The following is a 142,255-nucleotide window of genomic DNA, read 5'->3' as shown; positions in this document are numbered from 1 at the left end:
ATGCTGAAATTTCACATCTATTTACTTTATTAGCCAGATTGTCTGAAATTAACCAATAATCTAATCTTGAGCACTGACCATTATTTGATGCATTGAACCAGGTAAATTGTTTTCTAGTTGGGTTTTTCATTCTCCAATAATCAATCAGATTGGCCTGTGTGATCAATTCAACTATTGTTTTATCAAATGTGTGGCACTTTTTCTTGATGGTAGACTGTCTAACCAAAGATCAGGGACCAAATTAAAATCTACAGGACCTGTATCTAAAAGCTGATTGGCTGTTTTTTGTGCATGGCGGATTCTGTCTCGTGCTGAACATCTCGCCGGAAGGCGGCGATGTGAGTTTTACATCAAACGAGAACCCGTATGACCCAGACGCAGGAGAAAGCGGATAGTTGTTCCGGTGTTCTGTGAACGCACCGAGAAAAAAACACAGGTGAGTAAAAGTGAACAACATCATAACAGTTGATTTAACACACGTCTGAACATGATGTTAATGTGTCTGATTAATCACACTTCATCACTTTAATTCAATGTTTGTTAGCTGCTCTGACTGTGGTGGTTCATGATATCAGAATGATTACCATATTCGTATACTATGATATTTACAGAATACTTATTTAAAAGAGTAGTAGCAAACATCAAAAATTGTTTTGTTATTGATGTGTAGTTTTAACAACAACAGTAAAGTCCTTCTAGTCAGTACTTGTGCTTTGTGATTTCCGATATAAAACACGAGTAAAAGTGTTGAATTTGCTCATGTTCTCTGGTGGTGTATCTGACAGATGTGTTTGACTGTGAGTCTGATGAGCACAAATAACACACTAAGACAACAAAGTGCGTGTCTGAGACCCCAAAATAGAAAAGAATTCCATCTGAACAGAAAATAAGACTGACATAAAAGAGTTTTGATGTTGCTCATGACCGACGATGACAGAAGAGATGCTGAAATTAAATTGGCACATTTACACGACATTTATTATGCAAAAATACTTAGTATTGTCCATTATCAACGCTGACACGGGTATCGACCGATGCTGAACATCTCAAAATAGTCCAATTTTAATTAATATATCGGTCTATCACTACTCCATTCTAATAGTTTATCGACGTCTGAATACCGGTTCTTGAAAGTTTGTATTGAGTTTAAATATGCTTTTATGTATATAATGAGTCTCAAATCATGTAACTAAACATCTGTTACAATCAACTCCATTTGTGTTTCACCGTGATGACATTTCAGACGGGTTTGTAGACAACATTTCATCCCAAAGATGAACAAATAGTTGTGTGTGTTTCCAGTGTTGACATGATGTTCCTGTCCTCTTTCAGAAGGAGGTGCTTTGGAGCTGATGGGGGACGAAAAGGAAACCTGGAAAGTGAAAACATTAGACGAAATCTTACAAGAGAAGAAACGCCGACGAGAGCTGGAAGAGAAGAGTGATCCTAAACGACCGAAGAACGTAAGATAATCACAGCCAGTGATGGTTAATCACTCATGGGAAATGAGTACAAATAAAACAATTCATGCTTTTTCACATTACTAAAGCAGCCGACAATTTTGAAATGATAATTAGTGGTTAGCTGATTTGGTTATAATCTCAAACTGGCCAAACATCATCCAATTAATCAGCATATCACTAACGAAAATAGAGTGTTTCTCACAGTCAGATGTTTTCTGATTTATTTGCATTGTCATGGTACAGACGGATGATCGGGAATCCAAACGGGACACTCCGGAGGAAGGAGAACTACGTGACCACAGGATGGAAATAACAATACAGAATTCACCCTATACGCAGGAAGACTCGACTGAAGACAGGTTTGGGATCTTTGTCGTATTCTCCTTGTTCTGTCTGTGTCTCATAACACAATAGTAAGGTGAATTCAGGTACATTGGGCCATTTTTTGACAGTTATCACAATGATTAAAACTGTAATTAAAAGTAAGTGTCCTTAACAAACAGTAGTATGTTTACACTTATGCAGGGGTTAATCCCTGTGCAATCAATTTATAAACCTGTTTTATCCAATTAGGGGTGGGGGTTATGACCAAAATCTTATATCACAACATTTTGAGGTGGTGAAACAGATCGCTTGTATTACGAGTGATTATTGTCATGTGAACCACAGATGTCGCACCTGTCTTAATAACAAGCTCCTCTTCATTTTCTTGACCTGTTTGGGAGTCGTCCCATTCTGTGGAGATGTCTTTCTCCATTTGGGTTTTTCCTGTGTCAAAAATGATTATGTAGCGTGAGTGATCACGCTTTGAGCTCTCCTGTCTCTGGAGCTCAAATATCGGAAAGCCTACTGGATTCGCACACACTTCGGAGCTCCAGAGACAGCGTGCACCACAGTCATGTAAAACGTTTGCGTGTCAGATGAGAAGAATATTTAGCGCTTTTGAAGCACCAAACGCATGATTAAGGTCATTAAATTTGCTTTGGTGGCCGCAGAAAAATGTTCAATGCCTGAAAAACCCTGTCCATGTTTCTTCAATTCTCTCAGTCTCATTTAAAGCCCCATCCACTGATAGATAAGCCCACGCTGCGCACATGGATATTTACAAATCACGATATACACATGTAGGATTGGAGAAGCCCAGCAGAAGGAAATTAAGAAGAATTAAAACAGTTTCACCAAGATGACCTATAACACTGGAAATTCCTCTTAAGCATTAAAAAGCTAAGAAAATTCAGACTGGTGCCAGCAAGTCTAAGGCTGCAGCATCGTCCAAAACATTGACGGAACAACCAGAACTTTCTACAAGGAGCAAAAGAACCAAGCAACGCAAGGAAGCGCAAGTATATCTCCAAACTTTGCTGAAAGTACTGGTGTCTCTTTAATATAATTCGAGTTACCTGATTGCAAATCAAGTTAGACTAAAAGAACTATCCAATGGTTCTCAAGGCATTGTCTATAGACTCCATGAAGTAAAATTTTTTCAGTACCGATCATTTACTGTACTTTCTGTACAACTCACCAACCTGTTTATGTTTGTCTGTCTGTGTTAGTTAGTTAGTTTTATGTTGTAGATTACCAATAAAGTCTTGTTTGTATTCAAAGTTAATTTGACTGTGGTATATTTTGATAAATAATCTTGTCACTTGATTTTTCAAAGATCTGCGCTCTGAAGCTCGAACCATATCTAAACATATTTGTGATATTATTTTCAATAAGCCTTTAGAATAGTATTACTCCAATAAGTGAATTAATCATAATTTCCTTATTAAAAGGAATTCCTTACAATAGAAATTGTGAGCAGATACAACGAGACATTCATACTGTGTGCATTTATACTACCAAAATTCCTACTCACGATATAGCAAAATCTCTATCAACTGACACTTTATATCGTTACCACGATATATATTGTCATATCGCCCAGCCCTATATCCAATAGTAATTTTGAACACATTTGTGCCTAGTTCTTTGACCCTGAGAAGGCAAGATGGAGACTGTGTTTGGCCTTGCCACTGCCTGCTTATCTCGTTTTGTCCTACCTGTCCTGTGTGTTGCTCTGTTTTTTTCTTCTGCTTGTTAACGATGGACTTGCTGCTCGGATGTACGACTGCAAGACACTTTTATACATTAGATTGTCTATGGTTGATCATAGTTTTCTGTCTCCATGGGCTGATATTCCACAATCTTTGCTGCCCCCTTTTGTGTCTGCGGCCGGCGATCCCAGCGGTGGGTTCCACCACGAAGTTCCCGCAGACAGCGGAGGAAGCGAGGGAGATGGGCCGGAATCCAGGTGAAGCTAAGGCTCTGGAAGTGAGTCGTCGTCGGAAAATGGCGCAGATCGCTTCTGATGAATTTTGCCTTGATGTTTCCTGCTGCTCTGTGGAATGACTTCCCCTTGACCATGGTTGGAAATGTCAGATCCTCCTGTCTCTGTCCTGTCTTCCCCGACACTCTTGCGGAGATTGTTATCCCTCCGGCGACTGGATTTTACTTGTGCAGCAGAGTGAGTCCCCATCAATTGCGCACCTTTCCCCGCAGTTCGCCCGGTGAAGGCCGGGACTCTACACCTCTTAGGATGGCGCTAGTGAATGCTCGCTCCATAACTAAAACTTTTGTGTTGAATGACATCAGTCAGTCTAAGAAGTTAGATTTTTGTTTGTAAATGAAACCTAGATGAATTTGGAACATCCACCCCCCCCTTATCGAGCTTTGGTTAAAGGGTTACACGTTTATCAGCCTGCCTAGAATCTCAGGCCGTGGTGGAGGACTTGCTGCCGTTGTTCAGAAGCCGTTCTTTCTTGGTTGGTGAGCACTGGGTCTTTCTCTTCTATGAATTAATGATTAAAGCAGGAAGTACTAATCCTTTTTATGGTATTTTAATTTACCGTCCACCTGGCCCAAACAGCCCCTTTTTTAAATGAATTTAGTGATTTTATTTTCCCTTTGTTATCAAGCTATCTATATTTGTGATTCTTGGTGACTTTAACATTCTTATTGATGATGCGTCTGATAAATTTGCTTCTAGCTTTATCTTACTCAACATGTAACTGGGCCTATACACATCAGAGGGCATACTCTGGACCTTGTTTTTACTCTTGGTTTAAATATTGATTCTGTTTGATATTGAGTTTTTTTTTTTTTTGGTTCTTTTCTTTTTTTCTCTGATCGTAATTGTGTTATATTTGACCTGTCTCTTAATTTAGATATTTTACCTTGTTGTGAAATTAATTCTCGCATCCTAAACCATCTCTCTGTGGCATTTTTCTGCTGCCTTTTATAATAGTCATGTTATTATGCCAAATAATGTTGTTGATTCTCAAGTACAACCTTTTAATGAGCCTTTCAGTCCTGGATAAGTTGTTCCTAAAAAGACTAGATTGGCTCCTCTGATTAATTCCTCCCTCTGGATGAGCGATAGCCAGGTACGGCACGGGACCCATCTTTATGACGGTAGCTCGTGAAAGGAACAGTGGCGCACTCCTTCCCTCCGTAATGCTAGGGTCTTCTCCTTGGGCAAGAGAGAACAACCCTCAAGCCCCCCTTGCTAGGGTCACAGCTATAAAGGTTTTTCCACCACTCTGTAAGAACCCAGAGTTTAATAGATCCTTTTTTACCTCTTTACTATTATAAGAAATAGGAAAAAGTGACTACTCGTTTGCCGTGAGTTGCGACCTGTGTTGGTGGAGGAAGAGATCCTGGTCCCTGAGAAATGCGGTTCGCTACGGACTCCGTTATTTCAACACAGTACTTTGGCTCCTACTTCACCTAGGCGGTAGGTTGGAATGGCTCGATCCAATCAATCTGCTGGTCAAGACTTGTCCTGGGATTGCTCTAAGTAGGATAACTGAACGTCAAATATTTCTCAGACTCCCAGTAGGCGTTGATCAGTTTGCTTGAGTATATCATCCCTGTATCCCTGATGCATAATCTGCTGGAGATCCGCGGTGCTGTGCATCCCTCTCTTTTGGGCTCCAAGGTGGGTGGGGAGCAGAGATGATGAAACTTAAAAACTAAAACATGGCTACAAAACACACCTCAAAAAAAACGTTTTTGGACTTGGACACTGATAATACTTCAGAAAACAAATGTGCCTCTATACCGAACAATGATGACTGGCCAAAATGTATCATTATTGAAGCTGCTGTTCCAGACTTTCCAATCAGCAAGCTTTCCCCTTTTGCTATACAAAACATACCTGTTGCAACTCTGGGGAGGAGGGACATGACAAAGAGGGTTGTGAAAAACCACCTAAATGTTACAACTGCTCAGGTGACCACCCAGCTGCATCAAAACAGTGTCCCATGTGGATCAAAGAAAAATACAGAAGATCAGATGCACTAAGAGAATCAGTTATCTTGAAGCAAAGAAAATGGTGGCTGCTGTCCCTATGTTTACTCTGAATAAAACCTTCACCTCTGCTCCAAAAAAAAGTTGTGAGAACAATAGATTGCCAGACAGATATTACTTGGATGCACAAAGATTAACCCCAAACTATAAATTATAGTAATACTCCCACAAAGACAAAGAATACAGGAACTCAGAGTGAAACTCTTCTAAATGACATCCATTCCGATCAGAGCTCAATAACAGAGAACCAAAAAGCAAATAAGAACAATAGAAAGGCAAGCTCTTCACAATCAAAAACACCCCAGGACGAAACTTCAAAGACCAGGCAAACTAGAGATGTGGAAATGAAAGAGAGGGAACATCATTGTAGAAGTCCGTCCCCTAAAGGCAATATCAGACCAACTGTCCCTATTCTTCCTAACAGGTAATGGAGAATGCAATCATCCAATGGAACTGTTGTGGTATCAGGGCTAATTTTACAGAACTACAACGTTTAATTGCAGTCACCAATCCTATAGCCATATGTCTTCAGGAAACACAATTACCATCAGATTGTACTCCCTCCTTTAAAAATGTAAAACATTTTAATACCTTCGGTCCCAATGACAAGCAGGCTTCCGGTGGTACAGCCATTTTAATAAGAAATTATGTGATCCACAGTCATATAAATATTAAAAGCAACCTACAGGGACAGCAGTACGACCGACTCTGCAGAAAACCATCACAGCTGTTTCTATCTACATTCCTCCAAATTCAAACTTGACACACATGGATCTAGATCACCTTGTTGCTCAGCTCACCCCACCCCTTATTTTCATGGGCGATTTTAATAGTCACAACTTTCTGTGGGGCAGCAATCATTGCAATACAAAAGGTAAGAAGATTGAAGATTTTATAGATAACCATATTTTATGCCTTTTTAAATAATGGATTAAATACCTACTTACACCTGGGACATGGAACATACTCTGCGATCGACTTAACAATTTGTCAGCCTGGATTGTACTTGGACCTATCTGGCATGACCTCTGTGGTAGTGACCACTTCCCAATCATTGTAACCATCAAAGGAAGAGAGGTAGAAACAAATGTACAAAGATGGCAAATTAAAAATGCTAATTGGTTTCATTTTCAAACCCTCTGTTATGAGAGGCTTACACAGTTTTCAGAAGACAGCCCTGATGCTATGCAGAATTTTACTAAAACGCTTATAGCTATAGCTAATGATACAATCCCAAGAACATCTTTAAACATGAAACGTAGGCGACTTCCATGGTTTGATAATAAATGTAAGGAAACCATAAAAGAGAGGAAGAAAGCTGAAAGGATTTTCTTTAGACACCCGTCAACTGAAAATCTTATTAAAAACTCAAGATGTGTAGAGCACGAGCAAGAAGAATCATAAATGAAGTTAAAAAGGAAAGCTGGAGAAGATTCGTTTCCAACTTGACAACAAGTACTTCATCAAACCAAATATTGAACTTGATACGGGTAATGAAGGGAAAAAACAATGGCACATCAAACAGCATGGTACACTCCTGATGTCAAAACAAGAAATTGCAAACATTTTAGCAAGAACTTTCGAAAGCAATTCATCTATTGAGAACTGTCTTCCTGCTTTTCGAATATTTCATGCTCAACAAGAAAAAGAGAAGATTAACTTTGTCTCTAGCAATGCAGAGCCCTACAACCAACCTTTCTCAATGGAAGAGCTACAGCGAGCTATAAAAAAATCCCACGACACAGCTGTTGGACCAGATAAAGTCCACTATCAATTCTTAAAGAATATACCCCACCTCTTTCTGAAAATGCTCCTTAGAATTTTCAACTCCATCTGGATATCTGGAAAAATCACACCCGCTTGGCATGAAGCAGAAATAATACCCATTCCAAAGCCAGTAAAAGACCATAGTGATCCCATAAATTATCGTCCTATAGCCTTAACCAGCTGCTTATGTAAAACAATGGAGAGGATGGTCAATGATCGCCAGGTCTGGGTACTGGAATCTGAACATCACGTAAGCAATGCCCAATGTGGTTTCAGGAAAGGTAGAAGCACTTCAGATCATCTTATTTGTCTTGAAAGCTATATTCGTGATGCTTTTATTAGAAAGGAGCATGTTGTACCTTGTCCAATCTACATAAACAAGAACTTGGAGTACCTCATGGTAGTATTCTATCAGTAACTCTCTTTAGTATTAAAATAGACAGCATTGCAAAAGTCATTGTTTCTGATGTTCATTGTAGTTTATATGTAGATGACCTCTGCATTTGCTACAGAAGCAAGTACATGCATACTGTCGAGTGAAAAATCCAACTGAAGATAAACAAAATGCACTCCTGGTCAACTCAGAATTGTTTCAGGTTCTCACAAACAAAAACTGTCTGTATGCATTTCTGTCAGCTCCATTCGTTGCACAATGAACCAGAGCTGTTTATGGACGGAGTTCCCATCAAAGTCATTAAAGAGAACAGGTTCCTTGGTATCAACTTTGATAGCAAGCTGTCTTTTATTCCTCGTATTAAATTATTGGAAAAGAAATGTTTTAAAGCTATGAACGTTTTAAAAGTTTTATCCAAAACCAAATGGGGAGCAGACAGTTCAACTCTTATGAATCTGTACAGAACCTTGATTTGCTCAAAGCTGGACTATGGAAGCATCATTTATGGATCAGCCAGGAGATCATATATACGACTTCTAGATACTGTTCGCCACCAAGGTATTCGACTGGCCTTAAGAGCATAGAAAACATCACCAATTCAAAGTTTATATGTGGAAGCAAATGAACCTTCCTTGGAAATCAGATGCCTAAAGCTGACCCTACAATATGCAATCAAACTGAAAACAAATTAAGAAAATCCAGCCTATCCAGCAGTTTTTTCAATACTATATGAAAGAAAACCAAGTCACATTTGTCCATTTGGCCTACATGTAAAAACCCATCTGGAGAATCTGAAAGTGGATCTAAACATTCTGGAGCAGACACTTTTTTTGCGAAATCCCTCCATGGGATCTCAAAAAGCCCAAAATCCATCTGGATTTAACAAGAAACCAAAAAATCAAAAACTCATCCGAATGAATTTTACCAACAATTCCTGGATATAAGAGCAGTGTTCCCACAACATATCCCAGTATACACAGATGGATCCAAATCTGGAAATCAAGTGGCAGCAGCCTTTGCAACAAGTCAGATGTGTCAAGGCATACACATCCCTGACCAAAGTTCAGTTTTTACTGCAGAGGCAAATTCTTTAACTAGTACTGAAGTTCATTGAGACTGTTCCACAGAAATCCTTTTTAATGATAACTGATTCTAAATCATGTCTGGAAGCATTGGAGTCTATAAGAACCGATCACCCAACAATTGTGAAGATTTTAAACAAAGTGTCATCTCTGGAATCAAAGAATTTTAGTATTATTTTCTGCTGGGTACCTGGCCACTCAGGAATCTCTGGAAATGAACAAGCAGATAGAGCTGCCAAAGAAGCATTATCCTCAGAACCAGTAAAATGCTCTATTCCATTCACAGACCTAAAACCAACTTTAAACATTTACACTAAAAACAAATGGCAGTCAGAATGGGATCAATGATTAACCAACAAATTACGGGAAATAAATTCTGTTGTTGGGACAAGACACGTATTCCCTTTTAATAATCGTTGGGATCAAGTCACTTACACTTGATGCCGGATAGGACACGCAAGGCTCACACACCAATTTTTACTATCTGGAGAAAATTCACTAACGTGCCCATCCTGTCAGATCCCACTATCCATTAAACATGTCTTACTGGACTTTAACACTTCTGCACACTTGTATTATTCTGTTGACACTTTTGAAAAGGTTTTTAATCAAGTAAATCCAAATTTAGTTTTAAGGTTTTTAGAAAAAATGAATCTTAAACACCTTTTTTAGTTTTACTCTTGAATAACTAAACTGGCTCTCGCCATGAATATAGCCATAGAAGCTGGCATGGTGTTAAAGGAAAGAAAGAAAGGATGAACGATAGTATTCCTTCTTTTAAACGAACCTGTCACAAAATTGAGCATTTGTGGAAATCCACCTATCTACAAGTTCACTATCAGTATTTAAAATAACTTTTAACGGATTTTATTAATATGGTTAAGGATGCCAGTTACATACTTCTCTAACCTTGTATCAAATAGTAGATGTAATCCCAAAATCCTGTTTGACACTATTAGAGATACTGTCTCTTCTGCATTACGTGCTGCTCCAATTTCTTCAGTTGATGAGTGCAACAACTTTATTTGTTGGTAAGATAAATGACATAGGAGCAAACATCATTCAATCTTTTTCCCCCAAAATACCATGCCCTTCCCGGCCAACAATCCTGGAGAGTTTTTCTCCAATCTCACTACAAGAGCTTACCAACTGGTTAGCACAATAAAAACCTACTCTAGTCCTTTTGACATTGTACCCACTGCTTTGTTTAAAAATGTTATTGATTCCATTGGTCCTTCTGTGCTCTATGTAATCAATAACTCGTTGACATCTGGTCATGTCCCAGGCTATTTTAAATTAGCTGCTGTTCAGCCACTGAAAAAAACAAATCTTTACCCTTCCTTGCCCCAGAACTGCAGGCCTATTTCTAAGTTAACTTTTATAGCTAAGATAAAAAAGAAAAAGTGGTTGCTAACCAGCTTTCAGCTGTCTTGGATGAACACAACGTTTTCGATAAGTTTCAGTCTGGTTTCCGTCGGTTGCATTCAACAGAAACTGCTCTTCTCAGAGCCTCAAATGATCTGTTAATGCAGGGTGATGCAGGAGAATGTTCTGAATTGGTACTACTAGATCTCAGTGCCTCTTTTGATACTGTGGATCATGGTATTAGGGCTGAAACGATTAGTCGACGTTATGGACAACGTCGACAATAAAAAAAATAGTCAACAAAAATTTTCCTTGTCGAATAGTCGTTTGATGTCATTTAACGTAACATGAGATCACATTAAACTCTGAAGCATGAGAGCAGCACTGCAGTTCAAGACTGACTGAGGAGAGGAAGAATTACACAGATCACAGTCCAAGATCACAGTCCAGATGCACTCTAAACTTTCACAGCTTCAGGTAATGTAGATCGCAAAGTAAATACAGAAGAACTCTTGTTGTGAAATACAGCGGAGCTGGAGTATCAAAATATTCGTTAGTTGCAGCCCTACATGGTATATATTGTGAGACTCAGTCAGTGGGTCGGTATCTCTGGAACAGCCTCGAAGTGGTTCTTGTAATTATCAGACAGGACTTTCTCAGTCACTGATCATAATTATGCCTCATCAACTGAATCTCTGTCTTATAGTGTTCCCCAATGTTCTGTTCTGGGCCCGATGCTGTTTGCATTGTACTTGCTTCCTCTCGGGCAAATAATACAACATTTTAAAGGTATCTCTTACCATTGTTATACAGATAATATTCAATTATACATTTCATTTAAGCCTCAAAATGTTTAAAAACTGTCTGATCTTTTGAATTGCATCACCTCTATAAAAGATTTGATGGCAGATAATTTTCTACAGCTAAATACTGACAAAACAGAAGTCCTAATTTCTGCCCCTGCTGGCATTGTCCCGAAAGTGATGTCTTGGCTTTTTATCTTCTTCTGTTTAACCTACCCTTTGTAATCTAGGTGTCTCTATGGGTCTTTTCACCTGTCTTAGCAATACATCCCTGAATCTATTACAATTGGTCCAGAATGCTGTTGCCAAGCTTCTGACCAAGTCATCTAGAACAGGGGTGTCAAACTCGGTTCCTGGAGGGCCACAGTCCAGCAGAGTTTAGTGCCAACCCTAATTAAACACGCCTGAAGCATCTAATCAAGGTCTTCAGGAGTGCTTGAAGATTACAAGGAGGCATTTTGGAGCAGGGCTGGAACTAAACTCTGCAGGATTGCGGCCCTCCAGGAACTGAGTTTGACACCCCTGATCTAGAAGGTCTCATGTAACACCAATTCTGATTTCTTTACACTGGCTTCCTATCAAATTTAGAATCCAGTTCAAGATTCTTGTGATTAGGTTTAGAGCCTTACATGGTCAGGCACCTGACTATGTAGAAGAGCCACTGCAGCCATATAATACCAGTAGGAATCTGAGGTCCTCTGATCAGGGTGTGTTGGTTGTTCCTCGCTCCAGGCTTAAGACAAAAGGAGACTGTGCCTTTGAGGTTGTAGCTCCTAAACTTTGGAACTCTCTCCCATTGGACTTAAGATCTGTGGACACTTTTAAAAAGCAGCTTAAGGGTGTGTTCACACTTGTAGTTTGGTTGTCTTGGTCCGGATAAATGATACATTTAGTCCTGGTTCGTTTAGCGTTCGCACTGGCATTTTTAACACTGAACCTAACGATACAAAACCAAAGGCATCAGGAAAAAGTTACAACCTGATCGGACAGCTTCTATGACGTATTTTTTTTTTACAGAACTTGCCGATCATCCAAAACAATGCTGGCTGCTGGGCGAAATGCACTCGTTAGATTTATATATGTATATCTTATGGTATTTTTACCAGCTGAGAACAAACGAAGAGCTAATAAAATGTGTAAAGGAGTCAAAACAGCGCCAGGAATTCCTCCGTTGCACACACAAACGAAGATATTCTGCAAGGACGGCTGACGGCGGTTCCGATGCCTGTACCGAACTGTAATGGGCAACATAGCTCCTACGATGAGAAGGACCAGGTATGCCTGAGGCCAGTATTAGGCAAATTGCTTCCTGTTTTTGGTCTGTTTAGATGTCTTTGGTCCATGTTGCGTTCATATATCAATCGAACCGCACCAGAGTTCATTTGGAAGCGGACCGAGACCCACTATTCAGGCGGTCTCGGTCCGCTTGTTTGATGCGCACCAAGGTTCGGATGGTAGCGTTCACACTTGTTCAAACGAACCGCACAAATGGAGCATTCGCACCAGAGTTCTTTTTACTCAAAACAAACCTGCCAAGTGTGAACACACCCTAAGATCCACTTGTTTAGACTTGCTTTTGTTTAAATTTGTTTGTTTTTAGTTTGTGTTTTGTCTTGCCTCATGCTTTTATCTGGTTGTTTGCATGTATGTCTGTTACTCTGTTTCTTATTTGCTTTTTAGTCTTTTATTGTGAAGCACTTTGTGACGTCTGTTCTTGAAAGGTGCTATATAAATAAAATGTACTCATTCAGAAGCGGTTCAACTTTTTCAAAAAATCCTGAAACTGAATGTTTTTCTTGACTTTCTGTTCCAGTGATGGTTCTCAAATGTGCATTCTTCTGCCAGTGTGGACAGAACATCATACTAAAATGCAGTGTTTCCTGCGCTAATATTCCAGGGCGGTGCTGCACCTTTCCATTTACGTTTATTCATTTGGCCGACACTTTATCCAAATCGACTTACAAAAGAGGAATAATACAACAGCCTGTTACTCAGTCTATAGCACAAACATACAACATGACGAGTGCAGTTTGATTCCTGAACGAATGACTCTTATGAGCTGGTTCTTTTGAGTGAATCAAAAACGTGTTTGAATAAGTCTGAGCGGTAACTGAATCTGACTTACTTACTGAACCACAAGTCATTACTTTTGGCAAGTCTGATGTGAAATGAACCATGGATTGTTCCAGTGTTATGTGTACTTTAGGTTCGTGAAAGTTAAGTGTAATTACTGACTGGCTGGTCATATGACAATAGGGGTGTTACGACGCATTCATTGTCAAGCATGCTGATTCATATGCATCGATCCTGAAATTGCGAATTGTTTGTGTTGGTCAATAAATGATTTAAAATGCTTCAAATCAAATGAATCGTGATGACAGGCCAGTAAAACGTCACATTCATTCATTACTTCAACTTTGGTTTTTAAACCAGAAGAAGGAAATGGCAAAAAAAATAAAAAAAATAAATCTAAAACTGCTTCCCCATTAATATAAAAAATAATGTCTGATATCATTGTTTTACATTATATGCAACACATTTACATATCTGTTAACATCTCCAAATAAGTGTTTTATTGTCTTATGACTCTTTTGAATTGATTTCAAATTGTTATATCTGCTGTTGAAATCTGAAATTCTCATCATTTAGCAACAGACTGCTGAGGGCAGTAGAAGAAATGAAAACTGCACTTCATATTTCTTATTATTTTCTCCTCAAAAGTGCTTAAAGAATCATTAGCTGTACCAGAATCATTCAGAGGAATCAGAATCATTCAAATCCTTCTGATTCCCGTCCGTTGTTGCTGCCGTTTGCTGTGTTTGATTATGCCATCTGATATTGACTGTATTTCTGCAGAGGAGAGGAGGATGAATCTCTGGCAATTAAACCTCCACAGCAGATGGCCAGAAAAGACAAATCACACCACAGAAAAGAGGAGAAAAGAAAAGATAAGAGGAGACACAGAAGCCATTCTGCAGAAGGAGGTAAATTATGTTAATGGTGATGTTTTCTGATTTGAAAAAATGAGTACTTCATTAATAGTGCCAACTATGTGAAATACTGTATAATATACACAATATTAATCAGTAATGTATCGATTGATGAAGCATTATGCTCCTTAAAGAAAATAAACAGATGTTTGAACATTTGATTGGCTCCAAATAAAAAGGAAAATTATATTAACAAATGTGTGCATTTGCTTTTTTGATATTTCAAAATGAAACCACAAGTAGGCCTATATAGTATGTGAGTTTAAGTGGCTCACTTTCCCTAAGTGTTTTTTTTTTTGTTTTTTTTTAGCTTTAAAGGTAGTACTTATTGTATTGTAATGTCTTCAATGGATTGACCTGAAATTGTCTTTACAGCGGGGAAACATATGCGCGCAAAAGAAACGGAGCGGGAAAACGAGAGACGGAAGAGACCATGGCAGGACGACAGCAAAACTCGCAGAGATTATGAACATCAGAAACAGAGAGATCAGGCCAGAGCTCATTCCCGCAGAGAAAGGTAACACACACACACACACACACACACACACACACACACACAGTCTCAGCAGGTTACATGTGGAGAGCAGACAGAATGTAAATTACCTCTAACCATATTTTCAAATGTTCAGCTTGATGACATGAAGAAATGGTTAGTTGTTTGTAATGCCTGATCAAAAGTGTATCTGTTACTAATTCCTGTTGTATCTTGTCATGCAAATACAGTCAGTAAATGCAGTAATACCATATTAAATTTACCATGTAGCACTAAATTAAATTATTCATGAACAAGGTGTGATTTCTGGGTGTTTGTGTGATCCTGTAGAGATCGACTGGAGCAACTTGAGCGTCAGCGGGAAAGAGAGCGCAAACTCCGTGAACAGCAGCAGCGAGAGCAGCGAGAGCTGAAGGAGAGAGAGAGGAGAACAGAGGAGCGTCGCAAAGAGAGAGACACCCGCAGAGAAGGTACATCAATAAACACGCTCATATCACACGTTGTGCAGTAATATCAGCCTCAGTTTAACCTCTGATGATTTGCCAATTGACCATCTGCACACAAAAGTACTCAAGTCTTCCAAGTACCAGTCAACGAGTGCTTCGGAAGAAGAACTAATTAAGAATAATTCATTTGAATTGAATTTTTGAAAGTATGGATATACAGTTGAAGTCAGAAGTTTACATACACTTAGGTTGAAGTCATTAAAACAAATTTTTTTTAACCACCGCACAGATTTCATATTAGCAAACTATAGTTTTGGCAAGTCGTTTAGGACATCTGCTTTGTGCATGACATGAGTAATTTTTCCAACAATTGTTTAAAGACAGATTGTTTCACTTTTAATTGACTATATCACAATTCTAGTGGGTCAGACGTTTACATACACTAAGTAAACTGTGCCTTTAAGCAGCTTGGAAAATTCCAGAAAATGATATCAAGCCTTTAGACAATTAGCCAATTAGCTTCTGATAGGAGGTGTACTGAATTGGAGGTGTACCTGTGGATGTATTTTAAGGCCTACCTTCAAACTCAGTGCTTCTTTTCTTGACATCATGGGAAAATCAAAAGAAATCAGCCAAGACCTCAGAAAAAAAATTGTGGACCTCCACAAGTCTGGTTCAAACTTGGGAGCAATTTCCAAATGCCTGAAGGTACCACATTCATCTGTACAAACAATAGTAGGCAAGTATAAACATCATGGGACCACGCAGCCATCATACCGCTCCGGAAGGAGACGCATTCTGTCTCTTAGAGATGAACGTAGTTTGGTGCAAAAAGTGCAAATCAATCCCAGAACAACCGCAAAGGACCTTGTGAAGATTCTAGAGGAAACAAGTAGACAAGTATCTATATCCACAGTAAAACGAGTCCTGTATCAACATAACCTGAAAGGCTGCTCAGCAAGGAAGGAGCAACTGCTCCAAAACCACCATAAAAAAGCCAGACTACAGTTTGCAAGTGCACATGTTGTGGGGGTGCTTTGCTGCAGGAGGGACTGGTGCATTTCACAAAATAGATGGCATCATGAGGAAGGAAAATTATGTGGATATGTTGAAGCAACATCTCAAGACTTCAGCTAGGAAGTTAAAGCTCGTCGCATATGGGTCTTCCAAATGGACAATACCCCCCAGCATACCTCCAAAGTTGTGGCAAAATGGCTTAAGGACAACAAAGTCAAGGTATTGGAGTGGCCATCACAAGCCCTGACCTCAATCTGACATTTGTGGACAGAAATAAAAAGCGTGTGCGAGCAAGGAGGCCTACAAACCTGACCTAGTTACACCAGTTCTGTCTGGAGGAATGGGCCAAAATTCCAGCAACTTATTGTGAGAAGCTTGTGGAAGGCTACCCAAAATATTTGACCCAAGTTAAACAATTTAAAGGCAATGCTACTAAATACTAACAAAGTGTTTGTAAACTTCTGACCCACTGGGAATGTGATGAAAGAAATAAAAGCTGAAATAAATCATTCTCTCTACTATTATTCTGACATTTCACATTCTTAAAATAAAGTAGTGATTCTAACTGACCTAAGACAGGGAATGTTTTCTGTGATTAAATGTCAGGAATTGTGAAAAACTGAGTTTAAATGTATTTGACTAAGGTGTATGTAAACTTCTGACTTCAACTGTATCAGTGACTGTATCGGACAAAAATGGCGTTTAGCGGTGGGCGATTGATACACTGGCTAAATTGATATGCAGTTAGAAATGTGTCAACTGCTAGAAATATTTGAGTATCAAGAAGCTATCACACTGAGTAAATTACATAAGGAATTATAAATAACATCTAGAACGTTGTCGCAAAAGTCTAAATCCAAAAATATTACCATATTTCCAGGAATAAAAAAAACATAGCAACAAAAAAACAAGAACAGACAAATGCTCAAATGTTATGCATTATAATTCCTTGAGAAACAGACAGTAATGGCCACTGCCTCATATATCCTTATGAAGACTTTTAAGACCATCTACACATGAGATTACACAGAAGTTCCTCTAATTGTGTATTTTATTATCTCCAAGGTCACTTAGCCACAATAATGTTTTTTTGTAGGATAGAATATTTCCAGTCCAATAAAATTCTTCATCTAGCTAACAGGGAAGCAATTTTACCAAAATATTTACATTGCTTAGGTTCAGTGCAATCAACGACCCCCAAAATTGCAGTTAATGCATTGGGTGTTAATATAATACTTAAGGCTTTAGACAGTGTGTTAAATATTGTGGTCCAAAAGTGTTTGAGTGCAGGACATGCCCAAAACAAATGTGTAAGGTTACCTTAAGAAAAGTTTTACTTCAGACAGATAAACACGGTTCAGCACTTTAAGCTGCACCATTTCCAAACGAGCACAAGATGAGCTACCGTTTACCACATTATCATCCCATACCTTGTCTGTTATTCTCTCCAACTCATTTTCAAAAACAAAACAACGTAAGAGCATGGTAAAATATATCAGCTGAAATATATATTTGATATTCATGAGAGGGCACATTGTTATATAATACAATGTATTCATGTGAGGGCACATATAATATATACAATATTATTCTAAAATTACCTTTTAAAAAGACAAGACTTGAGTTGATTTTATTTCTGTCCCTTTTTCTCTCTCCTTGTACATCATTCATACAGTAGATTTAATATGACAATAAAATAAAATAATAAATATTGTCAGTAGTGATGAAGCGTACAGTCACTATTTGGCTTTGTAAGGCAGTGTTTTATGTTACTGCTGAACAACAAACACATTTGAATGAATATTTTCATTAATTTCAGATGGCAAAGGCTTTGAAGAAGGTACCAGTGTGGGAGAAATATATAAAGTATTGCCATTGAAAGTGATACTAAAGTTCAGCACTATTTGATACTGAGTGGAAAGTTTTCATTCATATTATACATTTTAATAACTCTCGGCCGATTAATTGGCTATCGGCCTGTTTTCCCCACCTTAGATATCGGTATTGGCAAAACCCAATTTTGTATGCTTGCACATACAAATATACACATTTTAGTCTGAGTGAAACTTGTATTCTATTAATTCATTAAAGCTGCACTATGTAAGATTTTTTTTGGTTACAATTAACAATAGTTCATTATTGATTTAGTACATAAAAATCAGTGTTTAAAACCCTGTTCTTGTCTTACCCCGATTCACTACAGTAAGCCTACAGTAATGATTTTTATTTTGAGATGCCGGATTTGGCACGAAATCCCAGGCTTAAGTCATTCGTCCTGGCGTGTGTATGTCATTTCCGTAAACACAGAAAAGAAAGGTCTCGTATGTGTCGGCTGTTCAGTCAGTCACTGTCCAGGACATCAGAGACAAGACATCAGTCTCCAGATGAATTTTGAACTGTTAACTGTTTGGCAAAGTTGTTTACCTGCTATAATGCTTGGATATGTTTTCTGGAAGGGTTGTTGAAGCTTATATGTCATGCTTTACTTAATCAAACATTACTCGTGTTTTTACAGATCACTATGTGTTTAATAGATTTGGTTTTCTGGTGAAGTTACTGTAACATGTTTACTAATATTCATGACTTCTGAGTATTTTATAACATTGCTACAGTTTCGAGGTTCCCTAGTGTGTGTGTGTGCACCACTTTTTATCTCATTTCTTTTACCCCAGTTGCAGAAATGCACAAGTTGAGTCACTTTTCATTGCCTTTTTAGCAGATAGTGTGTTTAAGCAGAGTGGACCATTTAAAATTACATCTAAAAGCCACTTTATATATTTCTCATGAATTTATTCTCATCTCAAGTTGTTTATAATTTACCAAATTCATTGCACAGTAATGAATGTATTAGTTTGTTTAGCATGTATCCATCTCTCTATTATAATTTTACTTCCAAAGTAATAAGGAAACATTTATTATTGTAACTGTTAAATTGCATATTTTGCATATTATTTACATGTTTAATAAAGTATATTTTATCCTCATCATTATTGAATCCTTGTTTTGAGTTTTTATATGACAGCCTTATAGTGCACACACCTACTATTGTAGAATTACGGTTTACTTGTATTGTCCACTGTGGCTGTAGATAATAATATAAAAAGTATGCATCTTCAGTTGGTTGTTTTAGTGGAAAAAAAATTCCCCCAGGTGATATTTTCACATTCTAAATGTTGTAGTGGTCTTTCAGTGGAAATACTGACTAATGTTGCTCCGATACCACAATTTTGGTTTTGGTACAATACCAGCCCTGGTATCGATACTAACTCAATACTTAGACAGCAAATAAAAAAACTCAGGATACAAATTATGCCTTTTCTGTTTAAATATTTCTGGATTACTTGTTAAATGTTTTAATTAAATGTTATGATCAAATTTTGTTTAATCAAATAAATACTGTAAAGCATAACGCTTTTCAGCTATATATATATATATATATATGGTAAAAAAAACTGAATCTGATTACCTGAGGCAAAAGGCTGCCATTGCTGAATCACAACATGCTGATATTCAGTACACTTGCTTATGTGATACTGCTTACAGATAATAATACTAATAATATAACCATTTAATATTATATTATTGTTACTATGGGTATTATTTCGACTGCTTTGAATATTACACTTTTATACAGTAGTAATGTGTTTCTGACAAAATATCTTAAATTTCACGCATCCAGTTAAAGCTCTCATTTCAGCTGGACTTTTATTTTGAAAGATCTTTGAAGTTCTTCCTGTTTGTGAAGGGTTCGTTATATCAAGCTTCCCGCGACTCTTGGACTGAAATCTCCGAGCTGCAATGAAGAAAGAGTTCATTTGAGAGTTCACAGCCATTTATACACTCAACACAATGATCCGTGGCTCTGCAGATGGATACTATTGGACACACTGCATGAAAGTCAAGCATTAGTTGTGTGTGTTGCGTGCGTGCCTGTGTGTGTGTGTGTGTGTGTGAAGGAGATGACAGGGCAGGAATGCGCCTCATATTCATACTGTGGTGCGCAGCGCATGTGACTATATTATTTCATGAAATGACATCATCTACTGTTTAATGATCACGCTTGACCATATATAGGCTTTTTTATTATTATTTTCAAATGGCCTTTGATTTCATTTCAAAACTTCATTTTGCTAATGGCAGCATACTTTAATATGGTACCTAAATTAACAAGATGATATCGTACCGTTTGAAATTTTTGGTGTTGCGATATTTCGCTAGTACCAGTATACCACGCAACCCTAATACTGACTTGCAGTTCATATTTTTACAGCATCTCCTATTATGCGGACACAGTGTTAAATTATTTTTGAAGAATAACTCGTATCAGCCATATCACGAGTTTCACCTCTTAAATTTACATGTGTATTACAATACAAACATTGATGTGTGGTGGTTAAAACTCTTGAATAATCCTACTAAAATATGTAAATAAGAGTGATGTTTACCTATCTAAAAGCAAGTAAACTCTCAGTAAAAAAAAAAATATATATATATATATATTTTGGATTGCCCAATTCCCACTACTTAGTAGATCCTTGTGGTGACGCACAAGTCTCACTTGCCTCCGCTTCTGAGACAGTCAATCTGCACATCTTATCATGTGGCTCTTTGTGCAATTGTAATTGCAATGGATACGACAGGTCTACCATTACTTTAGACTAGGGATGCATGATATATCGGCATCCAATAAGCAGGAAAATCTAAATATTATTGTGCTGATGGCGATATTTTCACCGATAATTTGTTACAGATTTTTTTTGCTTGTGGCTGTAAATCTCTGACTGCCTGCGGTTTCTCTACTTCAGACAGGGACTCAGACAGTCTCAAGCGACACAGTGTGTCTGACAGTGAGAGTCAGACTAGTGTTGTAAGACAAGCTCAAGGATTATTTCAACATGTCTGCACCGTATTATGTTGTGTGTAGGCTCGTTTTAATTGCAATCCTTTGCTGTAAGTAAATATATGCTATTTTCCATATTCTGTTTAAGGTTTATGGCTTAATAAATTAAAATGTGATAAAAACATGTTTGTTATTTGGGGGCAATAATTTCCACATTTTACTTCATGAAACATAAACAGAATATAGAAAATAAGCATGTCTTTGCTTACAGCAAAGGAACATGATTAAAACAAGTCCAAACACAACCTAACACGGTGCATAGATCTTGAAATAATTCTCACAGAGTGACTCGAGATGGATAAAACACTAGTTTTGAGGGAAATGAATCTGCTTGTTGTATATTAGAGTTGAGACTTTTTTTAACATTGACTCTGTATGATGTTTTACCAATTCCCATTATATGATTGTTGTGTTCACATTTCAGAAGTTATACAGTGGAACTGTTACAGATGAGCGCTGTAACAAGCGACTGTGAATGAGACATGCATAAACGCAATGCTGCACGTACATAACACACACAAACCACCACTGCACTCGCAGTCTGACTGCTAGAATAAATATTAAATATTACGTTTATTATTATATCTGTTAGCAAGTCATCAGGATTGCCTTAAACACTCATAGAAATGGGCACCATGCAGTTTATGCAAGTGTATTGTCATTTATTTGTCATTCAAATCAGCATACACTACTGTTCAAAAGTTTAGGGTCACTTACTCATTCTTTATTTATTTTTTTATTTTTTTCACAATTTAGAATAATAGTAAAGTCATCACAACTATGGAATAATAGAAATGGAACTATGGGAATTATGTTGTGACTAAACAAAATCCAAAATAAATCAAAACTGTGTTATATTTTAGCATCTTCAAAGTAGTCACCCTTTACCTAGAATTTGCAGACATGTACTCTTGACATTTTCTCAACCAACATCTTGAGGTATCACCCTGGGATGCTTTTTAAACAGTATTGAAGGAGTTCCCATCTATATGCTGGGCACTTAGTGGCTGCTCCTCTTTATTATTCAGTCCAAGTCATCCATTTCAAACATTTAAGCATACGCCTTCAGAGCAAAAGATTTTTAAGATCATGAGAAACATTTCAGTGGAGTGTTTCAGAACTTTTGAACCGTAGTGTACATCTGTAATATAGGCACATTTCAGTTTCATGTTACATCTGCCAAATCTTAAATGGCAGCAAATCCAAATTCTAAGCTTTTAAATGACACATTTTTCAAATGATTAGCTTTTAATTAATTAGCTAGCAGTTCCAGGTTAAAAAATAAAAAATTGGGCCTGGGTAGCTCAGTGGTAAAGACGCTGACTATCACCCCTGGATTTTGCGAGTTCGAATCCAGGGCGTGCTAAGTGACTCCAGGCAGGTCTCCTAAGCAACCAAATTGGCCCGGTTGCTAGGGAGGGTAGAGTCACACACGGTAACCTCCTTGTGGTCCCTATAATGTTATTCGCTCTCGGTGTGGCGCGTGGTGAGTTGTGCGTAGATGGCACGGTGGATGGCGTGGGCCTCCATGCACTATGTGCGAATTGACGGTCTCAGACGCGGAGGCAGCTGAGATTCGTCCTCCACCACCCTGATTGAGGCGAATCACTACGCCACCATGAGGACTTAAAGCACATTGGGAATTGGGCATTCCAAATTGGGGAGAAAAGGGGAGAAAAAATAAAACTTAATCAAATTCCATATCGGTGCATCCCTACTATATATTTGGCTTTTTTCTCAGAGTTATGCCCGGTTTCAGATTTACCTGCCCTAAAATGTCATCTTCAAACAGTTTGTTGTGTTTGGTCACTGTACATGTCAGTCATGTGGTCTCTTTGTGTCTTAAGTGGGTGGTTCTTGGCCAGAATATGCTGCAGTGTGTGACTCTGACATTCAATGATCTGTGTCTCAATGTTGTGCTAATCTTATGACTGTGTATGAATGATTGTGTTGGTTCAGGGTCCACGTCTCACCATAGAGGGGCTCCTGGTGATGAGTATGCAGATAAGGGCCGGTCTCGACACCGCAGTCGCAGTCGTACCCCTGTTCGCCAGCCGAGAGAGCCCAAAGCAGAGAACAGCGAACAACGCCAGAGAGCAGGTTGCACACTCAATCTTTCTTTTCAGTATGACATATAATACATTTCAGGACCATGTTTAACCACAAAAGATTACATTTGGTGGTAGGACTGGCTTAAAAGCTAAAAACATATATTTCTCAATATTTTTCAGCCTTGTAAATATAGATAGAGAGAGATATGGATAGATAGATGGATGGATTAAAGGAATTCTGCATGTTACATAAACTTGTGTTGGACTTACTCTTGTTTTGGATGGTTTTAGTCAGGGATGTCAAATTAATTTTAGGTCTAGAGCCAGATTGGACAAACCATCACTTTATGCCAGTTTAATTTTGTATTTGTTTAATCTTGGTGTATCCATGCTGAATGCATGCATAACTATATCTCAATAACAATAATGTTTGGTGTCAAATGTCCAGTTGTGCATATGTATTGTGCAAATGTGTTCTCTAGCAGAGGATTGTATGTTGGTTTCAAACACCATACTTTGAACTCAAGATGGCAGGTATGGCTGCTGCGTTGCGAGCTCCGACACAACATAGTAATGTTTTGTTTGTTTTGTTCACAATTCTTATGTTTTTTGTCTTGGATGTTGTCTGCCTTATTGTCTACGACAGACAAACACTTTTGGACATTGGTTCAGCAATCTCACACCGTAAACCGGACTTCACATTCCTAAATGCCGACCTGATGTTTACAAACACGCAAGCGGAGCCCTTTGTCTGCGCGGAAACGCAGGAGGAAAAGGGGAAACAGAGCCTACGTTCTCATCAGAGTAAGACGCCGCGCAAATCGACCCCCGCTACCCACTATTCTACTGGCAAATGTTCAGTCTCTGGATAACAAGCTCTGTGAGCTGAAAGCGTGGATCTCTTTCCAACGAGATACAAGGGACTGCTGCATTATCTGCCTAACAGAAACTTGGATGTCTGCGGAGATTCCAGATTCAGCCATTGAACCCGTGGGGTTCTCCGTGCACCGAGCGGACAGAGCGAAAGACCTCTCAGGTAAAAGCAGAGGTGGTGGTGTATGTTTTATGATCAACAAATCCTGGTGTGATCAGAGGAACGTACATTCTATCAAGTCTTTCTGCTCTCCTGATCTGGAATTTCTTATGCTTCTGTGTCGACCATTCTGGCTACCGAGGGAATTCACAGCGGTCATTATCACTGCTGTGTACATTCCCCCAGAAGCCGACACAGACCGGGCACTCAAGGAACTGTATGGGATTATAAGTGAGCAGGAAACCGCGCACTCTGAGGCCGCGTTCATTGTGACCGGGGACTTATAATAAAGCCAGTTTATAATCAGTCGCACCAAAATATCACCAGCACATTAGTTTCAACACACGAGGGGACCGGGTTTTGGACCATTGCTACTCTCCATTCCGGGATGGCTACAAATCCCTCCCCCGCCCACCATTTGGCAAATCGGACCACTCTTCCATTCTGCTTCTGCCCGCTTACAGGCAGAAATTGAAACAGGAAGCACCCACCCTCAGAACGATCCAGTGCTGGTTGGACCAATCAGATTCTACGCTACAAGACTGTTTTGATCACACAGACTGGGAGATGTTCCGGTCCGCCTCTGATGACGACACCGAGCTTTACACTTATAGCGTAATGTGTTTCATCAGAACGTGCGTAGAGGACGTCGTTCCGACCAGAACTGTACGAATCTATCCGAATCAGAAACCTTGGATCAGTAGCGATGTTCGCACGGCACTTAATGTGCGGACCTCCGCTTTTAATTCCGGGAACGTGGAGGAGCATAAACAAGCCAGTTATGCCCTCCGAAAAACTATCAGAACCGCAAAACGCCAGTACAGGAGTAAGATTGAAGGACAGTTTAACACCACCAACTCTAGAAGCATGTGGCAGGGAATTAACATCATCACGGACTTTAAAGGGAATAAAAACTCAACCATGAACACCGCTGCCTCTCTACCGGATGAGCTAAATACTTTTTACGCTCGTTTCGAGGGAAATAACACCGCCCTCGCGGAGAGAGCTCTCGCGGCTGAAGCTACAGAGGTTAGTTCACTCTCTGTCTCTGTAGCGGATGTAACCCGATCCTTCCGATGGGTGAATATCCGCAAAGCCACTGGCCCAGACGGCATTCCGGGCCGTGTCATCAGAGCGTGCGCGAACCAGCTGGCTGGTGTTTTTATGGACATTTTCAACCTTTCCCTCTCTTTGTCTGTAGTCCCCACATGCTTTAAAACATCCACCATTGTGCCTGTTCCAAAACAATAAAAAATAACTTGCTTGAATAACTGGCGTCCTGTTGCTCTGACCCCCATCATCAGCAAATGTTTTGAGAGACTAATCAGAGATTACATCTGCTCTGTATTGCCACTCTCTCTTGACCCGCTGCAGTTGGCTTACCGCAACAACCGCTCCACTGATGATGCCATTGCATCTACAATACACACTGCTCTCTCCCACTTGGAAAAAAGGAACACTTATGTGAGAATGCTGTTTGTAGACTACAGCTCAGCATTCAACACCATAGTGCCCTCCAAGCTAGATGAGAAACTCCGGGCTCTGGGCTTAAACAGCTTGCTGTGCAGCTGGATCCTGGACTTCCTGTCAAGCAGACGCCAGGTGGTTAGAATAGGCAGCAACATCTCCTCATCACTGACCCTCAACACTGGAGCCCCACAGGGCTGTGTTCTCAGCCCACTCTTGTATTCCTTGTACACACAGGTCCAATGCCATCATTAAGTTTGCTGATGACACGACGGTGGTAGGTCTAATCGCTGACAATGATGAAACAGCCTACAGAGAGGAGGTACACACTCTGACACACTGGTGTCAGGAGCACAACCTCTTCCTCAACGTCAGTAAGACAAAGGAGCTTGTGGTGGACTTCAGAAGAAAAGACAGAGAACACAGTCCCATCACCATCAATGGAGCACCAGTGGAGAGAGTCAGCAGCTTCAAGTTCCTGGGTGTCCACATCACTGAGGAACTCACATGGTCCATCCACACTGAAGTCGTTGTGAAGAAGGCTCATCAGCGCCTCTTCCTGAGACGGCTGAGGAAGTTTGGAATGAACCGCCACATCCTCACACGGTTCTACACCTGCACTGTAGAGAGCATCCTGACTGGCTGCATCTCCGCCTGGTACGGCAATAGCACCGCCCACAACCGCAAAGCACTGCAGAGGGTGGTGCGAACTGCCAGACACATCATCGGAGGTGAGCTTCCCTCCCTACAGGAAATATATACAAGGCGGTGTGTGAAAAAAGCTCGGAGGATCATCAGAGACTCCAGCCACCCGAGCCATGGGCTGTTCTCACTGCTACCATCAGACAGGCGGTATCGCAGCATCAGGACCTGCACCAGCCGACTCCATGATAGCTTCTTCCCCCAAGCAATCAGACTTCTGAACTCTTGATCTCCCACGATCAAAATACATCAGCACTGCACTTTATTACCCTTACTCTTATATCTCACACCGGACTGTCATAAATTATATTATTATTATTATATTTTGTTCTCTCTTAACAACTTACTATCAACCGACAGTATTGTACATTCTATATATATATATATATATATATATATATATATATATATATATATAAAAAAGTATATATATATTTTTATTTTTTATTTTTATTGAATAATGTGTATCTATATTGTGTGTATTGTATACTGTACAGTGTATGTTATTATTTGTATATTGTTGAGTGTAATTATGTGTATAACAGATGTTTAAATTGTGTTGTGTTAATTTGATGTTATTGTAAATTGGTACTGTCTCATCACTGTCACGACTGCTATGTTGATCGGAACTGCACCCAAGAATTTCACACACCATTGCACTTGTGTATATGGCTGTGTGACAATAAAGTGATTTGATTTGATTGATTTGATTTGACACCTACTTCAAAACCCTCTTAAATGAATAGTTCACCCAAAAATGATCATTCTCATCATTTACTTCCTCTTATGCCATCTCAATGTAACATGACTTTCTTCTGTGGAACTCAAATGAAGATTCTTTTGTTAGGCAAACCTGTTTTAGCCATTCTGTTTGGTGCTGTTGGTGGCACAAAAATGACACTCTTCAACTCTGATATGAATTTGTGTTGTTGTGTTTGCAGTGCGAGAGGAGAAGACAGATGATAAAGATCTGCTGTCTGATCTTCAGGATGTGAGTGACAGCGAGAGGAAGACCTGCACACCAGAGTCATCAATGGGTACAGCTCTCTCTCTCTCCAGGGCTCAACGCTAAGGATTTTTATACTGGCCCGATTGCTGGCCCCAGCAGTGGAGGAGATTATGTGTTTTCGGTCACCCTCATGCTGTCATGCAACTTTTGTCGATGTGTAGTTTCACACACAGGATCAAAGATTTAGTCACTGAGTTAAAGATTTGATTACTGGCTGAATGTAATAAACATATGAATCCCTGCGAGAGGAGACTTGCTACTAAATCGGTTGTGATGTGTAATATACAGTAGGTAGATATGCCTAATCTGTGAATTAAGAATGTGGATATAAACATAAAATCAGACAACCCAAACAAGACCAACACTGACTGATATACACTATATTGCCAAAAGTATTCACTCACCCATCCAAATAATTGAATTCAGGTGTTCCAATCACTTCCATGGCCACAGGTGTATAAAATGAAGCACCTAGGCATGCAGACTGCTTCTACAAACATTTGTGAAAGAATGGGCCGCTCTCAGGAGCTCAGTGAATTCCAGCGTGGTACTGTGATAGGATGCCACCTGTGCAACAAGTCCAGTTGTGAAATTTCCTCGCTAATAAATATTCCAGAGTCAACTGTCAGTGGTATTATAACAAAGTGGAAGCGATTGGGAATGACAGCAACTCAGCCACGAAGTGGTAGGCCACGTAAAATGACAGAGTGGGGTCAGCGGATGCTGAGGCACATAGAGCGCAGAGGTCGCCAACTTTCTGCAGAGTCAATCGCTACAGACCTCCAAAGTTCATGTGGCCTTCAGATTAGCTCAAGAACAGTGCGTAGAGAGCTTCATGGAATGGGTTTCCATGGCTGAGCAGCTGCATCCAAGCCATACATCACCAAGTGCAATGCAAAGCGTCGGATGCAGTGGTGTAAAGCACGCCGCCACTGGACTCTAGAGCAGTGGAGACGCGTTCTCTGGAGTGACGAATCACGCTTCTCCATCTGGCAATCTGATGGATGAGTCTGGGTTTGGCGGTTGCCAGGAGAACGGTACTTGTCTGACTGCATTGTGCCAACTGTGAAGTTTGGTGGAGAGGGGATTATGGTGTGGGGTTGTTTTTCAGGAGCTGGGCTTGGCCCCTTAGTTCCAGTGAAAGGAACTCTGAATGCTTTAGCATACCAAGAGATTTTGGACAATTCCATGCTCCCAACTTTGTGGGAACAGTTTGGGGATGGCCCCTTCCTGTTCCAACATGACTGCGCACCAGTGCACAAAGCAAGGTCCATAAAGACATGGATGAGCGAGTTTGGTTTGGAAGAACTTGCCTGGCCTGCACAGAGTCCTGACCTCAATCCGATAGAGCACCTTTGGGATGAATTAGAGCGAAGACTGCGAGCCAGACCTTCTCGTCTAACATCAGTGTCTGACCTCACAAATGCGCTTCTGGAAGAATGGTCAAAAATTCCCATAAACACACTCCTAAACCTTGTGGAAAGCCTTCCCAGAAGAGTTGAAGCTGTTATAGCTGCAAAGGGTGGGCCGACGTCATATTAAACCCTGTGGATTAAGAATGGGATGTCACTTAAGTTCATATGCGTCTAAAGGCAGATGAGCGAATACTTTTGGCAATATAGTGTACAATGAACAAAAACAAAAATACCTGTACGGTCCAGAAATGAGACATGTAGCAGATGTTTTATGAGGATGATATGAAGTAGACTGTTTCAAATATTCATCTTCAACCTGCAGCTGAACAGCTCTGGTAATAATAGCCTAATAGCAGTTTTGCTTCTTTTCATATCAAACGGCATTATCATGTCGAATTAACGTTTACATTTTGAAACATCACCTAATTAAATGTATACTTTTTGGATACTGAGCAACTCGTGATTTCCAGGCACGTGTATAATCAGGGTTTAACAAAGTTTATTACGTCTCATTCTGCGCTTCATCTGTAAAGGCTAATTAATGAGAGAAAATGTGTTTGTTTTTTTACAGTGGGAATAAAACTAGCTCTCTGTCCCTTTACGAGAGCACATGCATGTTAAACAGTCTACGCTGCACGGAGAGAGATGCTGATGAGACATATGCATGGAGAGACATGGATTAAGAAACTGTTGATTTCTTGTGTTCCAATGTGTGGATTACTAATTTTCACCAACATGTAAAAATGTGGGGATTTCGCACACTATGAACACTGAATGTGCGGGGACAGGCCTACTTAAAATGTTGTGCAAGACGTGCAAAAGTGGGTTTTTTTCCTGCTATTTTCTTCACATTGGTAATAGCTGCTGCTAAGACACTTGGAAAAGAGCGAGGACAGTGCTAGGAGAGTGCGCTCGGTGTCTGCATGCTCTTATGCGTGCACGCCACTGTGCCATAGTGCATCCAGTATATTATGCTCTCATGCGTCTTTGCGAGCTAAATAGAATCGCACTTGCTTGTCGGTTACAATACTTTGTTCACTCAGTGTAATTTTTGTGCTCTCTCGCTTGTTGTTTGCTTGCACTAATGTTATAAGTGCAGCACTGGCCCGATCAGGCAAGTAACAGTTCTAGTAACTGGCCTGAATCTCTCTCATACTGGCCCTGGGCCATCGGGCAGTCCTTATTGTCGAGCCCTGCTCTCTCTCTCTCTCTCTCTCTCTGTCTGGTCAGATCTGGTTAGTGCAGGGGTTCTTGACCTTTTTTAGTCTGTGACCCATTTCAATTGTTGAGTAACATAAAAGTTAAGATCAATTAATCAAATCATGTTTATTTTCATATTAAATGCAGCAAAAGGCATTTCTCATATTTAGTTTTTGTGTGTGTGTGTGTTGTCAGGCTCTGGTTCGGGCTCTGAGGATGATGATGGTGGTGAGGAGAATAATGAATTGGAGTCCAGCAGTCAGAGTGAAGGAAATGAAGAGGGTGAAACAGCATCAGACTCTGAGGGCTCAGAACAGAGCAGAGGTTACTACACACACACACACCATGTTAATAAGTTAGAGTTTCAGATCGGATGATCGCCTATACATGCGTCTTAATGTGCCAAGTCTGTATATTCACAGTATCACCTACAATTAAACTAATGGACTCTATTACTTGAAGAAAGAATTGTTTATGTAGATTTAGTGCTGCAACTGATGTTTATTTTGATGATGGAGCAATTGGTTTATTATTTATTTTATTTATTGGATAAAAAAGCCACATTTTATATCCTGCATTTAAAACATAAAACTAAAGTATATACATTTCATGAATTCATGTGTACTAAAACATTTAACATATAAATGTTACTGAATAAATTGCATACATTTTTTGTTTTTTCACAAAAAGTAAAAACCCTTTTTGTCTTCAGTTTGGAAGCAACAGGACACTGTAAACCACTCCGTTATAAATGGTTGTAAAGAAAAGCAAAGCCTCCTCTGAATGTAGTAACATGTAACTGTAATGTCTTTAATCTTTAAATATAAAGGACTCTGTGGGGGTCTGGGTAGCTCAATGAGTATTGACGCTGAATACCACCCCTCTCGTGAGTCGTGAGTTAGAATCCAGGGTGTGCTGAGTGACTCCAGCCAGGTCTCCTAAGCAACCAAATTGGCCTGGTTGCTAGGGAGAGTAGAGTCACATGGGGTAACCTCCTCGTGGTCACGATTAGTGGTTCTCGCTCTCAATGGGGCGTGTGGTAAGTTGTGCGTGGATCGCGGAGAGTAGCATGATCCTCCACATGCTGTGAGTCTCCGCGGTGTCATACACAACGAGTCACGTGATAAGATGCGTGGATTGACGGTCTCAGAAGCGGAGGCAACTGAAATTCATCCTCCGCCATCCGGATTGAGGTGAGTAACCGCGCCACCACAAGGACCTACTAAGTAGTGGGAATTGGGCATTCCAAATTGGGGATAAAAAATAAAATAAAATATTCAAATTTGTTTGCTAGTAAAAAAAAAAAACGTATTGCCATTGGTCCGTGTCATCAGTGGGTGTGGGGGCTCCGCCTACTTTGATGCATATTTTGACTTTAACTTGACTTTGACTTTAAGAAATTAACTAGAAAACGTGTAGATCAGGCAACATAAACACACTGGAGTGCAGAGTGTCCGAGTTGCTGCAAAAGTATCTACATCTGTATCGTTCACACAGAGACATTTTCCAAGACCATGTTGTTGTTTTTATTTATTTATTTTTTTGATTAAATCTGTAAAATGCAATAACAGATGGTAACTGGTGCATAACATGTTAGTGTTAGCAATAGCGCCATGATTGCAGAATGTAAACTTGACAAATGATCTACTGCATATCACTGTAAATCATCACCGAGGAGTTAAAAAGCTTCTTTTGCTGATCTCATGTGGATTCATTAATATCACATACAAGTAACATCGGTTAATGTTTTGGATGTAGTCTGTTGACAGGACAGCATGTGTCTCATATTTAAATGCTCCTCTATGTTTGCAAACCCTATACTTTTAATTAACTGTTTTGACCTCCTTTCTAAGATGAACTATTGTAGCCTTTACAGTTAATGATCTTATACTGAAAGATAGTTTCTTGCACTATATATAGGATTTCAATAAATAAACTTGATGCCCAACAACAAACATTTAATCAAAAATAGTGATAGTGCTTTTTCTCTGCATGAGCTTGCTTGCTCAGTGATGTCCTGAAGTGTAAAAGAATTGCTTGCCATAAAGGCAAACGGTTTTGTGAAGTGAAAATACACACAAGTGTGGCCCATCCAATCAGAATTGAGTGTTTTCTAAAGCCGTGCTTTATTCTTATTGTACCACAGTCTCTCGTGGCTTATTGTTTTAATTGGCATTTCATATCTGCCAAAATCCAATATCAGTGCATCACTAACTGAGTGAGTGATTATGGTCACTGTTAATGTCTATCAACACTCTGAAATGTTAAAGCTCTTGGACATTCACTGACATACTGTATGAGCTAGAAGGTTGTTGTGCTTTTCTCAGGCGACTTAAGTGTGGATCAGTCAGAGGAGGATGAAGAGGACATAGAGAATGGAGATCACATCCCCCCAAGTGAGTGATGTCTTACTCTTTTAAATAGCATTATAAAATATGTCCTTCATTAGTATCGTTTTGCTGCCATAAGGTGCGGTTGTGTGTGTGTAATGGCTGTGCTTGAAAGTGTTTGATGTGGCAGTTCCAGAGTCACGATTTGATCATGACTCAGAGGTGAGCAGTGAGGAAGAGGAGGCAGAGGAAGTTGATGAAGCAGTTGATGTCACGCCACAGTCTCACACTCACTCGGCCACTCCAGAAGACAACTACATCCCCGAATCACCTCCCATCTCACCTGTAGAGCTGAAGAAAGAGCTGCCCAAATACCTGCCTGCTTTACAGGTACACAAACACAATCACACACGCGCACAAACCTGCCTGCGATGAACATGGTGAAAAAAAGCCATCAACAGGTGATGGATTAAGCTTTAAACATGCTTTATTGGATTTCATTCAGTAGGCAGCAGACAGCAACAGTGTTCTTGCAGATCCTTAAAGTCTTACAGTGTCTTAAATTCAGTTTTCCAAAATTTAAGGTCATAAAAAGTCTTAAATATCTTAAATGATACAACAAAAGAGGTCTTAAATTTGTGGCAGAAAGACAGGAATTGTGATAAGACCTAATGTAATTATCAAACTTCAGAAGAATATGATTTAATTAAGTAAATGCATGTGTTGCATCTTTCAGAGTGAAAACACGGCACTTTTGTATTTTATCCAAGCACGTGGGGGTTTGTGTGTGTTTCCAGCTGTTGCAGAACAGTCTGCAATCATTAGGCCAGATCAGACATTTATGACAAGTTATGACTAATGATCACCTGTTAATAATGATGATGAAATATGACATTGTTTACTTTGTTTATATTGTTATACGTTGTAGCAGCGGCACGGCTGTCTTTTGTTAATAGAACCGAATGTTTTATTGTGATGAGAAAAAATAAATAAATAAAGCTAAATGTTTATTACATCAGGGTAAAAAGCAACAAGGCAGGCTGCAATTCTGGCTTGAAATGTAAATTAATTCCGATCAGTGAGTCCAACTTGCATTACTTGACAGTTCGCACTTTGACTTTTACCTGCTGTTCATGCTCAAGTTCATCAGACGAATCGTTATGAATGCCTCGAGTGGGAGCTTTCCATTTTCTCTCATAGGGGTGCAGCTTTTCTGTTTCAGAGGCACTGAGGTTTTATTATGCAAGCTTGATTTCTAAATACATAGTCTATAAGCCTCATTTGTAATATTCATTTGTTCACAATCCACACACCAAGTAGATTTTAATGCATGCACCAGTCATCTTGTTCGGTTATTTGGGTTTAGTCGGGAGTCGGAACACGGGAATAAAGAATGTTTATTGCAATGGAATTTCCTCAAACGCAACTCAAAATAGCAGCACATTGAGCTATAAGCCTAAAATATTAAATCATTAAAATGATGAAATCTCACATTAAAGTCAATCAAAAATGATCAAATGGTCACTGCCTGTATATGCGCTCTGCCCGGGCTGGTTCGCATTTCCATGTCATGTGCGTTGAGTTAAATAGCCTCTTTGAGGTGCCTTGATTTTTAAATGGTTTAAAGTCAAATGACATTGAGCTTGTCTAATTATTGTACTTAAGTCTGCACACCAGAGCAAAAGGAGAAAAAACACTCTTACCGTTTATCAAGCATTGAAACTTTGCTTTGTTAAAAACAATCTGGAATCATGTTTAATAACAGTCATGAAACCCAACGCAGGTGTTTCGAGATGCGTTTATAAAATTAACGTTTTTTTTTCTTTCCCCTTTTTCTCCAATTTGGAATGCCCAATTCCCAATGCGCTCTAAGTCCACGTGGTGGCGTAGTGATTCGCCTCAATCCGGGTGGTGGAGGACGAATCTCAGTTGCCTCCGCGTCTGAGACCGTCAATCTGCTCATCTCATCACGTGGCTTGTTGAGCGTGTTATCGCGGAGACATAGCTCATGTGGAGTCTTCACACTATTCTCCGCGGCATCCACGCACAACTCACCACATGCCCCACGGAGAGCGAGAACCACATTATAGTGAGCACGAGTAGTTTACCCCATGTGACTCTACCCTCCCTAGCAACCGGGCCAATTTGGTTGCTTGGGAGACCTGGCTGGAGTCACTCAGCACACCCTGGATTCGAACTCGCGACTCAAGGGGTGATAGTCAGCGTCAATACTCGCTGAGCTACCCAGGCCCCCATTAAAGTTATTTTTAACTTTACACGGTGATCCCATGATGGTGTTTCATTGCCACGTTAAATAACATTTTTGATAATAAAGTAGTAATATTTTGCGAATAAAGTAAAAATTATGAGAATGAAGTTGTAGCATTATGATATTAAATTTGGTATGAGAATAAAGTAAAACTTATTAGAATAAAGTCTTAGCATTGTGGGAACAAAGTAGAAATATTAGAAAGAGAAAAAAATCAATATTAGGCTAAACAGAGCGTCATTATCACAACAATAGAACGGACGCCAAGCCTGCAGCTTCATTAATGCAAGTGATGGATGTGGAGGATTGAGTTGAATCATCCTTTAGGATATGATTTAGCAATAAAGAAATCCTTGGTCTTTTGGTGCATCAGCACAGAATTATTATTAGTATCTGGACACTGCAGCGGTTATGTAGGATATTGAGAAAGAACCAGACAGATTCGAGCAGTCCCGCTTGCCATTGTTATTGGGTTTTCCTCTCTAAAACAGTACTGTAAGGGGATGTTACCACATACAATATCTTGATATGGACTTATATAATTCACAGAAGTTCCAATTATTTTTCGCTTCACTTGAGTGTGAGCCGATGTCTCACATGTTGAAAACTCCTGTATTAATGCACACCTCATTTATGAACAGCGAGCTCGCAAAAACTACCCACAAATTCAGCTCGGTTGTATAGCCAAGTTATCTTCCTGGTTAGTGATGTTGTATGTAAAGACCCAAACGCTCCACTTTCCTTTTGATTTATTCTCAAAATATTACAACTTTAATCTCATAATGCTTTGACTTCTCGTTATTTTTACTTTATTCTCAAAATATTAGGATAAACGACAATTGCAAATTGAAATGAGATTTTATTGTTAGCATTAGTTTCTGCACTATGAACAATGAGACTCCAAGTTGTAATTCTCGCTTTGATCCTCCGCAATTTAAATTAAAATGGGTTTGATCCGTTTATTGTCCTCTTTATTGACGTTTTCTCATATAAAGTTCTGAACCGGTGTCAGTGTTGCGCTTAATATAATTATTATTTGACAGGTATGGTGATCATTTTTTAAGTCATGGAAGGAAAGATTCTTCTTCCCTGTGGGCTAAGCCCCGGATGTCACTGAAGTCTAGCAATGCCCCTGCATTGTAGATTATTGTAGGAGTGCACATTTTATTTCCCTTATCTGTTTGAGTGAGCAGCTGGGTGCAGTGAAGCGCTAACATTTCAGAATAAGAGTCCCCCTTGTATTTTAGCTTTTAAACGTAAAAGTTCTGCACTATGAATCAAATCTTTTTTCTTTTTTCCCCCCTGGTTATTGGTATTTTGGTTGCACCACATACTGCATCTGGAATTTAATTCAATTTGGACTCTTGTAGCCTCAGTCTGGCCCTCCCCATCACAGGAAGGAAAAGACTAAGAACATTAAATATAGGTTACCAATTTAAAAAAAAAACCTATTGGCAGATTAACTGGCTTTCTTTCAACACATTATTGAATCAGCACAATCCAATATCGGTAGACCTCTGATTTGTATCTATTTATATAATGGTACATAAACTAATTTTAATGTGATATATATGTGTAAACATGTCTTAAGTATTTTAAACTAGCATATATCCTACCCTGTTTAACTGATGATCAATGTTAAGGCCATGTTGAATGTGCCCCTGCCTGTTTAAGAAAGAGTCTGTGATACATGATTTATTTTGAGATTGTGCTGGTTTGTTTTGGTATGGGGATACAGTATTAATTGTATTTGTTCAGGTCTTGAAAAAGGTCTTAAGTCTTACATTTGATTTTAAAAACTCTGCAGCAACCCTGAGCAAGGCAGCTCCGTAGGTTTTGGAACAGAGTGATAATGTGTTGTGCGTGTTGTGGTTCAGGGCTGTCGGAGTGTGGAGGAGTTTCAGTGTTTGAACCGCATTGAAGAGGGCACTTATGGAGTCGTCTACAGAGCCAAAGACAAGAAGACTGATGAAATTGTGGCCCTGAAGAGACTGAAGATGGAGAAGGAGAAGGAAGGCTTCCCCATCACCTCACTTCGAGAGATTAACACCATCTTGAAAGCCCAGCACCCAAACATTGTCACCGTCAGGGTGAGAACAGAGTGTTAAAGCAATACTGTAGATAACGCCTCTGTCATTCATGAGATATGCAGTAGTGTGAATTCAGCCACTAAAGTTATTTATGATTAGTGATACATGTAAAATAATAAGGTACATTTCACACCCACACTGTTGGAAGGCTAATTATTACGTTTCATTACAGATTAATTACAAGTTAATGATATATTACAATTGATTACAATTTATCAAACAACCCTCTTTGGTCATGTTGGAGAAAGAATCAGCATTGGCTAGAACATTTTTGACACTTTTGACAACATGGAAGCTTAATGCAACTGAAAAAGATAAGCAAACTGAGAAAGGGGGCCTCTTCATATATATGACTTCACGCAATATAGTATATTGTACATTTTATTTTTATATTTCACCTTATCATTTTAATCACATTTTAGCTTTTTAAAAATGCACAAATTTCACATTCACATTCACATTTTTATGATGTCATGAAATTGCATTTTTATTAATGATACAAGGTGTTGTCACTGTTTGAAATTTCATACACATTTTTAACAGAAATATTCACAAGGTTAGGACCTAATAATGAAAATTAGGACTGTCACGATAATGAAATTTGGCTGACGATTAATTGTCAAATAAATAATTGCAATTATGATGATTAATTGTCTGTTTTAGGTCTTTCACGAATATGACTTAATTATCACACAAATTGTCACAATGCGTGCTTCATGCACGCAACAAAGTCATTTATACAAATTTAGCTTGGGTCATATAATAAAATAAGGGTTTAAGACTTTTCAGGCTTCAAAAACGTATGAATGAAAATCGAATTGAAAATATAAAGTATAAATTTTAAAATAATTCAAATCATATTTTAATTATCAAAATATTTCTAAATTAAAATATATCTATTTATTTGTCAGATTTAGTCTTGGTCCATTTTAATTTTCACACTTTTTTTTTCTTTTGTTTTGTAACCCAGCCATCCTGTTTAGTCAAATCAAGTCATTTTTATTTGTATAGCGCTTTTCACATCACACATCATTTCAAAGCAGCTTTACAGAAAATCATGCATTAACAGAAGATAAAACTGTAATATCTATAAAGTGTTATAGTCATCATTGTGTAGTGTGATAAAATACGATTGTGAATTGTTTTTAAAAATAAGTTATTAAATAATTATTGTATTTAGAAACCCAGTGAGCAAGCCGAAGGCAACTGTGTCAGGGAACACAAAACTCCATAAGATGTTGGTTAATGGAGAAAAATAACCTTGGGAGAAACCAGGCTCACTGTGGGGGCCAGTTCCCCTCTGGCTAACATCATGAAAATAAAGCCAATATTACTTAATTATTTATAGTGCACATCATGGTTTAAAATTATTAAACTAAGTAAGTGTTAAGGGTCAGTGTTTAAACAAAGATTTTGAAAGAACTGTAAGATTAAAGACTAATGTCTTTGAAGTTCATCCTGGATTAACTGCAGAAATTCTCATAGATGCACTGTCCTTGTTAGTTGGCTGATGAAGGCTTTTGTTGAAAATTAAATGATAGACTATGTATTTCATTTCAAGAGTGTAGTCCATCAATAGACAAAGGTGATGCAGGCAGAGATCAATGAGGTACATCGCAGTTCAACCAGCAGGTCATTTCGGTGAGGTTCGGTGGGATCCATCCTAAGTCCAAGGTTCAGGCAGTGGCATATGAAGTATCCCATGTCTTACAGTTGGAGTTGGCATCAGTTCCTTCTCTGAAGTCCTTTGATAAATATTGAAGTGATGTCTGGCTAGCACCGGCTGTAGTTTGTCGCCATCACTCACATAGCAGTGGAGTCCGACACCAAGCAGGAATGGAGCTAGATCTTGTTGGCTCTGGTAACCTCGGGATATGAATCCCAAGACTGAGACATGGAAACAAAAATATTAATATGAGCGTAGATGCCATTCAATTTTTTGCAGAGTTATAAATCATGATGGATGTTTCTGGTTCCGGCAGACCTAACTAAAGCAGCCTAATTGTGAGTTGATGGATAAATTAGGTGTATGCCTGGCTAAATAGATGAGTCTTTAGTCTAGACTTAAACTGAGTGAGTGTGTCTGCATCCCGAACAGTGTTTGGGAGACTATTCCATATTTTAGGAGCCAAATATGAAAAGAATCTACCTGATTTTGTGGATTTTGATATTCTATGAACTATTAACAGGCCAGAATTTAGCTATTATATTATATTACATTACATTGCAATTGTAAAATATTTTTGAAATTCACTTTCAAACATTATTTTAAGGCTCTCTGATTAACTTACGAGCCCTTATTTCTCATGAAGGAAGATTTTGAAATTCTGTTTCTTGCATTTTATCATCTCCACAGAAATAGAGTAGGTAGTCACTGCGTGTCATTAACACTTTGTGAATGAACCTGCAGTGACAACAGACTTTTGTCATTACACGGTTGTTGTTGTTTTTTGTTTTTTTCTTTTCTCTCTTTTTCTCCCCAATTTGGGATGCCCAGTTCCTCGTGGCGTAGTGACTCGCCTCAATCCGGGTGGCGGAGGACGAATCTCAGTTGCCTCCGTGTCTGAGACGTCAATCCACGCATTTTATCACGTGACTTGTTGAGCACGTTACCGCGGAGACGTAGCGCGTGTGGAGGCTTCACGCTATTCTCCGCGGCATCCACGCACAACTCACCACGCGCCCCACCGAGAGCGAACCACATTATAGCGACCACGAGGAGGTTACCCCATGTGACTCTACCCTCCCTAGCAACCGGGCCAATTTGGTTGCTTAGGAGACCTGGCTGGAGTCACTCAGCATGCCCTGGATTTGAACTCGCGATTCCAGGGATGGTAGTCAGCGTCTTTACTCGCTGAGCTGCCCAGGCCCCCATTACACGGTTGTTAAGTTAAAGTGAAACTGGAGCGCTTTGCGTTCACTATTAAACGAATAAGTTTATATACCTCCTTTATAATTTTACAGTAGACGATTGGAAAAACATCATCTGGTCTGACATCTAGATTTCTGCTGATGTACACAAATGGTAGGCCCACTGTAGCCTCAGTTTTCTGTTCTTGGCTGACAGAAGTGGAACCCAACGTGGTGTTCTGCTGTTGTAGCCCATCCGCCTCAAGGTTCGACATGTTGTGCATTCTGAGATGCTTTTCTTCTCACCACAATTGTACAGAGTGGTTATCTGAGTTACCATAGACTTTGTCAGTTCGAACCAGTCTGACCATTCTCTGTTGACCTCTCTTATCAACAAGACATTTCCATCCACAGAACTGCCCCTCACTGGATGTTTTTGGCACCATTCTGAGTAAATTCTAGAGACTGTTGTGTGTGAAAATCCCAGGAGATCAGCAGTTATAGAAATATTCAAACCTGCCCATCTGGCACCAACAATTATCCCATGGTCCAAATCACTGAGATCACATTTTTTCCACATTCTGATGGTTGATGTGAACATTAACTGAAGCTCATGACCTGTACCTGGATGATTTTATGCACTGCACTGCTGTCACATGATTGGCTGATTAGAAAATCACATGAATAAGTAGATGTACAGGTGTTCCTAATAAAGTGGTTAATGTGTATAAAGTGATTTTTAACTCTTTGGCTTTCTATCTTGCTTTTAGACAACCATCTACATTGAGCAATTCTGTAATTTTGTCATTTGGCTCCTTAATGTTTTAGTTTAGGAGCCAATTACTCTGTAGTCATGTTTTTGTAGTCTGTAGCCCTGTAATCACACTGCTGTGATAGGATAATATAAATTAGTAATAAAGGTGTGAATTTTTAGGTTGACAGCAACATGAATTTGATTTAGGATTCTTTGGTTTTCAGTTCAGTTGCAAAGTGATTCGATTCTGAACATTGATTCAATCTAGCAACCTTTTATAAGATTCTTAAAAGATTTCCCTTAATTATATCTTAGGCAATTAAAAAGGCAGATACTATTTGCACCGATATTTAAATACAAACATACAGTATATGGGCATCACTGCAGTGTGTTTATCATGTTATTGTATTGTCCCACAGACACCCTACAACAACCCCTAAACCTAACCTTAACCTTCCCTTAGAAAATAATTACCTTGGTTTTACTACAGTAACCACAGTTTCACCCTGGTATTTTGTAGTACAATTATGGTAACCACAAAATTAACCATGGTTACTATATTACCACCATATTGCAGTAGTAACACCAAGGTTAATTGCATTTAAACTATGGTTTCTGCCAAAACACATGGTTACTCTAATATTACTATAGTAATACAGTGATGCAATCTACACACAAGCAATGCCGAGCTGCGGGAGGGAATGAGTGCGATCGACGGATCTGCCTCTGGATCAAACCCTGCTCTGCACTCCCCAACATTCACTGTAACCAAATCACCACGTTGAAATCAACATTTATATAAATTTTTATTTATTATTGTAAGTAGTATTAAACAAAATATTAAGAATGGAAATAGGAAATTGAATGGTAAAAAAAAAAGTGGGACAAAAGGCGGAATCGAACTGGGATGCTAGGATGACACTACACGTTCACACCATCTTTCCACCCCTTTCCACTGCAGCGACATCTAATGTCTAGTTTGACGTATATTTCTGTGGTTCCACCAGACTATTGGGGTGCAAATAGTCACTCCAAAATAAAAATGCTCTAATCATTTTAGTATTTAAATGTATAATTTTAAATATTGTACGCTACTTTAACAAATTGCAATGAAAATACGTTTTAGCATTTTAAATCTATTATTGACCATCACAAATGATGAGGTCATATTTTAAGATCAGTACAGTTGTATTGGCAGAATTTTTAATCAATGCGCCAAGAAAACTTATGAATCATTACACCTCAAATTAATGATCAAGACTATCAGCATTAATATCAGAATACTTTCTTTTTTCCTTGATCAAAATGTTCAGAGAAATAAGAGCACATTTGAACTTGACAGTTAATCAAGTTTTGTTAATTGTTCTATGATTATGGTACTTCAAATTATATTTTTAAAGTTTTCTTTTTTTTAATTGTGATGTTTTAACTTATGTTGTAGGAGATTGTTGTTGGCAGTAATATGGATAAAATCTACATTGTGATGAATTATGTGGAGCATGATCTGAAAAGTCTGATGGAGACCATGAAAAAGCCCTTCCTGCCCGGTATGAACAAACCTGTACTAATCTACATGTCATTCATTATATTCTAGTGACATGAATGAATGTAGCTATCCATGAGAGTAATATTTGTTTTCCTCGGCAGGTGAGGTGAAGACGTTGATGATTCAGCTCTTGAGAGGTGTCCGACATCTCCATGACAACTGGATCCTTCATCGTGACCTGAAGACCTCTAACCTGCTGTTGAGTCACAAAGGCATTTTAAAGGTCAAAAAGAAAATAGGGTCCAAACATTAGTAAAATTCATTTATGATAAACTATTTGGCCAAAAGTATGTGGACTCCCGACCATCACACCCATATGTGCTTGTTCAACATTTAACTTCAAATTCAAAGACATTAATCCCTCCACAGCTTCCACTCTTCTGGTTAAGCTTTCAACTAGATGTTGGAACATGGCTCAGGGGATATGCTCCCATTCAGACACAAGAGCATCAGTGAGGTCATATACTGGGACATGGCTCACAGTCAGTGTTCCAATTCATCCCAGTGGCTTTGTGCAGGCTGGTCAAGATCTTCCACACCAGACTCAGTAAACCATATCTTAATGGACAGGGGCATTGTAATGTTGGAACAGAAAAGGACCTACCACCAAACTGTTGCCAAAAAGTTTGAAGCACACAATTTGCAAGAATGTCACTGTAAGGAGTAGCATTAAACTTTGTTCTCACAGAAACTACAGGAATAGCCAAATCCGTTCATTAGAATGGGGTGTCCACATACTTTTGGCCATGTAGTGTTCCACAAAACCTGTCAAGAACATACCTGGGGCATATTTTGCCCTAAAATCAAAAGTCATTTTTGTATTTTGCATGGAGAAAATGAAATTTTGGCTATTTTTACGATTATTGCATTGTCACTACATTACATGATTCAGTTAAGCATCCCCCCCCCCACCCCCCAACGTTCATTATCACTAAATAAAATGTGTGTATTGTGTTTTGTAGATTGGAGATTTTGGCTTGGCCAGAGAGTATGGATCACCTCTCAAGCCCTACACACCTGTAGTGGTCACACTCTGGTACCGCTCACCTGACCTGCTGCTGGGGGCAAAGGTCAGTGCAATACATCATTAAACATGACATTGTGACGATTAGGAGGGTGTGGCCAGGCCGTGAGGGTGCACGGCCGGTGTTGTGTCGCCTAATCAGCCGGGAGGTGGATAAAAACGAGCCTGGGGCACCAGTTAGAGAGAGAGAGAGACATAAACGCGGCTGCTGTGTGAGTGCTTCTGTGTCTTATGTTATGTTTCAGTTCTTTTATGTCATAAAAAGTTTCGTTGACTGCTCAGCCGGTTCCCGCCTCCTTGCCAATCCTTAATCGTTACAGACATTTACAAGATACAGCCGGTGTTACATATCAATGCTCTTAAAAAGATCTAGAACAAAAGAACAGGGCACCACAAAAATGATAATTGATAATAAAATAATAAATGATTTTAGTCTGTTTATTAAGCACAACCGAAAAGTTTCAGAAATAAAAATCCTGTTCATTTTCTCCAAACAGAAATTTATTTTTTAACAAACCTTTCAAGACAGACCTAAGAAAAGAAATATCACCTATCGTAAAAGTCACTGTTATTATAGAAATGAAAATCACAGCTAAAGAATCCAATAAGAGTGTGTTTAGGTCTCTGTAAGAACTGTGTGTGTAACTGATGGTCGGGGAGAATTTATTCAGCCATGAATAAAGAATCTGAAAGAAGGAAAAGCTAACTTGCATCTTGATTCCGAAAATTTCCACCACAGCAGCGACCGCCCATTCTCTTGAAGCATGGAAAATATGTAATCTAGACTCAATATACTCTGTAATGGGGCTGTGCTGATACAAACATGTATTGATATATCGCAGTACTTTTTCTCACAATGTTGTATCGATACCAGTGTTTGAATTGAGGGGGAATGCCATGAGAGTTAAGGGACTCCCCATAAGATTAAAAAAATTTACTTGGGAGGTCCCTTGGTGTTTCATTCAAGTTAGAATACTAGAATCATAAAACAGGGTTTCCGCAGGTCTTAAAAAGTCTTAATTCTCCCTTCCGCGAAATAAAGCCTTAAAAAGATCTTAAATTGGAGCAACAAGTCTTAAATTCATAAGGTCATGGCATTAAATGTTGTATGAGGGAATGTTTTCTCGTTGCGTTTAAGTAGGGTGACCAGACGTCCCGTTTTTAGAGGTGTGTCCCGACAATTCTCTAAACAATGTAATTTATGTCCTGGTTTCAGCTGGTAGGCTCACTGATTTTTTTTATTTTTTTCTAATTCTATTTAATATACTCATTTTCCTTCTCACTATTGTCTTTGGTATCGTTTGCAGAGAAGAGAAGAAATTGATGCGCCGCACGTTGATTTGACGATACGATTCCCAGCAAATCTGCTGAAATGTGTCTGATTACCATGGCAATGACGTCATGCTCTCTTTGTCGTCCTGTAAGTCAGCACAAGTAGAAATACACCAATAAAAATTGGTTTTCAACAACGAGCTGAAAGAAGCTGATCCATTTCTTTGCACAACACGTGAATATGTAAGCAAGTATTTTTCTGTCACTGATAATGTTCAATTCCCTACATGCACGGAGGTAACAATGCCACATTCAGACAGCTACATTGCACTTTTTACATAGTACAAGCCCTTATATATTGAGATGTGGGGGTTTTATTTAAAATTTTAGGTAACAATGTTGTGAATTTTGTATTAAAATGTGCACCTGACATGACAAGTCATTTCATAATTACACATGCAATATGACATCATATTGATAGGCTACAAAAACTAAATCTAAAATAAAATGTACATTTTCACAATATACAGTTGAAGTCAGAAGTTTACATACACTTAGGTTGAAGTTATTAAAAAAAAAATGTAACCACTCCACTGATTTAATAGTAACAAACTATAGTTTTAGCAAGTCGTTTAGGACATCTGCTTTGTGCATGACACGAGTAATTTTTCCAACAGTTGTTTACAGACAGACTGTTTCACTTTAGTTGACTATATCAGTTAACGGTGCTTTTAAGCAGCTTGGAAAATTCCAGAAAATGATGTCAAGCCTTTAGGCAATTAGCCAATTAGCTTCTTATAGGCTAATTGGAGGTGTACCTGTGGATGTATTTTCAGGCCTGTCTTCAAACTCAGTGCCTCTTTGCTTGACATCATGGGAAAATCAAAAGAAATCAGCCAAGACCTCAGAAAAAAAATCGTGGACCTCCACAAGTCTGGGTCATCCTTGGGAGCAATTTCCAAATGCCTGAAGGTACCACATTCATCTGTACAAACAATAGTACACAAGTATAAACACCATGGGTCCAAACATCTTACTTTTGGAGAAATGTCCTCTGGTCTGATGAGACAAAAATTGAACTGTTTGGCCATAATGACCATCAATATGTTTGGAGGAAAAAGGGTGAGGCTTGCAAGCTGAATAACACCATCCCAAACGTGAAGCGGGAATGTGATGAAAGAAATAAAAACTGAAATAAATTATTCTCTCTACAATTAATCTGACATTTCACATTCTTAAAATAAAGTAGTGATTCTAACTGACCTAAGACAGGGAATGTTTTCTATGATTAAATGTCAGAAATTGTGAAAAACTGAGTTTAAATGTATTTGACTAAGGTGTATGAAAACTTCTGACTTCAACTGTATATAGCCTATACAGTTGAGTGCAGATGTTTTACATATTTTTGTTTTTTTAAGTTTCCAAACCCCTTTCAGAATGTATACAAATAGCCTATAAGAGATAAAAGATGATATTTTTTATGTAGTATTGCCCTTCAAAAGATACATAACACAAAATGTACTCTTATTTACACAAATCATAAGAGGCATACTGTGTTGCCTTCTTGAGCATCAATAATTGTTTGCAACTTTTGTTATAGTTGTGTATTAGTCCCTCAATTGTCCCAAGTGTCTAAAAACTCAAATGTGCAGAAGATGCTGAGAAACCAAATAATTGTACAGTAGTTGGGGGTTTTTCTTAAGAAAAGTGGACATCTTCACTGCTCAGGACAAAGCAGGGACTCATGAACAATTATTACACAAACAGTCATTGATCATCGAGAAAGCAACACACCATATAAAAAACTAAGGGAATGTAAACTTCTGAACAGGATCATGGGCTTAAATTCAGTCACTATTTTGTCTTGTAGAATATATGTGAGGATCTGTTAAGTCAAATAGCTTCTTCAGGGCAGTAATAAATAAAAACACACGCACACACAAACACACTCTCACACACACAAACACACACAAGTGTCCCGCCCATTTTGAGACTTTAAAAATCTGGTCACCCTGTTTAAGTTATTTTAGAGAGAAGACTAGGCCTAATTTCTGTGTCACACGGCTTACATTAGACCGCTAAGTATTCATTGAATTGTATACAGTACAGTTGGTGGAATGTGCAGCTTCATCTGTTAGTAAGTGACACAGCAGTGTTGTAGAGGAATATAGTTCATATAATTGGTCTGATCAGAAGGTATAAGTTATTTCCACATTCTGGTGGTTGGGAGCAGAGGTATTCAAGCCTTAATATACTTCTTGAAAAATTATTTAAGTAATGGAGATCTATTGAAAGTTGCATTTTTAAACTTTGAAGTGTTGCTTTAAATATGACTCTTCATGTGCTCCTAGACATTTACATTTAGAGAACATATTGATGTATTGTGTTCCCTTCAATTGATTCCTTACATTTTCTTTAGCTGGTCTTAAAAAGGTCTTTAAAAAAGTCTTAAATTTAGCTTCATAAAACCTGCAGAAACCCTGTAAAATTACAAAAAGATTTATTTTTATTTTTTTCCTTCAAATAATTGCCGTCACAATGTGACATTGTTCATTATCTGTCCCAGTTTTCATGACTAATTGAAATTAGACTTTTTCTGCTGGAAAATTCTAAACGCCCAAGTGCGCCAAGAAATTTACAGATGAAGACTGAATGACTATAACTACATTTCCATCCAAGGAGTTTTTGCGCATCAAAGTAAAGCTGATGGAAACGTGATTAAAATTTCACAAGTGTCGACATAATATTTTTCCATTTAACTCTAGTGCATAAACTCTTATATCGATACTTCAAATGTCGCAAAAAACTGGTTTGGAAAGAATGACAGAATTTACCCCAATTGTTAGCCTGTGTTAATCATGACGACAAGGTATACATCCTTGAAAGCCAATTTATTGTACGTGATTATGGATTTAATAAATTATGGCTAAATAAATTATAAAATGAATAAAGCATTAAATAAAATAATTAATTACCAAATTAAAAACATATATATTTTTAGACCTACCTGTATATATGCCTTACCCTGTTCTGTAGACGAAAAAAGTCGGCTGAATGACATACTTTGTACTATGTTATAATCATTTTTTTATAATGTCTTATAGCGCTACTATATACTTGGCACTCATCCATGGGGGCAACTATTAATAATTAAAAAAAAATGATAATTATTATTAAGCCTAACATCTTACAACTCATTAAAATTACTAATTTAAACTATTCAAATTATTCTTTGAATTTTTGGTACTATTCTGTAGAGATTATTGGGAAATCTTACCAAGCCGAAGTCGTGTGTCTGACATAATTATTCCGTTCAGAGGGGGTAGACAGTCCAGTGTTTTCGCGGCTACTGGCTTTTTACTGCTGCTCCTTACTGCTCTTATCTCCCTTACTGCTGCATGGTAGCTCTGACACAATTCTAACACTTATCGATACTTTGAGTCCCTGTATTGATATTTGTATTTCATTACATGTCCAACAGTTAAATAATGAAGAAGCAGGTTGTTTAAATAAGAGCAAACTCTGAGACGCCATTTCTTTCGTCAGAACCACTTCAATGAACCCGCATCATTCACTCTTTCTCTCAAAGACATGTCGGGTCTTTCTCACGCATTTGGTTCCATTTCAATTGCGATCCAATTGTGATATTAAGTATCCCAATATGTTTAAATCTTGACATCTATTGGGTTGCATATCGTGAGGTGGTTGGTGATACCCAGCCCTACTCTGTAACTATTAGATTTTCTAGATTTATCTGAATGTTTTGCATTTTGAAATATATTTGTTGGTATTCTTATAGTCAAGGATTTAAGTAGTTCTGTTTCAATCCTCCCGACCGCCAGAGGCAGTACTAAGCACTAGTAGATAATCACAGTGGCAAGAAAATAAAAGCATCGATGAGAGGATCAGCATTCTATAGTGTTAATGTAAATCTTTTGAGACAAATAATAAGATGCTTAAAGCAAGGTGGACAATGTGGAAAATCAGTTATGGCAGAATAATTTCCATATACTAGGCATCCCTGAAAACGTTGAAATGCCTTTGCCCTCTCATTTCATGACATTGTTCTTCTACGGTCTTTTTGGGGACAAATTTTCACAGACGCCGGAGATTGAACAAGCGCACTAGACTGTCACACCCAATCCGCGTCCTGGTACCCCTGGGACCCATCATTGTACACTTCCTTCACTTCAAAACCAGGGAGGAAATCTTGCGACTGTCTTGGTAGCATGGAGAGCTTGTATTACAGGGGATAAAAGATCTCAGTCTTCCCTGACTTCTCCATGGAACTCAAGAAACAGCGGGAACAGTTTAAAACGGTGAATTAATTCAGGATCCTATATACCTGTAGACTTCATCTGTCACTTAACAGCGTGCCTCACCGCTTCGATACTCCTGATGTCGCATCCACCTTCTTCGCCACCGTTATTAAACCCATGTTGTGTTGTGGAAAATCCACAATGGATACAGGTGAACAGCAGGGAATTTGACAGCCAAAGTATGCTGCTATACCTTTTGGGACTGAAGTAGCACTTAAGCAATGTCTTTGCTTCCTCTGACTGAGATACAAATTTATATAATTGAAAGAATTTGCACAGACATGTTAATTTGTGCATGCCACTCTAGAGGCATATGTCTATTTCAGACTATTTGCATTATATACTGAAAAAAAATATAAATGCCTCATGCAACAATTTCAAAGATTTGACTGAGTTACAGTTCATTTAAGGAAATTAGTCAATTGAAATAAATTCATTAGGCCCTACTGTAATCTAATCACTGCATATGGAAAATGTCTGGGATCTTTTATTTCAGCTCATGAAACATGGGACCAACACTTTACATGTTGCGTTTATATTTTTGTTCAGTGTAGATTCGACCACAGTTAATAATATTAGTTTTTGGGTGGTTTTGGATGATTTTCCAGAGAAGATGTACGTTGTAAGCTGCACTTTGTTTCCTTTAATCTGATCCTTCATTACAGAGCTCTCTCTGAATGTTCAGTGGAGTGAGATGGGGTGGGTTGTCGGGTGTTCATGTTTTTGTTGTAGTTTTTCTGTGGATGTTCTTTGGGGAAGTAATCCTAATCTTATTTAATGTTTTTATTCTGTTAATACTGGAAAAAAAAACAATAAACAGATTTAGCAAAGCAGATCCTTTTCAACTAATTCTTAGGAACCTCTCATTTTCTCAGGATCGACTCGCGTCTTTGAGTGCGTTCCATACTATTCATAATACCAGAGCTACCTCAACATGATAGCTTTATGCTTCTCCTTGGAGAATCTTCTCTTCATGATGTTAGGGCCAAGGGATTGATCCTGTATACTGTGATGTTCCGAAAATCTTGAGCTTTTTACATCTCTTGGATGATGACAAGTGGCCTCCACTCTAAAGGTGTTCATTGCTGCCATATCTGCAGGTCATGCCATGGTCGTTGATTCCTCTATTGGGTCTCATGTCATTGTTTGTAGTTTCCTGAAAGGTGCAAGGCATCTCAAACCTGTTTTTGCATCTCATTCATGTGTGGGACTTGCCACTTGTGCTTGAATTCTCTCTGTGGGCATTGAGGTCTTGTGTAGATTCCACCGCCCCATTCAGACAGACAGATCTGTTGTTTGTTTACTATAGTGTTGTGTAAAGGCGCTCCTTTGTCTGAGCAGAGGCTGTCAGGCTGGATTGTGGGTGATTATATTAGACTATAATAAGGCCCAGCAACCCATACTCAAGGGTATTACTTTGCTGTTCAACCAGGACTGTTACTTCATCTTCTGGCAGCCTTCCAGGGAGTTTCCTTTCCAAGGTCAATGTTGCTGCCTCCCATGCTGTGAGCTCTTCAGTTCTTTTAGAGAGGCATTAATGAATTCAGGTGGGTTGCATTCCTCATGACCATGTTGGTATGTGTCATCCACTAGTGCTTTGCACCGTCTCTGGTGGTCAGGGGGAATGAAACAAAATTTTGGTTACGTGAGTTGTCACTTGGAATGTGCTTGTCACTGAGCTGCTGTGGCTTATGTCCTTGCAGCTTTGGCTGTGTCACAACATGATTTTTTTGGTATATTTTCTTGAACTATCTGGCTGGCGCTGTGATTATCCACTATTGCTTAGCACCGCTTCTGGCAACCATCTGGAATACACAGAACCACAGTTACATGCCTAACTAGTGTTTTCCATGGTACTGTTGTTTCTGATTTGATTACGTAATTCATAGTGTCTCATGGGAGTGTTATAGATGATTAAAATCCATATAGAGAAAAAGAGTGCAAAAATGTTTCTGGCTGCTGTAGAAGTTGGCAGTCACCGTTGTGCTTTATTGCTATTTGTTACTTACTAGCATCTAGCTATATTTTGCAACCATGTCATCTTGTTGAAATCACATGCATATAATCTCTCATTCCTTTGGCAGGAATACTCTACAGCCGTGGACATGTGGTCGGTGGGCTGTATATTTGGAGAACTCCTAACCCAGAAACCTTTATTCCCTGGCAAATCTGACATCGACCAAATTAACAAAATATTCAAGGTATGAATTAAACGTTATTTTAATATAAACATTTGCCTACCAAGAGGAAGCCTTTCTAAATATTTGTCAGTTTAATGGTTTTGGGGATATTGAATCTGTAATATGTAATGATTGTAGGACTTGGGCTCTCCCAGTGAGAAGATCTGGCCAGGTTACAATGAGCTGCCTGCAATTAAGAAGATTACTTTTACTGAATACCCCTATAACAACCTGCGCAAACGCTTTGGAGCTCTTCTCTCTGACCAGGGCTTTGACCTCATGAACAAGTAAGAGCTCCTCACACACAACATGTAAATATACCATTCCCGTAGGATCTATCTCTGTGCAAAATATAACAAAAAACAAAGTTATTTTGTACAGTCTTCCAACAATGTGTTAAAGTATCATGACATATTTTTCCCCCAATTCTTATTGGTCAATAGCTGCATTCTGTGGTCAAGTATTTTTGCATAATGACCAATTAATGGTATGATTATCCACTGTCCCAGGCAAGTGATGTCTCTTCCTCTCTTTGTAAAAAATTTGATCAATATTTCATGTCCACTTATTTATTTGGCAAGTAGTCATGTAATAGGCAGGAAAACCTAAATGCGGTCTGGCATTATTTTGCGATGATGACCGTCTGACTATGCATTATCCCTTATTTCTGAAGTCATACAATAGCTTTGTGTGAGGAACAACCAAAAGTTAAGTCTTTGTTCACTGAAGATCGTCCCCTCCCCTGTAGCTCTCAAATCTCATTTGTGCATGTGCATCATGTTGAATGTCGTTGTTTTTTTTTTTGTCTTGTATCACACCAGGACGGTCCAACAACCGACTAGTCGTTTAGTTAGGTCGACTAGTCAGAATTTTATAGCATTGGCACATTTAACGGGACACGCAATTCTCAAATAGCTGAGAGACGCAACTTCTCGGAGAGCGATCTCCTGTTGATAGCTTGCTGTGTTTATCAGTGACTAAGAATCAGCATAGTACTTTTATGCAGTGCTGCTTCAGCCATCAAAGCATCACTTCTGGACAAATTCACCGCATTAATCGATACATTTCAAGACATTCACTGTTGGATGACAAATGCTCTGCTGTGAGTAATGTTCCCATTGTTATTCATTACCCAAAGGTTTTGAGGAGAGATTAAAAGGACAGTATTTTTTTTGGGAGTCGTTTGCTGCTTCTGTCTGACACTGCTTTAATAAATTGCTGCAGCATAAAAAGGTTCAACATGCTGATTGATGACATGAACCAGATATCGAGCACTCCCAATAAAATCTTACTGTGATGCACTTTTGAATGCGGAGTGACGATCTCCCTGAGAGTCCAAGTGCTCCGGTAACATTAATTTGGTAATTCTGCGGCCGGGATGAATACAAACACTCTGTATTGGAGTCTTTTACTTCATACATTTCTTTTGAAAGTTTTTTATTTGTTGAAAATCAATTAGTTACCATGTAAGAGGGCTGCGCTTAGTGTCCATATTTCCATGAAACAATGCCCAATTATACATAGGTTCGTGAACACCAACTATTCGCTCAGACAACCCAACCATGCACAAACAGTTTTGCACATCCCTAATTTGAATGTGCACATATTCAGATTAACTACCCCTTTAAGCTCACAGATAGTTCAGAAAGGACCTACCTGAAAGAACAGCTTGTTTGTGCAGTGATGAAATACATCACAGACCACCTGCAAATATCACACTCATATGAGATAGATAGAGGCAGAGGAGAAAATGGGTGGTACAGAGGAATAGAAAGATGAAGATGTACAGTTGAAGTCAGAAGTTTACATACACCTTAGTCAAATACATTTAAACTCAGTTTTTCACAATTTCTGACATTTAATCATGGAAAACATTCCCTGTCTTAGGTCAGTTAGAATCACTACTTTATTTAAGAATGTGAAATGTCAGATTAATTGTAGAGAGAATGATTTATTTCAACGTTTATTTCTTTCATCACATTCCCAGTGGGTCAGAAGTTTACATACACTTTGTTAGTATTTGGTAGCATTGCCTTTAAATTGTTTAACTTGGGTCAAACATTTTGGGTAGCCTTCCACAAGCTTCTCACAATAAGTTGCTGGAATTTTGGCCTATTCCTCCAGACAGAACTGGTGTAACTGAGTCAGGTTTGTTGGCCCCCTTGCTCGTACACACTTTTTCAGTTCTGCCCACAAATGTTCTGTCAGATTGAGGTCAGGGCTTTGTGATGGCCACTCCAATACCTTGACTTTGTTTTCCTTAAGCCATTTTGCCACAACTTTGGAGGTATGCTTGGGGTCATTGTTCATTTGTAAGACACATTTTCGACTGAGCTTTAACTTCCTGGCTGATGTCTTGAGATGATGCTCCAATATATCCACATAATTTTCCTTCCTCGTGATGCCATCTATTTTGTGAAGTGCACCAGTCCCTCCTGCAGCGAAGCACCCGCACAACATGAGGCTGCCTCCTCCATGCTTCACGGTTGGGATGGTGTTCTTTGGCTTCCAAACATAACGATGGTCATTATGGCCAAACAGTTCAATTTTTGTTTCATTAGACCAAAGGACATGTCTCCAAAAAGTAAGATCTTTGTCCCCATGTGCACTTGCAAACTGTAGTCTGGCTTTTTTATGGTGGTTTTGGAGCAGTGGCTTCTTCCTTGCTGAGCAGCCTTTCAGGTTATGTTGATATAGGACTCGTTTTACTGTGGATATAGATACTTGTCTACCTGTTTTCTTCCAACATCTTCACAAGGTCCTTTGCTGTTGTTCTGGGATTGATTTGCACTTTTCGCACCAAACTACATTCATCTCTAGGAGACAGAATGCATCTCCTTCCTGAGCGGTATGATGGCTGTGTGATCCCATGGTGTTTATACTTGCATACTATTGTTTGTACAGATGAACGTGGTACCTTCAGGCATTTGGAAATTGCTCCCAAGGATGAACCAGACTTGTGGAGGTCCACAATAATTTTTCTGAGGTCTTGGCTGATTTCTTTTGTTTTTCCCATGATGTCAAGCAAAGAGGCACTGAGTTTGAAGATAGGCCTTAAAATACATCCACAGGTACACCTCCAATTCAGTACACCTCCTATCAGAAGCTAATTGGCTAATTGCCTAAAGGCTTGACATAATTTTATGGAATTGTAATAGTCAATTAAAAGTGAAACAGTCTGTCCTTAAACAGTTGTTGGAAAAATTACACGTCATGCACAAAGTAGATGTCCTAAACGACTTGCCAAAACTATAGTTTGCTAATATTAAATCTGTGGGTTGGTTAAATTAGTTTTAATGTTATGTCAGACAGATGTCTTTAGCTGCTGCACTGCATTTTGTTGTTCTTCCAGTTTCTCGCATATTCATTATTATAGGCTTTTATAACGTAGTCTGTTACATAAAGTACAAATAATGGCATAAATAAAATAAACTGCCTCATATTTTGTCATTATGGGAAGACTAGCTGGCCAACTCAGTGAGACAATTCTCAAAAAGCAAGTCTCTCTGCTTTTTTTTTTTTATCTTAAAGGTGCAATATGTAACAATTTTCATTTTTTGCCAATGTGTGAACGGCTTGTAACGCAACTTAAAAAAATGAGTCCTTCCCAGACTTCCTAGGTTGCCTATTAAAGCCTGTAGACTGATTTTCATGTGAAGGGAGCGGATCGCTTTTGCCGGGAAAATCCAAAGGATGTGACGTTTATGCGCGCTCCCGAGAGCCTTGCCTCAGTAATAGCTTCTCTTCTGCGTCAAAAGACAGTCTGTAACACTAGGTAACGTCGGCATTCTTATTGGACAGGTAAGATTACATAACTGCAAAGCATGTGAAATATTGTGCCATACGGATTGATCTGTGTAATTTTAGCTAACTTGATCTTGCCTGCACAGTAACTGTCATAATCAATGTTAATCTGTAATTATTAAGCAAGGTAAACTACAATAACACATGAATGCTAGACAATGTTCAAGATAATGCAAAAAGACCCATTCATTAGTGTAACGTAACTTGGTTATACAGAAAACATATACATTCTATTATTATAAAACAATAACGCATCGATATATCAAAATGACAGTTGTGATGGAATCACATCAATACTGAATTGTGTCAACATATTTATAATGTACAGTCTATTTAGGATGATGCTACTGTCATCATCCACCAAATTTAGCTAACAGCTATTGATAAAGCTGACTAGCTAGCTGACGCTGACATAGGCTATTATATAAATGCAGTCAATGTATCATGCAAAGAAAAGTGATTACTTCAAACTACAGTCTCACATATTCAGACCTATATCCACACTTTGTTTTAGCCCTGTTCCAGCACTGGAGAGTCAAATATAATATACAGTCTCAAAGTTTGTAGTAAAACAATCATAACTGTGTAATTTTAATTATGCTCATCTGTCAGCATGATGCCGGTGAATCATGTTCAGTCTCTTTGTACGTTACGTCATTGTTTTGGCCGATGCTCACTCGCTCGCGTCCCTATGGAGTGTGTGCGCGAGGACAAGCAACAGGTAGCTGGCTGCAGTTCACTTAATGGCCACAGGTGTCATTAATAACAAGGGGTTCTGAATCTTACATACTGCACCTTTAAGCACACTCCTCTGTTTCATCCTGGCTGATACGTGTATTTGCAAACCACGGTTAACTTGTTTTTTAACGCCGTAACCATCGCGTTTTTAATACAGCATGTTAAGTTGAAATTAGTTTTGAAGATGTTCTGCATTCTGGTTCATTCAGCTGTTTGATATGAAGAACTCCTCTGGTTTGTGAGTGTTGAGTGCTGTCTCTGCCCTGGACAGAAAGTCACAGTGTGCTTGTTGGAGCTTGTTGCTGTAATGATTCAGACCGCAAGGTACCGCATAAAATTATGACAATCTCAAAATTTAAAATAAGACCCTCTTTCTCACGTGACGAGGTCCCCAGAGAGGTCTTATGTCGCCCTGAAAGGGTTTATTTTTAAAATGCATGACTGGCTGACTGTACATTGCTGCATTTTCTCGGGGTGGAAATCATCAGGGACATGGCTGTACAATATTATATAGATTTTTTTTTGTTTAAAACTGTAGACAGATTTGCTTGTTTCCAGCGTGTTTATCGTTACATGAAAATCCTTGCCATCCGCAAATGAAAGCTGTAGACTTCTATTCTTAACTTGTTCTGAGTTTGCATTTAGGTCCAATAGAAGTTTTTTTTTTTTTTTTTTTTTTTAACCTAATGCCACAGCACATTTTATCTTCTTACACACTTGATCTGAGTGCTGCTTAATTGTCAAAAAAAAAAAAAAAAAAAAAAACATGGTTACTAGAGTTTTACTATAGTAACATCATGATAAATTTGTGATACAAGTATTGTTTTTTAAAAAACATGGTTTCCACCCAGAAAAATGTAAAATTATGTGAAAATTAAACATGACTGTAGTAACCATCTTGTGAGGGAAGAACCATGGTTTTAAAACCATTCCACTAAATAACCATGGTGTTAACCATGTTTTTTTTGGCAGAATTATTGATTTTATTACCATAGTTTTGGTTCTCCTGTATTATTACTATGGTTTTACCACAAATATCATGGCAAAAATATGGTTACTATAGCCCAACCATGGTAAATTTTGTGTTTATGGGTTTACTAGAAATACAATAGTTGAACTATAGTTACTGTAGTAAAACAATGGTTCATTTTCATGAGGAATGGCTAAAGCTATTGTGAGGAAACCCCAAATTATTGTGAGGGGATGCAAAATATTTCAGAAAATAAATTCCCTCCCTGTCCTATAAGGGACATAAAATATTGTGATATTTGACCTCAAAATGCTGTCAATACTTAGTATTTTTCCCCCACTTCTACTACTTGCCAAATAAATGGACATTTGATAAATAAATAGAATGAAGAGTCAAGGATTCCTGAGCCCTGTGTAAGACGTTTACAGTCTAACCCACTGCATCAGTTCAGCTGTTTTTGGTGTGACATTGATTTGTCTTATGAATTTGCTCTTCGCTTGTCTCAGATTTCTAACGTACTGTCCTGCCAAGCGGATCAGCGCTGATGATGCTCTCAAACACGAATATTTCCGTGAGACGCAGCTCCCCATCGAGCCCTCCATGTTCCCCACCTGGCCGGCCAAGAGTGAGCAGCAGCGTGTGAAGAGAGGAACCAGCCCGAAACCCCCGGAGGGAGGCCTGGATTTCAGTCAGCTGGTACTAAAACTTTAATGGCTTTTTAAATTAATATTCTTATTTTCTCATGTAATATCCTATTTCACTCTGTCACTCTGTTGACCAAGAGGAATATTTCTAAGTGCCCAGTTCAGCTACAGTAATTCAAAATCACTTTGTCATTTAATTAGTGGTGCTTGCAAAGCAAAGATAAGATGGGTATCTCAGGATCAGAATGTCGTAGAGACTTCCGGGTTGAGTTATTTCACTCAGGATAGCAAGGAGCCATGTTAAGTATCACCTTGGTAACTGCCTAGCAACCAGATGGGGTTACCCTAGCAACCAAGTAACAAATCACATATCTCTGCACCAGAACATCGTAGAGACTTCCTCTTTAGCTTGTTTGACTCAGTCTAGCAAGGAGCATTTTGAGTATCACCCTGGTAACTGCCTAGCGACCAGATGGGGTTACCCTAGCAATCAAGTAACAAATCACATATCTCTGAACCAGAAAATCGTAGAGACTTCCGGGTTGACTTATTTCACTCAGGATAGCAAGTAGCCATGTTAAGCATCACCTTGGTAACTGCCTACCAACCAGATGGGGTTATCCTAGCAATTGGCTCTTTTCAGTCAGATTAGTAATCAGCCAATAAGAATTTCTCTGGTCACTGGCTAGCCACACCCTAGCAACAATTTAGAGCACCCTAGCATCCAGCCCTATTGACTTCCATTAAAAATGGCTGAGAGGGATATCTTTGGATCAGAACATACTACAGACATGGCAGTTGGCTTATTTCACATGGGTGAGCAATCAGTCTTCATGTATCCATTTGAAAAACTACTTAGCCACACCCTAACAACCATTTAGAGCACCCTAGCAACCATCCCCACTGACTTCCATTAAAAATGGCTGAGTGTGATATCTTCTGATCAGAATGTCCTAGACACACGTGGGTGCTCTCATTTGATTCGGGTTAGCAAGCCATGTTCGAACATACCCTGTGTTTGGGGGTAAAATGTACCCCAGGGGGTAAAAAGGTGGACAAAAAACCATACCAAAAAGTCCCATAGGGTACTATGGGAAGAGAATTTTGTTACTACTATGGCAGTCAATGCAAGAAAGTTGCCAGATCAAATCTCCCAATCAGAATGACATAGATACATGGGGGTGGGCTCATTTCAGTCGGGATACCAATCACTCTTTAAATATCACCTTGGAAATGGCATAGCCATGCCCTAACAACCATTTATGGGACCCTAGCAACCACCCCCCATTAACTTCCATTCAAAATGTCTCAGAAGGAAATCTTCAGAACAGAATGTCATAAACACTTGGGGATTGGCTCTTATGAGTCAGGTTAGTAAGCAGCCAATAAGAATCTCTCTGTTCACTGGCTAACCACACCCTGGCAACCATTTAGAGCACCCTAGCAACCAACACTATTGCTTTCACTTAAGAGTGTGATATCTTCAGATCAGAATGTCCTAGAGACATGACAGTTGGCTTGTTTTCATTGGGTGAGTAACCAGTCTACAACCATCATCATGGGAACTACTTAGCCATGCCCTAGCAACCATTTAGAGCACCCTAGCATCCAAACACCATTGACTAAGATGGGTATCTTAGGATCAGAATGCTGTAGGGACTTCCGGGTTGACTTATTTCACTCAGGATAGCAAGTAGCCATGTTAAGTATCACCATGGTAACTGCCTAGCAACCACATGGGCTTACCCTAGCAACCAAGTAACAAATCACATATCTCTGCACCAGAACATCGTAGAGACTTCCGGGTTGAATTATTTCACTCAAGATAGCAAGGAGCCTTGATAAGTATCACCCTGGTAACTGCCTAGCAACCACATGGGCTTACCCTAGCAACCAAGTAACAAATCACATATCTCTGCACCAGAAAATCGTAGAGACTTCAAGGTTTACTTATTTCACTCAGGATAGCAAGGAGCTTTTTGAGTATCACCTTGGGAACTGCCTAGTAACCATGTGGGGTTACCCTAGCAACCAAGTAACAAATCACATATCTCCAAACCAGAACATCCTACTGTCATGGGGGTTGCCTCTTTCAACTTGGGGCAGTTGGTGGGACATTGTGTTACATTTTCTTCAGGAAGTGTACCTATCTATTTTAATGTTGTTATCTTAAATATTCCAAATGATCTACATTAATTTTTTCCCCACATCTTTTCTGTTGTTGTCTTCAGGGTGATGATGATCTTAAGGATACTGGTTTCCATTTGACCACTGCTAACCAGGGCGCCTCTAAAGCTGGTCCAGGATTCAGCTTGAAGTTCTGAGCTCGAGAGGCTGTCCCACTGCCAAGGGCGTTCTTTCATTATGTGACGTGATGGTCAGACTCTGTTTGAGAACTCAGTGAGTTCACTGAACTTCACTGAGCATGAGAGACTTTGGGGAACTGTTTTAACTGGCATTGAGGACCTCCAAGTGCTTCAAATTACTCATGTTCATCTAAAATATGACAGCGTTCTTTTGTTTTCTGTTTGTCTAGTTTTAAAACCAGCAGCAGGAAAGAGACTTTTTCAGACTTCTTTTATTCTGACATGTTCTGTCTCTGTAATTGTAACACGGTATAATGTAATGTCAAAAATGCATTCGTGACATCATAAGTGTATGAAATAAAACCATTTGAAACACCATTGTCTCTGTTGCACAGATCTGTTTACTAATTTTTAAGCTGAATTTTTTCTGTTAAAAGTCTTTTTCCTATCCTAATTAAAATGAGTTGTTCATCCAGACATTAAATTTCTGTCAATATTTACTCATTCTCATTTCATCTCAAACCTTCCTTCATGACTTGCTTTCTTAGGCAAAACACAAAAGGAGATGTTTTAATGTAATTCACGTGCTGTCTTTTCAATCCAATGGCAGTGGATAGTGCCTCACTTTAAAGCTTAAAAAAGCCTTCAAAGTATTGCAAAAGTAGTCTGTGTTTTAGCGTTAAACAACGTGAGCGAATGTAACCAAGCTTCTCTCAGCACTCATGAAAGTTAATGCCTTTAGAAAATGAATGCAGGAATGTGACGCAGGAGGCACAATGATGATACTTTTGGGTCCTTATTTGTATTATAATGTGAGGCACTATCCACTGCTATTGTATCGAAAAGACGGGCTGCAATATTCATGAAAAGCTTTGTGATATCAACGTAACTAACCTTGAGCCACCGCTTTTTCATCTACCCATATGGTTTAGATACTGTAAAAAGATGGTCATCATGACTCTGTAAAGTATCAGCACTGTGAAGCGACATGTTTTATTTATTTGGCAATTTTTTACATCAGTTTACCATCACATTAACAGCAAAAAACATACGCTGATGCGTTTGAAAGCACAGGGGAACAGAAAACGAATACAGGCTTCCGTTATTAATCACAGAATATTTTTGATCTTAATGATCTAGTTTGTAATCGCTTGTTTACAGCTATATATAATATGGCATTTCAGAAGTATGTCATCTATCTGTCATCTGATTCTCAAGATGGCGTCGCGAATGGCCACCTCGGTGTGGAGCTCTCCAATTTTTTTGTTTGTTTTTGTTTGTCCTGTGCTTAGTAATTTTTTACAATCAGTTTTACCAGGGACAAACTGCTGAACATTTGGCAGCACATACCAGACAATCTTATCCCGGTTTTGGAATATTCTGACGGTTTGCTGGACATTTTAGTCGGAGGCACTGCTGTGTTGTTAAAGACGCAAGCGAGGGAAACGAGCTTATGGTCAAGCTCCGTCAGAGCGACTTTTGAACAGTGCTGCCGAGTATTCATCTAGTGAATCTCTGCTCTCTCCCTAACAAAACGGACGAGCTACATCTCACCCGTACAAACAAGGACTTTTCAAACTCTGCTGCCTTGTGTTTCACAGAAACCTGGCTGAGTAAAGCCACTCCGGACAGCGCATTACATCTGCCGGGCTTACAGCTGTTCAGAGCAAATCACATTGCGGAGTTAACGGGGAAAACGAGAGGCGGTGGAACATGCTTTTACATCAATGAAAGTTGGTGTACAGATGTAACAACATTAAAAAGATGTGCTAGGTTGCATGGCACCATGTGAGGTTCGGATGTGTGAACGCCGTTCTCAATGGTTTATGACACAAAAAGTATTCAAACTAGCAAAGTGCGCACGCTACATGAGGCGAGGAGTAAAAGAAGGCTTTCTTGGAAGAACCACAACATTTTCTTGTTCCCAGACTTTGTGAATTTAACGAGAGAAATGCAAGAAACTCTTACATCAATGGAAGGTTGCTTTTGCACTGATGTTCCCTGCCAAATTGAGAATAGAGACTAAGGATGGCTGTAAAATATTCACATGCCCCCAGCAAGCATTGTCCTTCATAAAGTCAATGGAGTAAGTCATCTTGTTGTACTCACGATGCAGCCGAGTGGGCCTGACTCATTAAACATTCACTTGACCATCCAAGGAAACTGGATGCCTTTTTTGTTTCTTTTTGTGCTGGTTCCGCCTAGCGGCTGCAGTTTGTTTTATGGAATAGCACTCCTTCGGGACAGTGTTATGGATGAATCTGCATGTTCTTTGTGCTTATGCCTCCTATTGGTTGGAGTTTGTTTTTTTGGAGTATTTCTTGCAGGTCATTAAGAGTGATTGGGTCATTTGGTGCACTCATGTAGCAGTCGAATGGGCCGGCTCACTGAACATTCGTTTGACTGTCCAAGGAAACTGAAAGGCTTTTATTTTTTTTATTTTTTTGTGCTGGTCCCGCTAGCGGCTGGAGCTTGTTTTGTGGAGGAACACACCTTCAGGACAGTTATGTGAATGAATCTACACATTCTGTGTGTTTATTCCGCCTATTGGCTGGAGTTTGTTTTATAGATTATCTTCTGTTGTGTAATTCTGTCTCACAAAATTTGTATAGAAACACCGGACTTGAGAAATCTGATGGCAAAGTTGTCACGGGGGTTCTCGTAGGCATACATGGACTGTTTGAGTTTAGAGGGATGGAAACCAGTTGGTGCTGTTGTGCGCGGGGTTAATGCGCACATTTTCTTTTTTCTGTTTGTTTGGTTCGGGGGGTAGTTTGGAGTTTGATTGTTGCACTAATGTTGGAATGTGGTCTTTATAATTTTATTTTTGACGCAATCTATTTTTTCTAATATGTCAAAATGTCAGATGTTAATATGAGTGGATTGTCTCTCTCCACGTGGAATGTGAATGGGTTGGGGCATCCCATAAGAAGGAGGAAGGTTATTTCTCTTCTTAAACGTAAGAAATATGATATAGTGTTTCTTCAAGAAATGCATCTTTTCCTGCAGGAAGCTGGAAAATTTGGGAAAATATGGGGTGGACATGCTTTCTTCAGTGCTGGCTCAAGTAAGAGCAGGGGGGTCATTACATTGATAAGTAAACATCTACAATTCAAATGTCTCAAACAGAGTAAAGATAAATAAGGAAGAGTTATTATTGTTTTAGCAGAAATTCAGGGGCAAAGTCTGATTCTGACTAATATTTACACACCTTACGCTGATGAGAACTGACCCGATTGAAATACAGATATAATACTATTTTGTCACGGAAGATGGAGTTTTGGCTATTCATGGCAAGACAGTCATACTTTGAGTCAGGGGACAAAGCAGGGAAGCTTTTGGCTAGATATATAAAGCAGAGAGAGTCTTTTTCTACCAGTGAAATCTGCTGGTGGTGAAATTTTTACCTCGGTTGATATTAATAATGCTTTTAAAGAATTCTATCTTGATCTCTATAGCTCCACGTCTTCGTCTACTGATAAAGATATTAGAAATGTTGTGGAACCATTAGAACTTGCTAAACAGACGACTGAGCAAAATAATTATCTTGATTCTGAGATAACCTTGGAGGAGCTTGTCGAGGTAATAAAGGTCTTGCCTACAGGCAAGGCTCTGGGGCCAGATGGATTTGTTACTGAAATTTTAGATCTTATGATACAGAACTGGCACCACTTTTGTTAGAAGATTATACAGAATCATTAAAGAATGGAAAGCTTCCATCAACCATGACACAAGCCCAGATCAGTCTGATTCTTAAAAAGGACAAAGATCCAAGTGTAAGAGTTACCGTCCAATTTCCCTGATCCAACTAGATGTAAAAATATTGTCAAAAAGTTTGGCTAACCGATTAGGTAAAGTTATGACGTGTATTGTACCTATAGATCAGGTGGGGTTTATTCGGGGCCGCAGCTCTTCTGATAACATTAGGCGTTTCATCAATATCATGTGGTCGGTATTAATGATCAGACTCCTGTCGCTGCCATCTCACTTGACACCGAAAAGGCATTTGATATGGTAGAATGGTATTACCTTTTTAAGATTTTGGAAATATATGGGTTTGGGAATACTTTTATTGGATGGATTAAGTTACTTTAGACGCCCGGTAGCAACAAATGGTTTAATTTCAGATTATTTTACTCTGGATAGGGGCACCCGGCAGGGTTGCCCTCTTTCCCCATTATTGTTCTGTCTTGCCCTGGAACAATTAGCGGCCGTGATAAGAAAGGAAGATGATTTTCCAGGGGTGGTGGTGGGACACATAAGCTTTTGCTTTACGCAGATGATATTTTATTATTCGTCTCTGACCCTACTTGATCTATGCCTTGCCTCCATTCATTCCTTTTCTAAGTTCTCAGGATACAGAGTTAATTGGTCTAAATCCAAAGCTTTGGCTCTGACAGCGTACTGCCAGGTAACGGCTTTTCAGCCGAGTGCCTTTCAGTGGCCCAAACAGAGCATTAAGTATTTGGGTATTTTATTCCCAGCAAATTTGTGTGATTTAGTTAGTTAATTTTGACCCTTTAATAAAAATGTTTTCAAGCGATGTGGGCAGGTGGGCTTCATTACATTTATCTATGATTGGGAAGGTTAATGTTATTAAAATGAATTGTATTCCAAAATTCAACTACCTGCTACAGTCTGTCTCTATAGATGTCCCCCTCTCTTATTTCAAGCAATTTGATAGCATAGCGAAGTCCTTCATTTGCAATGTTAAACATCCCAGATTACATTTCAGTAAGCTGCATAGGCCGACTAACAAAGGTGGGCTAGGCCTACCCAAGATTTTGTTTTATTATTATGCATTCTGTCTCAGACATTTGGCTCATTGGTCGCTTCCACCTGAGAGAGCCCCTCCCTGGTTTTGTATTGAACAGGAAGTTCTTGCTCCTATTTCGCCATTGCAAAGCCTTTCTATCAAACTAACCGGAGAAGTTACACCCCGTTATCTCGCATTTGCACTTGGTATGGACAAAAGTGTCCAGAGTGTTTAATTTAGACATTTATTTAAATGTTGCCTCGAGCATATGGCTGAACCCCAAATTATGTAATAATAAGTCCCCTTTCTGCTGTTCAGAGTGGATTGTGAGGGGGGTTGCTACAATCGGTGACCTATATGAGAGTGGAGTGTTGAGATCCTTTGAAAAATTGGTTCAACATTTTGGGATTCCCAGATCTCAGTTTTTTTAGGTATTTGCAGCTGCACCACCTGCTCTGTACTATTTTTGGGAGTAGCATACACCCCCTAAAGCGGCAGACACTATAGGAGTGGTGATTACTGCTTTTGGAAAAGGTCTTGAGGCATCAGTGTCTGGGGGACGGAGCTTTAACTTCTATCAAAAGATTACGGGAGAAAGATTTAAACTTGGTATTGGAGGAGGGAGTGTGGGCTAGGATTTAAAAAAATGTCAAGTCTGGGTCAAGGGTGCGCCTTATGCAATTCAAGATTTTACATCGATTCTATTGGACCCCCCTCTGGATTGTATAGGCTTGGTCTTAAAGACACACCCACCTGCTGGCAATTTCAATCAGAAGATGGAGACACAACCCATGCCTTTTGGTGATGTTAAGATCCAAGAATTTTGGTTGAAGGTTCAGAGTTTTATGTGTGATGTATTAGGCATTCAAATTTCATTTTGCCCCAGACTCTGTATTTTAGGCAATGGGGCAGTCATCAATATAGAGAATAAGCACATAAAAAATTCAGTACTAACCAGCCAGACAAATAGTTTTAAGGGGATGGAAGTCGGCTGGAGCACCCCAATTTCAGGAGAGGTGCTCAGAGATGGGGAGGGTGGCGGCTTTTGAAGAAGGGTCATCTGGAAGACTGGGGAATTTGGACTTGTTTGTGGGGAAATGGGGCAAATATGTGGCGTTTTTGGAGGGCTCTCAGGGAGGGGCAGTGGAGAGAGAGGTGTAGTGGTTAATGTGTGTGGTTATTTTATATATATATATATATATGTTATGTGTGTGTGTGTGTGTCTATAATCATGTGTGACCACTGGGGTGTACTGGAATACATAGAATATCAAATAATTGCCAACAAAACCCTTCATCAGCCAACTAACAAGGACAATTACATTTATGTGAACTTCTGCAGTTAATCCAGGATGAACTTCAGAGACATTAGTCATTAATCTTACAGTTCATACATTTTATGGAGTTTTGTGTTCCTTGCCTTAGTTGCCTTCGGCTTGCTCACTGGGATTATGAATACAATTATTATTTAATTACTTATTTTTAAACACAATTCAAAGCTGTATTTTATCAAAATACACAATGATGACTCTAAGACATTATAGATATTACAGTTTCATTTTCTGTTAATGCATGATCTTCTGTAAAGCTGCTTTGAAATGATGTGTGTTGTGAAAGGCGCTATACAAATAAAAATGACTTGGGGTGATGCTGGGGGTCAGGGTGGGGTTGGGGATTGGGGGGGGGGAATAGTGGGGGGTTGATTCTGTTTGTATATGTTTTGCTTTTCTTTGTTTAATATATTAATCAATAAAAAATTTTTTGCAAGGCTTTAGCCTATTTATGTGAATTTAGACAAAGTGAATTACACCTTGACCCTAGATAAAGAGCCAAAATATAAGTGTAGCGTCTTAAAGCTGAAAAGTTGGAAAAAGAATAAAATTGTTCACCCACTAAAAAAAAAAGATGTGCTGTCCTAATTTGGAAGCGCTCTTTATCAACTGTAAGCCTTTCTACTCACCGCGGGAGTTTTCCTTGTTTATTCTGGTGTGTACATCCCACTACAAGCGTGCATGAAAACAGCACTGTAACAGCTGGCTTATCAGATCACAGACACGGAGCAACAATACCCGGACTCACTTATTATTATTCTCTGTGATTTTAACAAAGCCAGCCTCACCCGTGAACTGCCAAAATACAGACAGCAAATTACATTCCCCACCAGAGACAGACATATACTGGATCACTGCTACACAAAATTAAAGGATGCATATCTCTCTGTCCCTGCAGCAGCTTTGGGACTCTGATCACTGGTCTGGTTCATCTTCTTCCAACCTACAGGCAAAAACTAAAATAAGCTAAACCTGTAGCAAGGACTGTAAAGAAATGGCCCAATGAAGCAGAGCTGGAACTACAAGCCTGCTTTGACTGCACTGATTGGATTGTTTTTGAAGCTGCAGACACCAATCTGGATGAGCTCACAGATACTGTGATATCATATATCAGTTTCTGTGAGTATATGTGCATTCCAACTAGGACTTATTTAACGTTCAACAACGAAAAACCATGGTTTACAGCTAAACTCAGTCAGCTCCGTCATGCCAAAGAGGATGCTTACAGAATCAGGGATAAAAGTTTTATAATCAGGCCAAAAACACACTAAGGAAATTAAAATGTCTGACAGAAGCTACTCAGAGAAGCTGAAAAACAAGTTTTCATTTAACAACCCTGCATTAGTGTGGAGAGCCCTGAAAGACATTACTAACTTCAAGACACCATCCACAACACTGTAGGGAATCAAAAGCTGGCTGACGACCTGAATGTGTTTTACTGTAGATTTGAAAAGCCCAGTCTCACACCCCATATCCACTCTGACCTACACTTCACACAACACCAGCACCACCTGCAACAACCCCCCCCCCCCCCCCCCGCTACTCAACCTGCACTTAAGATCTGTGAAGAGGATGTGTGCCAGGTCTTCTGGAAACAAAAGTCAAGGAAAGCACAGGGCCCAGATGGTGTTTCACCCACCTTTCTATAATCCTATGCTGACCAGCTGGCCCCCACCTTCACACAGATCTTCAACAGATCACTGGAGCAAAGTGAAGTTCCCTGCGTCTTCAAACGCTCCACTACCATCCTGTCCCAAAGAAACCCAAAATCAAAGGACTTAATGACTGTGGTCATAAAGTCATTTGAGAGACTGGTGTTGGTCCACCTGAAGGACATCACTGGACCCTTTCTGATCCCCTTCAATTTGCTTATAGAGCAAACAGATCTGTGGATGATGCTGATGAACAAACCAGGGACGTATGCAAGGATCCTTTTTGTGGACTTCAGTTTGGCTTTCAACACTATCATCCCAGTTCTCCTATGGAATAAATTAACCCAGCTCTCTGTTCCCACATCTATCTGTCAGTGGATCACCAGCTTTCTGATGAACAGGCAGCAGCTAGTGAGACTGGGGACATTCACTTCCAGCACCTGTACGATCAGCACTGGTGCCCCCCAGGGATGTGCTCTCCCCACTACTCTTCTTCCTGTATACCAAAGACTGCACTGCCAAGGACACCTCTGTCAAGCTCCTGAAGTTTGCAGACAACACTAATGTCATCGGACTTATCCAAGATGACGATGAGTTTGCATACAGAAGGGAGGTTGAACGGTGGCTCACTGGTGCAGTCATAACCTGGAGCTCAACACGCTCAAAACATTGGAGATGATTGTGGACTTTAGGAGGAACACCCCAACATTGATCCTGCTCACCATTTTAAACAGCACTGTGGCAGCAGTGGAGTCATTCAGGTACCTGGGCACTACCATCTCACAGGACATGAAGTGGGAGACCCTCATTGACTCCACTGTTTAAAAGGCCCAACAGTGGTTGTACTTCCTTCGCCAGTTGAGGAAGTTCAACCTGCCACAGGCGCTGCTAATCCAGTTCTACTCAGCAGTCATTGAGTCTGTCCTCTGCACTTCAATAGCTGTCCGGTTTGATTCAGCTACGAAATCGGACATCAGAAGACTACAAAGGACAGTTCGGACTGCTGAGCGGATTATTGGTTGCCCCCTGCCCTCCCTTCAAGAACTGTACACTTCCAGAGTGAGGAAAAGGGCTGGAAAAATCACTCTAGACCCCATTCACCCTACTGACTACCTTTTTTAACTGTTGCTTTCTGGCCTGCACTACAGAGCTCTGAGCACCAGAACCGCTCATTCTGATTCAGTTTACATGACCGTTTGTTTGTTTTTCACACTGTCTACATTGCTTCCATGTCCACATATAAATGTTCTTGAGAATATATTGCCAATGCTCTTGGGGGAGACATTTTCCACAAGATGTAAGTTAAAATCTGAAATTAACCGAGTCACGCTATGGGTTCTTGAAAAAATACTGCATAATTTAAACCATAAACTGTAATAATCCAGTACAAATATGCCTGACAGTTGCAAATGGACGTAGAGTAAAAATCCCATACATTTTTTTCCAAAGGCAAATTTATTTTTAGCGATTAACCTATTGACCTTGTAATACAGACCTAATATAAGGTCCAATCATTAATAGAGGGAATACATTTCATGCTTAGTAGCATAATTCCTTCTGAAGAATTACACTACCTATGATCCTGATGGGGAAATTCAGCCAATCAGAATTGCTTCCTACAAAGCAAGTCAAAAGAGCTTTGCAGCTCCACCCACTCCCACAATGCACTGCGAATGATGCAATCGAGGTGCTCTTCCTACACTCAAACTACTTATATACATGTTTGTATATATTTGAATATTTTGCAACATATTTTAAATATATTGTTTCTATACATATAATCAACAACTTAAGATCAAACAGTTTTTATTTGTTATTTTAGGGCTTGTTATAAATAGGGTACGTTTTTTTTATTCAATTACATAATTCGCTATGCTTCATGGGATTGAAGTTCATGCCCCCTCTGGAAAAACGGTAAGTACAGTACAGTCAGTCAATTGTGCCACCATATTAATTTATTTCATTATAAAACTAAAATGTAATTAAAAAAAAAAAGTTTTTGAAATTGATGACTTGGACCAAATAATAAAGAAAAGCAGCCAATAAGTGCCCAACATAGATGGGAACTCCTTCAATACTGTTTAAAAAGCATCCCAGGGTGATACCTCAAGAATTTGGTTGAGAAAATGTCAAGAGTACATGTCTGCAAATTCTAGGCAAAGGGTGACTACTTTGAAGATATTAAAATATAACACAGTTTTGATTTATTTTGGATTTTGTTTAGTCACAACATAATTCCCATAGTTCCATTTATGTTATTCCATAGTTTTGATGACTTTACTATTATTCTAAATGTGAAAAAAAAAAAAATTATAATAAAGAATAAGTGTTTCAAAACTTTTGACCGGAGTGATCTCAAACAATATGCACACAGCAAAATGTGCGCATGTGAATGGTGTGTGTATGTGTGGGTGACTGAGAGCGTGTGTTAGAATGTTTGTGTGTGGGTACATGCATTGGGCCACTGACCAAGATTGACAAGGAGAAAGGTTGCTGAAGAGTGTCCTGGGTCCTCGGTGCTCAAGGATGTACTTATACTGGCCTTGCACTCGCCTTTGGACAGCTAACGATACAGCCGGTACTTGAAAGTGCGATGCACCACTTCTCGGACTGAGCAAAGTGCCTGTCAGCATGCACGGAAGAGTCAAGCCGACAGGAAACACGATTCCCCCACCATGGTAACCCGTTTCATCCATGTAACGCAAGTGTACCAATTGTCAGTCCACAACACCTGAAAGAGAGACAACGTCCTAAGAAAACCAACCAAGGCCTTTCCCAGTTAAGTTCTGTTCCTCAACCCATATTGACAGTACGACAACCTGACAGTGTGGATGAAGGAACATTAATTAAAACTGCTGTGAATGAAGCTCACCTACCTCCTGATGGAAAACATCAGTTACTCCAAATCCTGGAGACCAACCCTCAGGTGTGTACTATCCAACACCATATTTACACCACCTGCCAAGTGCCCATCAAACAATGGCCATATCACCTGTCCCCTATAAAACAAGCTGCGTTGGGAGAACAGCTTGAGGAGATGCTGAAGGAAGGAATCGTGGAACCATCTTACTCTGGTTGGGCCTCACCTGTTGTCCTGGTACCCAAAAAGATGGAAGCCGCAGATTCTGTTTAGACTACCGTAAGGTTAATGCTATTACAGAGAGTGATGCCTTCCCTCTCTCGAACATCACGGAAATCCTGGAATCACTCTCTGGCCAGCCATCTTTTCCACCATTGACCTCAACAGTGGTTACTGGCATGTGACCATGGACCCCGACAGCAAATCAAAGACTGCTTTCATCACTCCAGCAGTTCTATACCACTTTATTGTCATGCCATTTGGGTTAAAAAAAAAAAAATCGCCTAGCAACATTTCAGAGGCTGATGGAGAAGGTTCTGGGAGAGTTAAGGCAAAACATATGCTTTGTCAATATCGATGACATAATCATCTACTCACCCTATATAGCCCAGCACTTCTACGACCTCCAGACTGTTCTCCACAGGTTAGAAACTGCTGGCCTGACCATTAACATAAAAAAGAGTAAGTTTTGTCTTCAAGAAATCACGTTCCTAGGACATGCTGTGAGCGTCAAACGCATTTCGGCCGATCTAAGTAAGATTGAGGCCATTTGTTCCTACCCTGTGCCTAGTAACTTGAAAGAGGTTCAGTGCTTCCTTGGATTAGCCAGGTGGAGATGTTTGGACTCAAGATGGCACCGAGTATGGCTGCTGCGTTGTGAACTCCGACACAACATTGCAGTTTTTTGTTTTTGTTTACAATTCTTATGTTTTTTTGTTTTTGTTTTTTTGTCTTGGATGTTGTCTGCCTTACTGTCTACGACAGACTTTTGGACATTGGTTCTGCAATTGCACACTGTAAACTGGACTTTAAATTCCTCAATGCCGACCCGCAGTTTACAAACACTGCAGCGGAGCCCTTTGTCTGGGCAGCCCAGCCGCGGAAACGCAGAAGAAAAGGGGAAGGAGAGCCGGCGTTCTCATCAGAGAAAGACGTCATGCAAATCGTCCCCCGCTACAGAGTATTCTACTGGCAAATGTTCAGTCTCTGGACAACAAGTTCTGTGAGTTGCAAGCGCGGATCTCTTTCCAACGATCGACAAGGGACTGCTGCATTATCTGCCTTACAGAAACTTGGATGTCTGCTGAGATTCCAGATTCAGCCATCGAAAGACCTCTCAATTAAAAGGTGGTGGTATATGTTTCATGATCAACTAATCCTGGTGTGATCAGAGGAACGTACATTCTATCAAGTCTTTCTGGTCTCCTGATCTGGAATTTCTCATGCTTCTGTGTCGACCATTCTGGCTACCGAGGGAATTCACAGCGGTCATTATTACAGCTGTGAACATCCCGCCACAAGCCGACACAGACTGGGCACTCAAGGAACTGTATGGGAGTATAAGTGAGCAGGAAACCGCGCACCCTGAGGCCACATTCATTGTGACCGGGGACTTTAACAAAGTCAATTTCAAATCAATCGCACCAAAATACCACCAACACATCAGTTTCAACACACGAGGGGACCGGGATTTGGACCATTGCTAATCTCCCTTCCAGGATAGCTACAAATCCCTCACTCTCCGTCACTGTAGTGGATGTAACCCGATCCTTCCGATGGGTGAATATCCGTAAAGCCTTGGGTCCAGACGGCATTCCAGGCTGCGTCATCAGAGCGTGCGCGAACCAACTGGCTGGTGTTTTTACGGACATTTTCAACCTTTCCCTCTCCTTGTCTGTGGTGTCCACATGCTTTAAAACATCCACCATTGTGCCTGTACCAAAGCAATCCAAAATCACTTGCTTAAATGACTGGCATCCTGTTGCTCTGACCCCCATTATCAGCAAATGCTTTGAGAGACTAATCAGAGATTACATGTGCTCTCACTGGGCCTATTGCAGTTTGCTTACCGCAACAACCACTCCACTGATGATGCCATTGCATCTACACTACACACTGCTCTCTCCCACCTGGAAAAAAGGAACACTTATGTGAGAATTCTGTTTGTAGACTACAGCTCAGCATTCAACACCATAGTGCCCTCCAAGCTTGATGTGAAACTCAGGGCTCTGGTCTTAAACAGCTCGCTGTGCAGCTGGATCCTGGACTTCCTGTCAAGCAGAGGCCAGGTGGTTAGAATGGGCAGCAACATCTCCTCATCACTGACCCTCAACACTGGAGCCCCACAGGGCTGTGTTCTCAGCCCACTCCTGTATTCCCTGTACACACATGACTGTGTGGCAGCACATAGCTCCAATACTATCATTAAGTTTGCTGATGACACGACGGTGGTAGGTCTGATCACTGACAATGATGAAACAGCCTACAGAGAGGAGGTGCACACTCTGACACACTGGTGTCAGGAGCACAACCTCTCCCTCAATGTCAGCAAGACAAAGGAGCTTGTGGTGACTTCAGGAGAAAAGATAGAGAACACAGTCCCATCACCATCAATGGAGCACCGGTGGAGAGGGTCAGCAACTTCAAGTTCCTCAGTGTCCATATCACTGAGGAACTCACATTGTCCGTCCTCACTGAGGCCGTTGTGAAGAAGGCTCATCAGCACCTCTTCTTCCTGAGATGGCTGAGGAAGTTTGGAATGAACCACCACATCCTCACACAGTTCTACACCAGCACTGTAGTGAGCATCCTGACTGGCTGCATCACTGCCTGGTACGGCAATAGCACCGCCCACAACTGCAAAGCCCTGCAAAGGGTGGTGCGAACTGCCAGACACATCATCGGAGGTGAGCTTCCCTCCCTCCAGGACATATATACCAGGCGGTGTGTGAAAAAAGCTCGGAGGATCATCAGAGACTCCAGCCACCCGAGCCATGGACTGCTCTCACTGCTACCATCAAGCAGGTGGTATCGCAGCATCAGGACCCGCACCAGCCGACTCCATGCCAGCTTCTTCCCCCAAGCAATCAGACTTCTGAACTCTTGATTTCTCATGATCAATATACATCAACACTGCACTTTATTAATCTTATTATCTCACACTGGTCTGTCATAAATTATATTCTCTCTTAACAACACACTGGCAACTGACTATAAGCCGACAGCCTGAATGTCAATACAGTACAATACAACCTACTGTATATTTTATATATACTTTATATACTATTTTTTTTGTATAATGTGTATTCTATATTGTGTATTGTATACTGTACATTGTATATTATTATTATTTGTATATTTTGTTGTGTGTAATTATGTGTATATTAGATATGTAAATTGTGTTGTGTAAATCTGATGTTTATTGTAAATTGGTACATGTCTCATCACTGTCATGACTGCTATGTTGCTCGGAACTGCACCCAAGACTTTCACCCACTATTGCACTTGTGTATATGGTTGTGAGACAATAAAAGTGATTTGATTTGACTTTTCCAGGATCGTTGAGCCCCTCAATTCACTGAAAAAGGGGCATTTGTTTCTATGGTCATGCCTCACATCCTTGGCCATCCTGATCTCCAACTCCCATTCCCCTGGGTGCCATTTTGACACAACGGTAAGATCCAGATAGGGAGGAGGTTATCGCTTACGCAAGCAGAACCTTAACAGGGCAGAAATTAACTACACTGCATCAGAAAAATAATGTCTTGCAGTCTTATGGGCCCTGGAAAAGGGGCAGCATTACCTGAAGCACAAGCTCTTCACAGTTGTCATCGATCACTCTGCACTGCAATGGGTCATGAGCTCCATCAAAACCACCGGCCACCTCATCCGGTGGGTCAGGCGACTGCAAAAATTTGATTTAGTCTGTGAGTACCATAAGGTAAAGCTAAATGTGGCACCTGATGCTTTGTCTCGTACTCTCATCAAATCGGGTTTTTGCAGTACCCCCATCTCGTATGGAGCTGCTCTGTATTTGAGTGGCTAAAATTTGGGAGGCAACCCTTTATCAAACATTGGGTGTGGAATTCGTGTATCCATGTACTTTTGGCCATGTTGTGAAGCAATGTTTGTTTTAAGCATCTCTCTATCACTCCATGCACAATTTTTCTTCTCACACAGTAATATAATATCAACTCATCAATATTTCTTGTCCATTTATTTATTGAGTAGTCGTGAAATAAGCGGTAAGATATACAGTCAGCTGGTTATTATTCCAAAATAAACCCCTTCAGGGTGATCCAATTAAGACTCAATTCATTCATTAATAAGAATTAAGATGCTTTATTTGGCGATAATGACCTCTGTATGAGGCTCTGTATGTTATCCCTCAGAAAGTACATTAAGTACACAAGCAGTCAAAAGTTTGGAACCTAATAATTTCCCCCCCACATTAACAATAATAGTATCTTTAAAATTACAACAAAAATGGCATTGTGGGAATTCTATAATAACCAAAACAATGCGAAAAAATCCAAACTATCTTCTATTTCAGCTGGTTTGTATAGATTGCAGCTCTGCACATTGTTTATTCTCTCAATTAAGTTCATGAGATGCTTCATCCTGAGATGCTTTTTAAACAGTATTAAAGTTCACGTTTGCTGGACTCATGTTTACTGCTTTTCCTTCACTATCCAGCCCATTAGGATATCTTAGAAATATACAAGTTATTTATGGAAATAATTTCATATATTGGCACATTTATTTGTCTACTGAATTAATTTCAAGCATTAAAGCAAAGCTTAAGATTAAAATATTTTTAAGATCATGTGCAACATAAATCCAGTCAAGTGTGCCCAATAGTTTGACTAGTTTGTATGACAGTTGTTGTAAATGTTTATTGCAGAGCTGTCAGGCATACTTGATTGTGATTGGTGATTGATTGTGAACTCAGCAAAACAAGAAACGTCCCCTCTCTTTCAACTGCTTTTATTTTCAGCAAACTTAACATGTAAATATTTGTATGAACGTAAAAAGATTCAACAACTAAGACATAAACTGAACAAGTTTCACAGACATGTGACGAACAGAAATGGAATAATGTGTCCCTGAAAAAAGGGGGGGCTCATAATCAAAAGTAACAGTCAGTATCTGGTGTGGCCACCAGCTGCATTAAGTACTGCAGGGCATCTCCTCCTCAAGGACTGCACCAGATTTGCCAGTTCTTGCTGTGAGATGTTACCCTACTCTTCTACCAAGGCACCTGCAAGTTCCCAGACATTTCTGGGGGGAATGGCCCTAGCCCTCACCCTCCGATCCAACAGGTCCCAGATGTGCTCAATGGGATTGAGATCCGAGCTCTTCGCTGGCCATGGCAGAACACTGACATTCCTGTCTTGCAGGAAATCACGCACAGAACGAGCAGGATGGCTGGTGGCATTGTCATGCTGGAGGGTCATGTCAGGATGAGCCTGAAGGAAGGGTACCTCATAAGGGAGGAGGATGTCTTCTCTGTAACGCACAGCATTGAGGTTGCCTGCAATGACAACAAGCTCAGTCCGATGATGCTGTGACACACCACTCCAGACCATGACGGACACCCCACCTCCAAATTGATCCCGCTCCAGAGTTCAGGCCTCGGTGTAACGCTCATTCCTTCGACGATAAACGTGAGTCCGACCATCACCCCTGGTGAGACAAAACCGTGACTTGTCAGTGACGAGCACTTTTTGCCAGTCCTGTCTGGTCCAGCAAAGGTGGGTTTGTGCCCATAGGCGACGTTGTTTTCGGTGATGTCTGGTGAGGACCTGCCTTACAACAGGCCTACAAGCCCTCAGTCCAGCCTCTCTCAGCCTATTGCGGACAGTCTGAGCACTGATGGAGGGATTGTGCATTCCTGGTGTAACTCGGGCAGTTGTTGTTGCCATCCTGTATCTGTCCCGCAGATCCTGTGCAGGTGTTGTTACACGTGGTCTGCCACTGCAAGGACAATCAGCTGTCCTTCCTGTCTCCCTATAGCGCTGTCTTAGGCGTCTCACAGTACGGACATTGCAATTTATTGCCCTGGTCACATCTGCAGTCCTCATGCCTCCATGCAGCATGCCTAAGGCACTTTCAAACAGATGAGCAGGGACTCTGGGCATCTTTCTTTTGGTGTTTTTCAGAGTCAGTAGAAAGGTCTTTTTAGTGTCCTAAGTTTTTATAACTGTGACCTTAATTGCCTACCGTCTGTAAGCTGTTAGTGTCTTAACGACCATTCCACAGATGCATGTTCATTAATTGTTTATGGTTCATTGAACAAGCATGGAAAACATAGTTTAAACCCTTTACAATAAAGATCTGTGAAGTTATTTGGATTTTTACAAAATTATCTTTAAAATACGGTGTCCTGAAAAAGGGACATTTCTTTTTTTGCTGAGTTTGTATATATACACACACACTGATGAGCCAAAACATTATGACCACCTGCTGATTATGCTGTTGGTCCTCCGCGTGCCACCAAAACAGGGCTGAGCTGCCGAGGCATGGACTCTACAAGACCCCTGAAGGTGTCCTGTGGTATCTGGCACCAAGACATTAGCAGCAGATACTTCAAGTCCTGTAAGTTGCAAGGTGGAGCTGCCATGGATCGGACTTGTTGGCCAGCACATCCCACAGATGTTCAATCGGCTTAAGATCTGGGGAATTTGGAGGCCAGGGCAACACCTTGAACTCTTCATCATGTTCCTCAAACCATTCCTGAACAACGCGTGCAGTGTGGCAGGGCGCATTACCACTGCCATCAGGGAATACCATTGCCATGAAGGGGTGTACCTGATCCGCAACAATGTTTAGGTAGGTGGCACATGTCAACTGACGTCCACATGAATGGCCAGACCCAGGGTTTCCCAGCACAACATTGTCCAGAGCATCACACTCTCTCCACCGGCTTGTCGTCTTCCCACAATGCATCTTGGTGCCATCACTTCCCCAGGTAGACGGCACTCACGTACACAGCCGTCCATGTGACCAGGCGACCTTCTTCCACTGCTCCAAGGTCCAGTTCTGAAGCTCGCGTGCCCATTGTAGGCACATTCGATGGTGGACAGGGGTCATCATATGCACTCTGACCGGTCTGCGGGTACGCAGCCCCATACACAGCAGGGTGTGATGCGCTGTGTGTTGTGACACATTCCTCCCGTAACCATCATTAAAATTTTCTGTGACTTGTGACATTAGACCTTATGTCGGTTCGGACCAGACGGGATAGCCTTCGTTTCCCTCGCACACTGATGAGCTTTAGGTGCCCGACACCTTGTCACCGGTTTGTAGTTTGTCCCTCCTCGTACCACTGTCAGTATGTACTCACCATTGCTGACCGGGAACACTCCACAAGCTTTGCCATTTCAGAGATGCTCTGACACAGTCGTCTGGCCATAACAATTTGGCCCTTGTCAAAGTCGCTCAGGTCCTTACTCCTGCCCATTTCTCCTGCATTCAACACGTTGATTACAAGAACTAACTGTTCGCTTACCATCTAACCTACCCAGACCTTGACATGTGGCCTTGTTAGGAGATGATCAATGTTAATTACTTCACCTGTGTGTGGTCATAATATTTTGGCTCATCTGTGTATATATTAGGGCTGTCAATCGATTAAAAATGTTAATCAAATTAGTTACACGATGTGCCAATTAATTAATTGAATTAATCAATTAATTGCATATTAATGTCCGATTAATGGTAAGAGGGAAAGATCCCATGAGGACTGAGAATCAAAAAATCCCCCTCTTTTGGACATGACAATTTAGAATTGAACAACATGTGGGAGTCTATTTCAAACAACTGTTCCCTTGACCTCATCCTCCATCTTATTGAGGAAGCTAAAAAACAAAAGCATGAACTCCAGAAGGAGACTGATGAAGTGAAATCAAAAATCACTTTTGAGGTTTTAAGAGAAAATTCAAAGAAGAGTTTAAGTTCTCAAGACTCATAAAAGAGGAGAAACGATCCAAATGTAATTGTGACCAAAGAGATTATCAAGAAGGCCAAGTGTACAATTGGAATGGGAAACATAGTATTCTGTAACTGGCCAGAAGTGTCAGTTCAGTTTCTTTTAACTTACCTAGTAATGATGATGAAGAAAACTACACTTTTTTAGACACAAGGTTCACTTTTACAATCCAGTCAAACAAAAGAGGCCGCGGAAGACACGGAGGGGACGCTAACACAATTCAACGAGAACCTGAAAGAGTTCGTACCAGGAACCAAATGAGACTGAGGCGGTAATCAATATTTCAAAAACTCCACTCTCACATGATTGCATTTCTTTTCTCTCCAAAGGACTGTCTTTTGCCCCTTAAACGAAGAGCACTGCATCTTGAAGTGTTACCATAATAACCCTTATAATGTCACAGTTAGATCTTCAGCTAACACAGAACTAAAGGATGTAACACCCTTCAGACCCAAATCTACATTTCTTCCAAATAATTCAAACCCAACACTTCAGACCCAAATCTACGTTTCTTCCAAATAATTCAAACCCAACAATCAACATTCTGATCAAAAGTTACATTTGACAAACAACAAAGATTTATATATCACAGTCTTACAAAAGATGAGTCCCAGGCATTTAGATGGCTTGCAGAGGGGAGTCGAGTGACACCATGCGAGGTTCAGACGTGTGAACGGCAAGCTCTGTGCACTTTGCTAGTTTTTATACTTTTTGCATCATAAACCGGTGAGATTCGTTACACCCTGATCCATAACTGTTCTAGGAAGACAATATGTCAAAGAATTCAAAATCCTCGGGCTCTGGAGACATTAAAAGACACTTACGTGCTCAAGCTGACAATCGTAACCGGCGGAATAACGTCTAAATTGTTTGAATGCCTGAGGGAGCAAAGGGTCAGAATATTGTGGAATTCCTGGATGGGCTCTTTCCAAATCTGCTTGATATAACAGGCCATAAGCTGAAAATCGAGCGAGCTCACAGGGTCCCAGCTCGGCAGTCCACTGGGGTAGACAGGTCCTGATCAGTTCTGGCCTAATTTCTGAGATCATCTCATAAAGATCTTGTTACGCAAGGTGAGGAGTAAAGGCAGGCTTTCTTGGAAGAACCACAGCATTTTCTTGTTCCCAGACTTTGCGAATTCGACGAGAGAAACGTAATTGATTCAAGGAATGCAAGAAACTCTTACATCAACAGAAGGTCACTTTTGCACTGATGTTCCCGGCCAAATTGAGAATGTCCCAGCAAGCCATGTCCTTCATAAAGTCAATGGACTTAGTAAGTTATTTTGTGGTTCTCACGTTGCAGCCAAGTGAACCAAGTCACTGAACATCCACTTGATCGTCCGAGGAAGCTGAGTGCCTTTTCTGTTTCTTTTTGTGCTGGTTCTGCCTAGCGGCTGGAGTTTGTATTGTGTAGCAGCACTCCTTCGGGATGGTGTTGTGGATGATGCCTCCACATTCTTTGTGCTTATGCCTCCAATTGGTTGGAGTTTGTTTTGTGGAGTATTTCTTGCAGGACGTTGGAGTGATTGGGTCATTTGTTGCACTCATGTAGCAGTTGAATGGGCTGGCTCACTGAACATTTGTTTGACTGTCCGAGGAAAATAAACAGCCTTTTTTAAATGTATTTTTTATTTATTTATTTTTGTGTGCTGGTTCCACTAGAGGCTGGAGTTTGTTTTGTGGAGGAACACACCTTTGGGACAGTTATGTGGATGAATCTACATGAGCGTACATGGACTGTTTTAGTTTAGAGGGATGGACGCCAATTGGCATTGTCGTGCGCAGGGTTAATGTGCATATTTTTCTTTTTTCTGTTTGTTTGGTTCGGGGGGAAGTTTGGGTTTGATTGTTGCACTAAACTAAATGTGGTCTTTATAATTTTATTTTTGACACACAATCTATTTTTTTCTAATATGTCAAAATGTCAAATGTTAATATGAGTGGATTCTCTCTCCACGTGGAATGTGAATGTGTTGGGGCACCCCATTAAAAGAAGAAAAGTTATTTCTCAATTGTAAGAAATTTGATATAGTGTTTCTTCAAGAAATGCATCTTTCCCCACAGGAAGCTGAAAAATTTGGGAAGATATGTGGTGGACATGTTTTCTTTAGTGCTGGCTCAAGTAAGAGCAGGGGAGTCATTACACTGATAAGTAAGCATTTACAATTCAAATGTCTTAAACAGATTAAAGATAAATTAGAAAGAGTCATTATTGTTTTAGCAAAAATTCAGGGGCAAAGGTTGATTTTGGCTAATATTTACGTACCTAACACTGATGATCAGGGCTTTTTTATAGATCTTGAAAGGATGCTGCAGGCCGCTGGCACCCCTTATGATATAATACTGGGAGGAGACTTTAATCTACTGATGGACAATCTCCTTGATCATAGTGAAGCAAAAGTGTGTAAGCCCCCTAGAGCAACATTGATGCTTCACAGGATGTGTAAAAATCTTGGTCTTACAGATATTTGGAGACTTTTGAACCCATCTGGTAGGGACTATACATTTTTTCATCAGTCCATTAGATTTATTCTAGAATTGATTTTTTTTATATATATATCTAAGTCCCTCATTTCATCTGTTGTTGATTGCTCAATTGGAAACATCTTAGTCTCAGATCACGCCCTGGTGAGTTTAGAAACGTTGCCACATACAGAGAAAAACAAATCATATAGTTGCCGCTTTATCCCTTTTGAAAAATCCTGAATTCCAACAAATGTTAAAGGCTGAAATCTATGTTTATGTGGAGACCAAGCAATTCTTAGGGGTCGGATCATACAGTATGCCTCATTCACCAAAAAATCCAAAGCACGAGAACTCGTGGAGTTGGAAGGGAATATTAAAAGTGCCGAGGCAGAGGTGAAGTGCCGAATGTCATCTGATGGCCTCAGAGAATTGACACGATTGAAATACAAATATAATACTATTTTTTTCTCAGAAGGTGGAGTTTTGGCTATTCAGGGCAAGACAGTCGTACTTTGAGTCAGGGGACAAAGCAGGGAAGCTTTTGGCTAGATATATAAAGCAGAGAGAGTCTTTTTCTACCATTCCCTAAGTGAAATCTGCTGGTTGTGAAATTTTTACCTTGGCCATTGATATTAATAATGCTTTAAAATAATTTTATCTTGATCTCTATAGTTCCATGTCTTCGTCTACGGATGAAGATATTAGGAATTCTGTGGAACCATTAGAACTCCCTAAACTGACGATTGAGCAAAAAAATTCTCTTGATTCTGAGATAACCTTGGAGGAGCTTAGTGAGGTAATTAAGGCCTTGCCTACAGGTAAGGCTCCGGGGCCAGATGGCTTTTTTTAGATCTTATGCTACAGAACTGGCTCCATTTTTGTTGGAAGTTTATATGGAATCATTAAAGAATGGAAAGCTTCCGCCAACCATGACGTAAGCCCGGATCAGTCTGATTCTTAAAAAAGACAAAGATCCAAGCGAGTGTAGGAGTTATCGTCTAATTTCCCTGAGCCAGCAAGACGTTAAAATATTGTCCGAAATTTTGGCTAACCGATTAAGTAAAGTTATGACACCTCTTATACATATAGATCAGGTGAGGTTTATTTGGGGCTGCAGCTCTACTGATAACATTAGGCTTTTCATCAATATCATGTGGTCAGTGGCGAATGATCGGGCTCCGGTCGCTGCCATCTCACTTGATGCCGAAGAGGCGTTTGATATGGTAGAATGGGATTATCTTAAAAATTTTGGAAATATAAGGGTTCGGGAATACTTTTATGGGATGGATTAAGTTACTTTATTGACAACCGGTAGCAGTGGTACAAACAAATGGATTCATTTCAGATTATTTTACAATGGATAGGGGCACCCAGCAGGGTTGCCCTCTTTCCCTATTATTGTTCTGTCTTGCCCTGGAATCATTAGCAGCCACGATAAGAAAGGAAGATGATTTTCCAGGGGTGGTGGCGGGAGGTATGGCGCATAAGCTTTTGCTTTAAGCAGATGATATTTTATTATTCGTCTCCAACTCCACTATATCTATGCCTTGCCTCCACAGAATTATGAATTCCTTTTCTAAGTTCTCAGGATACAGAGTCAGTTCGTTTAAATCCAAAGCTTTGGCTCTGACAGCATACTGCCCAGTAACGGCTTTTCAGCCGGGCGCCTTCCAGAGGCCCAAACAGGGCATTAAGTATTTGGGCATTTTATTCCCAGCAAATTTGTCTGATTTAGTTAATTTTGACCCCTTAATAAAAAGATTTTCGAGCGATGTGGGCAGGTGGGCTTCATTACATTTATCTGTGATTGGGAAGGTTAATGTTATTAAAATGAATTGTTTTCCAAAATTCAACTACCTGCTACAGTCTCTCCCTATACATGTCTCCCTCTCTCATTTCAAGCAATTTGATAGTATAGCGAAGTCCTTCATTTGGAATGGTAAGCGTCCCAGATTACATTTCAGTAGGTTATGTAGGCCGATTGACAAAGGTAAGCTAGGCCTACCCAAAATTTTGTTTTATTATTATGCATTCAGTCTCAGACATTTGGCTCATTGGACACTTCCACCTGAGAGAGCCCCTCCCTGGTTTTGTATTGAACAGGAAGTTCTTGCCCCATTGTGCCAATGCAAAGCCTTTCTATTAAACTAAACGGAGAAGTTACACCCCGTTATCTTGCATTTGCACTCGGTATGGACAAAAGTGTCCAGAGTGTTTAATTCGTACATTTATTTAAATGTTGCCTCGAACATATATGGCTGAACCCAAAATTATGTATTAAGTCCCCTTTCTGCTGGTCAGAGCGGATTGTGAGGGAGGTTAATATGCTCTGTGAACTATATGAGATTGGAGTGTTGAGATCCTTTGAAAATATGGTTCAACATTTTAGGATTCCCAGATCTCAGTTCTTTAGGTATTTACAGCTGCAACACCTGCTCTGTACTGTTTTTGGGAGTAGTATACACACCTCTAAAGTGGCAGATACTCTGGAAGTGGTGATTACTGCTTTTGGAAAAGGTCATGAGGCATCAGTGTATTACTCCCTGTTAATTCAGAGTCTGGGGGATGGAGCTTCAACTTCTCTCAAGAGATTATGGGAGAAAGATTTAAACTTGGTATTGGAGGAGTTTAAGATTTTACATCAATTCTGTTGGACCCACTCTAGATTGTATAGGCTTGGTCTTAATGACACACCCACCTGCTGGCAATGCCAATCAGAAGACGGGGACACAAACCATGTTTTTTGGGGTTGTGTTAAGATCCAAGAATTTTGGTTGAGGGTTCAGAGCTTTATGTGTGACGTATTGGACACTCAATTTTCATTTTTCCCTAGACTCTGTATCTTAGGCAATGGGGTGGTCATTAGTATTGGGGGTAGACTTTTAAAAAGTTGGGTCCTAGCAGGAGTAATGATCGGCAGACGGATCATCCTCCGGGGATGGAAGTCGACTTGGGCAACCTCGTTTCGGGAGTGGTGTGAGAAGATGGGTGGGGTGGAGGTACTCAAGGAGATGATTCATAGAAGGCTATGAAAATGGGATTTGTTTGACAGGAAGTGGGGTGGATATTTGGCTTTTTTGGAGGGATATCGGGGAGGGGCAGTGGAGAGAGATTTGTAGTTCAGATGTGTATGTGCATTCTTGTTTTTTGAAAGTATACCTTTTTTTCAATGTTTTTTTTTTCATTTTTTTCATTTTTATGTTCTAATTGTTGGTGACCACTGTAGTGCGTGTTTGTGTCGGGTGGGGGGGTAATGTATATAATTGATTCTGTATTTTATGTTGTGTTTGTTTTATGAATGGAATAATAAAAAATAAAAAAATTAATAAATAAAAAAAAAAAGATGACTTGAAGAGAACAAAGAGATTGCCGTGAAACCAGCTGATAAGGGAGGAGCTGTTGTAGTGTGGGAAAAGATCAGTATATTCAGGAGGGGTGACTGAGTATTATCAACCTTTGACTTAAAATCCCTTGGAAAAGATGAAAAAGGAACTCACAGATCTACAGCCAAAGATGAAAAATGGATCTCTTACAAGGAACATGTTTTTTTTGTTTTTTTTACTCTGTAAAGATCCTCATATTCCATTCTTTTACATGTTTCCATTCGCCTTGGTTGACTGAAAATATACCATTTGCCCAGATTCAAAGACATACAGGAATAGTTCACCCAAAAATGAAAATTCTCTCATCATTTATTTACCCTCATGCCTTCCCAGATGTGTATGACTTACTGTCTTCTGCTGAACACAAATAAAGATTTTTAGAAGATTACTTCAGCTCTGTAGGCCCATACAATGCAAGTGAATGGTGACCAGAACTTTAAAGCTCCAAAAATCACAAAGGCAGCATAAAAGTAATCTGTATTACTCCAGTGAACATATAGCAGAAGTTCAGTCATGGTGATCAGCTGTGTCCACAAACCTGAGATACGTTTTCATACTGAACTTTATCCAAATGGATTTGAATGTTGACTTGTCAATTAAATGCTTAAAATCACAACAAATCACAGAATAAATTGTTTTATTTGGCAAATAAGAAATGTAGTTACACCACATACAAGACATTAAACACGTTTGATAATTTTGTGTATAAACATGTGCCCAAGTCAGCAGGGGGCCAGTTTAAACCTGATCTTTACATTAGTATCTTCTGTTTCTTCAACAGTATGTCTGTCCTAAGAGGAGTGATGTCAGAACCCTCTCATTCAGTCAGAACACAGGGATGGGTGATTTGGATCTGGTCTCTTTGTACTAATGATCTGGCTATCAGAAGCGCACTCGTACCCTCCAAGAGTACGTGGTGAGCACCTTGCTCTTCTTGCGCACAACGCAGGTGTACGTGCCCTCGTTGATGGCATTTGCCACAATACTTATGTGGTCGTCCTTCAGGGAAATGTAGCCGGGGTGAGAAAATTCCAGCAGCTCACCATCTTTATACCAGCTATGAACATGAGACAATAATTCATGCAAGAACATTAGTAACAAACACTTTTCAGGCGAATCTCACATGTCAAATTTCACCCCAAAATCTATGTCTGCCTTTTAGTGCTACATCAAAATAAAATATAAATCTACAATTTTAAGAATAAATTCATAATATTTTGAGAATAAAGTCAAAATTATGGGAATAAAGTTTTGATATCTTTTAAGAATTACGAGAGTAAAATCATATCATTATGAAATTAAGTTAATAATATTTTGAGAATATAGTCTAAATTACGAGAATAAAGTCGTATCAATATGAAATTAAAGTAATAATATTTTGAGAGTAAGTCATAAAGAAAGTAACATCAAGTGATGAGTTGAGCGTCTGGGTAAAACACCAACCAGAGAGATAACACTGGTTATGCAACTTGGTTGTCAAGTTTGCCCAGCTAAATTTGTGGGAGGTTTTTGTGAGCTCTGTTCATGAATGAGGTGTGCATTAGTACAGGAGTTTTCAACCCTTCAAGGAAGGTGTGAGATATAGACTTACACTAAAGTGAACTGGAACTGTTGTAAATCACATGGGGACAGTATTATTTTGAGAACAAAAATGCATACAAGTCATCACCTACACCAAGCAGGACTGCTTGAATCTGTCTGGTTCTTTCTCAATATCCTACATAACCGCTGCAGTGTCCAAATACTAATAATAATTCTGTGCTGATGCACCAAAAGACCAAGGATTTCTTTATTGCTAAATCATATCCTAAAGTATGATTCAACTCAATCCACCACATCTTGCGTTAATGAAGCCGTTTTCTCGGCGTCTGTTGTGATAATGGCGTGCTGTTTAATATTGTGATTTGATTTCTCTAAATATTTCTACATTATTCACGCAATATGCTACTTTATTTTCATAATGCTATGACTTTATTCTTGAAACTTTGATTTATAAAAGGCATGTTATGAAATTATTCTCAAAACCTTTATTCCTTTTTTTTTTTTTTTTTTTTTTGACGTGGTACTAAAATGCCGTTGTAAAAATCTAAACAAAAATACAATAAATTATTTAAAGAATTAAGAAAATAGAATAAAATGGAATTTAATATAAGAAAATGAAATCTTTTTTAGGACCATTAAGGTTTTTTTAAGAAAGTGACATGACAATTTAGCGCATTTCCTTCACCAAAATTCTCATTACTGTTATGCATCTGGAGTGTTTGTTTTTTTTTTGTTGTTTTTTTTATTAATTCTCATGATTCTCTATGGTGATTTTCATTAGATTCTCATAGGGCTTGTTGCACAATTATGACAATTTAATTATAAATTATTGCCCTAGATATTGTGATAGTCGATTAATAGAAGTTACATTAAATACTTATTTTTTCAACTTCACGCCCATACACATCCAAAACACGCTGATAACTGTTGAACTTAATTACTTTATTGCTGTTTTATACAGCAGTACATCAACTTTGCACAGGCCTACTTAGTAGCAATTTTTTTCTAAAATCTCCCTTTACATCCCTACAACACAAGCATCCTACACGTAACTATTTATTTAAAGTCGTGAATTCTTTCTGTTTATGGAAAGCCCAAGAGAGTTATGTATATCTATATCAAACATTATCCACCACTAACAAACTTCAGTGGTAAACAGATCAGCTGAATGTAAACAAGTTCATTTAAACTGAGGTAAGATACTGTAACAGGTAAACATTGGGTAAGGAGGAGGTTGGAACCGGCTGAAAAATCAACATAAACTTTTAATACATAAACTTAAACAAACAAACAGATACACATGCAATGCGGCCACGTGTGTCTCTCTCTCGACCCGGTGTCTCTGGCCACCTCTTATCTCGCTCTCCCGCTGATCAGCTGATTCAGCGCCAGCTGTGCTCCATCACTGGGGCACCACCGATCTGACCAACAACCCCCCCCCCCCATCTCTGTGGGGGAGACGCTGCCCTTCCTGCCATTCTGTCAGCTGATGGCCCACCCCGCCACCTGTGAACCTGGGGGAGAGGGAAGAACTTTCTCGCTGGCTCCCGGACGCGCTGTCCTAAACTGCTCCTCTGGCGGATGCCAGCTCACTCCTCCCCCGCTGGATGGCAGCGTGTCCTCCGGCCCCTGGCAGACGGAACCGCTCCTCCCCTTCTCGACAGACGGCCATGGTTCCTCTGGCTCTCGGCGGCCGGCAGCGACCCCTCTGTCCCCAGGCAGACAGCCGCGGCTGCTCCCCTGGTGGATGGCAGCGGCGATGACTCCATGACTCCTCCCTCCCGGGTTTCGGCACCACTGTAACAGGTAAAGTTTGGGCAAAGAGGAGGCGGGAAGCGGCTGGACAGTCAACATAAACTTTTAATGCATAAATGAACTTAAACAATGAACTTAAACAGACACGCATGCAACGCAGCAGCTTGCGTCTCTCTCTCTCTCGAACCGGCATCTCCGGCCGCCCCTTATCTCGCTCTCCCGCTGATCAGCTGATTCAGCGCCAGCCATGCTCCATCACGGCCTGGCCACACCCTCCTCCTCATCACAGATACAAACATACATTTTTAGAGAGATTTATTTCAAACATTGAAGTGTTCGTTCAGAGTTACTTGTTTCACGTACGGTAAATGTTTTAATTAAAAAGTGCATTTTTCCCATGGTTACTTTCCTGAGAGTGCACATTCTGTCTCTCCCTCTCTCTAATCACACACAGCGGGCGCGCAGAGAGGGAAAGAGACATGCAAAGATGGTTATACCGATCCGCTAGGTTTAAATGGCAAATGCACACAGTGTATAATATGTATCTACAGTATGTATGAGTACAGAGGGCACTTCAACAGGAAAACAGGCAAATCCTGGAATTTTATGCAATTTAGAAATCCAGGTCTGACTTTTTTAAGAACCCTCCATGGGAAAGAACATTTAGGGTGTCACCCTAAAACAAGCAGATATTACAGCTTTTCCTACTTGCATTGCAACTCGTGGAAAGTTTACAATGTTACTTGATGATCGTTGTGCTGCACTGATAGGCTGCACACGGGGGCAGGTGAATGCTCTGACATCACAATCCACTTATATCTTCTCCATTTTAACGAATATAATCCATAAAAAAAACTAACCTCATGCGATCCCGTGTCCATATGCATGGACTTTGTATTTTGGCTTCTTTATACTCAATGCATAATTTAAATTTATTTAAACTGACTGAATACTGTTCACAAGACTCTAGACTGTCCTTTAAGGGTTAAACTTCTGGCACACAAAGTCACGTGACACAACAGCTGGTAAGAAATCTCAAAGTTTTTAATTGAAACCTTTTTGGGTGTAAAGAGTCGCATCTCAAGTTTCGTTTGATATGCCGCTTTAAAAATGCATTAATTTTTCGCGCATCAGCACGCTGATAAACATGATGTCCACATACGTGGATTTTGGGACATAATTCCCCCAAAAGTTGAAAAAACATGTTAGTTATTTTGAATAACTTTCAACATTAACACATCTGTGGGTAAATGCAGTAAAGTGTATTTTGAACTGTTCTGAGACCAGTGCAGACAGACAGCACACTGGAGGTTAAGTCATTCACTAATTAGAGAGCAAGGGAGCATCCTATGTCTATGCAGCTAAGTGTATATATTCCTAAAATCGACCAAAAGTTCAGTTTCAGGCTGCAGATGATGTTTGGACCACTCAACATGTTTGACAGACATGTGACAATGATAATCAGTACATAGATTCACAAATTATAATGTATAATTGTATTTTAACATGGTTGTCAGTGATTGGATGATGCTGGCTTTTACTTTGAATCAGAATTAATTATGCAAATTTCTAATGTAATGTCTGTAAAGTCTCAAAAACTTGAATAACCAACACTCCTGGAAACATAATAAACAATTAGATTTTCTATAGCTTGGTATTATTTAACATTTCACAACTTAGTCCCGCTATCCACATATGTGGACATCAAGTTTTAGGAAAACTAGAAATTGTTTGTTCATTACGTCGTACTAGTTAAGAATCAAAAGGGGAAATGGAAAATGCACACAGTAGTCACGCTTGCATCTCATGAGGTTAAACATTAATCATGAATGTCACTAGAGGGCGAAATATGACTGTTGTTGCCAGAGCTCGGAGATGGAAATGGCGGTGTCATCGGCTGTCAGTCATTGAGGGTCTATGGCAGTTGGTGCACACAAAGATGGCCGCTGGAACACTTCCTGCTGGAAGTTTACTGTTGCGTCAGTGATCCAGTTCTATATACAGTTGTGCTCAAAAGTTTGCATACCCTGGCAGAAATTGTGAAATTTTGGCATTGATTTTGAAAATATGACTGATCATGCAAAAAAAACTGTCTTTTATTTAAGGATAGTGATCATATGAAGCCATTTATTATCACATAGTTGTTTGGCTCCTTTTTAAATCATAATGATAACAGAGATCACCCAAATGGCCCTGATCAAAAGTTTACATACTCTTGAATGTTTGGCCTCGTTACAGACACACAAGGTGACACACAGGTTTAAATGGCAATTAAAGGTTAATTTCCCACACCTGTGGCTTTTTAAATTGCAATTAGTGTATGTGTATAAATAGCCAATGAGTTTGTTAGCTCTCACGTGGATGCACTGAGCAGGCTAGATACTGAGCCATGGGGAGCAGAAAAGAACTGTCAAAAGACCTGCATAACAAGGTAATGGAACTTTTTAAAGATGGAAAAGGATATAAAAAGATATCCAAAGCCTTGAAAATGCCAGTCAGTACTGTTTAGTCACTTATTAAGAAGTGGAAAATTTGGGGATCTCTTGATACCAAGCCAAGGTCAGGTAGACCAAGAAAGATTTCAGCCACAACTGCCAGAAGAATTGTTCGGGATACAAAGAAAAACCCACAGGTAACCTCAGGAGAAATACAGGCTGCTCTGGAAAAAGATGGTGTGGTTGTTTCAAGAAGCACAATATGACGATACTTGAACAAATATGAGCTGCACGGTCAAGTTGCTGCGCCAATGCCACAAAAAAGCCCGACAGCCCCTTGACATGCCTCACAGCTTCTGGCACACTGTAATTTGGAGTGACGAGACCAAAATTGAGCTTTATGGTCACAACCATAAGCGCTATGTTTGGAGAGGGGTCAACAAGGCCTATGGTGAAAAGAATACCATCCCCACTGTGAAGCATGGTGGTGGCTCACTGATGTTTTGGGGGTGTGTGAGCTCTAAAGGTACAGGGAATCTTGTGAAAATTGATGGCAAGATGAATGCAGGATGTTATCAGAAAATACTGGCAGACAATTTGCATTCTTCTGCAGAAAAGCTGCACATGGGACGCTCTTGGACTTTCCAGCACGACAGTGACCCTAAGCACAAGGCCAAGTTGACCCTCCAGTGGTTACAGCAGAGTGAAGGTTCTAGAGTAGCCATCACAGTTTCCTGACCTTAATATCATCGAGCCACACTGGGGAGATCTCAAACGTGCGGTTCATGCAAGACGACCAAAGACTTTGCATGACCTGGAGGCATTTTGCCAAGACGAATGGGCAGCTATACCACCTGTAAGAATTTGGGGCCTCATAGATAACTATTACAAAAGACTGCACTCTGTCATTGATGCTAAAGGGGGCAATACACAGTATTAAGAACTAAGGGTATGCAGATTTTTTGAACAGGGGTCATTTCATTTTTTTCTTTGATGCCATGTTTTGTTTTATGATTGTGCCATTCTGTTATAACCTGCAGTTGAATATGAATCCCATAAGAAATAAAATAAATGTGTTTTGCCTGCTCACTCATGTTTTCTTTAAAAATGGTTCATATATTACCAATTCTCCAAAGGTATGCAAACTTTTGAGCACAACTGTATATGGGCCCTTCACAGTTGATCATTATGTGAGAAAAGGGCTTTTCCATAACAGGCAGAGGACATAAAGGCCCCATAGGGATAATCTGGTTTGGCTTTCCGCAATCTGACAGGCATGACATGTACAACAAAAGGAGACAACATTTTTATGCAACTTCGGCCAATAAAAGTGTCACAGGACTCGCTCCTGAGTTTTACAAATGGCCACATGCCCAGCCATAGTCGACTCATGAGTGAGATACAACAGATCCATCCAAAAACTTTTGGGCAACACCATCTGGTCGACCACTCTCCAGTCATCTTTCGCAGGACAACATGGATGCCTCCATTTTCTCATAAGGACATTTTTTATTTTTTACATAGAAACCCTCAGCATTCTCCTGCCATTTCTCAAAAGTGACAGCTAAATCATGTAACGAGAAAAGTGCAGAGTAATCCCTGTCAAACTAAGCAGTATCAGGTAAACCACTAACTTGGTCAAAATGAGATTCTCCTATACCTACCTCCACCTCCACAGGGCAACAGCTCTGTGCTCTGTGTCTCCCTAGCACGTGGGGCTCTTTCCCAAGGGGTAGCAGGTTTAAAGAAAAATGACCACTCACCTTTTCATTTACCTTCTACTCTAGATTCTTCAACAGTTTGTCTCCACCCACCTGCCTTAGGCCTGTCTCTCTCTATCAACTCTATATGAGAAAGCTCATAGGTGTCCGCCATCATGGTTGCTTTCTTTACATCAGTCACCCCATGCTCCACCACATATGGACTTCTAACTGTTTGGAAAGGCTAGATTTAAACACTTTCATGAGGATGAGCTGCTTCAGATCAGCGAAGGTATTAAACTTGCACGTTTTGAGCCATCGCTCAAAAATTGTCTGTTGCTGCCAAGCCACATCAAGGTAGGTCTCCACTTGCTTATGTCTTAGAGTCCGAAAATTGTGCCTATAAGTCTCAGGCACCACCTCATACATTTATTACAGCCTTTTTAACAGTATCATACTCCATTCACTATACAGAGCTCAGGGATGCGTAACCCTCCTGGTTTTTCCCTACCAGGACGCTTTGAATCAGAACTGCCCACAGATTTTCAGGCCTCTGATGCTGATTTTTCGAAAGTATTGATAAACATAATCTACTTCATTCTCATTGATAACTACCTGTCGCTAATCAACATGAACCCAGTTAGCAAAAAAATCACAAAGCTAACTTACATTTTAGCTGGCCACAAACACACTCTGTGGCTCTGACTAAACCAAACACACAAATTGCTAAGTGACCGCATACAAATAAACCCCCCACTGCACACAACGACAGCTGGCCACACATAAACACAGCTCAAAACGCATATGACCAAACAAACATATGCAAACACACACCTAATCAATCCAGGATGAGCTACCCAATTGTTATGAACTCTCCAGCTAACTACCACAAAAATGCTATGGCTGCATTTTCTAGAGATAAATCCCAAGCACTGAAATAATTATTGTAATTCAATTATTAATATCAGGGATAGGCATTTGCTCTAGTAACAATGTAATTATTTATAAAAAAAAATATATAATTTTTTACTATTAATAAGTACATAGCTGATATGTGAGACAGGAATTTCAACTAGTAAGAAATTACTATAGATATGTGTATTTGCATTTTGAACAGGAATGAATGGCAGATCATTATGAAATTCTACTAGTTAAAACGCAATTACTGCTTTTACTGGTTGAAATTCCTTTTTGATATCAAGAATCGTTATTTCCGCGAGTAATGATGTAATTTTTGACATCAAGAATGAAGCGATCATCAGTAGGATTCAATAATGTGTAAGTGTGTTTATTACAGTGTTTCAGTGAGAGGTTGTCTCCACAAGTGACCGGGGTGACTCGATCAGTGGCTTTTAAGTTCACCTCCGGTCTGAGCTCCTTCCTCTCTGAAACCACCAAAGTCACGGGGACAACCTCTCTCTATATGGGTTAAGGATAGGTTTAGGGTTAAGTTTAGGGTTAGTACCTAGTAATTACTACAGTTAATTGTATAGTTCATAAATGTAGAACAGTACTGTAAAATAAAGTGCTACCCTGACTCTAATGCGTCACTCAGAGTGTGTCATGCAAGTGGGCGGCCTCTTCTGGGCTTTTTTCACTGGCTTGCTTGGCTGCAAGCCACGGGTAGTGTAGGTGTTCATCAGGAATTCCAGTATTAAACAATATTTTTAAACATAAGATTATTATAATGCTCACTGATGGCTTTAACAGAAGCATATACCATGGATTAACAACCTTAGAGCTAAAGGTAGGTCTGTCTTTAAATTTGTATAAATTATAATTGAAAATCAATTAGTCTATGGGATAAATGAATACGATTTTTACTTAAGGAACCAGACTGTTGCACTCTATAGCACTTAAGTACTTTTTTCCTTTCATATTTCCTTTTCCAGTCCTCTATGTGTAGTCCTCACATAACATGTGCCCTCAAGTACATCCCTGTTATCTGTTTCAGACAGTTTTCACGATTCAGACGCAGGAAACATTGCAACCCACACAATCTACGGCCCATTTTCACATCATGCCTGCTCCTCTCTCATTTTTGGTTGGACTCTAGAACTTCCAGTCAACTGTAAAAAAAAAAAAAAAAAAAAAAAAAGCTGACTTCATTCCAGCCTATGCCACTCAGTCAGTTCTCAGCATCCGTGCTCTGACAGGAATGTGGATATGCCCAGAGGATACAGTAACACTCTCTGTCCTCTCCAAGAACTTCTCTCACATCCCTCAACATACTGGTAGGGGTGGGGGAACAGGTTTGCTCATTCCAAACAACTAGATATTTTCAGCACTCTCCTCAGTATGTAACAATAACTCATTTGAATTCCATGCTATCACTAAAAAGCAACCTGCAAAAATCCATGTCGTTGTCATATATCACACTCCAGGTCAGCTGGCTAACTTCCTTGATGAGCTGGATGTCCTGCTATCCTCTTTCCTTGAATATGGCAGCCCACTATGGTTCTGAGAGGAAATGTCGGAAATCTAAAGATCCTGCAGATCTGAGTACGTATCAGTCTCTGTTTGCTTCCTTCTCCGATAATGTTGCATCTGCAAAAACTTATTTTTATCAGGACATGATCAACAACACTACAGACACTCACAGCCTATTTAGGACATTTAACATGCTCCTCTGTCCTCCATCTCCCATCACCTCGCTGACAACAGATGTCTTCGCCACATTTTTTTACTGATAAGGTAACAATCAGCAGTACGTTCTCGGCACCACATCTTCTCAAACACCAATATCCTGTATGCAGCTCTACTCTCCTACTCCTATGCATGTTCTCCCCTTTAACTGACACTAAGGTCTCTAAGCTCCTCTCCAACCACCCCACCACCTACCCTTGACCCTATTCCTTCCCACCTTCTCTAAGCAATCTCTCCGTCCATCCTACCCACACTCACACACATAATTAAAACGTCTCTACTTACAGGTACATTTCCCACCGCATTTAAGCAGGCTCAAGTAACTCCACTGCTTTAAAAAAAAACCTGTGCTTAACCCCACACAAGCAGAAAATTACAGACCAGTTTCTCTCCTCCCATTCATGGCGAAAACACTCAAAATGGTAGTCAAGACTAATTCAATCAGACCTCTGATTTTCTCTAACAGAACAAACTGCTTGACGACAATCAGTCAGGCTTCAAAAGAGGACATTCCACCAAGACTTTGTCACTGAATCGCTGATACAGGTGAGAACTGGCTCCAGATCATCCATCCTTATTCTGCTGTACCTGTCTGCAGCCTTTGACACAGTCATCCATCAGATCCTCCTGTCCAAACTCTTTACTCTGGGCATCACAGAAACTGTGCTTAGCTGGTTCAAGTCCTATTTCTCAGGTAGGTCTTTTAAGGTAGCTTTGAGAGGTGAGGTGTTCAAGTCACATCTGCTACTTACTGGATACCTCAGGGCTCAGTGCTTGGCCCACTTCTCTTAAACATCACTGGGACCAATCATTCAAGCACACAGGTTTTCTTACCACTGCTACACCGATAACACGCAGCTCTACATTTAGTGATTTAGCAGACACTTTAATCCAAAGCAATTTACAAATGAGGAACAAAACTAGCAATTTGTCATACAAAAATCAACAATATCTTCAGTATCACACTGCAAAAGTTGGGACAAAGATCTGGAGAAGCAAGGAGCTGTTCCATTAGCTGTCCTGAAGGCAGCCTTGAATTTGATGTGAGCAGCTACTGGCAGCCAATGGAGTGAAATCAAAATTGGGGTGATGTGAGCCCTCTTTGGCGCTGCAGCGTTTTGGACCATCTGCAGTTGCTTAATCATGCTAGCTGGGAGACTGGCCAACAGGGCATTACTGTAGAACAGCCTTGAAATGACCAGAGCTTGGATCAGCGGCTATGTAGCATATTCAGACAGGAAACGTCTGATTTTCCTGATGTTGTAAAGCGTGAACCTGCAAGACCGGGTTGTTGATTAGATGTTGGCAGTGAAGCTAATCTGGTCATCCACCACCACTCCCAGGTTCTAGGCTGTCCTGGTTGGCGTTAGCATAGATGAATAGAGAAGTTGTGATCAACAGACGGGTTGGCTGGGATCACGAGGATTTCTGTCTTGGCAAGGTTGACCTTATGAGATATGAGCTGAGATGGTGGGGTCATCAGGCTGGAATGACAGGTAGAGCTGCGTATCATCTGCGTAGCAGTGGTAGGAGAAACCATGTGCCTTAATAATAGGTCTGAGTGATGTAGTGTAGATCAAGAAAAGGAGCGGTCCAAGCACTGTTCCATGAAGAACACCAGTGGTCAGCTGGTGTGACGTGGACACCTCTGCCTGTGAGGTATGACTCAAACCATCAAAGTGCAGTTCCTGTGATGCCCAAGTCAGAGAGAGTGGACAGAGTGGTTCACTGTCTCTTGCCTGTCATAGGGTTTCCACTATTGACAAGATGGGCAGTCTCCATTGAGTGTCCTTTTTTAAAGCTAGACTGATGTCTGTCAAGTAGAAGATGAGACAACTGATTGAAAACAACCCTCTCAGAGTTTTAGCTAGGAAAGTTAGGTGAGAGACCAGTCTGTAGTTATCAACTACTGTGGGGTTACTTTAGTCTGCTTGAATGTGTTGGGAAACTTTTTGGTTATAAGTGATGTGTTGATGATGTGTGTGAGTGCGGGTAAGAATGATGAAGTGGCAGTTTGTACAAGATGGGAGGGAATAGGGTCAAGGGGACAGGTGGTAGGATGGTTAGAAAGAAGCTCTTCTTGTCTTTCCTGCCTGACAACCCCAAAGTGACTGCTTGGATCTCGGCCTGCTTGGCAGACTTCTCGGCCTGGATGAAGGAACACCACCTTCAACTCAACCTAGCTAAGACTGAGCTCCTCATTTGAGCTCCAACCCTGCTGTTGAGAAAACATCACCATTCAGCTGGGTTCATCTACAACAACACCATCCAAAACAGTCAGAAATCAAGGGGTAACCATCGACAACGAACTCAATTTCACTGACCACATCTGAAAAACAGCAGATCATGTAGATTTGCACTCAACAACCTCAGGAAGATATGACCCTTCCTCTTTGATAATTCCCCACAACTCCTTGTTCAGTCTCTTGTAATTTCTAGACTGGATTACTGTAATGTTCTTTTAGCCAGCCTTCTTGCATGCGCAATTAGGCTTCAGTAAATGATCCAGAATGCAGCAGCTCGGCTGATCTTCAAAGAACACAAGAGAGCGCATGTTACACCACTCTTTATCTCTCTACACTGGCTGCCAGTATCAAATTCAAGGCTCTGATGTTGGCATACAGAACAGTCACTGGGTCTGCTCCAGCTTACCTAAAATCATTCCTGCAGATCTATGAAATCTACGTTCCCAACAGAAGGCTGCGGTCTGCAAATCAGAAGCGCCTTGTACCGGCACCAAATCACTTTCCCAGACTTTTGGCTTCACTGTACATCACTGGTAGAACGACCTTCCCAACTCCATTCGTGAATGATGCATAAAATAATGCAGATACAGGTCAGGAGCTTTAGCTACTGTTTACATCAACCATCATAACGACTCCCTCTCTGTCTACAAGAAACGGCTAAATACACATCTTTTTTGTGATCACTTGACCATACAGTTATAAAAAAATAATCTTTTTGCACTCTAATCTCTGTCTTCTCTAGTACTTTTCCGATGCAATTGAAATTTTGTAATCCAGCACTTATACTGTCTCCTTAGGATGAATCACTTATTTTGTAAGTCGCTTTAAATAAAAGCATCTGCTAAATGAGTAAATGTAAATGTGTAGGGCAAATGTAATTACTGATGTCAAAAATTAGTATTTTTACTAGTAGTAATTCCATTTTAACAAGTTAAAACCTTTTTTAGATATCTATAATTTATATACTGTACATAATTAAATGCCAAAAGGACTTGCAATGATAGACTAATTTAAGTGTCTCTGATTCACCACTGCAGTTTCATTGTTCAACAGACATGTCTGGGATTGGTTAAAATACTTAATCGCTGCAAAAACACATTGTGAATAGAAACCTTTGACGCAACAAAGGTAGACTTAAATATAATGCTGCTATTGTCAGTTTTCATGATTACATAATCATGGCAGCCATAATCGTAATCACAATTATTTATTTTTATTCGTTACATTAATAAGCATTTGTGGGGGAAATGAGCTAAACTGTCATGAAAATAAAGTAAAAATACAAAAAGTAAGCTCTACGCAAAATATAATAACTTTTTTCTTTTGATTTTGGTGTGAAATGTGACAAACTTTTCTTGACAGGTTTTCTGAGATTCGCATGATTCAAACAGTTTCCATACATTCTGTGTTTTGTAAAAATTGACAGATTTTCTCATCTGCAAGATTTACATGCTTTTCAGAATAAACATTTGAGGTTGAAAGCAGTCTAAGTTACTGTAGTAATCTACATGTGGGTGTAAAAACCAGAACTCACTAGATTTTTCCTTTCTTTGCTGCTATCTTCTTACCACAGCGGAAGGTCAGGTTCTTGCCCTCTGCAACAAACTTGTATTTTGTCCGTGGGGGGGTTGCAGTTGGGGAGACAGTGGGAAATGGGAATTCTGTTTGAAAGAATTAAATCAAATCTGCATGGCTAAGCATACAGGTGTGACATTTAAACTCTTTTGAAGTCAGTATGAAAGGGCATTCATTGTACTTCTGTAATGTGACGTATTTCTGAGCATAACAGGATATTTAATTAGACTAAAAAAATGTAGGGTAAGACTTGATTTTTGCTAAATAGTAATTAAAAGCTTGCACATCCAATGGTTAAAAATGCTCACTCGACCAAAAAAGGGGAGAAAACAGTTACAAAAAGAAAAAAGTTGGCACACCACTGCTCCTTTATAAATTTTTGGAGTGGCAGTGTACCAACTTTTTTCTTATTTAACAAGACTTGATTTTAGCCATCAGGAATTGATTGGATGGTGAAAAGTCAGATGTGAATGTGAGTTTGCAGTGGATCGTGGAGGACTAATCGCCTCCTGAAACACCACTGGCACACACTTTTGAGGATGCTTTTTGACCAGTGTGTGGAGGCTAAAGGTCAAGTTCACCCTCCAGAGCATCTCCACGTATATCCCAATCCCTATTTGCTATTATTAACGTGAACTAGCATTACATTAATAAATTAACTATTGGCACAATTTTAAAAAGGCTGCATTACCTACAACAGTACCCAAAAATAATGACTAAACAGTTTAAGTTTTGCATTAACATATAGCCTTGTGGCCTCACAACATGTCATTTCATAAACCAACAATATGCAAGTGAACAAAAAGTATATACATATATTTAAATTAAAAAAATAAAACATTGCACCTGTTTCTATTTAGAAAGTCTAAGGGTTAATGATGTGATGTGATCTATTAAATAATTCAAAAATATAAATTACAAGTGCAATTTACTCAAAACTATTACTTGAATACTCCTCTACTATAATGAACATGGTTTCCATTTCTGAGTTCAAAGTGATTTAGATTTTTTTTTCTTCTGGGTCTTAAAAAAATAAATAAAAATAATGTGGTGTAACCATCCAGAGACAGCAAAAAAAAAAAAAAAAAAAAAAAAAAAATCAGTCTCATGAAATTCTTCAAAGGAAATTTTGCCACGAGTTATTATTATTTCTTTAAAAAACAATTTCATTTAAAATATGATAAATATTTGAAAAAATGTTGTTCATCAAATCAAAGTCATGTGGTGTAACCAACATGTAGGTAGTCATTCTGTTGTCGTGACAAAAAAACATAAAACAGAGGAGTCCTTTAAACCCTCGATTTTTTGTTTTTTAAATCATTATTTTGTCTCACTAAATATAAAAATGTTGACATTTTTATGAAAAAGCACATTTTGTTCAGGACATTGTGTAACCATAAATGTCAACTGAAAAATTATAATATGTAGAAAATACATTTAAACCATATTATATTAAAGTAATTATTAATTTGTACACACTCTCATGTATTCAAGGTGCAAGAAAAATATTTTAATACCTTTTACTTGATGGTTACACCATATGACAATTCAAAGTCATTAATCATTTTTATTGTAGAAAATGCTATAAATGTTTTTAAAAAATGTGCAAAGTCAGCATGGACTCAAAGATTACATTCCTATGAGCTTGACGTGTGTTTTAAACTAGTTTTTTAAATTTTGACCACCTTAGACAACCTTATTTGCCAATGACCTGTATATCAAACAGAATTGAAGATTTCAGTTGTGGTAAACTCTTGGTTTAATCTCTCACCATAACAGAAGTCACAGCTGGATGGACAGTGTTTCTGCATGAGTCTCCTCTTACTGTCACAGTAACCCTTCCTCGCCCATGCTGGACAGATAAATAAACGATCCAAACAGCCTGACGTGATGAGGAGAAGAAAACATAGTATAAGATGGAAGGAAATATTGTGTATAGGGAACAGAGATGTAATCCATGAAGATGAAAGCAGGTAAATGAGCTTTGTGGTTGCTAGGGTGTTCTGGGTGGTTGCTAGGTGGTTGATTGCTGGCTCAAGTCAAAAGAGTAAATCCCCCAAATCTGTATTATATTCTAGTCTCAAGATATGAGTCCCTCCTTCAGTGCAAATCTATGGGATGTTTTCACTCCTTTTATCATCTGCCAGGTGAAAATTGTAAGTATGATCACTTAGTGAAGTAACAGCACATCTCTTCTCAACAAGACGCATGATTTTGAGGCATCATTCATGTCTGTAAGTCAAACAGAGCCTTAGCAAACACCACTGATTATTATGCTGTGATTATAGTTCAATCAGTTTATAAGTGACATACCGTAGAGTCGATGTAATCCCCAGACCTCATCCTGAGTGATGAATTTACGGCCCGTCAGTGTTGCATTGAGGTGCATTAAAGCTTTGGGATTCTGGGAATGCATCAAACCCAGTACATGACCGATCTCATGAGCTGCGACGTGAACTAGATCAGTCAGCCAAACTCCTGAGCAATCACACACAGTGACACATACAGGTCAAACCAGCTCCCATACAACAAATAAAACCAATGAACATTAAACTACATCTGTGATGCAGAGAGGATGGATAAGTCTTCATTTCTTATTTGAACAGGCTGCTTTAGTTTAGATTGCAAACTGAGTGCTTGTGCGCTAGGGATTTTTATTAGAGCTGTCAATACGTATACTGTATAGTATATGTGCGATTAATTTGATTAATAAATTCGCACATTATGTAATTTTAATCGATTGACAGCCCTAATATACAGTGATGGTTGATGTGAACATTAACTGAAGCTCCTGACCCGTATCTGAATGATTTTATGCACTGCACTGCTGCCACACGATTGGCTGATTAGATAATTGAATGGATGATTGTTGGTGCCAGTTATTTCTGTAACTGCTGATCTCCTGGGATTTTCATGCATGACAGTCTCTAATATTGAGCCCCGCACAGCCTTAAAGGGACTTTGTCTTCTTTTTTGATGCGAAATATTTATGTATTGCTGCTGTTTATCACTACATTTCCATTCAGTTATATAAAATAGGGTGTTTTCTAGTTTATTAGTGTATATTAAGTATAAATTTGTGTTTAACCCTTATGAAAATTAACCATGGTTTTACTATAGTAATATTGTAGTAACCATGACTAGTAAAACCATGGTTAATTTTTGTAACAGAATGTCATCCTAATTAAATATGTAACTATCAGGTGATCAGAACTGATTGCACAATTAAATATTATCATGATTGTTGTATATCTAAAAACATTTTCTTCTTTAAATAGCATCAATGTAGTTAGCTGCTTTTTGTTGTAGTGTAGCTTACTATTTTTTTTATTTTTATTTTTTAAGTTATGACTATATATTAGATTATAACTACAGTTTTAAAGTATCTTTTCCAACACTGTTCTTTCTACAATTTGTCTAAAATGACCATAAGGATCAAGGCAGGACTAAACCAGCACTTGACTTGCCTTTATTCCAGCTGAAACGCATGTTTCCTAAAATCCAGTACTCATCATCGTCAAAATGGATCTCTCCGGTGGGGGGGAAGAAAGCGTGTGCCAGTTCACCGGTGATGCCATCGAAACAGTGGTGCAGATACGACTGCAGACAGTCAGTGTGGATTACAGAGTAGAAACCTACCAAAAGTGTCAAAAGTATCAACACAACGCATGCTCGTAAAGCACACAACATAACTTTAGTCATGAAATAACTACATTAGGACATTGTGTGACATTGCATGTCGTTCTGTTTACCCAAGAACTTAAAGGAATAGTTCACCCAAAAATGAAAATTTGCTGATAATTTACTCACCCTCAGGCCATTCAAGATGTATCTGAGTTTCTTTCTTCATCAAAACAGAATTTAAGATTTGTAGGATTTCATTTCAGGCCTCCTCCTCTAAACAATGTAAGTGAATGTCCTCCATTTTTTGACTGTCCAAAATGAATATTTAGGGTGCATCAAAATAATCCACACGACTCCAGTCGACAAATAAAGTTATTCTGAACGCAAACAATTGATTATTTTTAGAAACAAAACAATACTTATATACTTTTTAACTACAAATGTTTAACTACAAATGTCCCCCAAAAAAACTAAATATTTGCCCCATTTTTTAGCAAATAAGTCCCTCAACCCCAGCCTTCTACTTACCGCCTCATCAAATGCAGCTACCCTCCCCATTTCCACACACCACTCCGAAAAAGAAGGTGCTTCATTTGACTTCCAACCCCTTAAAATTACTTGCCTGCCGATCATGAGACTGGTCATAACCCAATTTTTTATATGATTGTCCCCTAAATGTATGACTGCCCCATCACCCAAAATACAGAGTCTGGGACAAAGCAAAACCTGAGTGTTCAAAACATCGCACAAATACCTCTGAACCCTCAACCAAAACTCCTGGATCTTAACACACCCCCAAAAGACATGTGTAGTGTCTCCAACTTCTGACTGGCATCACCAGCAAGTGGGTGTGTCTTTAAGACCAAGCCTATATAATCTAGAGGGGGTCCAATAAAATCTATGTAAAATCTTAAATTGCATAAGGCGAACCCTTGCATCTCTAGATACAGACTTGACATTTTTAAGAATCTTGGTCCACACTCCATCCTCCAATACCAAATTCAAATCTTTTTCCCATACTCTATTGAGAGAAGTCAAGGCTCCATCCCCCAGACTCTGAATTAGTAGGGAGTAATACACTGATGCTTCATGGCCTTTTCCAAAAGCAGCAATCACCTCTCCCAAAGCACCTGCCGCTTTAGGGGGGTGCGTGCCACTCCCAAAAATAGTGCAGAGTAGGTGGCAAAGCTGTAAATACTTATAAAACTGAGATCTGGGAATGCCAAAATGTTGAACCAAATTTTCAAAAGGTCTCAATACTCCACCCTCATATAGGTCACCAAGTGCATTAACCCCCCTCACAATCCAATCTGACCAACAAAAAGGGGACTTATTAATACATAGTTTAGGGTTCTGCCATATGCTCGAGGCTGCGTTTAAATAAATATCAGAATTAAACACTCTGGACACTTTTGTCCATATCGAGTGCAAATGCAAAATAACGGGGTGCGACTTAACCTCGCCAGCTAGTTTGATCAAAAGGCTTTGCAGTGGCAAGATAGGGGCAAGAACTTCCTTTTCAATACAAAACCAGGGAGGGGCTCTCTCAGGTGGAAGCGACCAATGAGCCAAATGTCTAAGACCGAACGCATAATAATAAAAGAAAATCTTGGGTAGGCCTAGCCCTCCTTTGTCAATTGGCCTATGTAACTTATTGAAATTTAACCTGGGGCGCTTACCATTCCAAATAAAGGACTTCACTATGCTATCAAATTGCTTGAAATAAGAGAGGGGGACATCATGAATTTTGGAATACAATTCATTTTAATAACATTAACCTTCCCAATCATCGATAAATGTAATGAAGCCCACCTGTCCACATCACTTGAAAACCTTTTAATTAAAGGGTCAAAATTAACTCTAACTAAATCAGACAAATTTGCTGGGAATAAAATCCCCAAATACTTAATGCCCTGTTTGGGCCACTGGAAGGCGCCCGGCTGGAAAGCCGTTTCTGGGCAGTACGCTGTAAGCGCCAAAGCTTCAGATTTAGACCAATTGACTTTGTATCCTGAGAACTTGGAAAAGGAATTAATAATTCTGTGGAGGCAAGGCATAGATCTAGTAGGTTCAGAAACAAATAATAAAATATCATCTGCGTAAAGCAGAAGTTTATGCGCCATACCTCATGCTGTCACCCCTGAAAAATCATCCTCCTTTCTTATCGCGGCTGCTAATGGTTCCAGGGCAAGACAGAACAATAATGGGGAAAGTGGGCAACCCTGTCGAGTGCCCCTATCCAGAGTAAAATAATCTGAAATTAATCCATTTGTTTGTACCGCTGCTACAGGGTGTTTATAAAGTAACTTAATCCAACCAATAAATGTACTCCCGAACCCATACATTTCCAAAATCTTAAAAAGATAATCCCATTCCACCATATCAAACGCCTTCTCGGCGTCAAGTGAGATGGCAGCGACCGGAGATTGTTCATTCGCCACTGACCACATGATATTGATGAGACGCCTGATGTTATCAGAAGAGCTACAGCCCCGAATAAATCCCACCTGATCTATATGTATAAGAGATGTCATAACCTTACTTAATCGGTTAGCCAAAATTTTTGACAATATTTTTACATCTAGTTGGATCAGGGAAATTGGACAGTAACTTTTACACTCGCTTGGATCTTTGTCCTTTTTAAGAATCAGACTGATCCGGTCTTGTGTCATGGTTGGAGGAAGTTTTCCCTTCTTTAATGATTCAGTATAAACTTCTAACAAAAGTGGGGCCAGTTCTGTAGCATAGGATCTAAAACATTCTGCGGCAAAACCATCTGGCCTCGGAGCCTTGCCAGTAGGTAGGGACTTAAATACCTCGTGAAGCTCCTCCAAGGTTATCTCAGAATCAAGAGAGTTTTTTTGCTCAGTCGTCAGTTTAGGAAGATCTAATGGTTCCACAAAGTTTCTAATATCTTCATCAGTAGATGAAGATGTGGAACTATAAAGATCAATATAGAATTCTTTAAAGGCATTATTAATATCAATGGCCGAGGTAAATATTTCACCACCAGCAGATTTCACTGAGGGAATAGTAGAAAAAGACTCTATCTGCTTTATATATCTAGCCAAAAGCTTCCCTGCTTTGTCACCCGACTCAAAGTATGACTGTCTTGCCCTGAATAACCAAAACTCCGTGACAAAATAGTATTGTATCTATATTTCAATCGGGTCAATTCTCTGAGGCCATCAGCTGACATACGGCACTTCAGCTCTGCCTCTGCACTTTTAATATTTCCTTCCAACTCCACAAGTTCTCGTGCTTTGGATTTTTTTGATGAATGAGGCATACTGTATGATCCGGCCCCTAAGAACCGCTTTAAGTGCCTCCCAAACCACACTCACAGAGGATACTGAGGACCAGTTGGTCTCCGTATAAACATTGATTTCAGTCTTTAACATTTGTTGGAAATCAGGATTTTGCAGAAGGGATACATTAAGGCGCCAACTATATGATTTCTTTTTCTCTATATGTGGCATCACCTCTAAACTCACCAGGGCATGATCCGAGACTAAAATGTTTCCAATTGAGCAATCAACAACAGATGAAATTAGGGATTTGGATATCAAAAAAATATATATTCTAGAATAAATCTTATGGACTGATGAAAAAAATGTATAGTCCCTACCGGATGGGTTCAAAAGTCTCCAAATATCCGAAAGACCAAGATTTTTACACATCCTGTGAAGCATCAATGTTGCTCTAGGGGGCTTACACACTTTTGCTTCACTATGATCAAGGACTGAATCCATCAAAAGATTAAAGTCTCCTCCCAATATTATATCACGAGGGGTGCCGGCGGTTTGCAACATCCCTTCAAGATCTATAAAAAAGCCTTGATCATCAATGTTAGGTGCGTAAATATTAGCCAAAATCAGACTTTGCCCTTGAATTTCAGCTAAAACAATAATTACTCTTCCTAATTTATCTTTAATCTGTTTGAGAAATTTGAATTGTAAATGTTTATTAACAAATATAATGACTCCCTTGCTCTTACTTGAGCCAACACTAAAGAAAACATGTCCACCCCATATCTTCCCAAATTTTTCAGCTTCCTGTGGGGAAAGATGTGTTTCTTGAAGAAACACTATATCATATTTCTTACGTTTAAGAAAAGTAATAACCTTCCTTCTTTTTTTGGGGTGCCCCAACCCATTTACATTCCATGTGGAGAGAGATAGTACACTCATATTAACATTTGACATATTGATAAAATAAAAAAAAAACTGTGTGTGAAAAACAAAATTATGAAGACCACATTCCCCATTAGTGAAACAATCAACCCCCGAACATCCCCCGGAACAAAACAAACAGAAAAAAGAAAAACGTGCGCATTATCCCCGCGCACGACAGTGCCAACCGCAGCAGGAGGAATAAGCACGAAGAACGAACAGATTAATCCACAGCTGTTCCAAAGGAATGTTATTCAACAGAACAAGCTCCAGCCACTAGGCGGAACCAATACAAAAAGAAACAAAACCGGCATCCCGGTTCCCCGGATGATCGAGTCAATTCACTCGGAGGCTGCATAAACGTATATACCATGACTTACACAATCCGTCAGCTTTATAAAGGACATCCTTTGTGTGAGCATGTAGATATTTTGCGGTCATCCGTAGTGTCCACTCTCAAACTGGCCAGGAACTTCAATGCAAATGTAATCTTCCATCAATGCAAAAGTTTCTTTAAGGAAAAGTGTTATTCACAAAACAAGCTCCAGCCGCATGGCGGAGCCAACGCAATAAACCCAAAATTTCGCCCAGCTTCCTCAAGAGTTAGGTACAGCGAGTCAGTCCCACTCACATGAGAAACATCCAATGGTTTACTCAGTCATTGATTCTATAAAAGACATTGCCAGATTTGGACATGTGAAAACTTTGCGACCGTTTTTCATTTCTATTCTCAATTTGGCAGGAAACATCAGAGCAAACGAGATCTTTTTCTGATGTAAGAGTTTCTTACATTCCTTGAACCGATCGCGTTTCTCTCTTGTCGAACTCGCAAAGTCTGGGAACAAGAAAACATTATGGTTCTTCCAAGAAAGCTTACCTTTGCTCCTCGCCTGGTGCAACACCTGATCTTTATCGGATGATCTCAGAAATCTGGCCAGAATCGATCTGGGCCTATCTCCCTCAGCAGATCTGTGAGCTGGGACTCTGTGAGCTCGCTCGATTTCCAGCTTGTGGCCTGTTATGTCGAGCCTCGGGAAGAGCTCGTCCAGGAATTTCACCATATCTCTGCCCTCCTCATGCTCAGGAATTCCAACAATTCGAACGTTATTCCTGCGGCCTCTATTTTCAAGATCTTCAAGCTTTTCAAGGAGATGTTCCAAATCAACTTTGGTCGCGGGCGGATTAGCGGTTAATTACCTCTCCGAAGATTCCAGAAAATCGATTCGTTTTTCAACATCAGACACTCTTGTACCTAACTCAGAGAATTTTATTTCCATCGCCGTAATTGATCGACGTATTACAGCGAGATCCTCCAAGTCACCGACATGTTGGACAACTGACGCTGGATCTCCTCTCCCGCCTCGCCATCCAAATCGAGTCCCCGGTCTGTAGGCCTATCGGGGCTTTCATCCTGAACACGCAAGTGTCTTTTAATATCTCCAGAGCCCGAGGATTTTGACTTCTTTGCCATGTTTTGCAACAAAGGACAAATGTGTAACTGGGTGTATCAAATTTCACCAGATTATAAAATGAGAATAATCGAAAATTCAGCAAAGTGTGCAGAGCTCGTCGCTCACATGTCTGCTCCTTGCATGGCGTCTTCCGACCCCCGAAACTCAGATACATCTTGGGTGGCCTGAGGGTGAGTAAATTATCAGCAAATTTTCATTTTTGGGTGAACTACTCCTTTAAGCTTTCATTTGCACCTAGTTGGTGGCATCTAGAACACATTTACCTGATATTAGATATTCACACTATAATCGAGCTGGCAAGTGTTTTAACATAAGTATGTCTACTTATAAGTCCAAATATATTCATTAAAATGAGCAAACATAATGATTCTTTAATGCATTTAAAAACTCTATGATGAGTTATGATGTTTTAAAGTGTATTTAAAAATGGTTTTAATTAAAACATACTGTTGACAATAAAATACTACAACACTGTTTATTTATTTAATTTTTTTAAGGAAAGAGAAATCTAGTATGAATTGATGTAAATAATCCAGTCATATTATGTTCCCCGCTGAACACCTGAACAATGAAATTTACTAACGGGATAATTACCTCACTCAAACACATCCTATATATGTGACATTAATCACTATATTCACAACATAAATGTCATATTACAACTTACATCTGCACAGACACTGAAGCCCATGAACAGCTAAACTTGAAGTTTCACGCCAATCAGAATGTGTAACTTACATTCTGAATACACTGTTTTCTAAAAAAACACGCTACACGTAACGCAATATCCTAAACTGTCTTAACGTGAGGAATTCACAACAAAGTCACTAATATATATAGCTAATACTTCAGTATATTCATTAAATGTGATTATTTCAAGAGCTCAAGCTTTCAGGACTTTTTTCTCATGTTGTTTAATCTTAAATATTCATCTTCAATATGTTCGATACATGTCTCAATATTTGTTAGTAATTTTCAAATATTTGAATATTTGATTAATGTTTGGTCTGTTAAGAGTTTTGCACATTATCGTCACTTAAAATGTTATTTTTCTTGACTAAAATAAATATGACATGATGAAATATTGACTATTGAAAATGAACACTGCTCTATGTGACGTACCGATTTTGATGTCAGCCTCCTGGTCAGAAGGAACCTCACGGAAACTGAAGGGTGATACGTCACTCCACATGGAGAAGGCTTTAGATATGCCTCTCCTCGTGTCACTGGCGTTCAACAGATTCCTTGGAAATGACAGCAGTCTGCACAAACATAACAGTAAATAAACACTACTCATTTACAGTACCTATTAAATGTGGACCAGTTAAAGCTGAAGTATATAACCTTTTCGATGTTAAAATACTTCTACTATCCCAGCTTAATATGCAGAGCCATCTATATGTAGTGTGTTGGTTGATTTCCTCAAATTGTAAACACTGTCTCTGTGGCACTATGAAAGTGATCACACTGTTTATTTTGACTCGTCCAGCCTAAAACAACACATTGACTCAGCCAATGGTGTAAGTTGGGGGCAGGACTATCTCTTTCTGATCTGTTCAATGGCAGATGAATGGCAGAGAAATCTGTTTGAAAACTATATTTATTTTTGCAATTCCGTTTTGTGGCACAGAAATTACACACTTCAGCTTTAACAAAAATATACATTTATTCCTCTCGCTGAGCACCTGCAACAAAGACCCAAGACAAATAAATGACATAAACATGCTGCATCAGAGAAACAAATTCTGTAACTGTGTTCCTTTTCATATTCACCATGTAAACTGTTTCGTAACGCTTCCTGGCAACAAGAGCGAACATGAGAAAAATGTAAATATGGTTTGAAAATGTCAACAAAGCAGATGTGCAGTCCCTAAAAGGTTTCAAACAGAGGGTTGTGACTTGCACAAATGACTGCAAAAATGCACAAACACAGAACTTACTTGTAGGTGAGCTTGAATTGGTCCCATTTAAGTTTCTCTGGAGTGAGTGTGTAGCGTTTGTTTCTGGAAAGGTGAAGCACATGGGAGCGGGCATCTTTACGAATTCCAACTATTAAAACTCCAGACATGAGAGTTTCTTCCTTGGACAAAAAGAATCTTTGATTAGTTGAGTGATTAATCTGTGATGAGGAGTTTCCACAAAGGCCCGTGCCACGTTTGCACCAAATGGTGTGATACCTTCACTTGTGAGGTGCTTTAAAAGGTCATTTTCTTTAATAAATGGTTTGTTAAGCCAGAAACACATCTTGTGCTGATTAGTCAAGAGTGATGTAAGCACAGAGACAATTTCGGGACTACTTCAAATATTTTACTGTGGAATTATATAATAATTTCAAAGTGGAAAGTTGATTTGAAGTTGGTGAAAAGTCAGACTTTATCTTTAACCCAGTCAGCTCTACAGCAGTATGTGTTTTTCCACTGGTGGGTTGCAGGTCTGTTCTGATGGGGTCACAGACAGCAGGGAAGAAGCAATGCTAAATGCAACTAATAAAATGCAATTAACCATAATCATGCATCATTAGTATCAGGGGTGTCATGTTCACACATTATTTTTTTCATTCTTTTGAGCAGCAGAATTCAGTGGTGGATATGGGCAGTGCTGCAGTTGTAATAATCCTTTAGGCATTGTATAATGTAATAATGTTTATGTTAATTAAAGTTATTATAAATTAATATCTATGGTTTACAGTGAACAGAAATACATGTATGTATCAGCAAAACAAATGTTAACTTGGTTTAATATATCTGTATGATTATGACATGTAACATTTTTTTTTTTTTAGATTGGTAAATTCAAATTATAATTCAGAGCAGAGAAAATGTAAATTCACCATTTCAGGCAAATTCAGTTTTCTTTCTTTTTTTTTTTTTTTTTGCAAATAGACCGACAGATATACAAACGTAAATAAGCAATCAAATACTGTACATAGGGCAAACATATATTTGTTTATATTTGTTCATTAACACATTTTTAACGTGTTATTTAACATATATGTAAATGAAAACAAAAATTACCATATATTTTTATTAACACATACATACGTACAAACACATGTACAGGACATGTAACAGATTGATGAATACACATCCTCACACAATTAACAATACTAAAGCCTGACAAATGTGCCATCAGACATGCAATATGCATCTTTATTGCTTAAATTATTATTAACCTGCTTTTGAACACAACATCACCATGCAGCTGGGTTCAACTACTGTAACGCCTCCCAAAACAGTCAGAAATCTAGGGGTAACCATCGATAACCAACTCAATTTCAAAGACCACATTTAAAAGACGGCACGATCATGAAGATTTACACTACAATATCAGGAAGACCCTTCCTCTCTGAACATGCCACACAACTTCTTGTTCAGTCACTTATCATAACTAGACTGGACTACTGTAATGCTCTCATTGCAGGCCTCCCTGCATTGCAATTAGACCTCTGAAAATGATCCAGAATGCAGCAGCATGTCTGGTCTTTAATGAACCAAAGAGAGCACATGTTACACCACTCCTTGTGTCTCTACACTGGCTGCCGGTTGATGCACATATCAGGTTCAAGGCTCTGATGCTGGCATACAAAACAGTCACTGGAACTGCTCCAGCATACCTAAAATCATTTCTGTAGAGCTACGTGCCCACCAGAAACCTGCGGTTGGCTAATGAGTGGCGCCTTATTGTACCAACACAAGGAGGCACCAAAACACTTTCCCGGACTTTCTGTTTCATCGTACCACGTTGGTGGAACGACCTTCCCAACTCCATCCGTTTTCAAACTCACTCACTGTCTTCAAAAAATGGCTAAAAACACATCTTTTCCATGAGCACTTAACCAGTCACTCATAATATATATATATATATATATATATATATATATATATATATATATATATATATATACATACACACACACTACTGGTCAAACTTTTTGAAACTCTTACTCATTCTTTATTATAATTTTTTTTTTTTGTTGGTTTGTTTTTTCTTCACATTTTAGAATAATAGTGAAGTCATCAAAACTATGGAATAACATAAATGGAACTATTGGAATTATGTTGTGACTAAACAAAATCCAAAATAAATCAAAACTGTGTTATATTTTAGCATCTTCAAAGTAGTCACCCTTTACCTAGAATTTGCAGACATGTACTCTTGACATTTTCTCAACCAACTTCTTGAGGTATCACACTGGGATGCTTTTTAAACAGTATTAAAGTTCTCATCTATGCTGCTTTGGTCCAGGTCATCAATTTCAAAAACTTTTTTTTTTTAATTAAATTTTAGTTTTATAATGAAATAAATTAATATGGTGGCACAATTATATTTTTGTCTACAAAACTAATTTCAAACATTTAAGCATACGCCTTCAGATCAAAAGATTTTTAAGATCATGAGAAACATTTCAGTCAAGTGTTTTAGAATTTTTGACTGGTAGTGTATATATTCTTGTTGCACTTTTATCTCTCTTGGATACTACTATTCTGATGCTAGTGAAACTTTGTAATACAGCAATTTTCGTACTGCTGTCTCCTTAAGATGAATCGCTTATGATGTATTATTCCTCTTTTGTAAGTTGCTTTGGATAAAGCATCTGCCAAATGAATAAATGTAAATGTAATTATTAGTCTATATTATAGTACATTATAGTACTTTTATTTCAATATAATTGTATTCAAACTTAATAACAGCAAGTTTCGATTGTAACTGATGATACAGTCAAAACTGCAAAGACAAAGTATTATGTTATTTTTATTCCCATATCCTTTCACAAACAGTAGCCGATGCACTGTGTTGAGGAAGACGGGTCCCATTCATCCCGTTAGATCTTACATGGTGGTACATTTACATTTATGCATTTGGCAGATGCTTTTATACAAAGCGACTTACAGTGCACTTATTAAAGTGACAATCCCCCCAGAACAACCTGGAGTTAAGTGTCTTGCTCAAGGACACAATGGTGGTGGCTATGGGGATTGAACCAGCAACCTTCTGCTTACCAATTCTGTGCTTTAGCCCTCTATGCCACCACCACTACATAGGTTTCATTTTTATCATTAAGTTTGATATATACTCCAAATATGATCTAACCACTGTTAGATCATATTTGACCTCATATGTCACAGCGATTGCACTTTATAAATTAAAAACAGCCGTTTATCAAAGTCCTGCCTTGATCAAGGTTGGTGCGATTCTTTCATGAAAAGTTCAAATCCACCAACAGCAGCTGTGATGACATTTACGGTGATCTGTGAAATATCATAATCTATGTCAAATTTGTCAAAATGTTTGTCCTAAACTAACAAATCCTGATGGAAATGGGGGCCTAGGTAGCTCAGTGGTAAAATACGCTGGCTACCACCCCTGGAGTTCACTAGTTTGCTAGTTCGAATCCCAGGGCGTGCTGAGTGACTCCAGCCAGGTCTCCTAAGCAACCAAATTGGCCCGGTTGCTAGGGAGGGTAGAGTCACATGGGGTAACCTCCTCGTGGTCGCTATAATGTGGTTTGTTCTCAGTGGGGCACATGGTGAATTGAGCGTGGTTGCCGCGGTGGATGGCATGAAGCCTCCACATGTGCTATGTCTCCATGGCAACGCGCTCAAAAAGTCACGTGATAAGATGCGCGGGTTGACTGTCTCAGACGTGGAGGCAACTGGGATTCGTCCTCTGCCACCCGGACTGAGGCGAATCACTATGCGACCACAAGGACTTAGAGCGCATTGGGAATTGGGCATTCCAAATTGGGAGAAAAAGGGGAAAAATCCTCCCCCAAGCAAAACTTAAATTAAACTTATCAGCCATTCATCACCATACATTTTCATTGTATGGAATAGAGAAGCTTTGACATTTTGATAAAAATACAAAAAAAGTAATACGAGTTTAAAGTGACATAGAGTAGGATGATGACAGAATTAAAAATTGTACGCAAAAGAAAAAATTAAAAAGTACACCTTGATTGGACTGACCCTAAGTTTGTCAAGTAATACGGAATATTACAATAATCATGTTATTGTTTGACTAATAGGTGGCCCAGCGCTTACAAGGTAACTTCAGGGAATGATGTCAAGGATGCTTGGAAGTTTCACTTCAGTGCAACAAATTGTTGGTAAAATAGTGAAATTTGAAAGGGTAGATATTATTATAATGGCCTCTTTTTATTTTTCTGACTAGTAGGTTGCTATAGTATACTGGTGTTTAACAGATCATTCTGTGTCTAATTTAAATGGGTACCGCGACTCACGCTGTGTTAATCACTGGACAGCGTGAGCACAAAGTGGGTTCATCAGCGCTGCGTGGGTGAGAAAGACCGGTTCCGCTCTGATCTCATGCTGCGGCTGGCAGATGCACTGCACGGTTTAATCAGGTAGAGCCATTTCATCACATTTTTGGAGCATTTGACTTTTGGTAATTCACATGTGAAACGGAACATGGCAGTGATAAGTAAGAGTGGGGCAAGCGTCTGACCCTTGATTGTTTCATGGTGCGACTGTGGCCCACAACTCAGGGGCGGATCTAGAACTTATTTAATGGGGTGGCATGCAGACTATGAGGGGTGGCAACACCAAAGCAAGTTCCCATGCTTGGTTTTAATGGATTAAAGTACCAAACTTCATTGCAACAAGTACTAGTTCATTCATTGGAGTCACTATCAAATTACAAATGCCCATGAATTTGTGATACAACTGCATTTCCACAAGAACCACATAGTAACCATTTTGCTACTGATTTGCCAACATAAAAAAAAAAATTTTTTTGCATAACAATAAAAAAGTAACAAAATGTCTATCTTCAGAGCACCATGACATTGTCTATTAAATACATCAAAAAATGCAAAATGTTCCTTAGCTTGACATTTAGAACTGGCAATCTGGACTAAACGTCATGACTTGCAGGCCCATTTTTATTTTATTTTTGTTAAGTGTACCCATGGATGGAAAATGCATGCATATCCCATGTTATTCTGCTTATAAAGTCCTTTATGCCAGTCACCTTTGTAACAGCTTGAATAATCAATTTGAAAGCGAAGGTTAACACAAAGTTAGGTCTAAATAAAAATAAACTGTACTGAAAATTGTACTGTGGGGGGCAGTTCTGCAAAACTCATGAATATGAATTATGTTATGCACTGTAAAATATGCTTTTAAAATACCTGTTTTGATCAACAGTCATTCTTAATGACCGATTCAAGCACCCAAATAAATATTTCACAAAATATGGTAATTTCATCTCTACATTTGCCACCATCAGTCTTGGGATTTTGTTAGTGAGAAGATTAATTCATAGATCAGCACTTTGATTAAGAACATGACTGACTGATCTAGTGGTAACTCTTTGCCTCCAGTTTTTAGGTGTTCAGTGTTCTAATTTGCCCAAATATAACTTTTTATTTTAATAAACCAAAATTGCATCTGTATGTCAGTAGATGGGTGTTACACTTAAAAAAATAAAATGCAATAAAAGATGCGGGGAGATGTGAGTAGCAGAAACACAGACACATTTATTGACAGTTCTGTATATGAAAAACAGTGAACTCCGAAGATCAGACAGTGACAACCACAAACTCTCTGCACCAGCAGCGGTAACACGGAAAAAATTAATGTGCACCCGAGCACCCGTGAACGAGATGACACAGCTCACGAACACCCGTCTGCCATCACACAACCCAGCCATGGAACACTCAGTTTATAAGAGGAAACGCCCCATCAACAATCAGCACCTGGTTACCCCACACCTGAGAGTGATTAAGAGAGAGGAAGAGAAAGAGAAAAAGACAACACACATTCTACATACACACAAACAATATGGCCAAGAAGGCCATTACAATGGGGACATGGAAAAGAAGGGCGGAAAAACTGCTAACACTAACAACACTGATAACAGCCACAACAAACACATCATAACATTCAAAATAACACATTCCAGCACCAGATTGCCAGTCACAGATAAAATAGAAACTCTTACTCCAGAACTTCTCAGAAGCATTATTCACATACCTGATGAAAGCTATTTCAAAAGCTATTTCAGCGATATATCAAATAATCATTCGGTGAATACTAGGAAACAACTGAGAAATTAATTTCTTTTAATTAAAACTTTTTTCCATGTATTTCTCCATGTGGTCACTGTTGTGGTTGTTGAGAAAATAAACAGGCGGAAGCCCAAACACTGTAAATGCGCTACAATAGCAAGTGATTGGTCCGATGCTGTTATTGGCTGCTGCTGTAATCAATCACGTGATTGGCTACTGCTGTAATTTGAGTCAGGTATGGGTCTGTGTAGTCATTAGGATTTAAGATAATCTAGAGCCAACTTTGGACACGATTGGCGAAGAAGCACAAAAAACAAAAAAAAATCTAGTGGGCAGAGAATCAATTCAATAACTCAACTCTGCATGAGGCCAGAAATCTTAAGGGAGAAAATGCACATTTCAAAACCAAAAGTTTTTAAGCAGAACAAAAAGTAACATTTGAGCAGTTGGTGGCATTAGAGTGTTTGAGGATGATTCAGACCCTTCCCAAGCAGTGTGCCAAAATTTACAACTTTTTACCATACGATTCAATTCTGTAAAAACAAAAAATATAAGGGCTACACACCTTGCATGGCCCCTTATTATGTTAGACGATGAGTGCAGGCAGTGTGTGGGATGAAAAAGTAATAAATAACTTCTTAAAATAACAGTAACTTTAAATGAATCATACTGAGACTAACAAGGAGTGACAATCTGCAAATACCTTTCACTTACTAAACATAACTATATGTACTCCTGTTGAAATCAACAACTTAAACCAGCCTAAGACGTTGGTTTTATCTAGTCTTCCTACTTGGTCAAGACCCCTCAAAACCCAGCAAACTCGTAGATATATTAAGTTTCTTGCACAATAGATAACTATTGTGAAAGAATTTGACCCCTTTCTCAGACAGCTATTTAGTTAATCTTCTTAGAAAGATCACCAACAACAAAAATGCCTTTAATTTAACTTTAAAAATGTACTTATGTCATGAATTATGTCTATTGACAAATTACAGCTTGGCAACAAGGGCATCTCAGACAACGGCACTCAGTAAATAAAGTAGATATCCATATGCAGAACTGTATATTTAGGGCCCGAGCACCGATGGTGTGAGGACCCTGTTGTTAACCTATTGAGGGCCTAAACTTACTCAAAAACTCATGAAACTTAGCACATGCATCAGAAGTGGCGAAAATATACATCTGATATGGGTTTCAGAAATAGGTGTGGTAAAATGGCTCAATAGCGCCACCTACAAACTTTCAACGATGTGCACTTTACACTACGTTTCACCTACACGTAAATCTGTACACGTGTGTAACATGCCAATACCTACAAAAAAGTATCTTTGACCCATGCCCTAAACTCAACAGGAAGTCAGCCATTTTGATTTTTCTCTTAAATTTTTGCTCAGTTTTTGCCATTTCCAGGCCTCATACTTTAACGAACTCCTCCTAGATATTTCATCAGATCTACTTCATATTTGGTTATTCTAATCTAAAGGCCTTGGAGATGCTAAATTGCGAAGCTTTTGAGTTTTCACTGCACAGCGTGGCCGTGATGGTCTGACAAAATGTGATGTTTCCCCAATGAAACAGGAAGTTGTTATAACTCAAACATACAATGTCCAATCTGCCCCAAACTTCACATGTTTGATAATAGTCCCGGCCTGAATACATCTACGTGCCAATATTCAGTTACAGTCATAGCGCCACCTACTGGAAACAGCAAATTCCAGGTCTTGTACTTCAACAAACTCCTCCCAGAGATTTAATCAGATCAACATTATATTTAGTCAGTCTTAATCTAAAGGCCTTGGTGATGTTAAATTGCGAAGCTTTTGAGTTTTCATTGAAGGGCGTGTCCCTGGTGGCCTGACAAAATTCGATATGAAACGAGTCACATCTTTGAGGCCTAAACATGCTCGAAAACTCATGAAACTTTGCACACATCTCAAAAGTGGGGAAAATGTACATCTGATACAGGTTTTAGAATTAATTTGGCAAAATGGCTCGATAGCGCCACCTACAAAATTTCAACGAAGCAGCCCTCATGCCACGTTTCACCTACACATAAGAAAATTGGTAGGCATATGTAACATGTCAACACGTTCAAAAAAGTCTCTTAGAACCATATCCTAAACCCAACAGGAAGTCAGCCATTGTGGTTTATCTCTTCAATTTTTGCTCAGTTTTTGCCATTTCCAGGCCTTGTACTTTAACGAACTCCTCCTAGAGATTAAATCAGATCAACATCATATTCAGTCAGTCTAATCTAAAGGCCTTGGCGATGCTAAATTGTGAAGCTTTTGAGTTTTCTTTGAACTGCGTGTCCATGGCGACTTGGCATATTTCGATGTTTCGCCATGAAACAGGAAGTTGTTGTAACTCAAACATACAATGCCCAATCTGCCCCAAACTTCACATGTTTGATAACAGTCCCGGCCTGCATACACCTACATGCCAATATTAAGTTATAGTCATAGCACCACCTACTGGCAACAGGAAGTGACATGTTTTGATGTATAGTTATAAAAGTCTTATTTGTTGTGAAGTAATAAATGTCATACCTTAGGAAAAATTAACTTTCCAGTCAGACACAGCTGAAGCAGGCCTAATAAATTGCCTGAGAAAAATGCGTTGTCTTGTTTAAATATCTGCTATGATATAAGATTCTGTCAGGCTATATGTCAGTATCATTATTCTGATGTAATTTCTGTATCTTTGATAAACTTTGTTGTGAAATAAAAAGCCTTTACCTCCTTAACTCTCCTGACTTCTCAAAATTACATACAAATACATGACCTGAAGAATGAAATACATTATAACTTTGCTACAAAAATTGAATGCCGTTCCCCTGGCACAGCAGCCCCAACGTGCACTAGGGTGCGAGGGCCCATTCATCGCTGCTTGCAGTTTTAATTCACTTTATTTTCTGTGTTATGTCTGTGAAATTATCTGTAAATATAGCTTCTGTATGGGCAGAAATTCTGATTACAAAATCACATATTTCTACTAATTTATATCAGAAAAGGGATGATTGGAATTAATACAAATGTAGAGATAATTATATCATTTGGCGTAAGCCCCATTTTACAGTTCACCCCTCACATGCTCGCTCAAACTGTCAGATCCTGCCGGTGGCGATGATGGCAGGGGAGTGGAACTTACCCCCACCCAGGACGGGACCTAAACTGGTGGTGATGGGGTGGAGGTGGGTGAAAATAACAAGTCTGCAAACAAAGAGAGACAGCTTTGCAGTCTCTCGACATGCTAGTAGCCATACCCTGCAGAAGGGTAGGCTAGCTTATGAGAATTGTAGAGCCCCTGTGAATGCTTTGTTTGTGCAATATCTTTGCAGAAGGGTAAAAAATGCTTGTGATTGAGCCCTTGCGAAATGGCGGGCATAATTGTGCAATACTCCTGAAGGAGGACAAAAGACGTTTTGCATTTGAGCCCAACGATGAGGGCAAGCATTATTTTTGCAATACCCCTGCAAAGATCAACAATGCTTTGCCATGTGAAGGGAAATTAATGCTTTCTTTATAACCCGCTGTGGAGCGGGACGTGGTCATGTGTCACTTGACACTTTTCCAGGTGGCTCATAACAATCCTATGGCGGGTCACTTAGGGCAAGAAAGAAAACTACACCATTTAATGGCCCACATTTATTGGCAGGGCATTCACAGGGATGTGCGTAGATGATGTGTGGCATGCCGCGAATGTCAGTTGGTGAATCCACTGGCCACCTCAAGAGCGCCATTGCACCCATTACCTCTAATCGAGGTCCCCTTCGAAAGAATTGGCATGGACCTCGTGGGGCCATTAGAAAGGTCAGCACGTATCGGTTTGCGATTATTAAGTTAAATGAATGGATAGAGGCAGGGCACATCAAATTTACCACCTCAACCTCCTTAAATTATGGAGAGAGGCGGCCCCCATGTCCATGGCGATGGTAGTTCTGGAGAGGCCGGAGCTCAGGCCAGAGGTAAAGTTCAAAGCCAATCCATTCACCCTGGTCCCTTGTGGAGACCACCTCTCGCCATTCCAGCTCACAGAGGCGGCCAGGTTGCAAAAAGAGTTTGCGGACATGTTCTCTCCTCTTCCCGGTCGGACTAACCTCATCCAACACCATATCGAGACCCCACCGGGAGTGGTAATGCGTAGTCGGCCATATCCGAACGCAAGAAAAAGATGATTCGGGACGAATTAGAGGCAATGCTCGAGATGGGGGTAATAGAAGAATTGCACAGCGATTGGGTGAGCCCGGTTGTTCTTGTACCTAAGAGTGATGGGTCAGTCCGGTTCTGTGTTGATTACCGAAAAGTCAACACGGTGTCTAAATCTGACGTGTACCCAATGCCCCAAATTGACGAACTGCTCGATCAGTTGGGTGCGGCTCAATTTTATTCGACACTGGATTTAATTAAGGGATATTGGCAGATCCCCTTAACTCTATTATCCTGTGAAAAAATTGCCTTTTCCACACCGTTCGGATTACATCAATTCGTCACTATTCCGTTTGGTTTGTTCGGGGCTCCCGCCACGTTCCAGCACTTAATGGATAAGATCCTCCGGCCACACACTGCATATGCCACTGCCTACTTAGATGATATCATTATATACAGTAATGACTGGCAGAGGCATATGCAGCATCTGAGAGCCGGATGCGTTGTTTGCAGTTTACTAACAACAAAAGAGAGTTCCTTCATGGCTAGCTTAGCATTAGCATCTGGGGCTACATATACTGCAGCGATTATGGTAGATGTAAATTCACGGGGCAGGTAAAAGGGTCTGCACTTGATAAAGAAGTACTCAATATCAGCAGAACAGCGGGATCTGGTAATAACAGCATCGGTAGGGGCCTGGGTAGCTCAGCGGTAAAGACGCTGGCTACCACCCCTGGGTTTCGCTAGTTCGAATCCCAGGGCGTGCTGAGTGACTCCAACCAGGTCTCCTAAGCAATCAAATTGGCCCGGTTGCTAGGGATGGTAGAGTCACATGGGGTAACCTCCTAGTGATCGCTATAATGTGGTTAGTTCTCGGTGGGGCACGTGGTGAGTTGAGCGTGGTTCCTATGTCTCCATGGCAACGTGCTCAACAAGTCACGTGATAAGATGAGCGGGCTGACGATCTCAGACGCGGAGGCAACTAGGATTCGTCCTCCATCACTCGGACTGAGGCGAATCACTATGCGACCACGAGGACTTAAAAAGCACATTGGGAATTGGGCATTCCAAATTGGGAGAAAAAGGGGAAAAATCCAAAATAAATAAATAAATAAAAAATAACAGCATCAGTGCACCAGGTTCTGTTTACATAGATGCAAACACCCCCACCTTTGCTTTTCCACAGCCGTTCTGTCAGCTCTATAGATACTGTGCCCCTCTAGCTCAATCGCGCTGGTTGGAATGGTGCTATTGAGCCAGGTTTCCGTGAAAACCATAACGTTGCAGTCCAAAAACATTCACTGAGTAATCCAGAGCCGTAGTTCGTCGATCTTATTTGCCAGAGACCGTACATTAGCGAGGAAGATGCTCGGTAGCGCTGGCCGATGTGGGTTGAGTTTTAACTTAGCCCGTAGGCCACCCCGCTTACCCTGTCTTGGTTTACGCTCGCGGCGCCGGCGACAGGCTGTCGGACTGGCTGACTCACTCGAGTCTGGGGACCAGAGTAACTCTGGAGGTAGGAGACTGAGGTTTAATGCTGTATCCACTGCGGTGTTTGTGCAGCGAAGTTTGATGTCCAATAGTGTGTGACAGCTGTATGAAGTTAATGTAAATTTGTGACAAACAACTGAGCTGAAAATAACTAGGTAAATAATAACTAATTTGCAAAAACTGGAGAAACGCTGAGCCTCGTGTCGTGCACACGCCGCCATCTTGTGAACACTGCAGACAGTCAAGTTTATGTTCAGTGAGTCAGGTCCACTTGGCAGCAACATGAAAATCACCAAATGGCTTACTCACCCCATTGTCTCTATGAAGGACAATGCTTGCTGTGGGCATGTCAATATTTTGTAGCCATCCTTAGTATCTATTCTCAATTTGGCCGGAAACATCAGTGCAAAAGCGACCTTCCGTTAATGTAAGAGTTTCTTGCATCCCTTGAATCGATCACGTTTCTCTTGTCGAATTCGCAAAGTCTGGGAACAAGAAAATGTTGTGGTTCTTCCAAGAAAGACTTCCTTTACTCCTTGCCTTGCGTAACACGAGATCTTTATCGGATGATCTCAGAAATTTGGCCAGAATTGATTGGGGCCTGTCTTCCTCAGCAGATCTCTGAGCCGGAACTTTGTGAGCTCGCTCGATTTCCAGCTTATGGCCTGTTATGTCAAGCAGACTCGGAAAGAGCTTTTCTAGGAATTTTACCATATCTCGGCCTTCCTCATGCTCAGGAATTCCAACAATTTGGACATTGTTTCACCAATTACGATTCTCAAGGTCTTCCAACTTTTCCCAATCGCATTCCAAATCTACTTTGGTCGCTAGCGATTTAGCAGCTAATTCCTTCTCCGATGACTCCAGATAATCGATCTGTTTCTCGATGTCCCCGATTCTTGTAACCAACTCAGAGAATTTCGTCTCCATCGCAGTGATCGATCGACGTATTGCAGCAAGATCCTCCAAGTCTGCTACGACCTTCGCCAGCATTACAGACACGCTCGACAGTTGATGTTGAATTTCTCCTGCCGCACCATCCAAACTGAGTCCCTGGTCTGTGGCCCTGTCTGGGATATCAGCTTGAGCACACAAGTGTCCTTCAATGTCTCCAGAACCCAAGGATCTTGGATTCCTTGACATGTTAACCTCATAGAACAGTTATGTAGCAGGGTGTATCGAATCTCACCGGTTTAAGACACAAAAATAATTAAAAACTAGCAAAGTGCGCAAAGCTCGCCGTTCACACATCCGACCCCCGCATGGCACCACGCGACTCCGACATCAATTATTAATGAAAGTTTAGGAATGAAAAATTACTGGATGGCTATATAACTATTTAAAATCTTGGGCAACTGAAAGGTAAAGGGATTGGCGAATGATGCAAGATGTAGATCATAAGGGAAAATGTGTAAATGCGAATAACGATGTGATGCTTGATGCTGAAGCTTCTAAAGAAGCCCATGTCAAACCAACAACAAGTATGCATGATCCATGATGTGTGAATCTTTAGTCGACTGAATATTCGCTATCTGCTTCGAAAGAAGCGCTAATCCGGCACTGGTTTTATCCCAATAAAGTAATACAAATACCTTACTTACCTGCTTAATGTTACTGCCCCAACCACAAGCATATATGTAGTGAACAGGGCAAAATGACTACGTGAGATGTGAGAGCATTAATGCGAAACTTATGTTTTGACCAGTAGATGCAGTAAATAAACTGTATGCGGAAACTTGAGTAATGAAGCTTGGATATCAAACGTTTGAGATAAGCCCCATTGTGTAGAAAGGCCCTATTTTTTTTAGAAAGCTTCATAGTCCTATCACTAATAAAAGAATTAATAGTTTACAGTAACCCAAATAATAAAAATCTCTACACTGTAATGATACCAGAATAACTCTAATAAAACAAAACATGTAACTGTCAGGATGTGGCTTCTACCATCTGTGTTTTCTGTCTGTCTGTCTCCCCCCATTTGTCTGTTAGTTGGTTTATAGTGGCGTGGCAATTTTCCCCACTGATTACTTCTCACCTGCAAGTCTTCATCTCATCACCAGCCTGTGCTACTTAAACCAGTCATTCATTGCCAGATTGTTCCGTCTACTGTAGTGGTACTAACAATAGGCCAGTTTTGATTTTAGTTTCTTTATTTTCCTCGTTTAGTATTTGTTTTTGTGCTCATTTGTGTTTCTTTATGCTTCAGATCCACCATCCAACCCACCTTCCTGTATTCAACCACTTACCTATTCAGTCATCTTCAGATCCACACTCCTTCAAGCCTTCCACACCAAACCATCCAGCTCACTGCTCCGCTCCGGTATTACCTCCTGCCTGCCCAGCCCTCTGCCTCCAGTGGCAGATCAACCACCTGTCTGTTCATCTTCCATCTCATTTCCCCAGTTTGTAAATAAATACCATTTTATCATACCCTCTCTCTCTGTGTCTGTGTTCAGCATTTGGGTTCAAACCATTGTTCAGGCATAACACTAACATAACTGTGATTTAGGAATTAGTACCCCTTGATTTGATTTTATTATTTATTGTATAAGAGCAGCAAAATGCTTTTTCCTGTTAATGAAATATGGAAATGTAATCAGCAATGCCCACCTCTAGATCTCAGAGGGCATGCAGCAACAGATGATACTCCCCTTTAAGGAGAACAGCGGGTGTAGACATATGAAGTCAAGAAAACATTTTGTGATTTAACGTGTGATAGGAGCGACCACAATGGATATAATCAGACCCCGTACGCTGAGTACTTATGCATAATGACATGCATGAATATTGGATCTAGATTCCCTGATGAGGGGCAAACACAGAGTAAACAAATCAACATTCATGAACCCGAACTCAGTTACCCGCATGACGTGGCCATAGTGGCTGGCGGACAGCACGATCACCTGATATGATCGGTGAGAACAGAGTACTCTAGTAAAATGAGATATTGGCACTTGAAACGCGATGTTGATACAATATAAGGGGTATGATGAACAGATAATTGAGAACAACATTGAGAACAGAAAGCTTGAAACCCCATCAACCACCAGCTATATGCATTGATGATTGTTCCACCAAACGAAAAATAGACTGAGAACTTAGCATATCAGCTGTGCTGAGGAGCGTCAACATCATGGTGAGTAATAATCCGACACGAAGCGACGCTTGAAAAAGTGAGGCATAGCGTGTGACATGATTGTGTGTTTCCCTCACATGCACGTGACTGAAAACAACGGAAGTATGCAAACAAAGAGAGACAGCTGTGCGGCTTATAAAGCGGAGGCTGTATTGTGATTGGATGAGATGCCTGATAAAATCCTGAGATATTCCTACTAGAACTACGCTTACGCTTCCATTTCTTCAGTGTTTCTGTGCAGCTGATCACAGGCCGACACTTTAGTGCAATTATTTGAAGAGTTTATTCTGATTAGTCAGAAGTCTGTCTACAATATGTGAGCCTGCCCATGGCAAAAAAACAAACAAAACAAAAAAGTATTATACTAGCAAAAAGTCTATATTGATATTCTAATCCCAGAAGGCGTGTGACCTGAATTTGACCTCAGAAGTTAATGTTCTGATTGCTCTGTGGTTTTTATTATGCTGTCCAAATTCTTTCACTGCACTGGTAATGTGACCCTAAACTAATGTCTCACCAGGCACACACACATACACAACCACACTAGAGAGCCAACGAGTTTTTGGGTTAGACATTTACAGTGTTTGTATGAAATGTGGCTCCTCTGTTATACAGGACATACAAATTTGAAGCTGGTTGACCTCGAGGCCTAACATGGATGATTTCTACATGGGCTGTAATATCCTCTGACAAGGATTCCATCTTAATCTTCTGAAAAAAAGTCTAATCAAATATGTGTTTTTTTGGGGATCACTCTGTTGCCCGCCCAGTTTGATCATATGAAGTGTCTTCAGCTACTCTTGGTCTCATAACTTAAATTTATCTGGGTAGGATCCATTTGCAGCTTTCTTGTGGTAGTGCAACTATAACGCAAAGTAAATGTTTATGGGAATATCCAAAAAATTGTTCAAAGCACCCCAGGGCCCAAAAAACCAAACAGATACACACTGGCACTATCGACATTTAATCAAGTGCAGAATATTAATGCTTGATATCCATAATTCAATTTACACTATAGTGAATATGCAAATGTTTGATATCAATAATTAAGTTTGCACTAGTAAAAACATTAATTCTTAATATAAAAAATGACAACATTACTCAGGGAAATACACATTCTTGATATAAAAAATGCAATTTCAACTAGGAAAACCTGTAATTCTTGATATCTGTAACTGCATTTTCTCTAGTAGAATTTACATTTATTCATTTGGCAGACGCTTTTATCCAAAGCAACTTACAAAAAAAGAATAATACAACATAAGCGATTCATCTTAAAGAGACAGTAGTACAAAAAGTGCTGCAGTTTTATCTTTCCATGAGCACAGTGGAATTAAATTGCTTTGGTCATGTGACTATTTGCACCACTCATGCAAAATATTCTGCACTGTCATTTGCAATTGACAACTCTGTGCAAAATACATTAAAACTAATTTTAGACCCCAGTCACAATTGTAACTGGTGGGATTAAATGAGTTGATTACCTGCAGGGTTCCAGCAATGTCTCCAACTTCTGCATTGGCTAGTGCACTATCAAACAGAGACAATGTGACAGAACCTTGGAGACAGCAGCAGGGTTTCCGTTAGCCGGTAATCAGTACCTTCACTCCCTATATACATACCCTTGAATGTTTGGCCTTGTTACAGACACACAAGGTGACACACACAGGTTTAAATGGCAATTAAAGGTTAATTTCCCACACCTGTGGCTTTTTAAATTGCAATTAGTGTCTGTGTATAAATAGTCAATGAGTTTGTTAGCTCTAGATACTGAGCCATGGGGAGCAGAAAAGAACTGTCAAAAGACCTGTGTGTGGTTGTTTCAAGGAGCACAATACGACGATACTTGAACAAAAATTAGCTGCATGGTCGAGTTGCCAGAAAGAAGCCAATGCCACAAAAAAGCCCGGTTACAATATTCCCGACACACTGTAATTTGTACACTGTAAGAGTATTTCCTTTCGCATCAGCTGAAGACTGAACGTTCAAGAACCGTTAAAGGAATCAAAAGTCATACAAATAATTTGGTTCTGGTATTTTAAAAAAATGGAAAAGGTTCTAAATTAGAACCAATTATCAGTTCCCAAACCTAGGGGCCAAAAGCTCTTCTTAGTACAGATGTGACCCCTCCTGTAGACTTCATTGATGAAGTAAGCCAGCTGATTCCCCCTTTCTGGCTTAAATCAGATACAATGTTCTAATAGGAATCTAATGCAATATGCCAGACAGATTTACATCCCTACAGGCAAAGTATTATTTAATCCTGTACGTGGTTTTAGTTCTGCCTCGTTCCAGCCTCTCTCTGTTGCCAAAATGTGATAATTCAGAGCATCTGAGCAACTCTGTGGCTGAGTTTCTTCCACAATGAAGACAGACTAGTAGTAGCTCACCAGTATCCTTGGTGCTGAACAAATGATCAAACACTTTGATGTTGACGATCAAATCTTTCATACAAAACAGAAAGAGTTTGAATGACTCTAACCTATTCTTCCAATGCCTCTGTCAGCTTTCGAACTGTCTTTGACACTAGATCAGGAGTTGCCACTACTTACTTTAAATTACATAACCTTGCTGAGATGGCAAAGTCTTGTAATCTGTAAACTTGTAGATTTATTGATGCAGTGCTGTAATATGCCAAAGCAAATAACTACAAGAATATTCAAGCCGTAATCAAAACAGTCCATAATTCTACAAACCACGCCGACAGAAATAGTCTGGGAAAACGATTGGGTAATGCAAGAGTTAAAATCCAAGAGACAGTCGAGAGGTCAATAACACATAAGAGAGTTAACCGACTAGACAAGAGCAAATTCATAGTATCCTTGCCAACCCAAATATTTCAGCATTGTCCCCAAAGATGGACAAAAGATCAATTCTATAAAACAACTACAGATGCAGCTTAATGTAGTGCTTTCTTCATAAATTCAGTTCAAATATTGTACAACCCCAATTCCGAAAAAGTTGGGACAGTATGAAAAATGCTAATAAAAACAAAAAGGTGTGATTTGTAAATTAGATTCAGCCTTTGCTAAATTGAAAGCACTACAACTACACATTATATGATGTTTTTCCTTGTGAATTTCATTGTTTTTTGAAAATGTACAGTAATTTCAAATCAGATGATTGCAACACGCTCCAAAAAAGTTGGGACAGTCGAGTGTTTACCACTGTGAACATCACCATTTGTTCTAATAATATTTATTAAGCATTTGGGCACTGAAGACACAAGTTAAGTTTAGAAAGTGAAATTTTCCCCTTTGGTAGGGGATGGCAATATATGTTGCTCCAAAATTTTTACGTCTGTCTGCATTCATGGTGTTCTCACAGATGTGCGAGTTACCCATGCCATGTGCACTGACACACCCCTGGCCCATACAGACACTGGCTTTTGGACCTGATGCTGATAACAACTTGGATGGTCCTTTTCCTCTTTGGCCCAGATAACACAACAACTTGTGGACTCTTCAGACCAAAAAACACAGTTCCACTGTTCTACTTTCCATCTAAGATGAGACCGAGCCCAGAGGAGTCGGCAGCGCTTCTGGACTGTGTTGATGTAGGGCTTCTGCTTTGCATAGTAAAGTCTTAACTTGCACCTGTGGATGCAGCGGCGAATAGTGTTGACTAACAAAGGTTTACTAAAGTTATCCCAAGCCCATGTTCATGATATCCATTACAGATGAATGATGTTTTTTAAGACAGTGATGTCTCAGGGATCAGAGATCACGCGCATTCAGAAGTGGTTTTCATCTTGCCCCTTATGCACCAAGATTTGACCAGGTTCCTTGAATCTTTTAACTATATTGTGCACTGTAGAGGGTGAAATGCCCAAAATCCTTCCCATTTGTCTTTGGGGAACATTGTTCTCAAAGTGCTGGATTATTTGCTGAAGCATCTGTTGGCAAATTGACAAGTCTCGAATGATCTTTGCTCTTGAAGGACTAGGCTGTTTTTGGAGGCTCCTTATATACTATGACACGATTGCCTCACCTGTTTAACATCTCCTGTTTCACATCGCCTTATTATTTCAACTCATAAAATTGTTATTCGTCTTAAATGGCCCGTCTCATCTTTTTTGGAGCATGTTGCAATCATCTGATTTGAAATTACTGTAAATGTAAAAATAACAATGAAATTCACAAGGTAAAACATCCTATAATGTGTAGCTGTAGTGCTTTCAATATAGCATAGGGTGAATATAATTTACAAATCACACCTTTTTGTTTTTATTAGCATTTTTCATACTGTCCCAACTTTTTCAGAATTGGGGTTGTGTAAGTATTGCTTAAGAAGTAAAATTCCCTTTGAAATGAGTTTAGTGTATTTGGCGAAAGTCTGCATCCTCACAGGTTTCATAATGTGAAAGTGTAAGTGAACAAAAAAAGAAAATGCTAATTCCTAAAATACACACAAAAACACAAATGAAATCTTACGATTGCAAAAGTTTGGGTTGTTTAGTGTGATCAGTTGCGGTGGGCCACATCGAAGCTCCCTTTTTTTCCCAATAGAGCACAACAGTGCCTGCCCACTTTTTCAAACATCTTGGTTCCAGAAGTATTTTTACTATTCATTTTTCTCATAGAGATTTAATAAAATCCTTCATAAAAGAGTTGTAAGCCATGAACCAAACCAACCAGCTCTGAGATGAATCACAACATTTCAAACTTTGATTTGATGCAAAAAAAAAGTATTTGAAAATCAGACAAAAAGACAAAGATACTTGACTGTGAACTTACTGTCTTTCATGAGGGAATGAACTACAATCCTATGAAGACTGATGGCTTAAGCAGAATCATATACCATCGATAAACAAACCATGGAGTTCACAGTAGGTCAGTTTTTATGAATAATCAATTCATTTACAAAGAAAGTGAATGGGATTTTTACTTCTGGAAATAGACTGTTGCATTCCATAGGGTTTGGTTAACAACATATGGTTGATTTGCCACTTGCTATTACCATTCAGGGGAAGGTGGCATCAGGGGGTCAAGGTTTGGCTGGGTAGTATGGGCAATTAGCCCCTGCTGGTAGATGCCATAACTACACCATTCTGTGGGCAAAAAAAAAAAAAACATTTCTCCATTGACAACCATTGAAAAGTACCCACGTATAATGATAAAATAACAGTTTTCACAAGCAACGAATAAATAAAACAAATTTCATTGCAAAAAAAAATTAAAAATGGGACACTGGTGAAGCATAGACTATATAGTCGACTACTATATAGTCTATGCTTCACCAGTGTCCTGTTTTTTTTTGTTTTTGTTTTTTTTTTTTTTTATAGGACTTTATAGCCTGTGACCACACAGCTGAGGATAGTCTCTAGTGAAGGCTGCAACAGACTGGTTCTGGAAGTAAAAATCCCATTAATTCTGTCCACAGACAAACTGACTGTTAACGATTATTTATAAACCTTTAAAGACAGACCTACCTTGAGCTCTGAGGTTGTTCATTGATGGTATATGCTTCTGTTGAAGCCATCCGTCTGCGTTATTTTCAACTTAATTGTTTAAAAATTATGTTTGATAGCAGAACTCCTGGTGAAGAACAACATTACCTATGATTCGGCAGAGAAAGATCCACCAATCAGAGATCCTTAGCCAACAAATCCTGTGAAACAAGCCCAGCAGCTCCACCCACTCTTTTAAAACACTGGGTGAGTTCGGAATGGCATACTACCCATACTACTCCATACTACTACTTCATTCCCTCATTTAAGATGTTAAAGGGATAGTTCACCCAAAAATGAAAATTCTCTCATCATTAACTCACCCTAATGCCATCCCAGATGGATATGACTTCCTTTCTTCAGCAGAACACAAATGAAGATTTTTAGAAAAATATCTCAGCTCTGGAGGTCCTTATAATGGATGTGGATGGTAACATGATTTTTGAGGCTCCAAAAAGCAAAGACCATCAGCATTAACATCATTCATACGACTCCAGTGGTTAAATGAATGTCTTAAAAATCAATACGATCGCTTTTGGTGTGAAAAAGATCAATATTTAAGTGCTTTTTATCTATAAATCATCGATTCCAGGTAAGCAGCAGTATGCACGTTCACGAGAGGGCTGAGGTCACATGGTCTCTCGTGTGACGTATTCACGTTGGCATGTTCAGGGGAGAAGTGACGCATGCCCAACACTCCCGGAAGAGCAGCGCTGTTTACAACTGAGTAGGAGGAGCACTATACAGGCCGAACACCTGTTGAAGCAAATTTAAACAAAGATGTCAGAAGATTTTGATTTAAGAGGAGAAGAGGAGATTTTTTCTGAGTTTTTGCACAGCCATATTTATCTGAACCTAAGTACTCTGACCAGGAGCACAGGGAGATGGAGAAGGCTGCACCAACAAGCCTCAGAGAGACAGACAGCTCAGTAGACATGATGGTGCACATGCAGGCAATGCCAGACAATGCTAAAAGAGGTAGATAGCATCTGCTGCAACGAATGGAATGTTGCCATGCCATCGCTGGAAAGACCTCGTGGCCTCAGCCCTCTCGTGAACGCGCATACTGCTGCTGACGCGATGATTTATTGTTAAAAAGTACTTAAATATTGATATTTTTCACACCAAAAGCGATCGTATCACTTTATAAGAAATTCATTTAACCACTGGAGTCGTATGGACAGTGGCAGATTTAGGCATGGGTGACATGGGCAGACGCCCAGGGCGGCATCTTGCCGGGGGTGGAACGGACGGACGGGGGGGTTCGCCCAGGGCGCCATACAAGCTAGAACCGCCGCTGCGTATGGATGACGTTAATGCTGATTGTCTTTGCTTTTTGGAGCATCAAAAATCATGTTGCCATCCACATCCATTATAAGGGCCTACTAAACTGAGACATTATTCTATTTTTCTTCAAATGTGTTCTGCTGAAGAAAGAAAGTCATACACATCTGGCATGGCATGAGGGTGAGTAAATGATGACAGAGCTTTCATTTTTGGGTGAACTATCCCCACACAGTCTTGTACCTTTGCTAAAAGTTACTTTTGTCAACTTTTTGTAGTACACATGGCCTGGCTATATCGAATAAAAGACACAAAACCCCCATTTGTATTTAATGTGGTTTTTAAAATAAAATGCAAACGGTTTATTTGAAAACAACAAAACAAAACAAATGCTGAATCCGCAAAGGTTTCAAAATGTAAAAAAAATAAATAATAAAAAAAATAAATAAAAAATAAAACAGTTACTGATGACAGTTTGGTCATTAGGATGCAAAACAAAACACCGTCTAGTACACGAAAACGAGAAAATGTCATGACTGCAAAAGTTCATAAGCTCAGCTAGGGGCCATTCTTGTGTTCTGGTTTTATAACCCTTCTCCAACATATCAATTCATATCGCATCATGCATGACGCTCGTGAGCTGCTTTGACGCGCGTCTATAGTTACACAAGGACACTGTGTAGTTATTCACAGGACTAAAGGCTCCTGAAATAATCTTCCTGGTGAAAAACTAAAGACATACCTCAAATCTCCAGGCAGGAAAAGCCGTGACTTCATGCATGAAGACCCCAAACCCCGCCACCGCCAGCAGAAGCAGCCGAGCGAAGTGCTCTTCTTTCCGCAGACTGCCGTAAACTTCACGCACCATCTTCGCGACGTCGCCGTCCAAATATTTGCCCTTAAAAAAAGCGTATCAAAGCTCACCATTTATTTCCTTTGAGTAATTTGGCTTGCCATTGGGTGCTTGACAGATGCGCTGAGAGTCGGTCTGCAGAGAGCAGCTTTTCTTCGGTCTCTCCAGCGCCAGAGCGGAGCTCCAATGAAGAGCTGCCTCAGTCCTGAACACTCCAGCTGCACACATTGTAATGCCATCAATGCAGCTTTTACCACACTTACTGTCTCATTGTCATTTTTGTAGGGTTAATCATCTTTTCAAAACATCTGCTTTTGATTTTGCGTCCTGAATACATTATTGCTTCATTAAATGCATTACATTCTTGTGTTTAAAATACAAGTAAATGTTCCTCTGTTGACTTTGAACACAAACATTTGTCTCTTTGCAACTTCAGACCAAGAATTGCTGGTTACGATGTGCACGGCATTAGTTTTCCAGATTTCAGAAAAATTACGTTTTTTTATTGGACTTGATGAACTATACACACTCATGCATACACTTCAAAAGTCTGACTACTAGTGTCTATTTTGCATTCTTTGCTAATTTAATACAATAATAATAATTTAATAACATTTATATTACAAATAATATTAAATTTGATTACATACAATATATTACTTTATTTATTATATTTAATACTACTATTATGTTTAATTTTGTTTTAGTATGTGGTATGTGCCCTTTTAGTATGATTTAATTACTGTAGTATCCAAATTATCAGATTATTAGATAGTTATCCAAATTACTATTTGGAGTGCCCCGAAGCTTGTACTCAAGCATGCCATGGACTCCACAAGTTTGTGCAAAACCTGATTTAAGTTATGATTTATGATTTGAGAATGCTCCAAAGATGTTACAAGCTTTTGAAATCTGACCTTTTGTACAAAGGAATTTGTAACGGATTCACAAGATGGGCAAGGAGGAGGTGGGAACCGGCTGAGCAGTCAACGTAAACTTTTAATGACACAAAGAGCATCCATCGTTACGGGCCGACCACGCCCTCCTCCTCCTTGTCACATACCCCCAACGCCGGATTCAGGCTGGGGAAACCTCCGGCTTGACTTAACTCCCTTCCTGGAGGGGAGGTGCTGCCCTTTCAGCCGTCCATCTGCTGGCCAGTCTTCCTCGCCTCCTGGGAATCTGAGTAGGATGAGGGGAGGCAGAGGGGAGAGGGAAAGCGCGAGCGGGAGAGAAAAACTGGCTCGCCGGTACCCAAACACACTGTCGAGTGGTCCTCAGCCAGCTGTGCAGCGGTCCTCTGCGACACAAGGCGATGGCACTGTACTTCACCTCCTGGCAGACAGCAGCGGGCTCCTCCGCATTCTGGCAAACCGCTCCAGTACCACCGGACTATACCTCCTCGGCGTCACGACCCTCCATCAGTGGCAAGGGCTCTCCAACAGCGCATTACTCCTCCTTCCTGGGTTTCGGCACCAATGTAATTGATTCACATGATGGGCAAGGAGGAGGCGGGAACTGGCTGAGCAGTCAGCGTAAACTTTTAATGACATAAATGAACAAAGCACAACATAAATTTGCTTTCCAGCATAGCACAAAAGCACACATACACGAACACTGCTGTGTGCATCTCTCTCTCTCTCCTGTACTGACGTCCCCGGCTCCTCTTTATCCCTCTCCCGGCTGATTGGGCTGATTCAACACCAGGCGTCCATCGTTACGGCCCGGCCACGCCCTCCTCTTTGTCACAGAGTTAACATATAATTACACAAATTTACTTACATTCAAATGTCATACCCTAAAAAGTTGGTACCTTGTTTATTTCATGTGTGGGCTTGAACTTTTGGAAACCATTGTACTTTTAGTGCCCAAGTTTGGAAAACAGTTTGAAAGAAAGAATCTGAAATCTTGTTTTTGATTATAAACTATTCCCCGTTATTGTTTTTTAACAGTATATATAGCGTATGTTCATTCCTCTAGTCTTTAATTTTGCTTTTTTACCCAGTGCATTTGCTTTTTGAAATTTCCTATACTTTTGTAGAGAGAAGATCCACAGTTGGCGAACAATCACTGCAAATACATGAACTTAAAACGTACAATGGCGGCCAAAAGTTCGGAATAAGGTTCAGATGTTGCTGTTTCAGAAGGAAATTGGTACTTTAATTCACCAAAGTGGCATTCAACTGATCACAAAGTATAGTCAGGACATTACTGATGTGAAAAACAGCACCATCACTATTTGAAAAAAGTCATTTTTGATCAAATCTAGACAGGCCCCATTTCCAGCAGCCATCACTCCAACACCTTATCCTTGAGTAATCATGTTAAATTGCTAATTTGGTACTGGAAAATCACTTGCCATTATATCAAACACAGTTGAAAGCTATTTGGTTCATTAAATGAAGCTTAACATTGTCTTTGTTTTTGTTATTGAATTGCCACAGTATGCAATAGACTGGCATGTCTGAAGGTCAATATTAGGTAAATAAAAATGGCAAAAAAGAAACAGCTTTCCCTAGAAACTCGTCAGGCAATCATTGTTTTGAGGAATGAATGCTATACAATGCTTGAAATTGCCAACAAAGATGTACAATATAGTCTTCAAAGACAAAGGACAACTGGCTCTAACAAGGACAGAAAGAGATGTGGAAGGCCAGATGTACAACTAAACAAGAGGATAAGCACATCAGAGTCTCTATTTTGAGAAATAGATGCCTCACATGTCCTCAGCTGACAGCTTCATTGAATTCTACCCGCTCAACACCAGTTTCATTTACAACAGTAAAGAGAAGACTCAGGGGTGCAGGCCTTATGGGAAGAATTGCAAAGAAAAAGCCACTTTTGAAACAGAAAAACAAAAAGAAAAGGTTAGAGTGGACAAAGAAACAGACAGCGGACAACAGATAATTGGAAAAGAGTGTTATGAATCTTAACCCCGTTGAGCTTTTGTGGGATCAGCTAGACTGTAAGGTGCATGAGAAGTGCCCGACAAGACAGCCACATCTATGGCAAGTGCTACAGGAAGCGTGGGGTGAAATGTCATCTGAGTTTCTGGACAAACTGACAGCTAGAATGCCAAGGAACGCAAAGCAGCTTTGCTGCACATGGAGGATTTTTTGATGAGAACTCTTTGAAGTAGTTTAAGAAGTTTTTTTCAAATTGTAATAGTAATATTTTACGTTATTAATGTCCTGACTATACATTGTGATCAGTTAAATGCCACTTTGGTGAATAAAAGTACCAATTTCTTTCCATAAGAGCAAAATCTGTACATTATTCCAAACTTTTGGCCACCAGTGTAAATATGTACCAAATATGTACTATACTGATTTAATTCATTCCTGTTATGATTCTGTATTAAAGTGTGCATTGAAACTTGGGATAAAGTAATGAACCTATCACAAGCTTTTTGTATCCTGAGAGAGCAGAGTAATACAGCAATGATGTCATTTCTTTATTGATGATGGCACTATGAAGTCTGAAAGATGTTTATCATAATTTGGACAATAAGATAAAAAATACAAAATCCTCTAAGAATCAAATAAGATCCGACTGGATAAACTGAAATTCTGAAAAAATTATCTGAAAAATAGGAATTTAACAGTAGAATGATATCCTTGTATGTGTATATTTCTTTGTACTGAAAACTGTTCTGCTTTAGACTGGAAATCGTTGCAGTGGTCAGTGAAGACAGCATCAATCATGTGTCATTGAGGGTATTTACACCGTGTGGTGTTGTAACAAGGAGGTCATACAAGAGCTGGTTCACACCTCTTCATGCGGCAATCCTACTGAAAAACAGCACATCTGGTCACTACTATCATAAAGTATGTTGCGTTGTTGCAATGGAAGCAAGGAAATCGGACCTTTTGTACATTTGATTGGGATCCTGGAATCTTACATTTTACATCATGACATATCTTTGATTTACATTTTTCAAAATCCTCAAATGTTCTGTACATTTCCAACAAGGTTTTTTGACTAGCTTAACCAGCAAGGCTCCCTTGATTAACCAGCTTCTGGTTTTGCTGGTGAACAACATGGCACTAACCAGCATATACCAGCTTAGATCAGCATGGGAATTACATGCAGGTTAAGCTGGTGTTTGCAGTAGGGAAGAGGCTGAGGAATATTCAGGCCAGGACAACCAGAATATCCAGTATGACACTTTCTTCCTGCAAACAGTCAGACTATTTAAAACATTAAAACTACACTGCCATACACACTGTTATACTCACACATCTGATGGTTTCATACACTGTCACATTCGGTGCCAGTATACATTGTTGTGTAAATGATTAGTCAACAAAAACCTGTCCATGACTTTTTCATAATCAGGATTTTTTGTTAAAATGTCCATATGTTTACATAGGAAAGTGCTTTAACTGCTCACCATTTCTCTTTTCAGTTCAATTCAATAGTCCGGTGGTGTGACAAATATATTTTTAACAGTCTTTTTGTCCTGGGGTCATTTTTGACCCCTTCTATCACGCTATATTCCATCACGTTCACTATGATCGCAAAATTCTGGCCTGTTATTAATACCTAGAATATCAAAATCCACAAAAGGAGGTAGATCCTTTTCCCATTGGCTCCAAAACTATGGAATAGTCTTCCTAACATCGTTCAGGACTCAGACACACTCTCTCAGTTTAATTCTAGACTAAAAACGAATCTCTAATTTATCTATCAACTCATAATTATGCTGCATTAGTTAGGTCTGCCGGAACCGAAAACATTTCTCATACTCCATAATCCTGTTTTAAAGTGAATGGCATCTACGCTAATATTATTCTATTTTTTTTCCCCGTCTTAACCTCGGGATACAAATTCTAGGGTTACCAGAGTCTGCCAGGTCCAGCTCTGGTCCTTCCTGATGTCCGACTCCGGTCCTGCCTTATGTCCGACTTCCACTACTACATGTTGCTGAGTGATGACGACTAACTGCAGCCTGTGCCAGACAGATATCACTTCAGTCTACTACAATGGACTTCACAGAGGATGAACTGATGCCAGCACCAACCGTCAGACATGGGATACTTCACTGTACACTGCCTGAAACTTGGATTTAAGATGGAAATTGGAAATTAGATTGGAAATTAATCTGCCACAAGCTTACAGTCAAACTGCAGTGCATATCCTTGGTCAAAGAAAGGACTACACTCTTAAAATGGAATACATAGATAATAAATGAATTGCAGCCTTCATCAGCCAAATAACAATAGACAATGCATCTGTTTGCAATTCCGCAGTTAATTCAGAATGTAAATTCTAAGACTTTAGTCATTAATCTTACAGTTAATGCAAAAACTTTTTGTTTAAACATTGGTCTCTAACACTTACTCAGTTTACTAATTTTAAATCATGATTGCATTACACATAATTAAGTAATATTGACATTATATTCATGCTGGTTAGCCAGAAGGGAACTGGCCCTCACAGTGAGTCTGGTTTCTCCCAAGGTTATTTTTCTCCATTAACCAACAGCTTATGGAGTTTTGTGTTCCTTGCCACGGTCGCCTTCAGCTTGCTCTCTGGGTTTCTATATAGAAATATTATTTACTTATTTAATTTTTATTTAAGGCACAATTTACAATTACATTTTTTTAACCACACTATTATGTCTCAAAGGCATTACCGATATTACAGCTTCTTTTTCTGTTAAAGCATAATTTTGTGTAAAGCTGCTTTTAAATGATCTGTGCTGTGAAAAGCATTATAAAAATAAAAATGTCGACTTAATACTGCATAGCTTGTGACTTTGTCAGGACCATCTAAACAAACAAAATAAAAGAGTTAATCATTTCTTTGTAAAATGAAGAGCAATAACAATGTAAACAAATTGTTCCTTCCAATGTCTTAACAGGTCAATTTAACTTTGATCTAAAAAGTATTTAAAATATTTTCAAATTTAGCCCTTTGTCCCATACTGTTCTCTAGCTCCCCCACCTGCTCCACTAGGTACTGCACCACAAATTGCAGACTTTCCTCTCAAACGGGTTTTGTGTACACATGCACATCTCCACACACAAAATCATACACACTCAGAGGGAGTATCTTTTACAGTTTTGAACCGGCAATATGTTATTTAATACGTTTGCTAACATGATTTTATATGATAGGGTAGAGTGGGGCTAAAGGCCCCCCAATGTTAAAAGACCTATTGGATGTTATTTTCTCCTAAAACATTAGATGGCAGAAAAAAACACTACATACCTTTCTAAAACCCCTGTAACTTTGTAAGTGTAACCTCTGTAACAAATTGTTTGACAATAGTGGTGTGACGAGTAGGAGGGTGTGGCCGGGCCGTGATGGAGCATGGCCGGCGCTGAAACAGCTGATCAGCGGGAAAGCGAGATAAAGGGCAGCCGGAGACGCCGGTTTGAGAGAGAGATGCACGCGGCCGCGCTGCAGTTTATGTTGGTTTTAAGTTTACCATTAAAATTTACATTGACTGTTCAGCCGGTTCCCACCTCCTCCTTGCCCATCCTTCAATTGTTACTAGTGGGAAGGAATGTATTTGTTCTAATAGAGGTGCAAAGTGAGCCCATTTTGTGGCTGAGCTGAGATATTATAAAATTACAAGTGTGATTTGCAAAGGATGGCAAACTGGGTTCTTTTGTGCCATTATACACTCAATAACTGTTTATGCATTTTCAGTGGTTTTCAATGCAGGTCAAAAATTACCCGAAAGACAAATGGAGGGTTAAAATTACAAATATTCCCCGTAGTCCCTCTATTTTTATAAACTTATAAAAACTGCATGTATAATAATTTTACAAGAATTAAGTCATAATTTTTATTTGCATTGCACTTTTCACAATACATATAATTTCAAAACAGCTTTACAGGAAATCATGCCTTAATTTCATGGCTGTCTAAAAGCTCCCAGTGAAGAGCTTTATAGAAATCATTCTTAATCAATGCGTTTGTCTTTAAACCCTCAGCAGGCAAGCCAGAGTTCAATGTAGCGAGGAAAAAACTCACTAAGATGTTAGAGGAGAGTAAAAGATAACCTTCAGAGGAATCAGACTCAGCAGGGGGAGTCAGTTTTTGATTGAATGGATTAAATGCTACTTCCAATATGTTAGTAAGGCAATGTTTAAAACTGTATAGTGATTAAACTGTAGGGATAATGATTTGGAATCTTTGAAGTCCATCAAAAATTGTCTACAGGGATGAAGGTAGTGGTCATTGGAATTCCCTTTGCTGTCTGTCTGGTTCAGAAAAATTAGAATAATGTTGTTTAGATGGTTTAAGATGAAGTGTCACACTGCAGGATACTACTGTCACTGCTTGACGTGTCATGTCTACTGCACAAAATACCGTTGTATTTATTGCCATGTTCTGTGAATCCTGTGTTGTTGAATGAAAGTAAATGTCTTGGCAGTATGAAAAATGCAATGTACCTGTCCATTTTGTCAAATGTATACATTTTATTAATTGGTCAGAACTCGGGTTGCCACCATGGCCAAGTAAAATTACTGGAAACCCTATCAATAAATGAAAAAATTACACACAAAACAGTATATAATTCATTTAAATATTAGCATCAGTCATTTTAGTGTGTATAAGTTTAGCACATTTATTCTGTCCCTGAGAATAATAAAACTCAAATGAATCGTCCTTTAATACAGTTCATCTACATGAATCATTCTAACAACCCTCTTCCCAATGATTCATATGGGAGGAAGAGGACAGGAGAGCTTCTTACACATGAACCATCCAAACATACAGATTCACTAAAATGGATCAAACTTTCAAATTATTCATATCAGACAGTGGTTAAAGAGAGTGCGTTTGATCAGTTTCTTCTGCTTAGTGCATATGAACAAGTGCAAATGTGAAAGCATTTCAGGATATTTTTTGTTCCCCCATATGTGGTATTTCACCCACCTGCACGGTGTAAGCAAACATGAAATAGTCATAATACAGAATTCCATACTGAAATCTGATATATGCAAAAATAGATAACCATATATGAACATATATTACTTCACAGATATAAAAAGTCACATACTTGTACATACAACATATCTCAGAATACTAAAAAAAAGTAATATACAGTATGTTTCAAATATTTTGAATTTTAATACGTACATATTCCAGATAGCACACATAAATCTCTGTTTAAGGGCGTTTCATCTGGAAAGCAGTTCATTCAAATTAACATTTTCAAAAGAGAAAATTTACATACAATCTAAATCATAAACATCTCAAAGACACCTGCTGAATTTCAAACGTCCTATCTGAGCAAATACGTCTTGCAGATGAAAAAAAAATGCTCTAAAAAATACATCTTCCAGAAAACACACATACATCAGATGTCTGGGTGTTGATGTAAATGTGTTATTAGGGGCATTAATACATGAACTATAATGTTTTTTTGTTTTTGTTTTATTCAGCAAAACATTCAAAAGGCGTTGGGTATAATATGTGATGCTTTGAAAAGGGTATAACAGAAAATAACAGAAGAAATACATAAGCACTTACATAGACAACACATTATCAAATACATACATAAAGAATATACTTTACTGAGGACACAAAACAACAACAAAAGTAAATAAAAAGAGAGAGATATATATAATACACAACATACAATACAGACGACATATGGCAGCAGACAGCTGGTTTTCCTTTTAAATTTGTTTAAGTGTATAAGATAACTGGGACAACTGATTATAGTGTAAATATTATAAAGGAAAACAATATAAAGGGTAAAAAAAAAAAGTTATATGTTAAATGTTGTTGAATGAATGCATATATGCGGAGTCATATATGCTGAATGATAATTGTTTAAATATATATACATGTAAACACAAAATTTGCTTGTTATGCTGTCTAATGTATCAAACTATTTTTTAGTCAGTTGTATCGGTATCATTGTGAAAAGATCATTCAATTTTTGGCAGTATGGTCATTTTGATGGTGGCTATTCGTCCTATGATTGAGAGTGGTCGGTTCATCCAACGCTGTAGGTTGTTTTCTGTTGTATTTAATGCTGGAGTGAAGTTGAGATTAAACAAGTCTGAGAGGTTGGGGGAAATGTGTATGCCTAAATACTGTATCTAATTGTGATGGAGGAGGGCGTGGCCAGGCCGTGATGACACACGCCCGGTGATGAATTGTCCTAATCAGATGGGAGGAGGATAAAGACAAGCCGGAGGTGCCAGTTCGAGAGAAAGAGAGACACACACGGCTGCTGTGTGTGTTTATGTTTGTTTAAATGTCATTAAAATTAGACTGTTCTGCCGGTTCCCGCCTCCTCCTTGCTCATCCTGTGAACCCTGTAACATTGATGCCGAAACCCGTGTAGGAGGAGGAATGAGTTGTCGTGGAGTCCTCAGCACTGCTGTCTGCCAAGGGAGGAGCCGCAGCCATCCGCCAGGGGACGGAGGAACCACTGCCATCCGCCAGGAAGGGGTGGAGCCGTTACCATCTGCCAGGGTTCGGAGGACTCACTGCCGTCCACCAGGGGAGGAGTGGCTGTTGTCTGCCAGAGGGCGGAGGAGTGGCTGAGGACCAGGCAACGGTGTGTCGGGGGACCGGCGAGTGAGTTTTTATCCTGGCCTGAATCAGGTGGTGAGGAGGGTGTGGCTGGGCTGTGAGGACGCACGCCCCGCGCTGAATTGTCCTAATCAGCCGGGAGGGGGATAAAGACATGCCAGAGGCGCCAGTTTGAGAGAGAGAGAGACACACGCGGCCACTGTGTGTGTGTCTGTATGTTTATATTTATGTTCAGTTATGTCAGTTAAATTATGTTGACTGTTCTGCCGGTTCCCGCCGCCTCCTTGCCTGTCCTGTGAACACTGTTACACTAATATTACCTATTTTAAAAGAAATGAATGGGGGTCTAGTCTTTTCAAATTTTTTGTATAATGTAAGGATTGTAGATTTTGTTCACAGAATAGTCAAATATATTTGAGTAATCATTAATAAGTTAAATGACTTCTTTAAGTGACCTATTTCGATTTTGTAGATAAAGTTGAATGTCATCAGCGTATAGTGATATTTTATGTTTGGTGTTTTTGGATGTGAAGCCTATTACTGTATATTGTCATTTTGTCTTATGGCAGCAGCTAAGAGCTCAATGAATAATGTATAGAGTAGTGGAGAGAATGAACATCCTTGCGTCGTCCCTTGCTGTAACTGGAATGGTGGTGATATGATGCCCGTGTTTACTTTGCCGAAGGCCTTTTCAGCGTTGATACAATGAGTGATTGTATTGGTATTTTGTTGTTCATGATGTTAAATAAGTGTAACCCATCTACAGGTAAGTACACAATACTAGATTTGTATGAGTTCAGGTAAGACAGATGCAGCAAAAATGAATGTTGTTTCAGTGGAACTTTAGTGAAACAAGAAATAATTTTGTACAGAGTTACAAAACAAGCCGGCATACAATAATAAAATGAAATGAAACACCTTTAAATGTGTCAATGTGAATCTGTTTATCAGTGTATGTGCATTATATGTATATGTGCAACAAATTAGTCAGTCTGATTATTCAGATCTTTTCTTTCAAGTGTCCTCCAATCTTTGTTTCATTTATGTGGGCAACAGTCCTACCACACAGTGAAGTTTCAGAGCAACGAGTTCAAGTTTTGTCACTAAATTGGAATCCAGGAAAATCAACTCGGTCCTCTTCTGGATACAATGATCCATTCCGGTCAAACTGGGTGACTCGCCATCTACTTCAATGTCCGATGCTTTGTGTCAACAATGGGGTGCTCTTAAAAAAAAGACCTGACCTGCATTTACAAAACAGGCACATATAGTATACATTTGTAAAAAAAAAAAAAAAAAAAATTGACATCATTCACATTATTATTAGGCCTAATTATCACATTTTTCATGAAAATAAACATCCATATGTCACACATATGAATACTGCATGTGAAAACAAATGAAATACTGATATGCTCAAACAGCATCATTTGATGAAATAAACAGAAAAATAAGGTCAAATGAGGAAACTCAGGCTCACTAGCACACCTACATTCTCTAGACTACAGGCCTATGCCCCAGTTACATCCAACAGTTCATTAGGCCCAGGTTATAATAATCTTACACCCGTACCTAGAGGAAGGATACCACCACCCATCACCCTCAGAGATACATATGACATTCCTTCCCCTGCTGGTGCCATCCCCCCACCAAACGTGATCAACTCTGCTGTTAAGCCTGGAGCCTCATCATTCTGTGCTCGC

General features: G+C 39.6%; 2 protein-coding genes across 3 annotated transcripts; one reads left to right on the top strand and one right to left on the bottom strand.

Moving 5' to 3' along the window:
* The first annotated feature begins 313 nt into the window (after positions 1–313).
* LOC127414601 (cyclin-dependent kinase 11B-like) lies at positions 314–59,419 on the top strand. Its single transcript, XM_051652746.1, has 19 exons — positions 314–436; positions 1,333–1,463; positions 1,707–1,822; positions 14,081–14,208; positions 14,590–14,731; positions 15,038–15,177; positions 23,030–23,170; positions 27,265–27,360; positions 30,143–30,271; positions 32,275–32,343; positions 32,468–32,667; positions 36,424–36,636; positions 41,682–41,787; positions 41,888–42,009; positions 42,749–42,856; positions 50,486–50,602; positions 50,720–50,868; positions 56,600–56,789; positions 58,969–59,419. Exons 2-19 carry the CDS (start codon positions 1,353–1,355, stop codon positions 59,059–59,061), a joined length of 2,370 nt encoding a protein of 789 aa, XP_051508706.1. The 5' UTR covers positions 314–436; positions 1,333–1,352; the 3' UTR covers positions 59,062–59,419.
* Positions 59,420–84,102: 24,683 nt separating this feature from the next.
* Positions 84,103–131,262, bottom strand: LOC127415340 (matrix metalloproteinase-23-like). 2 transcript variants are annotated; one of them, XM_051654076.1, is made up of 8 exons: positions 130,932–131,262; positions 108,590–108,729; positions 107,772–107,911; positions 100,849–101,016; positions 99,695–99,859; positions 99,153–99,263; positions 97,341–97,467; positions 84,103–84,539 (listed from the first exon to the last, which is right to left on the bottom strand). In XM_051654076.1, exons 1-8 carry the CDS (start codon positions 131,055–131,057, stop codon positions 84,365–84,367), a joined length of 1,152 nt encoding a protein of 383 aa, XP_051510036.1. In that variant the 5' UTR covers positions 131,058–131,262; the 3' UTR covers positions 84,103–84,364. The 2 variants fall into 2 exon arrangements, with proteins under 2 accessions (XP_051510036.1, XP_051510037.1); XM_051654077.1 differs by having other exon boundaries at positions 108,590–108,725; positions 130,932–131,261.
* Between the last annotated feature and the right edge of the window lie 10,993 nt (positions 131,263–142,255).

The sequence above is a fragment of the Myxocyprinus asiaticus genome, chromosome 24 (genome assembly GCF_019703515.2).
Source record: "Myxocyprinus asiaticus isolate MX2 ecotype Aquarium Trade chromosome 24, UBuf_Myxa_2, whole genome shotgun sequence".
NCBI classification, from domain to species: Eukaryota; Metazoa; Chordata; class Actinopteri; order Cypriniformes; family Catostomidae; genus Myxocyprinus; species Myxocyprinus asiaticus.
Note: the sequence above shows the minus strand (reverse complement) of the source record. Positions and strands in the feature narration are given on the sequence as shown.

Coding starts and splice junctions, on each gene's coding strand:
- LOC127414601 (XM_051652746.1), top strand. CDS start 1,353: ATGGGGGACGAAAAGGAAACCTGGAAAGTGAAAACATTAGACGAAATC. Junction 30,272..32,274: donor GGGCTCAGAACAGAGCAGAG/GTTACTACACAC, acceptor TGCTTTTCTCAG/GCGACTTAAGTGTGGATCAG. Junction 42,010..42,748: donor GTCACAAAGGCATTTTAAAG/GTCAAAAAGAAA, acceptor TGTGTTTTGTAG/ATTGGAGATTTTGGCTTGGC.
- LOC127415340 (XM_051654076.1), bottom strand. CDS start 131,057: ATGGTGCGTGAAGTTTACGGCAGTCTGCGGAAAGAAGAGCACTTCGCT. Junction 97,468..99,152: donor CAGCTGTGACTTCTGTTATG/GTGAGAGATTAA, acceptor TCTTTCAAACAG/AATTCCCATTTCCCACTGTC. Junction 84,540..97,340: donor GCAAAGAAAGGAAAAATCTA/GTGAGTTCTGGT, acceptor TCATGTTCATAG/CTGGTATAAAGATGGTGAGC.